At 33.7% G+C, this 137,456-nt stretch overlaps 10 protein-coding genes and 1 non-coding gene across 15 annotated transcripts; 5 read left to right on the top strand and 6 right to left on the bottom strand.

Moving 5' to 3' along the window:
- Positions 1-21,316: 21,316 nt before the first annotated feature.
- Positions 21,317-31,996, top strand: LOC100254108 (uncharacterized protein At2g33490). 5 transcript variants are annotated; one of them, XM_010658752.3, is made up of 12 exons: positions 21,632-21,745; positions 21,839-22,091; positions 22,702-22,774; positions 24,405-24,479; positions 24,915-24,976; positions 25,079-25,147; positions 27,213-27,241; positions 27,317-27,524; positions 27,614-27,844; positions 28,997-29,050; positions 29,789-30,824; positions 31,722-31,996. In XM_010658752.3, exons 2-12 carry the CDS (start codon positions 22,068-22,070, stop codon positions 31,730-31,732), a joined length of 1,872 nt encoding a protein of 623 aa, XP_010657054.1. In that variant the 5' UTR covers positions 21,632-21,745; positions 21,839-22,067; the 3' UTR covers positions 31,733-31,996. The 5 variants fall into 5 exon arrangements, with proteins under 5 accessions (XP_002263726.1, XP_010657049.1, XP_010657054.1 ...); XM_019222461.2 differs by having other exon boundaries at positions 21,839-21,968; XM_002263690.4 differs by lacking the exon at positions 21,839-22,091 and having other exon boundaries at positions 21,317-21,745.
- Positions 31,997-36,265: 4,269 nt separating this feature from the next.
- Positions 36,266-38,447, bottom strand: LOC100259228 (leucine-rich repeat protein 1). Its single transcript, XM_002263652.4, has 7 exons — positions 37,910-38,447; positions 37,682-37,814; positions 37,521-37,592; positions 37,291-37,434; positions 36,964-37,035; positions 36,733-36,804; positions 36,266-36,646 (listed from the first exon to the last, which is right to left on the bottom strand). Exons 1-7 carry the CDS (start codon positions 37,995-37,997, stop codon positions 36,568-36,570), a joined length of 660 nt encoding a protein of 219 aa, XP_002263688.1. The 5' UTR covers positions 37,998-38,447; the 3' UTR covers positions 36,266-36,567.
- Positions 38,448-45,626: 7,179 nt separating this feature from the next.
- On the bottom strand, positions 45,627-47,669 carry LOC100264403 (leucine-rich repeat protein 1). Its single transcript, XM_002263618.5, has 7 exons — positions 47,478-47,669; positions 46,964-47,096; positions 46,811-46,882; positions 46,573-46,716; positions 46,399-46,479; positions 46,254-46,306; positions 45,627-45,896 (listed from the first exon to the last, which is right to left on the bottom strand). Exons 1-7 carry the CDS (start codon positions 47,548-47,550, stop codon positions 45,856-45,858), a joined length of 597 nt encoding a protein of 198 aa, XP_002263654.2. The 5' UTR covers positions 47,551-47,669; the 3' UTR covers positions 45,627-45,855.
- A 4,380-nt stretch (positions 47,670-52,049) lies between these two features.
- LOC100242118 (zinc finger protein CONSTANS-LIKE 14) lies at positions 52,050-56,214 on the bottom strand. Its single transcript, XM_010658777.2, has 5 exons — positions 56,108-56,214; positions 54,871-56,007; positions 53,633-53,836; positions 52,377-52,642; positions 52,050-52,266 (listed from the first exon to the last, which is right to left on the bottom strand). Exons 2-5 carry the CDS (start codon positions 55,720-55,722, stop codon positions 52,164-52,166), a joined length of 1,425 nt encoding a protein of 474 aa, XP_010657079.1. The 5' UTR covers positions 55,723-56,007; positions 56,108-56,214; the 3' UTR covers positions 52,050-52,163.
- Positions 56,215-61,074: 4,860 nt separating this feature from the next.
- LOC100247251 (uncharacterized) lies at positions 61,075-63,222 on the bottom strand. Its single transcript, XM_002263546.4, has one exon. The coding sequence runs from the start codon at positions 62,996-62,998 to the stop codon at positions 61,244-61,246; it is 1,755 nt and encodes a 584-aa protein (XP_002263582.1). The 5' UTR covers positions 62,999-63,222; the 3' UTR covers positions 61,075-61,243.
- Positions 63,223-69,268: 6,046 nt separating this feature from the next.
- On the top strand, positions 69,269-69,516 carry MIR169Y (microRNA MIR169y). Its single transcript, NR_127768.1, has one exon. It is a non-coding gene; the product is annotated as a microRNA MIR169y (primary transcript).
- A 1,977-nt stretch (positions 69,517-71,493) lies between these two features.
- Positions 71,494-76,119, bottom strand: LOC100242123 (uncharacterized). Its single transcript, XM_002263651.4, has 3 exons — positions 75,824-76,119; positions 71,958-72,084; positions 71,494-71,853 (listed from the first exon to the last, which is right to left on the bottom strand). The coding sequence occupies exons 1-3, from the start codon at positions 76,030-76,032 to the stop codon at positions 71,764-71,766; spliced, it is 426 nt and encodes a 141-aa protein (XP_002263687.1). The 5' UTR covers positions 76,033-76,119; the 3' UTR covers positions 71,494-71,763.
- A 10,688-nt stretch (positions 76,120-86,807) lies between these two features.
- Positions 86,808-94,091, top strand: LOC132253553 (uncharacterized LOC116803646). Its single transcript, XM_059735823.1, has one exon. It carries the CDS (start codon positions 93,357-93,359, stop codon positions 93,834-93,836), a length of 480 nt encoding a protein of 159 aa, XP_059591806.1. The 5' UTR covers positions 86,808-93,356; the 3' UTR covers positions 93,837-94,091.
- An 8,659-nt stretch (positions 94,092-102,750) lies between these two features.
- Positions 102,751-104,301, top strand: LOC100247256 (protein CURLY FLAG LEAF 1). The gene is made up of 2 exons (XM_002263077.4): positions 102,751-103,103; positions 103,728-104,301. The coding sequence occupies exons 1-2, from the start codon at positions 102,867-102,869 to the stop codon at positions 104,073-104,075; spliced, it is 585 nt and encodes a 194-aa protein (XP_002263113.1). The 5' UTR covers positions 102,751-102,866; the 3' UTR covers positions 104,076-104,301.
- A 7,391-nt stretch (positions 104,302-111,692) lies between these two features.
- LOC100250606 (GEM-like protein 5) lies at positions 111,693-113,018 on the bottom strand. The gene is made up of 3 exons (XM_002263333.4): positions 112,489-113,018; positions 112,146-112,420; positions 111,693-112,048 (listed from the first exon to the last, which is right to left on the bottom strand). The coding sequence occupies exons 1-3, from the start codon at positions 112,820-112,822 to the stop codon at positions 111,863-111,865; spliced, it is 795 nt and encodes a 264-aa protein (XP_002263369.1). The 5' UTR covers positions 112,823-113,018; the 3' UTR covers positions 111,693-111,862.
- A 1,083-nt stretch (positions 113,019-114,101) lies between these two features.
- On the top strand, positions 114,102-115,424 carry LOC100255789 (protein CYSTEINE-RICH TRANSMEMBRANE MODULE 7). The gene is made up of 4 exons (XM_002262939.5): positions 114,102-114,352; positions 114,431-114,647; positions 114,723-114,772; positions 115,208-115,424. The coding sequence occupies exons 1-3, from the start codon at positions 114,319-114,321 to the stop codon at positions 114,769-114,771; spliced, it is 300 nt and encodes a 99-aa protein (XP_002262975.3). The 5' UTR covers positions 114,102-114,318; the 3' UTR covers position 114,772; positions 115,208-115,424.
- Positions 115,425-137,456: the final 22,032 nt, after the last annotated feature.

Here is a 137,456-nt window from a genome sequence, read left to right on the forward strand (position 1 = left end):
TTTTAAAAATTAATTTTTGAGAAATATTCTTAAAATAATTCTGAGTATTTTTAAGAATAAAGTTTGTTTGGAAATTCAACTATGAAAAATATTTTTTTTGATTTATTTTTTATGATAATATTGTGCACTTATATATAATGCAAAAAAATTTAAACCATTCTCTACATGTTCAATTATTTATATAAAAAACAGATGAAAACACCTTAAATTTGTTCATGACAAATAACTTACGGGTTCAAAATAAATCCTGAAAATTGCTAAAAATGTTGAAAAGGTTAGAAATTTGATTATTGTTTGAAAAAAAAATAGAAAACCGGTTTTAGAAATAATTTCTAAACAAATCATTAATTGTTTCATTATTTGTACGTCAGGGTATCTTTCTCGGAAATTTCCTCCATGAGAACTGTCTTTAAATTCCTCCCATGGAAAATTTGAGCTTAGGACACGTCATTGGATGATTCCCAACACAATCTACAAGTTCTTGGTAAACTTCACAAATTCATGGTTGAAAAAATTCAATTCATTGAAGCCCTTATTCTTTACACACTTTTTTTTTTTGGTTATGTTTTCTCACCAACACAATTCATCAATTACATATACAAGACTGCTCCTATATAAAATATCTAACAACAAAGCTTGGTCACCCTCGTCATCCTCCAAACCATGGCCCCTAAGGGTTATGCGATCCCGGTGAATTTGGTGGTGGCGGTGGTGATTGGGCTCTCCGTCGCTCAACTAATGGCGATCTAGTCTGCAACTTCTGCATATATAAACCTGTACATAAACATAACTTTCTTCTCAGTCTCAACTTTAAAATTGATAAGGAATATTAACTATAATATCATGATCCAAATCCATGAAATACTTGTTGAATTACGTAGGAAAACTTGCCTGTGAAACCGACCGTTTTCGAGATGAGAATGATATAAAGAGCAAGAAGACCATAGAAGAGGAGGTGATTCACCTTGATCGCCATACTGCATATGCATGGGGTGGAGAGAGGTACAAACTAGGCTTTATATAGGGCATTTTTTCTTCATTTCTACGTTGAATATTTCATGAGACTTCATTTCGATGAAATTATGTCCTTAGAAAAGTCGAGGTAGAATACAGTTTTTCCTAGCTAGCACAAGCTAAAAGTCCATTTTGCCTGCCCCTGTTTGGCAAGCAGGAAATTAGCGTGAGATATATAAAAGTCCATTTTTTCCCTAAAAAGGGAAAAAAAGTTTTGTGTGGGTAAGTATTTGAAGAGTAGGTGAAATGTAACTTCTTAAAAGTAGCCTCCAGCCTCCAATTTACAATGAATGTGTTTTATGATATTTTTACTCAAAGTATTTTTAATAGAAGTGCTTTATGTAAAAGTATATTTTGAGAGAATCAATTAGAAACTATTTCTCTAAAAAAAACACTATAAATGATTTTTTTTTTTTAACAATATAAGTGATTTTTCATATTTTTAAAAATATTTTCTAAATTTTACTAAATATTAATTTCTTTTTTAAAAAATACTTTTTAAACTAAAAGTGCTTCTCATAATTATTATCAAACAGACTTGTAGACCCCCATTTGGGACCTCATCTATCGGGCAGCCTGTTTTGCCAAGTGTCACAGTCCCATGAGGCCACGTGTCGCCTCGTGGTTGGTGGTCATAGAATCAGATTATGGAATTGAGGAGCGAGTGAGAGTTTGACACGTGGCATGGAGATTTCTGGCTGTTAGTGAGGAGCGTATATTTTCTGTTAGAGGAAGTCGTCTGGCAGAGTGGAGAGAGGTACCTGGGCTACTGGCAGGAGCTCTCTGAGCAGGCCGATAGAGTTTTTTTTAGAAAGGAGAGAGTGAGGAAGAGGAAGAGAGAGGAAGAGGAAGAAGAACCAGAGAGTTAGAGTTTTCCAAAGAGAACAGAGAGAGAGGGAGAGTTACGGAGAGAGGGTGAGAAAAATAGAGAGAGATTGAGCTTGAGGGAGGAGCAAGCTAGAGAGCTTTGGGGAAGACATTAGAGGTTGGACGAAGAGAGTAGAGAGCTTTAGAGAGAGTGAGAGATTTTTCTGGAGAGATTCCTTGAGCTTAATCTGCTTTTGCTGAAGGAGTGAGGTCTTTTGGGCGAGGTTTGGAACTAGAGAGGAATGTGATTTTTCTGGTCATTTAGGAGGATGTTTTCTTGAGGAGTAAACTTTGATAGTTTTGCTGGGGTTTTCTTGAGCTTGAGAGGCAAGGAAGCTTTGAGGAAGAAGATGAAGTGGCGGATGAACAGCATGGGTGAACTCCTAAACAGCTTTTGAGCTTGGTACGTTTTCTCTTCTCAATACACTGTTCTATTTTCTATTGATTCATGAGTAAACTTTGATTGATTGTCGTGGACGTCAAGGGCCACGGGATTGGCTTTGATTGAATATGCCTGTTTATGTATGATGCTCTGCTTTAGTTTTCTCTGAGACTCTTGATCTTTTCCTCTTTAAATGGTTGGATTCTCATTGGGTTTGGTTTGGATGTTCTGATGAATATACTGTGGACTTTTAACTCATCCCGCCAGCTAGCCACTCGTTCATCATTCATGAAACGAGATGTTGCTTAGTGATTCCTTAATCCATCCATTCTTGCTCTGTTTTCCTTCTTCATTCTCTATCCTCTGTTTTCTATTTCTTTTAGTGCGGGTATTTTGTTTGAGTTTGACTGTCCGGACTGGCTGATTTTGAGAAGACTCTGAAAGTTTGAAGAAGAAGCTTACTAAAGAGAAGGAAGTGAGTATTATGTTTGGAGACTTTCTGGGCTAGTGATTATTTGAGAGTTGTAGACGGCTGGAGGAAATGATGAGCTGAGAGCGAAGGAAAACGAACTTGAGAAAGAAATAGAGCAAGCAAAGCTATCCTCGAACGACGCCGGCGGCGAAACGCCTCCGCCATCACCGGAACGACAAGCAACCATTGAAGCTCTTTCACTTTCCTTCTCCTCTGATGACCTCTGCAGCATATGCCTAGATAGAGGAGAACCATGATGTATTCTGAAGCTTCTTGGGTTTTATGAGGAGAGCTCGGAGTATATTCAGGTTGACGGAAGGAAGGTATTCATCTGGATAACAGATTTAACGGGACAAGTGATCTATGGGACGAACACAGCAGCTTTGAGCACAACTCCGCTCGACAATGGGTCGAGTTCTGGCTCGGGTGACTCACCAGGAAGCGTCACTTGTACCAAAATTTGGCTAATCAAGCAGTCATCACCACATGATCTGAGACATCAGTTTTCCACCTGCTTCGTCAAGCTTCACCGACCCAGAAACACAGTCAACAGTCATCACCGCTACGACGTGGACCCGCCGGAACGTGGCAGGATGGTGATAGAAACATTCACCACTGTCATTACTGTTGAGGGCCACGTGTTGACCATTATATCTTTGCTTGAACTATTACTGTTTCTGCTAATTGAGGTGTCATGCAGCACTGAATCTCCACACCCAGGTTGAGGTTTAGATCTTGAGGGACTGCCGAAACTTGCCGGAAAAGATATGACAAGGTGACCTCATGCAAACCCTTCTCTCATCTTATCCATCTTCATTCTTCCCTCATCACCTGCTCATGTCCTCTCATCACCTTTCCAATTTCACACCTCCCCGCACCCGTGACCTTACTCGCAGCTAAACCCATAAATCCTTTCTCTCACTACTTCCCTTCCTCCATCTCTGCATGCATGGCTGCTCTACCTCTTTGTGGCGAGACCTAGAATATAAAAGCATTCGATTGGAAAGTTTGCAAGCTGGGCTTAAATGGTTTTCCAGAGGGTAAATCCTTAAATGGACCCTGTTCCCGTTCGTCGTTCTCGATCTTCGTGGAAAATGAAAGCGGGGTCACATTTGAAACTTCCAAAGTGTCTCATCTCAGTGCACCAAAAATGGGTTTTCTGAAGGACATGTAGAATCCATGGTGATCTCTTGATATTGGGTCTTCACGGGAATAATAGGATTGGTCTGTCACGGACCTTCCCTACTGTTGCAGTTCAACATAATTTCACGCCTGGGACCCACTTGTGCATGAATGACCATCTTCAGGCTACCTGTCTTTCTGCCATTGCTCTCTCTTATTTCCTCATTATTTAATTTTGAAAATAATTCTTCCAAACCCCATTTTGTAAATAACCTTTTTCAAATTGTGGTTTTTCAAATAATTCCAACTCTCCTTAGTTTTTCGTCCTTAGTTTTTTTTAGGTCCCCAAAATCACATTTTTAATCAAATTTGCTTCCAATTCCTATTCGGCAAGCAATTTTCAAATCTATCTTGGTATTTTAAAACGTTTTAAAATAAACATAAATTTGAATTCCGTAATTCCGAATAATGAAATTTATGGAATTAATTCATGCAAAATATCGGGCTTTGGTGGGGGCCCCACATACGTGATTGATTGACTGACTGATTTACTTATCATGCACGATTGATTTAATCTATTCCTTGATATGCGCTTCACTATATTTGTTCATTATTCACTGATCCTGCTTCATGATAGCGCATTTGTCATTGGAGGTCCAGGTACGCACTCATTCTCATTTTGATTATTCTCTATGCATGCTCTTATTTTCATATGTGCAAGTTTGATTTGAGTATCCGCTGATTTCCTCATTGATTGCCACGTCAGCTTCAGTCTATTAGTAGAGACCCGACTTTAGGGACTTAGAGGAGTGCTACGGTCCGTACCGTACCTTCCCGATAAGTAACCTGACCCCCGAACCAGATCCGGTTTTTCGTAGACCAACCTTTTCCAAAACTAGGAGTCACACTTAGGGTTTTTCTTTCTTATTTTGTTTACCCTTTAAAAATAAAACAAAAATAAGTGGCGACTCCAAGTCATTTTTCTTAACAAATAAAAATCATTTTTCAAATTAAATAAAAATCGAGCTCGCCATCGAGTGGGAAACGCATGAGCACGAAATGCGGGGTCCACAAAATGGCGACTCCACTGGGGATCGATTAGAGGGTCAAGCTTGAACTTAGAGTGAAGCAAACGTGGCATTCGATTGGACGATCAATGGATGCCCATTTCTTGATTGCACATTGAGGATATTTGATGCATGCTCGGATTTTATATCCACTTGGGACTTTGACACGTTGATCGTGTTGATTGATTTATATTGATTGAGGATTCTGATGCCATGATTTCTTCTATGTTGCATTGATATATTTGTTTGAGACATTGACATGCTGGATCATTGATGATTGATCTTATTGCTTTGCTTAGCACATTGACCCTGATTTTGTCATGATTGTTCTGATCACTTCACATGCATACACTCACTACTATACATCATTCGACTCGACATGCTGATCCACTTATTGGTATATTATTTTGATCATCTTTGAGCGTGTTGTCTTTGTATCACTATCCATCTGATCGTCGTATTCTCGCTTATTTTGTGTGTGTACATTGATGATATATCTGAGATTTGTTTGATTGTGTGTCGTATGACTGCCCTCCTTTTGCATGACTGCGTGCCGCTTGTTTATGTGGGTCGCACATCTATCCCCTTATCTCTCACTCTCTAGTCTCGGTCACTTCCTTCATTACGGTTCTCACTTTTGCAAGTGTGAGGCCTTGTGTGTGCTTGTACTCTGACCGAGATAGAAGTTAAGAGTAGGGTCTAGCGACGGGCTATACCGATGTTTGGGAGCATTCTGGAGGCGAGCGGCGCATTGTTGTCGATTAGAGTCCGATCATTGAAGACCTGTATAGCCCCGAGCTAGGTTTCATGGATATTTATGCGACCAATGTGTCTCATCTTCTGCTTTAGCTTCTTAGGGTTTCGGATGCACCCACACCGATCACTGTGCACTCTAGTTGACTATTGAGTGTTGAGAGTTTGAGAGGTTTCACCATAGAAAACCCCCTGGGATGTCGAGGTAGTGCATGTGTGGAAGTGATGACCACCTTGCATGGAAGCGCCCCGTCTCTTCTGAGGCGTGCAGAGGGTTGCGTACCACCGGAGGGTACGATCGCTTCTGCTAGGGATCTTTTAAAGTACACTCATATCCATTTAGAGCCACCATGACCTCGTAGGTTGAGCCATAGATCCTTCGATTAGGACTCCCTCCCTACACATGGGTGCATCTGAGGGCCTTCAGAGCCTCTTTAGTTACAGTTCGGATCCAGTTTTCCTTCTTTTTAGTCTCCAGTTGAGAGTGCTCGGAGATCTGTTTGAGTTTGAGTATCGGTTGGACCACCTTTGTCATGTCACCTTGGATTATGTTTTTCACTCGATAAGTTTATCATGTTTTCTCCCTAGGGTTTTCGTTCTCATTTCTTGGCTCGACACACCCCTTCACTTTGTTATCACTCACATGATGCTTTGGGATATGTTCATTGATCATCTTTTTACACTGTATGCTTATCACGGGCTCAGTACCTCATCATTTGTTTGATCCTTGGTTCAATTTTCGACTCGATGCTCATATTTTCATTACGGAAAGGTGAAAGGCGCATTTTTCACATCCACACCGTCTTCGAGAGATTCGCCTTGATCACCTTATTATTTTTCTCTTATGGAGCTCGAGTTGAAGGTTGATTCAAGGATATATGTTTATAGATGGAGTACTGATCTAGTGATAGCATGTTTTTCACACCTCTCTTTATCTCGGATTATTGATGGAGATTCTCTGGTCACATTTGTAGCCATCTCGCAGTGGATACCTTTATGATTCTAGAGTTTTCGTCATACATCCAGATTTCAGATTGCCACCTCAGGACCATGTGCTTGCATGATTGTATTGTCACCTTTTAGAGTTTTATCTCGTGTCCTTCATCCATTTTGTTTGCATTGTAGGGAGTCAGTTTAAGAGTCAGTTGAGTCTGGAGTCACATTCTTGGAGGAGGGTAGGAGGTCGATTGATCAAAGCAGATTCATATCCGAGTTCAGACAGTTCAGTTGAGATGTCAGACGAGCTAGCTTCCACACTTGCTTCCATCCAGGAGTTCATGGCCAGAGTCAGTAGACGTTTGGATCAGATAGAGAGTTCTCGCCAGGATCCCCAGCCGGTTGGCATGGTCATTGATGAGACAGTTCCTCATGCATCTCAGACAGCACAGGCTATTCCACCTAGGGTTTCACTTGGTACTCCATTCCATCTGGCAGATCATTATGAGACCATTCCACCACATCCGAGAGCCGCTACTCACCCACCACCCAGACCATATGCACAGAGGCCCGCGAGACAGTTCACTCCGTTGGGCATGACTTTGACTAGAGCTTTTGAGAAGCTCAGAGATGCTGGAGTGATTGTTCCTTTGGCGCCGAGGCCTTTGCCCCATCCTATTCCTCATCATTTCCGTTCACATGAGCACTGCTTGTATCATCAGATTCCGGGGCACGATACTAAGCGTTGTTCAGCGCTCCATCATGCGATACAGAACTTGATCGATTCAGGGGTGGTTGACTTGGCCAGGCCAAGTGTGACCACCAATCCCCTGCCTACACATTCTACACATGCAGTTCCTCCTCCTCCTGGTTTTCAGTAGACCGATTTGGATGTTGATGGTACTGTTGGCATATGGTATTTCGGGATCTTCCAGGTTGAGGACTTGGTTCAGTCGACATGGATACACCACTATGCAGCATTTCACTTCAGAGCACATTTTCATCCTGATTATGGTCATCATCAGAGTCGTTTCCATTTTGTTGAGTCTACTTTTCAGTTCATCAGAGTTGTTTTTGTTTTGTTGAGTCCTGTTTTCGGTTTAGGGTCATTGTTTTTAGTTTCATGTTGAGAGTCCAGTTGTTTGTAGTCCTTTACCATTTCACACATGATGTACTCGTTGGTTCATTTAGTGATATGATATTTTATCTGAGTATTGTGGCATTTTTCTCGTGAGTGTGTTTTACACATCTTGTGTTGATGCGTGTTATGCTTTCGATATGATACATCTTTCACTTACATCACGATCACTTTGGCCTGACCTATCATGGAGGATATTGAGCCTTTTGACCTAGGATCAGGAGATCGACCTAGGGAGTTCGAGACTGTGACTCATCTCACCTTCTGATTAGAGTAGTACCATATCTGTATCCACACCTTGACTCTGTGGACTTGATGACTTACCCATTTTGAGCTTGACATGACACCATCCCTTGGTACCGTTACACGACCTTACCATTCCTATTCGCCTTCGTATATTACAGTACCCTTGCCTATTTCCATCATTTCCTTGATTTGACCAGGCAGAGTCCGAGATGGCTAGACCTGAGATGAGCTCTAGACGATGATATATGGATCATGATGAGAGAGTGACTTGACTACTTGACGATGTTGTTGAGCCATTGCACATGACTTCAGAGAGTCAGGATGATTAGAGATGATGTTTTTTTTTTTATGAGACGATGGTGAGTGGATTATGATGATAGAGTGAGGTGATTATCCGAGGACATTGATGATTATCACAGAGCATCAGTGGGAGCTTTCACACGATTTCGGAGGAGTTGACATGATTTTGTTGGACGGATGCCAGTCTTTAGTATTGGCCATGTGAGATCTTGAAAGCATGATGTTCGAGGTTTTGGTCAAAGGATGGGTGGCCATCATTTCAGGAGCCTATTTACTTTATCACCCTCACATATAGAGTTATCCATTGCTAGCCCTTTGAGCCTCGCACGAGCATCATAGCCTTTTCTTTCATCACCTCATTTACCTATTACACCGGGTTGGGGACCCTGTAGTGCTTGCATGCTATGTTTGGATACGTCATTAGTTCTAGACCTGGCACACATATTCGGGTCTCATTCCTCACTCTTCATTGTGATATCTTCCACTTGGTCATCATTTCATCACTATTTTCCGATATCACATATCACCACTTGCGATATTCTTTCTTTGTCTTTTCTCACATCATTACTTACTCGACATTATCTTTGTTCCACCTTGAGTGGTGGTTTCTCACACGTCACTGCATGGAGGGTTGTCACATTCTTTCCTATCATTCACCCCATGGGCAGTGGTTCAGAGATGTTATTTTGAGAGGTTGTCTTATTGGTGAGGATTCATGTTACATTCGTATGTGGAGAGGGTTTGATCATTTGGGTATGTATTTTCATGGGAGTTCATTCATTATTGATCAGAGTATGCGCAAAAAAAAAAAATGAAAAAATGAAAAAAAAAAAAAAAGATAGCGTATTGTTCATTTTATTATTCTCCATTGGGCATGTGTATGGATGTGCTAGTTTGTTTCATTGAGTGTATGTGTTAGAGAGAGCTCGTATGGGAGCTTATTCTTGAGATTCATCTTGATGTACATTTTGGGTGAGAGTATGATTCGCCCATTTGTTTTTTTTTTGTGTGAGAGATGCGAGCGACCTTTCTTCAGTATCTCTGGATCCTTGCTTTATCCATCATTCCGTCTATTTCGGATGTGACTACTTTCCATGCTTTGATGCAGGGTGACCATCACTCACTTTTCTATCTCTTTGCCTTCTTTCATCTTTATTTTATCCCTCCGTTTCACTCCACTTCATCTTATCTCATTCTTTTCTCATTCTGTCTGATGTTTGACATGGGTTCAGCATCCACACTTTATTCTTGCTTATTCGATGTGACCATTCATTTATCATCACTTTTCTTGTGGGGACCCCTAGGTCCGGGACTCATGACATTTTTTAGCCTAGTTTCCTTTCGTTTATTTCACCCTATTACCTTGGCCTACGTTACATCCCGTGTCTGAAGACCACCCTGAGGCCATTACTTCACATTGTGTTTGATGGCTCACACATGGGCAATACTCGAGCTTGGTCGGTGATTATTTCTCAGAGCATGATGGATGGAGAGTTGAGATGATGATTTACACTAGGTCATACCCCTCTTATCAGTGATGGATTTTCAGAGGCGACATTATCTACATTGGGGCATACCCCGCTCATCGATGACGTTTTCTTTCGGGATGGTGCCTTGCACTGAGGCATAGTCAGTTTGCTTCTTCACTTGGATTACGATGGATTAGGAGTTGTGGGATGACCCTACACTAGGGCATAGCCATTTCAGAGGGCGTTTTTATCGGAGATACAGTCGCTCTACTCGATACTCTGCATTGGGACACACTCTACTCATCAATGGTTGATTTTTGAGATGACGATTTTATTTGAGGCGTAGCCCTCTCATTGGTGATGGACTTTGATTGGTCATTGGAGCATAGTCACTTCAGTTGGTTTATACTGGGGCATAGCCACCGCATTCACATTCATGGAGCTCGGGGATTCTGAGTCATATGGATTATGTTGAGATGTTTCCGTTCTGGCACCAGGAGTAGAGGTTGATTGATTTGTTGACTCGGATACACTACTTTACACTGGGGCATAGCCGGGATGGAGAGTATTTTTCATGGGAGCATAGTCACCCTATTGGATTGTACACTGGGGCATGTCCATCTTTTGGAGGGATATCAGATTGGTTCTTGACATTGGAGCACCTGACGAGTGATAGGGAGATCATTGGATTATTTCATGTTGTCCTCATTGCATACTGGGGCATAGCCACCTTGTTGGAGGTTTTGACATTGAGGCTTGACTTCCTGTTTGTGATTGCTGCTTACGATGGGTTATGGAGTTATCGACACCTCGGGTTTAGTCTTCTCGGCATACTTGGATGATCTCGGATATCTCCCTACCTTTCATTTCATACTCAAATGTTTCACCATAGATACTTTCATACCTTCTATCATACCGGAGCCTGACCATCACCTTCTTTTATCCTACACATCTTACCATGGCACATGGCCTCACCCCTTTCTCGATTATGAGGAGATGTAGATCAGTCCTCGATCACCTTGGTTGTGCTTTCATATATTTTTTGGACTTTAGGTTCAACATCTTCCATGATGGCAGGGCCTGACAGATTGCTGACTTATTAGTGTTGATGCTTTCATTTTGACAATTGGCATGTTGAGTGTTGATTTGCTTGTTTTTCGCATTTCGGGCATTGGTTATCATTGTTTTTATTCGTCAGTCATTTCTGTTTAGTCAGCATGGTATCACGATACATAGTCCTGTTTGGCATTACTTATTTGAGGTTGGACATTTTCATTACATGATGGATGAGCGTATCTCAGAGTACAGTAGTTTTGAGGCATTTTGCTTCTTTGTCCGTTCATCATTACATACTGGGGCATACCCCATCTCCGAGAGCATTGGACCTTCGACAGGTTTCATTCACTTTTGATCTAGTTGTCGACCCTGAGAGTTGCATACTGGGGCATACCCTCCTTCTCTGAGATTATCGGACCTTTCACAGACTTCATTATCTTTCGACCTAGTTGTCGATCCTCATGAGTTGTCATACTGGGGCATATCCCCTCCCGAGTTTACTTGCATCATTATCTGGGTCATCCTTTGGTTTTGGGTCACTTGATCAGGTCATTCATCATCTTGTCATGTCAGTTTGAGTCGGGGCCGTACCTATATCGATCGGCCATCTTCCTATCAGTTCAGTTCGAGTCGGGACCGCACCTATATCGATCGGTCATTGTCTTGTCTGTTAGAGTCCGGGGCCGCACCTATACGATCGGTCATCATCTTATCAGTTTGAGTCGAGGCCGCACCTATACGATCGGTCATCATCTTATCAGTTTGAGTCGGGGCTGCACCTATATGATCGGTCATTATCGTGTTAGTTTGAGTCGGGGCCGCACCTATACGATCGGCCATCTTCCTGTCATGTCAGTTCAGTTTCTGGGACCGCACCTATACGATCGGTCATTATCGTGTCAGTTTGAGTCGGGGCCGCACCTATACGATCGACCATCTCTTTGTCATGACAGTTTAGTTTCTGGGACCGCACCTATACGATCGGTCATTATCGTGTCAGTTTGAGTCGGGGCCGCACCTATACGATCGGCCATCTCTTTGTCATGACAGTTCAGTTTCCGGGACCGCACCTATACGATCGGTCATTATCGTGTCAGCTTGAGTCGGGGCCGCACCTATACGATCGGCCATCTTCCTGTCATGTCAGTTCAGTTTCTGGGACCGCACCTATACGATCGGTCATTATCGTGTCAGTTTGAGTTGGGACCGCACCTATACGATCGGTCATTATCGTATCAGTTTGAGTTGGGACCGCACCTATACGATCGGTCATCTCTTTGTCATGTCAGTTCAGTTTCTAGGACCGCACCTATACGATCGGTCATCTTCCCGTCATGTCAGTTCAGTTTCTGGGACCGCACCTATACGATCGGTCATTATCGTGTCAGTTTAAGTTGGGGCCGCACCTATACGATCGGTCATCTCTTTGTCATGTCAATTCAGTTTCTAGGATCGCACCTATACGATCGGTCATCTCTTTGTCATGTCAGTTCAGTTTCTAGGACCGCACCTATACGATCAGTCATTATCGTGTCAGTTTGAGTTGGGACCGCACCTGTACGATCGGTCATCTCTTTGTCATGTCAGTTCAGTTTCTAGGACCGCACCTATACGATCGGTCATTATCGTGTTAGTTTGAGTTTGGACCGCACCTATATTGATCGGTCATTCATCGTGTCAGTCGAGTCGGGGCCGCACCTATATCGATCGGCCATCTTCCTATCAGTTCAGTTCGAGTCGGGACCGCACCTATATCGATCTGTCATTGTCTTGTCAGTTTGAGTCGGGGCCGCACCCATATCGATCGGCCATTTCCCTATCAGTTTGTGTTTGGTTTGAGTCGGGACCGCACCCATATAGATCGGTCATTCATTCTTCCTATCAGGCCAGTTCGGCGTCCAGGCCTGTTCGGCGTCTAGGCCTTTGCTTCAGTATGACATTCAGGGTCACATTTCCATTTTTGGCGTTCAAAGTCACTCTCCTCACCTGGTTACCTTATGCTTATCGTTTCATCATTGCTCTTCTAGGCTTCCCCTCCCATTGCACATGACATAGTTCTTTGAGTTCGTGACACATGCTTTTGTCATGTTATTAGGCACCCTACACCCGGCATTCTCGTATAGCTCGCCTAGGGCAGTCTCCTTTGAGCGTAGTCTTTTCTATACTCTAGGGTGGTTTGACCGTTACTCATCTTTGACATCGATCTTTGAGTCACTTTTAGAGACGTCTTAGAGGGAGCTTGGATCCTTAGTGTGGCTTCAGAGGCATTTTGAGACATTTTTCTCTTTTAGGATTAGAGCCTCATTGTTCATTCTGTTGGCCTGAGTGAGTTCGGGTTCCACCGGTGTCCTTTTGGGGGTCTCCTTTGTTCTTCGGTAAAGTTCACTTCATTGCACTCACTATTCACACTTGCTATTCACTTCAGTGTTCATATTCCTTACACTCATGAACTCTACCGAAGAGGGGCATATTTGTAGACCCCCATTTGGGACCTCATCTATCGGGCAGCCTGTTTTGCCAAGTGTCACAGTCCCATGAGGCCACGTGTCGCCTTGTGGTTGGTGGTCATAGAATCAGATTATAGAATTGAGGAGCGAGTGAGAGTTTGACACGTGGCATGGAGATTTCTGGCTGTTAGTGAGGAGCGTATATTTTCTGTTAGAGGAAGTCGTCTGGCAGAGTGGAGAGAGGTACCTGGGCTGCTGGCAGGAGCTCTCTGAGCAGGCCGATAGAGTTTTTTTGAGAAAGGAGAGAGTGAGGAAGAGGAAGAGAGAGGAAGAGGGAGAAGAACCAGAGAGTTAGAGTTTTCCAGAGAGAACAGAGAGAGAGGGAGAGTTACGGAGAGAAGGTGAGAAAAACAGAGAGAGATTGAGCTTGAGGGAGGAGCAAGCTAGAGAGCTTTGGGGAAGACATTAGAGGTTGGACGAAGAGAGCAGAGAGCTTTAGAGAGAGTGAAAGATTTTTCTGGAGAGATTCCTTGAGCTTAAGCTGCTTTTGCTGAAGGAGTGAGGTCTTTTGGGCGAGGTTTGGAACTAGAGAGGAAGGTGATTTTTCTGGTCATTTAGGAGGATGTTTTCTTGAGGAGTAAACTTTGATAGTTTTGCTGGGGTTTTCTTGAGCTTGAGAGGCAAGGAAGCTTTGAGGAAGAAGATGAAGTGGCGGATGAACAGCATGGGTGAACTCCTAAACAGCTTTTGAGCTTGGTACGTTTTCTCTTCTCAATACACTGTTCTATTTTCTATTGATTCATGAGTAAACTTTGATTGATTGCCGTGGACGTCAAGGGCCACGGGATTGGCTTTGATTGAATATGCCTGTTTATGTATGATGCTCTGCTTTAGTTTTCTCTGAGACTCTTGATCTTTTCCTCTTTAAATGGTTGGATTCTCATTGGGTTTGGTTTGGATGTTCTGATGAATATACTGTGGACTTTTAACTCATCCCGCCAGCTAGCCACTCGTTCATCATTCATGAAACGAGATGTTGCTTAGTGATTCCTTAATCCATCCATTCTTGCTCTGTTTTCCTTCTTCATTCTCTATCCTCTGTTTTCTATTTCTTTTAGTGCAGGTATTTTGTTTGAGTTTGACTGTCCGGACTGGCTGATTTTGAGAAGACTCTGAAAGTTTGAAGAAGAAGCTTACTAAAGAGAAGGAAGTGAGTATTATGTTTGGAGACTTTCTGGGCTAGTGATTATTTGAGAGTTGTAGACGGCTGGAGGAAATGATGAGCTGAGAGAGAAGGAAAACGAACTTGAGAAAGAAATAGAGCAAGCAAAGCTATCCTCGAACGACGCCGGCGGTGAAACCCCTTCGCCATCACCGGAACGACAAGCAACTATTGAAGCTCTTTCACTTTCCTTCTCCTCTGATGACCTCTGCAGCATATGCCTAGATAGAGGAGAACCATGATGTATTCTGAAGCTTCTTGGGTTTTATGAGGAGAGCTCGGAGTATATTCAGGTTGACGGAAGGAAGGTATTCATCTGGATAACAGATTTAACGGGACAAGTGATCTATGGGACGAACACAGCAGCTTTGAGCACAACTCCGCTCGACAATGGGTCGAGTTCTGGCTCGGGTGACTCACCAGGAAGCGTCACTTGTACCAAAATTTGGCTGATCAAGCAGTCATCACCACATGATCTGAGACATCAGTTTTCCACCTGCTTCGTCAAGCTTCACCGACCCAGAAACACAGTCAACAGTCATCACCGCTACGACGTGGACCCGCCGAAACGTGGCAGGATGGTGATAGAAACATTCACCACTGTCATTACTGTTGAGGGCCACGTGTTGACCATTATATCTTTGCTTGAACTATTACTATTTCTGCTAATTGAGGTGTCATGCAACACTGAATCTCCACACCCAGGTTGAGGTTTAGATCTTAAGGGACTGCTGAAACTTGCCGGAAAAGATATGACAAGGTGACCTCATGCAAACCCTTCTCTCATCTTATCCATCTTCATTCTTCCCTCATCACCTGCTCATGCCCTCTCATCACCTTTCCAATTTCACACCTCCCCGCACCCGTGACCTTACTCGCAGCTAAACCCATAAATCCTTTCTCTCACTACTTCCCTTCCTCCATCTCTGCATGCATGGCTGCTCTACCTCTTTGTGGCGAGACCTAGAATATAAAAGCATCCGATTGGAAAGTTTGCAAGCTGGGCTTAAATGGTTTTCCAGAGGGTAAATCCTTAAATGGAACCTGTTCCCGTTCGTCGTTCTCGATCTTCGTGGAAAATGAAAGCGGGGTCACATTTGAAACTTCCAAAGTGTCTCATCTCAGTGCACCAGAAATGGGTTTTCTGAAGGACATGTAGAATCCATGGTGATCTCTTGATATTGGGTCTTCACGGGAATAATAGGATTGGTCTGTCACGGACCTTCCCTACTGTTGCAGTTCAACATAATTTCACGCCTGGGACCCACTTGTGCATGAACTGCATGACCATCCTCAGGCTACCTGTCTTTCTGCCATTGCTCTCTCTTATTTCCTCATTATTTAATTTTGAAAATAATTCTTCCAAACCCCATTTTGTAAATAACCTTTTTCAAATTGTGGTTTTTCAAATAATTCCAACTCTCCTTAGTTTTTCGTCCTTAGTTTTTTTTAGGTCCCCAAAATCACATTTTTAATCAAATTTGCTTCCAATTCCTATTCGGCAAGCAATTTTCAAATCTATCTTGGTATTTTAAAACGTTTTAAAATAAACATGAATTTGAATTCCGTAATTCCGAATAATGAAATTTATGGAATTAATTCATGCAAAATATCGGGCTTTGGTGGGGGCCCCACATACGTGATTGATTGACTGACTGATTTACTTATCATGCACGATTGATTTAATCTATTCCTTGATATGCGCTTCACTATATTTGTTCATTATTCACTGATCCTGCTTCATGATAGCGCATTTGTCATTGGAGGTCCAGGTACGCACTCATTCTCATTTTGATTATTCTCTATGCATGCTCTTATTTTCATATGTGCAAGTTTGATTTGAGTATCCGCTGATTTCCTCATTGATTGCCACGTCAGCTTCAGTCTATTAGTAGAGACCCAACTTTAGGGACTTAGAGGGGTGCTACGGTCCGTACCGTACCTTCCCAATAAGTAACTTGACCCCCGAACCCTATCCGGTTTTTCGTAGACCAACCTTTTCCAAAACTAGGAGTCACACTTAGGGTTTTTCTTTCTTATTTTGTTTACCCTTTAAAAATAAAACAAAAATAAGTGGCGACTCCAAGTCATTTTTCTTAACAAATAATAATCATTTTTCAAATTAAATAAAAATCGAGCTCGCCATCGAGTGGGAAACGCATGAGCACGAAATGCGGGGTCCACAAGACTTTTATTTTACTTTTGAAATATCAAAAACATGTTTTTATGTAATTAATTTTTTTAAATATTATAATTATCTATTTATGTTTAATAAAATTATTTTTAAAATACAAAGTTCCTACTCTTCAAAATAAAAGTTCTATATTATCCCAATTGGGTCTCAAGTTTGATATTTCAAATTTTTGGCATGTGACCATGCATTCTTTGCATCACCAAAAATAGCCATTATAGTTTATTCTTTATTTCTAAGAAAAAAAACAACTCACAGGGAAATACTAAAGATAAAATTATTGATCTTTATATAGAAAAACTAAATTAAGTGAAATAAATTTCAAATATTATATTAAAATAATTTATTCATTTTAAATCTATTTTTTATTTTTTTCTATTTAATTTTTCTCTCTAAGTAGCTTTACAGATTTTGATTGACACAAAATCATCCCAATAGTAATAATAGAATAGTTTATTTAAAAACAAATGCTATAGGGCATTAAGTCTTTTTGTATGTTGGTAATTTTGTTTTAATTTATTTTTTGATTAAATAATTCTCTTCAAAAGATTTCTAAAAGAATTGTTACCGGCTAGAAGCATTTTTACAAAAAAAATCACTCAAACCCTTTAAGTAATTTTCTAGATTTTAAAAAATGAGTTTAATAAAATATAATTTTTCTAAGAAAATTATTTTAAAACATTACTAAACCATTCTATATAACCGTCGTGTATAAAATCATTCTCAAACACTCAAATCTTCAAGTTTTGATACCATATAATGCTCAAATAATCTTCAATTGATCGTATATTATAATGACAGGAAGTCCTTGTTATAATGAACATATGACTAAATAATGTGTGATTCTAACATAAATCCTCACAATTTTAAACCATATTTACACAAACTAAATGGTATAAGTATTAAAACCTCTTAATCCAATTTCAAGTCTTCAAATTTTGATCTTATAATGCTCGAACAATTATTTATTAAGTAATCACGACATCCTCGTACATTGTGATGAATAAGAAGTCAAGGTCTATACAATTTGAGTTTCAATTCTCATAGGTTGTCCATACAAACTAACTAAATGAGTCACAATAATTATAAGTATTAAAAACCTCTCAAACCAACTTCAAGTTTTTAAATTTTGATCTTGTAATGCTTGAACAATAATCTATTTAGTAATTACGACATTCTCATACATTGTGATGAATAAGTAGTCAAGCTCCATAGAATTTCGATTTCATTTCTTGTAGGTTTAAAACACATTTGGACATATAAGATGAGCCACATGTCCTCCGTTGATGAATTATTATGCGAATATCTCTATTATCATCCTATGGGTGAACCAAGATATCACACACGTGCATACATAGGTATACATATATAGATGATATCAACATAAATCTCTTCTTCAGAAACAGTGTTGCTGAATATGTCAACAACAAAGTGGTCTTGTGTATACTTTTCTTCCTTTTTTCTTCGGTCAAATTGAATGGTGGCTTAGATCATGCTAGAAGTTACATGGACAAGTTGAAGACTGATGGCATAGACCACTCTAGAAGATTTATGTTCATGTTCATGCTCAATGACAACATAAAAAATAACAGTCAATTTTACCAACATTTTCCACACGTTTTCCTATACATTTCCAACAGAAAAAATTGATGGTAATGGATTAGGTTCAAAATAATTATTTAAAAATTCATTTATATAATTCTTGGTATATATGGAATATCATGTCCCTTTCATGGCATTCCATGATATTTACTCTATTTAAGATCCTAACATGACAAGATGAGAAATTTCACTTACTTTAAATCAAATGAGAGCAGAATGAAATTAATAAATGATAATAGGAAGAGGATATATTTGATAAAATTTTAAACTAATAGTAATTAATTATATTTAGATTAAATATCTTAAGAGAGGTGAATAAAATTAATCTTAGAAAATAATCGATGTTGAAATTTATAGGGTTGGATTGAGTTTGGGTTCTTCGTATTAGACTTGATCTAATTGGGTCTATATGATTCAAAATTTACTCATATTTTTTTTTAAATACCTTTTTTTTGTAGATTTATACTAAATTTAAATATAGTTTGGGATGATAATTAAAATGGCAAAAATAAATTTATGGAACTTTCTAAAAAAGAAAAAAAGATTATAATTTGATATTATTTTTTAACATCTAAAAAATTAAATAAAATAAAATTATTATATAAAATAATTTAAACTATAAATATTATAAAAACATTAAATTGGATTTGGATTAGGTTTGGATTGTTCAAATTTTTCTTTGTATTTAACCTGAATTAAGTTTGAATTGAAAAAATTGCACCCAAATATTAAAAATAATTGTCCGAACCTTATCCAAAATAAGGTTGACTTAAGTCGGGACAACTTGCCTAAATTGCAACTCCTAATTCCGATTATCCAAAAAATACTTGATGCCCTATTCAAGAAAAAGACTCAAATCCTAGTAACCCCTTAAATGACGATTCAACATAAGTTCAATATTTTTGAAACAAGTCAATTTTGGAACGACTTTGTGGGATTGAAACAATCTAACAAAAACCAACAAAGCTACAAAGACTAATGCATATGGTAGTACCATAAGGTTATATAATTCATTAGTTACTCTTAATGCTCATCACATCTTAAAGAACCATAGGTTATTTGTATTCTTCGAAAACTCTCACCCACATCACCATTCAATATTTTTTGGCTCACTTTTGGTCAAATTGCTTGACCAACATGATACTATTTAAATGTTATCTATTTTGGATTTAATATAGATAATATCTATGTAAAATAACCCGTTATAAATAATTTCAAAGCAACTACATGGTGTTTGCCAAGAAGATGATTGATTCATTCCAATAGGGTATGTTAAATCGATGCAAGAGAATATCTACACAAAAATATTTTAATGAAACTTCGTCAAATAATTAAAAATTATTCTATTTCCACAAAAATATATATTTTTTTTAAATTACAAGCCAACAGCTATCCCAAATGGACAATTCCTCGAGGTATGACAAACAACACACCTACGTATTTGCCCCAACAAAGGGTTTTGGATCAGGAATCATGAATCAGGACTCCTTCCACCATCACATCCTTGACTCGGCTTTCCACCAATGACCAAACACGGTTTCTTGGGGAGGAAGTGTCGTCGTGCCTTGCCACAAATTTTCTTTGTGGTTGATTGGGGCTATGATTTTCCCACCTTCCACTCACACTTGGAAGGTTGAAACTTTGAAAACATTAAGAAAACCAATACAAAACTATTAAAATAGGATCCAAATAGTGAAGTTCAAAGAATTTGACTTCGGTAGTAGTAATTATTGGGATGAATAATGGTGGTTGACTAGAGCACTTGGCCTTTTGGCTTGTTCGCCACGCGGTTCTGAGATTCGACATATCAATTTTCTAGATAATTTCTTAATATTTTCTCACGCATATTAAATCAACTAATAATATCGTAAGGGCTTGCGTTTGCAGAACTTCTTTTCCTTGGTTCCAACCCTACCCAATATTTATATTTTAATTTTAGAAATTTTTTTTTCATTGTTAATGTTTTATTATAAGTTGATGTGATGTATATTTAATTATTATAATATATTTATTTTAGTTTTAATTATTAGGGTTAGTAGAAGTTTACATAACATGTATCATGAATCCACCTATTGGTTTAATTGTCCCTTAATTTAAGTTTTTGGATCGAATCTATTTGGTAAAATTTAATACTTATTACTTAATGACTTAAGTTGACTTTAAATTAAATTATACTTAAGTTATTAATTTAAAATTTATTACTTAATTTTTACTTTAAGTATTAAGATCATTAAATTGACATATTTATTTTCATAAATTATAATTAAAATAAAAAATATTGAGTAACAATGGGGGTTATGAAGTAACAAAAAAAATCACTGAGATAATTAAGACAAATAAGAATAAAAATGTAAAATAAAAATGTGGACTTGAAAATAAATTAATTATTTTTATTTATTTATTAAAGTTATTTTTACTTTAAAGTCATATTATTAAGTTATTTTGTCCAATATTCTTAATTTACTTAATGACTTCAATTAAGTTATTTTAAGTTATTCAGTTAATTTATTAAACACCTACTTAATTCTTAATTTAAATATTAAGATTCTTTTATAAAATTAACTTAAAATTTATTATAAATTATCAAATTGATATATTTATCATTATAAATTATAATTATAGACAAGTAGATCGAGCAAAAATAGAGGTTATGAAGTTGTAAAAAAAGATCATGGAGATAATTAAAGTAAATAAAGGTAAAAAGGTAAAATAAATATATGAACTTAAGGATAATTTAATTATTTTTATTTAATATTTAAAATTATTTTTGACTTTAAATTATATTATTAAGTTATTTTACCAAATATATTTAATTTATTTAAGGACATAAATTTAATTATTAAGTTGGTCAAACTCGGGCTTAGTACGGTATTATAATATGAATAATCTTGATATACATTCTTTTTTTTTCTTAAATACTTTTGAAATCATGTATCTACTCATCATATTTTTATTTTTTATTTAAAAAAGGGTTTAATATTGATGTATAGAGAAAATTACAAAAATAAAGTATAAAAAAGAGGGAAAAAAAAAAAAAACCAAACAAAGGGAGGAGAGGAGCCAAGGAAGAGAAGAGAGAGTAGACTCAGATTTTCCGTTGGATCAGTTATAGAAAAAGATGAAATGATTAACAGAAAACATTGACCATTTATTTTATTTATTTATATCTTTTTATTTATTTATTTATTTTTATATGTTTTTTTTCTCTTCTTCTTCCTCTCTGACGTAAAGGAGGAGAGAAGACTCTTCTTCATTCTTCAATGGACTCCATTTCTTTCCGTCACAATCCTCTTCAATTCTCTCTCTAGGGTTTCTGAATCCTCAATTCTCTCGCCTCCACGCCCGCCATGAAAACTTCCCTCCGAAAGCTCCGCGGCTTCGCCCTCCACCGCCAAGACGTCCGCGAACGGAGAGTCGTGCAGCCTCTCGCGCAACTGGATGAGCTCGTTCAGGCCACGCAGGTGGGTAAAAATTGAGAAATTATTGTGAGATTTTGATGTTTTTCTTTTCTTTTCTTTTCTGCTTTTGATTTGAATTTGTTGTGAGGATTGTAGATTGAGGCTGTGAGTTCTAGGTTTTGGCCGAGGTTTGTTGGATTAGGCGGTGTTTGGACGGTGGAGTTCTGTTTCCGTAACTGCAATCTGAAAGGAGTGGTTGACGATTAGTGTGGTTTCGATCCTCTAGGTGAAGAGCTGAGCTTGAAGTCTGTGTTTTTGTCGTTAGAAGAGTGGAGGAAGCTGAGAATATTGGTGGTGGTTGGTGATTCATAGTCAGTAAAGCACTATGCACTTCAGAGGGTGTAGAACCGTAATGTTGTATAACCTCACTCTGGTGTTTTTTTTCTTCTTTTCCAAATTGAAACCTAGAAGGATTGATTGAAGATTGTTTTGGGTTTGTAGTTTCTTGGTAAGAAGGTGAGGCTGACATAAACAACTAAAGGATTTGAAGATATTCTTTGTTTAACAACTGGGAAACCCCTTGTAGATATCCTTTATTTAATATTGAAAAACTAATACTACGTTGAGCAATTGTTTCTTAATCAGATAAATATTTTAGCAATATCATAGTCAAGGATGTGGCACTTTTGGATCGTAGTATAAAACAGGGTGCACTTCAAATGTTTGGTTTGTGATCCTTGTACCAGGGATTCTGATCCTACATTTTGTGGTCCATGATACTTTGTTCACTTCTGCATGCCATGGATCTAATGAAATTAATCGCTAATGATAAAAGAATTAGTTGTTCTTGCTTGTTTTATTGTTGCACTCTTGATGCTTGCTTGAACTCATTTTTGGCAACTCGTAATGACCGAGCACTTGGTAAACATATTTATGTATGCCGTTATAACTCCAGTTTAATGTTTCTACTGTTTTCTAGATATAAGTCATCAGTTCCTTTATTTGCAATTTTTTCTCAGGATATGCAAGACATGCGAAACTGCTATGATACCCTACTCTCTGCAGCTGCAGCGACTGCAAACAGTGCTTATGGTACTTAATTGATGTGATTGTATTTCGTTTGAATTTTAAGTGAAGGTTTGGTTTTATCCAAATTTAAAAGTGTTCTTTTATTTCTAAATTGGTGTAGCCTGTATGTTAAGGCATCATCCAATTATTTTACAAAGGCAACCTCTTTGTAAACAAGTAAGCTTAGGCAATGGAGAAGTATCAATGAAGTGCATAGCATAAAACTGCCCATGAACCAATTGCTTGGCCTTGGGATAGACAAGATTTGTATGTGCAAGCATGCACTTTCCCATTCTGTAGTCATCATTACTGTAGTAGATGATACTGTGGCACCATTTTTTATTGACAAGATGGAGCTGAAATTTAAGAGCTTGTTTGGAAATTGTTTTCCAGACTCGAAAACACATGTAACAAATTTTCAACAGAGAACGGTTTTTTGAAAACTTGTTCTGAAAATAGGGTGTTTTCTAATAATATATTTTGATTATTTTCAATTGTTTTCACTTATTTTCTAGGAGTTGTTTTAAAAGATGGTTGTACAAATATGGAGAATGATAGAAAATAAAGCATTATAGATAAAAGTTATTTTTAAAAAATATTTGAAAACACGTTGAGAACATTCCAAGTTCTCAAACAGACTTTTGTTTCTGAAAATTGTTTTTGAAAATTGTTCTAAAAAACTGTGGTTTGAGAACTCTTTTCAAAAACGTTCCTAATCCTAAATGAGCCTTAGTTTTTGCATAATATCCGTGATATTACACTGATACTTGACAATATATCTCAGTATTGTCAGAGGACTACCACTGTTCTGAAGGGTTGCCCTTTACTTCAGCCTGGTGATACGGACCTGAATACTCTGGATTGCCAACACCGTAAACCATGCATGTGATAGAAATGCAAAAGTTGAGAGTGGTTCTGTTCTTCCATGAAGGCAGTCAGAATTTCTCTAATCTATCGTACTTTTATTACGGGAGATACTTAAATTTACTAAAACTGCAAGATATGATATGATGGCATGATTTGTTCAACTTCTGTCTTCTGAATTTTGAAGTTAGAGCCTTACCATGGAATGTCAGATTTTCTCATATATCATACTTTCATAATGAGAGATACTGAAATTTACTAAAACTGCAAGATGCCGTATGATGGCATGATTTGTTCAGCTTCTCTGTCTTCTGAATTTTGAAGTTACAGCCTTACAATGGAATGTCAGATTTTATCATATATCATACATTTATTACCATGGAATGTCAGATACTGAAATTTACTAAAACTGCAAGATATGATATGATGGCATGATTTGTTCAACTTCTGTCTTCTGAATTTTGAAGTTAGAGCCTTACCATGGAATGTCAGATTTTCTCATATATCATACTTTCATAATGAGAGATACTGAAATTTACTAAAACTGCAAGATGCCGTATGATGGCATGATTTGTTCAGCTTCTCTGTCTTCTGAATTTTGAAGTTAGAGCCTTACCATGGAATGTCAGATTTTATCATATATCATACATTTATTATGAGAGATACAGAGAGGTTTTTTTTTCCCCTTTTTTTCTTTTTTTTTTCCTTAATTAGTTTATTCTTGTTACAAGAATGCTTTTCTACTGTATTGTTTCCAACAACTGTTATGTTTGGTTTTATCTAATTTCAGAATTCTCAGAATCATTGAAAGAACTGGGGGGTTGTCTTCTTGAGAAAACTGCATTGAATGAGGATGAAGAAAGTGGTAAGCAAATGAAAATTTCCTTATGTACACTTTCTCTGGAAGTCACTTTTTTAACAAATAATGGTCCATTCTTTGATTGATTTAGATATAAGTTTTTGGGAGGTTAGGTTCATTGCTTTAATTTTCCAAAGAAATTCACTTATGATTGCATCATCTATGTATTGAAGCAGTTAACTCTGTTTTGGATTATTCATATGAAATCAAACTCTGCTATTTTTAATTCCTCTGATAGGCAAGCATGTAATTGTTATTATGATCAATAGATTGGTTATAATTTAATGCCAAATTTGGAACAATCAAGAACCGCCTGGATTGTTATTTAATTTTCATTCTAGAAATTTATTATCTGATATGGTTTAGCTTTTTCAGCACAAAAAAAAAAAAAAAAAAGGAAAGGAAAAAGGAAAAGACATGATTATTAATGATCTTGTGCAGGTAAAGTTTTGCTAAAGCTGGGAAAGGTGCAATATGAACTTCAGAAACTTGTAGATAGCTATGTGAGTCCTTCTTTTAATGGGTAAAATTGTTGCAGAAGCAACAATAAGTTGTTGCTTATTGCTTTGTTTTCCCAGGTAATTATTTTTTCTTTGTGGTTTCAGCGCTCTCATATTTTCCAGACAATTGTAACACCATCAGAGTCTCTTCTTAAGGAGCTTCGGACGGTTGAGGTTTGTTCCTATGATTTTTTTTTTTTGTCTAATCAACATGTGTCACGTGTTATTAGTTCTTGTTCTCATGCTAACTGTCTGCATTTTTTCAATTTGTTTTCATTCCTGTCAAAGGCTTTGAATTATTATTTACATTTTTTATATTTTTGTTGTTATTCTCCATGGCTCTCAATCATATGATTTTGTCTGTGATGAATTTTCTCAAAAGATTTGGAAATGCTCTGTTTAGTGTTGAGCCTTTACTTCTGAACTTGTTGTGTATACTACTGTGACAAATCTTATAATTTTGGATGAGAGTAAGAACATAAACAGAGAGCTTATAAACTACTGAAACTTAAAGATCAGCTAGCTAGATAGTAGTGAGAACTCAAAAGAGGACGAAAACTGAGTCTGGGCAAAACCTCTCCTTTAACATGAGAATGATGAAGCCCTAAGAAATCTGCTAATAGCCTCTGCCTCCATTGACTAATCTCAAGAAAAGGTGATTGGATTCTCTTGATGGGAGGACATTATGATCAGTGGATTAGATTCTGAAATGAGATTATGAAACCCCCACTGGTAGATACTCCAGTACGGTCTCAAAAAGTCACCATTTCTGGAGGAGGAGATAAAGGATCAGAGATGTGATAACCACTTCCATGTAACAGTTCGTTTACTAGATTTGTGATCAAGAGTTGCATTACAGTTGTCCTGGATGAAGCTTGACAAGGAATAGCAGAATTTATTAAATGACAAACCATTTTTATTCTTCCATACAAACCAATATAAAAGACCCTTACAAATAAGGGTAAGCCCTAAACAAGTGAGGTCAAACAGGCTTCAGATTCTCAGGAAAGCCATTGAGAATCATCCCACAGAACACATGACACACAAACTTGAATTTAGTTATGGCTTGCATATCATTCTCAAGAAGGACCTGTCTTGTGAACCAAACACCTTTAGCCAGTCAGACATTGGAAAAATGTTCAATGCTTTCTTGGGCTCATTGCAGATTGGACAGAGCTGGGAGCTAGAATAATTAACCTAAACCATCCTGGAAATATCAGTAGTTTCATGAAGGGACTTCAAGATTCCAGATCTTCTTCAATGGATTGGGAGGGTAAGATTGGGGGAGCTGACCTTCACTGCAACAGAAGATGGTAGGCCGATGCAACTGAGAATCTTCTAGCTTGTTTAAAAGTAAAAGTGACAACTAAGCACATCTGAAGAAGCCATACTGTGGTGAAAGGTCTTGGTGGCTTAGATTTCCTGGTGTTAAAAAGGTCGCCCAAATTATGTTCATCCCACTTGGGAGAATATACAGATCAAGATCTGGCTGAAGTGCAACTGAGTTACGGAACTGGCAAAGGTTTGGGAATCCAGTGGTGCTCTCAGATGTTGACCTATTCTCTCTCTCTCTCTTTTCAAATTCTACATTTAAAACCTTGATGGGACAACCTGATTTAGTTGTCAAAAGATCAGGTAGCTGTAGCACTGGGTTGCTTGGTTGTTGCAACTATTCACACTTGGTTGACCAGACCAGGAAATCGCATTCCCCAAATGCATCATGATGACATTTGTGTCCAGACACATGGAAGGCTTACCTCGTTACAGGAGAAAGGGCTCTGGTAACATCTAAGATTACTCCCTTAGAAAGACATCCACAAGATAGTGAAAAAGGCAGGGAAAATCCTGAGAAGGTTCAAGACTTTGGATAATTCCTCCTTGCACTACCCCCCTCCACATTGAACAATATGAAGGCTTCTTAGCTGAATTTGCTTTAACTTCTCATTTAAATGTAGGACAAATGTAAATGAGTCCTGAATTAAATATTCAATTGTCAATGCTTAGTGGATTCAAAAATCTCTGCTCAGTTCTTTTTGCCTCATGGATTTGGCTTATCAGTGACTCATTTTCATGCTAAAATATGAGTATTCATAACAAAAGAACAAAACCTTCAGTTGGCAGAAGATTGGCGTAGGATGATTGTGTTTATATTCATATTCTGTGGTGATATCATTTGTAAATGATCTTTCACACATTTTACAACTGTAACAGAATGGGTTTTCCTTTTATGTTGATGCAGGAGATGAAGCGACAATGTGATGAAAAAAGGTATGCATAATTTCATTTTTATGTTTGATCCCTCTTGAAATGGCTGTCTTCTCAACTTGGGTATGTGATCTTTAGAGACGTATATGAATACATGATAACAAGACAAAGAGAAAAAGGGAGGTCAAGAAGCGGGAGAGGTGAAACTTTTTCTTCACACCAGGTGCAAGCGGCTTGTGATGAATATGATGAGGAGGCAACCTTATTTGTTTTCCGTTTGAAATCTTTGAAGCAAGGACAATCCCGTAGCCTTCTTACACAGGCTTCTAGGCACCATGCTGCTCAGGTTTCTTCTATCGATAATTGAATGCCAAACTTTTTTCATTCTTCTTGTTGGCTGATTGTTGATGTGCTTCCTTTCTTGCTTCAAATCAGTTGTCTTTCTTCAGAAAGGCTCTCAAGTCTCTTGAGGTAATTGAGCCGCATGTAAAATTGGTCACAGAACAGCAACATATTGATTACAAGTTCAGTGGACTAGAAGATGATGATTGGGATGATGGGGAAGATGATGACGACTATGATGGGCATGATGGGGACTTAAGTTTTGACTATGGACAAATTGATCATGAACAGGATTTTGTTTCTACAGCGAGAAACTCAATGGAGGTTACAACTTATTTTCTGCTACTTGCTGAGAAAAAATTAGAACAAAAAAATAAGGAAAACTTATATAAAAAATATGACTTACCTTATATCTTTAAAAATCACTTTTAAAATTTGAGGTAGTAAAAAAATTTTAATACCTTAATTTTTTAAACAGTTCTTAAATGTTATCTTTTTAAGGTAAATTTCAAAGAATTCTTGCATTTTATACAAGTGTTACTATCATTTCTGTTTTTAAAAACAAAATACAAGAAGTGTATCCAAAAGACAATTGATTGACTTAAATTTATTATTATTATTATCATTCTTTAAGAAAGCCTAAATTTGTCTCTTTGAAGAAGTGAATGCAACAATTGTATTTTGTGTGGAGTAAGCTAGGGGAACCGGTTAAAAAATTTATATATGGATGCTTATATTTTAATTTGGGTTCTGCAACCAGAGATGATCTGTCATATAACAAAGCAATGGAGTATTGGGTTTGTTCTTGGTTTGCTTATTTGGTTATCTTTCCAACATGTTTTGCTTATTTTCTTGCCAGGGTTTAATTTTGTAAAATCCCATGATCCATGTACTGGAAGAGAAGTTTTTGAATGTCCAGTTTCTTCCTGCATTAGAGATTCTCAATTTGTTCTTTATACCTTAACTTGTTATTATTGCCTGAAACAACGATTTAAAAGAATTTTCAAATAGTGCTTCAAAAAACTTATCATCATGCATATGATCACAATGTGTAAATTATTGAGACTTGTGAAGCTGGTCCTGAATAGTTGGAAATTTAAGGGGTTATTTTTTTGTTGCTGCTGCTGCATATGATTGCAAAAAATGGGTATATGAAAATGTCATGAGTCCAAAAGGTTGTGTTGTGACACCGTAATGCTAGAGGCATTTTTCTGTTAAATATTTTTTGAAAGAAATGGAGGATACAATGAATGATCATGTATAGAAAACAGGGAAATGCAGAATTTTTATTGTTGCTAGCCAATATATATATGCATTCCATACTGCTTAAAAAAATTTATTTCCAGAGAATTTTACAAATTCATGTTTTGGGAAACAATCATATTGTTCAATACTTCATTTTCCACTTTCAAGGTTCTCAAAACTTACATTTTAATGTCACTTTTAAGTAATTGTGACTTCTTGTTACTTTTGCAGTTGGATCAGGAGGACCTTACATTTCCTCAAGTTGCAACAATGGATTCTGTGAAGGTAAGGACCTGCCCCATTCTATCATTGATAATTCAGGGTTTTATAATAATCAGGGTTTCCCTTTGGTGTGGTGTAATGCAACCGTTGGCTGCTTATCCAGATTTGGTTAGGGACTACGATCCTATTTCCCATTTAACAATCTGTATCCATTTGCTCTGGTGACTAAACAATTGGATTCAACATACTCTAATCCTTACTGCTTCTTTTGGAACATGGAAAGTATGAAAGAAAGTAACAGGGACGGAAAGGATAGGAAAAAAAAATGTTTGAACTTGATAATTTTTTCTTTTTTATTAGGTTTCTCTAATGTTATTCCTCTTTTATGTAGAGAATAAAGAATTTAAATTTGTACAAGTTTTTTAAAAATTCTCATTATAGTTTCCTTGTCTTTTTTCATAACAAACCAAACAAGGGGATTTCAGATTCCTTTCTATTTTTTTCCCCTTTTCCTAGTGCCATCCATAATCCAAAAGAAGTCTCAGAATTTGGGCTATATCATTATTATAGAGCTTTTTAGAATTTTAAAATTTTCAATTTTATTGGATCTTATCCAATTCAGGTTGGAACTTTGTTTTTTGGTATAAAAAACATTAAATCTGCCTTGATGCAGTTTCAGAACTTGGCCATTTTGTTATTTTTAATTTCTCCTTTTTATTTCAAATTGAAGAAACTTTAGTCCTTGAAGGTACATCAATCATCTGGTTTTTAAATACCGTGGTCTAACATCTTCCAGCGTAGTTGCAGGAAAATCTAGACAAAAGCTATGTGGATTCTTTTGCTATTAATAGTGAAAGCAGGAAAATCAGCCAATCTGCCCCACTTTTTGCTGAGAAGAAATTTGATTCTGCATGGATGAGAGAAATGCGGCCTCTGTCAACACGCAAGCTTCGGACCTATGTACTACCCACACCAGATGATACAAAGAGTTCAGCTCCTACAAGATCAGATAGTCCGGATTCTCGCCCAATACCCACAAGTTTGAGTGGTCGTCCTCACAATTTGTGGCATTCTTCCCCCTTGGAACCAAAGTATGAAAAGATTTTGGGAGATGACAAAGTTTTTGAATCTACTGCCATGAATGCACAGTCAGTACTCAAAGAGAGCAATACTAATCATGTGTCTAGTGGACTACCCCCTCCTTTGGTTGATGGGCTTCCATTTCGGATGATAAATTCAAGTGTTGTTTCTGATACTAAGAAGGTCAAAAGATACGCTTTTTCTGGTCCATTGACAAGGAACCCATGGTCAACCAAGCCTGGTTTGTCTGCCAGTGATCCTTTGGTCTCAGTGACACAACCCCAATTGTTTTCTGGACCCCTTTTGCGGAGTCAAATGCCGCATCTATCATCATCATCATCACCTCCAAGAGTATCTCCAATTGCTTCTCCCTTTTTGTCATCACCCAAAATAAATGAGCTTCATGAGCTTCCTAGGCCCCCTTCCAGTTTGACCTTGAAACCTTCAAGACCTTCAAGTTTGATAGGTCATTCTGCCCCCTTGGTTGCCAGTGGTCCCAACCTTTCTGCTACAAATAAATTGGTGGTGTCAAGTACAGCATCTCGGTTGCCATTACCTCTGCAAGCTGTTCCTCGCAGTCTCTCCACCCCCTCAAGTGGTCAGAAACTGAAGATACCACGTGTTTCTGGACCATCAGAAGCTCCTCAGAATTCAGAGATGGCTGAAAATGTCACTTCACCACCTCTAACACCAATTTCTTTATCAAACATCCAGCCGGCATCAACTTCTTCTGTCAATGATACTAGTCAACTTGGAGGTAATTTTGAAATACAATGCTTTCATCCTCCCCTTTTGTTATATTAATTGCTGAGTGCTAAAACATGAATCTTATGGGCCTAGGCTTTGATAATCAACATAATTCTTGTCAAGTTTGGGTTACTTCATGGAAAATTGAATTATTTCATGCAAAATTTTCAATAGTCCAGTAAGGAAATCAACAGGATAAATTTCTAAATGAAGTTCATGATGGAAAATCCTGTGATATGTAGGGCATTTCTTATTGGGGGTTCATCATGCCCAACACTCATCCATATGTCACCAGTGTTCCCCCATATATGAGACCTATTTCAACACTTATGAAGGGTTCACTTTTAGGTACCTAAGATGTGTCAAAAGGAAGAGTGACTATGCCGTCTTGTTACAAAACCTTTTATATGTTATAGCTTCCTTTTGTTCTTCACAGGTTCGTTCTAAACTATTTTTTCACGTAAACATGCAAACTCAAAAGAAAGAAGATTATATTTCTTCAATCTTTAGATCCACATGGTTCACTCATATGGCCTCATCTAGTGCCTAGATATGGTGAGTGCTCCTATCAGACTCCTGGTGAGGTGTTGGAACATGGTACCTCTGCCCATGTTTGCAAGAAAAAATACTATCAGAGCTAGGACAACAACACCTAAGGCTTGGCAAACATAGATTTTCCAAGTTTATTTCCCTATTTTGGCTTCTTTTTTTTTTGTGTTATCGTCTCCTTATTAATTCCATTTTTTTTATGGTGGTACATATCTTTATTCTTCATCTGCTTATGACTTTTTGAAGTAAGGAATGCACAAAAACGGAACTCTGTTTCAATCTCACAGGCCTTTTCTCCTCATTCTTAAGATGTGTGCATGTTTCTGGTCTTGAGTGTTAATATATTCAATTGATGCAGGTGCTGAATGATTTTAAGCAATTCCATGGGTAATTTTCTTCTCCTAACTTACCAACCAAAAGCAAGGAGGCAAAATTTGTTTCACATAATCTCCAACAGGTGCGAATCTGTAAATATATCCAGTTGTGTATTATTTTTTTGTTTCTTGTATTAGTTTCTGTTAACAGTCATTTGTTATTTAGGGCAGAGTTCATGGAAACTGCCCTATATTCCCTCATTTGAGGAATTTTGTCATGTTGTCAAGTAATTAATAACAGAATGCCTTTCTTTTTTCATTTTTATTATTATTTTTAATTCTATTTCATTTTCTTTTATCTGGTTCTTTAAGCAACAAATAACACTGCAGTATTATGTTGATTTCTTTTCAAGAACCAAACATGGTCCTTAGTCATCAATTAAGGATCCAACAAAAATTAGGACAACACCATCCGATTACCTCATATAGATGTAGCACCTCCAAATGAACCCAGGTGATTGAGAGGTTGAAAAGGTTGGACATTCCTAATGGTGAGCGAACTAAAACACCTTGAATACATGCTACTTGGTTTAGAGGTTACAAAGTTTGGTACGATTTGTCAACATGACTTGAATCTTATACATTTTTCACGGGTTTAGATTGGGTCTAGTCATGTTTCAGTCAAATTCGTATCAACTTGCATAACCTATTTGATAAACGGGTAGTTTTTGGGTCAATTTATATAATATAAATTTGACCTGAATTGATCTATTTAATAATCGTGTTGATTAATGTGATGATAACTATAAGGTATTTCTCCTATTTGAGTGAATAGGTCAATTGAGTCATAAACATGTCAAGTTGAGAAGTTAATTATATTGACTCAAATAAGATCTAATTTGACTTGATTGTTAAGTGGATTATATGACATATTACCAATTTAATAATTAAGTTGTGTTTGGGTATATGTTTTTAGTCCTATTATTATGTCATATTTAGGTTGATCTATTTAGTCAAGTGCTTGAGTTTTGACACGAAATGAATATGACCCATCAACACAAAGTACCCCTCTAACTTGCTCACACCTAGGCACCCATGCAAGTAGAATACAAAATGCTTTAGATCGGTATTGCTAAAATTGTTAAAAATTATCTTATACACAATGCGAACCGTGAAAATAGTGAAGAGGGCTTCATTTTCTGAAGTCAATTCATATCTCAACTGTGTAACAGTCTTGGCTCTTGATAGACTGATTGCACACAATGTAGGGTGGGGGTAGCATCAGCCTGCTTAAGATCGTAGACCAACCTTCCAGCTTCATGAAAGTGAGTTGCAGGTCATCACCACTATCACCACTTTGCATGAGATTCAAATTACGAAACCTATATACATAGGCATTAGCATATCCATTTTTTTTTCTTTTACTAGGAGTTCTATGTAATTCAGCTTCCAAGCTTTTTTTTGTAGACTGTAGGAGGTTTCGTTTTTCGCTTAGTATATATAGAGAGGATTCATTTTGCTATATTGAAATGATGTTTTTGGAAGTGATTTTCTTGCATGCTGCCGGAGAGTCTTGTGCTTGAAATTTTGTACTAGGAGTTGTTATTACGACCAGGAACTGATTTTTTTTAACTGTTTTTTGTTTCTCAGAATAAAAAAATTGGAAAACATGTTTGACAATAAAAAAAAAATGGTTTTTTGTTTTTGAAAACAAAAAATAATATGTTTTTAAATAATATCTTTTAGTTATTTTCAAATGTTTTCATTTGTTTTACAAGGATTGCTTGAAAAAATAATTATACATGAAAAATGGTTAAAATTAAAATGCTATATATATAAATCATTTTTAAAATATATTTAAAAATATAGAAAATGAGTTAAAAACATTTCAGGTTTTTAAACAAACACTTGTTTTATAAAACATTATAAAATAGTTTTCAATTTTTTTTTCAATAACTAATTTTTAGAATTGTTTTTTAAAATAGTTACCAAATATATCTGAATTTACAACACAAGCTTAAGACGTTTTTAAGTTTGGAAATTATTCTTGAAAAGTTTTAAATAAAAGAGTTTACATTTTAAATGTATGATTCACCATTATTTACATGTTTAATTATCTTATTATATTTATATATTTTTTATAATAAATATTTTTTTTGTTTCTATAATATTAATTTTTAATCTTATTATATTTATTTATCTTTGATAATAAATAATTATTTGTATTTTCTCATTTATTTACATAATATTAACACTTAATGAAAGTTAAAAAAAACATAGGTTCTATTTTAAATTAATGATTTTCATTTGTTTATATGATATTAATATTTATTTAATACAAAGTGTATTAATAAATTTATATTATTCATATTTATGAATTTTTTATTTATTTTATTATGGATATTGAAAGGTGAAAAAATATGTTTTATTTCAAATTTATGATTTTCATTTGTGTATATAATATTAATATATACTATCTTATTATATTCATATATCTTTTTTAGAATAAATAATTTTTTATATTCTTTCATTCCATTATATAATATCAACATTTATTATTTCATATCTTTATAATAAATTCGCATTTATGTATCTTTAAAAAGCTTAAAAAAAATGAGTTTTATTTTAATTATATGTTCTTTTTAAAATTTATGACTTTCATTTGTTTATATAATATTAATATTTCTTTGATATAAACCAGATTTATGAATTAATAATAAATTCATATTCATTGCATAATATTAATGTTTGTTTGATATAATCCACAATAAAATTTGTTATAATGATTTTTTTAGGTATAAAATGTTTAACGTGTAAGTGTACTTTCAAATGTAATATAGATATATAGGGTGTTTTCAGTAATAATTAAAAATATGAAGAATATATTTTGAAAATGTTTATATTGTACATATAGTATCTTTATGGAAAATATACTGGGAAAACTATTTTTCATATTTAAATTTTTAAATAATATTTTGCTGAAAAGTAGTTTTTGAAAACGGGTTTCAAAATATATTCTTTAAGAATTGTGCTGAAAAACTGTTTTCTCATAGCTATTTTCAACACTAACCTTCAAAAATATTGAAAGACTATCCAAGTCTCTAAATTTTTTGACTTAAAATCCCTTCTTTTCTTTTTAAGTTTGTACTAAAACAGTTTTTTAATAATTTATTATGAAATCATATTATTTTTTACAATAAAATTATTTAGGTAGTTTTTAGAATTAATTGGATAAAAGGGATGAAATCTTAATTCGTGAATTTGATACTTATTATGTTTTTACTTGAAAAATAACTAATTTTTTTATACATCTTCTACAATTTTAAGTATTTACATATAGGGTTTAAAAAAAATATTATTTTTATGATAAAATAATAAGGACATTTTTACTTGAATAAGCCCAAAATATGATTGAGGGTTAAATTTCAAATTTTGGGTCATCAACGACTCTTTTAATCAAATAACCTTAATTTTTTATACAGTTTTATGAAAATAATAAAAACCCCAAAAATATTTTCAAAAAAGTCAAGAAACTTATTTCTAGAGATCTTAAATAGAGTTTAGTATCTTCATAAGGAATAAGTTAAGAAAATTAGAGTTTGTTGAAGAACTTATTTTAAGGGTAAGGGTGTTTCTTAGAATATATTTTAATTATATTCACGTATTTTCTAAGAATTGTTTTAAAAAGAAATGGTATAAATATAAATAAAATTTAGTTTTAAGAAATATTTGAAAATATGGAAAAGATGAAAAACATTTTTAAATTTCTAAACCAATCTTTGTTCTAAAATATATCCTACAACAATTTTCTAATAACACCCTATTTTTCATATTTGAGGACAAAATTCAAGAGCAACTATTCCTAAAAACTTTTTTTTGAAAAGCTATTTAAAACATTGTGGTCAAACAAATCCTAAGCTCCATTTCAAAAGCAATTTCGAAAACAATTTTTAAAAACTGTCTTATAACATTTTGCAAAATAAAAATAAAATTTAAAATGTTTCTAACGAGTTCCATAATTTTAGATATGTTTTTAAAAAACCTTTCATATGAAATATTTTATTTTTAATTATTCTTCGTATTTATATAATTATCCTTCGAATACAAATAAAAATAATTGAAAGATGTTTCCTAAAAACACCTTTTACCTTTAAACTCTAAATTTTAGAATTTAAAAAGGAAAAACCATTTTTTGCTTTCTGAATACCAAATATGATACAGGGTCATGTATTTTTGATAGCCATTTCATGTTCCTCAAAAGAAACAGCAGGAGACTCAAACCTTAATTCCCATCCATTCGACCACCGAATCAAAGATTCATTAGCCCATTCCCCTCCTTGACTGAGGATGATATCTGGCTTAAAGCAGGGCTGATGCAAAATAGTTTTCATGTCTGAGTGCAAAGATCTTATTCTTCAACCCCTTCATTATTATGCACAAAGGAAAGTACAAGGGTCAACCAGTGTCCTTGTATCTCTTTCAAGTCTGTCCATACCCATTCAACCTGTCCCAACAAGACACCCCCAAATGTAACCTTACCCAAAGTACTATCTTCATGGTTGCATATGGAATTTTCTTGATAAATAAATAAAACACAGAACATCCCCTTTTTCTCCATTCTCTTTATTTCTATATAATACAGTAACCATTCTTGAACCAAAAACCACCTTCAAATGCATAAAGGGCAGAGGACATAGACTGTTAGACATAGCAGGAGATATATATATATATATATTTTACACCGAATGACAAAAAAAAAAGGTGGTTGAACTTGAAACCCATTCTGACATGGAGATGGAGAATCTCTGGACTTGACACAAGGAAACTTGTTTCAGTGTTTCAAGTATATTAATCATTATAGAAAAAGAACTATGGCCCTCCCCATATTCTTCACTTGCAGCCTCCTCTCGTGTCATATCTTACAAACCCCATCAGCTCTGGCCCTTCCAATCTTGGGTTATTCATAAAACTGCACACCCATAAAACAAGAGAGATAAGACAACCCCCTAAAGTCAAAAAATTCAGATCCTAATGTCCTTACTCCTCAGTCCTTACCTTTCCTCTGAGAACTTGGAGAAGGAACCAGTGGTTGGGATTGTGCCACACAAATCGTTGTTTGACACATCACTGCACAAAATTTAGATTAATATGATGAGGCTGATTGGAAGTTGAGTTATCAATGTCACAGAAAAGCTTACAGAGAAAAAGAAAAAAAAAAGAGAAAAAAAAAAAAGAAAAAGAAAAAAAGGAAGATGAGAGGATAGGGTGGGTTTAGGGCATGATTACAGGATCTTAAGGCTTCCAAGCTTGGTAAGTTCTCTGGGTATTGTTCCACTCAACCTGTTGCTGTTCAGTCTCCTGCATGAACGATTACGTGAGTCAGGACTAAAACCAGGCTCATGATTGTGGGTTACAGAGAAACATAGAGTTACATTTATTGAGAAAGCTAGGGCCTTCCCATTTTTAATGGTATCTGACTACCAGACCCTGACACACCTTATTACATAACCCAAAACCCACCCAAATAGAAGGGCATTAAAGATCTTCACCATCTGAGTTTATTCATCAAAAACTCTAGGGACCAAAACCAGATATGCTTGTATGAATCCTTACAGGAATCTGAGATTGGAGAGCTTGGAGAGTGATGGAGGGATTGAGCCAGTGAGGTTGTTGTGGAACAGATCCAAGCTTACTAGGTTCTTGAGTCCTCCAAGTTGCACTGGTATTGGACCCACCAAGTTGTTCATATAGAGTTCCCTGTAAACCAGCCCACCAATTCATTATTCCTATTAAATGCTGTATCTGCTCAGACTCCATAGTAGATTTAAGTGATTAATACTTACAGATACTGGAGACGCTCAAGCTTCCCCAACTCTGGAACTAGATTGCCTGATAGCTTTGCATTTCCAAGGTCACTGCACATCAGTATATACATATATAAAGTCATGTTCTGCCTCTTCAAAAGTAAAGCAGGAGGAGGACATGGGAAGGAAAGTTTATTTACAGTCTGGTGACTCTGTTGTCTGAGTCACAAGTGACATGAAACCATGTACAGGGATCCACCAAAGTTGGATCCCAGCTCTGTAGAACATGCTCTGGGTCCTCCACTGCTCTCCTCAATGCATACAAGGCATCTCCTGCTCAAAGAACAACCCAACAGACAAAAGAAAATGAAGAAGATGGTGTGGAACACTCACTTTGAAGAATGCCCAGATGAAAACTCCATGCTTACCTTCCATGTTTGCATTTGTGGGCACTGTAGATGCCCATGTTAGGAGAAAAAGGGCTAGAAGATGATGATACTGAGCCCAGATCGCCATTCAGAAACCTTCAAACTTTGAGTTGAGCGTTGAGTGATTCTGAATGTTTCTTACTTTCTTAATAGAGAGAGAGAGAGAGAGAGAGAGAGAGAGAGAGAGTTGTTGTTTAGTTGAAAGCAAAGAGGCAAGGGAATCCAAGCTTTGTTGGGGAATTTATAGAGCCCATAAAAGGACTGGGCACTTCTGTTGGAGTAGCTTAAGAAGTAAATACAAGTTTTTAATGAGCTGTGTCTTGCATCACCTGTTTAGTTGTTTTCGTTCCAAACAAAAGCAAACACTTTGTGAGCCCAAAATTGCCCTCCAATACTTGTCCAAAAGACTTATCTGTTCCCTCTTTTCCCTTCAATATCATGACCAACTTGGCTGTGCAGGTGGAACCAGCAACCCTGTTCACAGAGATGGACTTCTCACTCTGTTGGTTGCCCATGCCATGTGAGAAGAACAACATTAAAGGTACTACGCTCCTCTTTCTTCCTATTAAAATGGAACATGTTTCCTTTTTCAATCTCCTTGACCATCAGTCTGACATAAGTTTTGACAAATATTAAAAAAAAAAAGTGTTTAATTTGTGTAGCATTATTCAAAATCCATATCAAGAAAGACACTCCCAAACTACCTAGAACTTGGGGTTGTCCAATTTGTAGTTAGTGAGTGCTGATTAGTTTTTATTAACTTAAATTTAAATGTTTTCATGATTTATTCCTATGTAAAAAGGTGCATTATAGTGAGGCATTTTTAGCTTATTATCTTTGTAACTTAAATTTTGGGGACAAGTTTCTAATCTAATAGGAGTTATTTTTCAAAAAGAAAAAGCAAAAAATAATGTGAAGATTGTCTTTTTCTTACACCCAAATTTAAAAATGGGAAGCTTTTGGACCATTTCAATGTTTGAATATCCTTTATCTTGAGGTTGTCCATTGGTAGTTTTTTCTTTCTTTCTTTCTTTGTTATATTTTATATATTTAGAGAAATTTTAAAAACAAATTTACAAAAACTAATAATTACAAAACATATTCACAAATTTGAACTTCCATGTGATATCTAAATTTGAAAACAATTTTTAAATAATTAATTAACTTATAAGATTTGCTATATTTGATAAACTAACCACAAAATATATATATATATATATTTTTAAAACAAAACACCACCCACTTTGTACCAAGGATTCCATTCCACATATCAATGCAGCACAATGTAAAGCTAGAATATATCATCTCAAACGCACCCAACTTTTCAAAACCCTTTTCTGATTCTATACAATTTTCTTACCCCCAAATTAAAAAGAGAGAGAGAGAGAGAGAGAGAGAGAGAGAGAGTATATGGAAATAAACAATATGCAAATGCATAGGGGTTCAATCATGGTAGTGTAAAAAAAGGGAGATGGGGGCAGAGAATCTAGACATATCTTTTGAAGTATATTGAAGCCAAAGTCTGATAGAAGAGAATAATTGAAAGAGTTTGGGGAGCTGTAGCCTCTGTGGACTGACGCCTGTGTTTGTAAATCTATGTTACACTTACAACCCCCCTACATATATATATATATAAATATAAAGGAAGGAAATATGGACGAGTTTCAAAGAATCTACCTTATAGCCCCTTGGGGAATAACTTCACCTTGAAATTTGTGGTGGTCGGTTCACTTTCCTTTCTTTAATTTTAACTCTCTGACTTGCTTCAATTAAATACCAGGTTTTCCCTGTTTTACATGGGTCTTTAACGAGGCATTCTGATTTTCTACTTCGGGTTTTGTGTTTTGTTTTGGATAAATGAAGAAAAATAAGTCAATCCTTTTGGCTTATTTTCCTTTGATTTAGGATTAAATTATGGTACCCACAATCAAAGGTTTCATGCCTATGTTTAGATCTCATATTTTGTTAGAAGAATAAAGAAAAATAAGCCAATCCTTTTGGCTTATTTTCCCACAATCAAAGGTTTTATGTGTATACCTCATATCTAGTATTTTATTGGAAAAATGAAAAAAAAAAAAAAGCCAATCCTTTTTATTTTTTTTCTTTTAATTTAAAGTCCATTCATGTGACCACAATCACAAATTTCATATACACATATAAATCTCATATATTTATTGGAAAAAAAAAAAAATAAGTCGATCCTTTAGGTTTATTTTTCTTTGATCTAGGATTAAATTTTGATACCCATAATAAGAGGTTTTATGTGTATATCTCGATCTCATATTTTGTTATATAATCAAGCCACGTTTCTTTATATATTGAACAATATTTTAAATTTTGATTACTTTATATCTCATATATATATATTGTTATTTTACATTTTAATTTCGTTAATTTCTACTAGGATGTATTTTATTTATATTGGGAGCTAGTCTTTTCATACCTTCATTCAATAATATAAATCTCATCATATATTTAAACCGTTTGGATTAAGAATTTGATATAATATTAAATTAATAGGATAGAATTTCCCTTCAATTCACCTAGCAAAATAAAATTCATATAAGTTTAAACTATAATCAACATGTTTCATGCATTGTCCCTTCGTTTATCTTTGCCTTGAAGGGTAGAGGTGGGTAAATGTAATAAAGTCCAATTTTTCTTTTCAATTTCTTTTACATTTAAAATAAATTATTAAAAAGATAGATTATTATTGGATATTTATTACCTCAAGGGATACCTTTTAATAAGCACTTCCATCTAAATATCTTTCTATGTCTTTGTCACCATGTCTCAAAAAAACCCAATATTCTTGCCTTTAAGTTGTCCTCTACAATTCATTTTATATATATTATTTTAAAAAGTTGATTTGAGGAATCAGTTAAATTTGATTAAAATCCAATTAACAGGTTTGTATGATACAATTTACTATTTATTATTTAACAATTTAAATTGATTTTAAGTTATATTATTTTTAAGTTGTTGATTAAAAACTTATTATAAAATTTTTTATTTTAAGTATTCAAGTTGTTTAATAAAATTAACTTAAATTTTATTTAAATTATCAAATTGACGTATTTAATCTTACTAATTTTAACACAAATTTATATTTTGTATTAATTTTCATTAATAAATTTATTTATTAAACATATTTAAAGTATTGTAAAAATATAAGATAATTATAAATATATTTATTATAAAAGATAAGTTGTGAATACAAAATCATAATTGTATATTTTTATTAAATATAGATAAATAAGGTAAAAAATTATTTAAGATTAAGAATAAATTAATTATTTTAATTTAATCATTAAAATTATTTTTTATTTTAAGTTATGATATTAAATTTTTTATTAAACATATTTAATTTATTTAATGACTTAAATTAAATTATTAAGTCATGCTAAATCATTGACCCCTATTAACTTAAAGATATCTTTAAAAACATGAAATACACTATAAGAACAAAGAATTATTCCAATCATTTTTAGCGTGAATGGAAAGGGAGAACCTTGCCTAAAATAAATCAAATAGAAAAACCAACTCCAACAATGTTACAAAATTATGTGATTGACCAAGAGAAAAGTTCCCTTACTCTTGTAAACAAGGAAAATTCTTTCACTGTTTTCTGCTCACCATCCTCCAAATCTTAAGGTGTCATTTGAAAATTCTTCTTGAAAATAATTTTTTTAAACTTTTGATAGAAAATAATAATTTTTTTTTAAATCTGTTGGAAAACTGATGAATAATAAGATTTTCAATTAACTTCTGAAATGTCCAAGATTTAGATTGATTGTTTCACTAGTTAAATTTCTCGCCTCAAGTCATGAATTAAACTATAAATACAAGAACCTTTTTTTTTTTTTAGAAGAATTACATTCTTACTCTTTTGTTTCCTAGTGAGAGAAGAAAACATATTTATTCTTTTTGTGATTTTCAAGGAGAGAGAAGTCAAAATATTTCTTTCTGATTTTTTAGGGAGAGAATTCTCACGAAAGAGTTTTCAGAGAGAGAGAGAGAGAGAATTAAAAAAAAACTTTTTATTTATTTATTCTTAATAGTGACAATTTTTACCCAAAAACTACTCCCCCATTTTTTTATTTATTTGAGTCGGGTCGGGTCAACCCACTTGGAGACCCAAACCCAACTCTAACAAAAACAAATTACTTTTAAAAAAATAAATAAATTTGAAGTGTTTTCAATTTTTAAAAATTATTTGCTATGACTATTCTTAAATCCCTTTGTTCCCACATGCTTTGGACTGATCCCTTCCTTTATGAACCAGTGGTGGCTCAACCAATGAACCCCGTCTCCATATTCTTGTGGTGGGGCACCCTTTGAGGATTTGGTTCAGCTGGCAGGAGATAAAGAAGACCCAACAAGTCCAGCTGCAGTAGGGCCATAGCACCCAGGAGTCAATCAGCCACCAAAACCCTCATTCATTACACATTGTTGCCCATGTGAGTGATCTCTTCTTTTAATGTTTGGTCTTTCTCCCTATCTCTCTCTGTTTATTTTGATTTTTGATTTTTGATTTTTGGGTTTCCCATTTGATCAAATTTGAAAAATACTTTGATTTTGATAGATGGGTAGATGTTATGATTACTTTCTTAAAAGAAGTGACTTGACTAACCCATAACCCACTATGCACCTGCATTCATTCTTTTTCTCCTCCCTGCTGTCAATTAATGGTTCAAGACAAAGGTTCCATAGTGATTGAAAAAAGGGGGATGGGTTCACCCCTGCAAAAAGCTTTTTTTCTTTTCCTTTTTCTTTCTTTTTCTTTCTTCTTCTTCTAATTCTTCAAAGAGAAAAAGGGCCCTTTTTTATACGGACAATTGAGTGTATAATCACTTCTTCAACATGGATAAAACCCCTGCGAAAAGGAATGGATATGAGATGGATTTGTGTTGTGGGTTTAGGTTTTGACCATTGACCTCTCAATTCCTAATGATGTTATTGGACCCATGTTCATTTGTGTACAAAAAAGGGGGTGAAGACAGTTGAGAGTTGGTTTTGGACTTTTGGGCATGTGAAGGGGAGTTTTTAAGATTCTAAGTAATCTTAGGAAAAGTGAACTCCAAATTAGAATGATGACATTGGTAAAAAAGATATTAATATTTTATTGCTTCCTTTTTATTTCTCCAAGAATATTGGACATCTCCATCCAAAAATGGGCAATTGTGAAATGAAAAAAATCTTTGAAAGAAATCTATATTCCACACTACTATGTTAAGCAAATTAAGCATATTTATTAGAATCCTTTTTGTTATATAAAACTTTAATTTTTGTTGATTTTCATGCAATGATTCATAGTGAAAAATTAGAGAAAAAAAAAAACAGATTTAATATGGTTTAATAAATTATCCATGTCCATGGGAACAGGAAAGAAGACCTTCATTATTTGTCAAATTATGATTTATATTAATTCTTAAATAATGAAATTTCAAAAATACTCTTAAACTGTACCACAGGAGGCGTTTCCTCCAAACCCTCTCAACCTATCATTCGCCCTTAACAATAAAAATACAAGTTTGAATGATAAATATTGTTGTTCCACTTTGCTCCACTTTGATATTTGCTCATTTTTCTCCATTTATGTCTTTCCATCAATATGAGTCACATACTACAACAATTTTAGAGTGCATTGATAAGAAGAGGGTATGTAAATTTGAATTCAATTTCCATACATTTGTGTATAAGTTTATACTTTTATATATTGATAAGATTATTGACTACTTTTTAAAGCTTGATATGTGACTCATGAAATATAATAATGACCCGCTTTTGTTTTTTGTAAGTATTATCTACTCTAAGCTTAAAATTCAAGATTTATATAATCTAAATACATTAATGTAATCAAGATGAGTTCACGGTATATAAGACATTAGAAGCATCTCTATGTAGCATTGGCCTTTGGTATTAGATTATTTTGAAAATTATGTGAATGTTGAATATATAACAAGCAATACCTAACGGAAATGAGTCATTGTTAATGATATTAAAGTCTATATCCAATCAAATGTTGGATTCTATTTATCATTATATCATTATAAATAATAATAATAAGTCAAAGAATATGAGGCAAAAGTGAGGTTCCCGTTTGTTGTTATCCCCTTTGGAATTAAGGGTTGATTGATATGAATGGAAAAGTAAAGTGGGGTGTGGGTTGATGTTCACCATCACAAATGGGTATATACAAAGGAAGAGGTTAAAAAAAAGGTCAAAAAGAATCCTTTTAGTTTGAATAATATTCACTGACCTACATGTTCATGATAAAGGCAACATCTTCCCGCTGCTTTCCACCTGCAAATTTTCAAATCCAATTCCCCCATTTAGTTTTCATCTAAAGTCGCTTTGCTTCCACTATGTGGGTCTTCTGAGTTGCGTGACTCAATCACATTTCAAGCACTACTTTTGAACTCAACCATGGCTAAGGTCATGTTTGGAAAACGTTTAACTTTTAGGTTTAATAGTAATCCAAGGAGTAGAAGTAATTATTAGCGATTTAGTTTTTCGAGTAAAAGGCCAAGTCTTTTGTTTCTCCAAAACATAGATTAATTAAGTTGAGAAATGTGTCATATGATTATTAAGAGTATTTAATAGTGATTTTAAGAAGTATTTTTAATGTTTTTAATGTATAAAAAATAAATATTTTCAAGTGTTAAAAAGATTAAAAACATTTCTTAGAATCACTATCAAACGCACAGTTACATTCAAATACTTTTAAAAATTCTATTTAGCCTTCAAATGTTGAGGGCCTTTTTTTCCATATATATATATATAAATAAAAAAAAAAGTTTAAAAGGCTCTTTCAATGGGATTTCAATAAGAATAGAGATCATGTATGTTATACGAAGAAGTAAATGGATCAAGGTGCTGTGTTTTTATTTTAATTTTTAATAAAAAAAAGTTAAAATAATCTATTTTTTTGTTTAATTAAAAGTAACTTATTGATATAAATTAATATAACTAAAGTGAATTTGTTTTTAACAAATTCAATTTAATTATGTTTGTAATATCAATAAATTACTTTTAATTTTAAAAATTAATAAAAAAAAGTTACAAAACAAACATCACCTCAATTTAAAAAGTAATTCAATAAATTAGATAATATTAAAAACTTAATACTTGTTGCCTTAAGATGATGTAATTTAGATTATCTTTAATATATATATATATATTATTTAATTTTTACTTAAACATAAGACTATTTGATAAATTAACTTAACTTTTTTAAAAAACAATTAGCTTTTGACATTTTTACCCTCATTAATATTAAGCAACAAACTTATGAAAAAGACATAGATTAGTGTTAGAGTTGTTTATTTCCTATATTAGAGTTGTAAACAATTATATATATATATATTTAAGTGATCAGAAATCTCAAACTTTCCTTTTCTTTTTGGATTTTACAGTGAGAAATAAGTTTATGATTGTAATAGAGTTGTTGAAAATGTTAAAATATTCTTTAAAGAAAATGAAACTAATTTAAATTTAAAGCAAAAAAGTGATTTCTTTTCACTTATCACTTTAAATTAATTTTGATTTTAAGCAATACTATCAAGTTATTTTATGAAACATATTTAATATATATAATAATTTAAATTAAAATATTAAGTCATTTTAAATTCATTAAACTAATAAAACAAACACCTCTCTTTTGGAGGGTAATATAGTCATATTTTCATTGGATTACTTATTAATGTGATCAACATTAATTGAATAACTAAGATTTGTTACCCATAATTATAAAGTATAAAGCAAGTGTTTAAATACAATGAATTACATATCATAAAGCATAAGTAGTGGGCTTTGAAGATGGGCCACAAGCCTACAACCAACTCTTATTATTATCCACAACCCTTATTTATGAACAACAATCTCATTATTTTTCAACCATGGAAGTATGTAGCATAGGTATGAGTCTTCATCTTCTATCTCCTTCAAGCCTTTGGATCTTGGATTACTGTTGTAATGGCAAACCCTTCATACAAAAAAAAAAAAAAAACACATAGGTAAGAGGAAGAATCGTATGGGCTTTGGTTAGGCCCATTATTGCTAACCCATGTCAAAGTTCATGGGTTGGAGCATAGTTAAGAATCTCTTTTTGGTACTCCAACATAAAAATAATAGGTTTGGGTTGAAACTAATCGTGTTTATATCATATTCTTACCAACCCACTTAACCCATTTATTTAATCGTTCTATTCAAATTAAGAGTTTCAACCCTGATACGATCCTTTTAATCCATCTAAGTGTTATGTCGATACAATTTGTAAATCAATTCATGTATGATTTAACTTATCGCAAACTTTTCCTTTGATGATATAATCATTAGTTACCTATTGGATTAGTTGCTCGAACGGTCCCATTTAAGTCGTTATCCGATAGGTCCCTATTAAGATAAACAAACATGTAGCATGATTAAATTTGGATCCAAAACAATTCATGACTTTAGTTTATTCCATGATCCTAGAATCAACTCACAGTGTCCACAAGTTGCCGGAGCCAATTAGCTGAAAGATCTCTTTTGGTACAGTCCCTGTTAGATTATTATGATTCAATCTCCTGCGATCAAATCAATAATCACATATTAAGTAACATGTAATTAGATAATTAAGCTAAACCCTCCTCTCAAAATGATTCAAAGAATAGACTTACATAAACCTCAAGGATGTGAGGTTGCCAAGAGACTCAGGAATGAACCCTGAAAGATGATTATATTTTAGGTCTAAGCTGACCAGCTTTAATAATTTCCCTATCTCACTTGGAATGGAACCATTGATCTTGTTTTCAAACACCTCGCTGCAGATTAGAGTGAAGTTAGGTGATAATATAGATTTTAGTTAATTCAGTACCAATACACCAAAAAAAAAAAGAAAAAGGATTGAAGCCTTACAAGTATTGAAGAAAGGTCAAGTTTCCAAGGTCAGGGATAAGAGGTCCTGAGAGTCCTGCATTGCCAAGGTCCCTGTGGGATGATTGAAATGGTAATGAAATTAGGGTTTTGAGATTAGGTTTGAAATGATAAATAAGGGTTGAAGTCACTTACACCCTTGTGACATTGTTGTTGGAGTTGCAAGTGACATGAGACCAAGTACATGGATTTGCTAATGATGAATCCCAACTCTTGAGGACGTTGTTAGGGTCCTCGAGTTTGATCTTCCATGCATAAAGGACATCGCCTGATGGAAAAATATTTTACGTCTATTAGGTAATAAGCCAATAATAATCAAGAAAATAAATGAAATATTAACTCATGATCTTTTAAAAAATTGAGACTTTCATACCATGTTAAATTACAAATTAACATCACAAAAAATCAAGGAAAAGTAAATATATTACACATCAATTGATCTATTAGAGAAAAGAGAAAATAATGTTCAAATTTATGACCTAATACCATGTTAAACTATCAATTGGTAAACTCGGAATGAGTAATTTCCTAAAACAACAAGATAAAAAACAAGATCCTATTATCATGTTCAACTACCAATTGATCCAAAAGGATAATATTATTTGAATCCTCGAGGTGAAGGAAGAAGGATTAAAGCTAGCTTGCATACCTTCATAGCTGCAATCCACAGTCACAAAAGCTAAGACAGCAAGAAAAAGGAAGAGCAGAGATGGAGACCCCATTGAGCAGCGGTTCTAGAAACCTCAAATCCAGAGAGAGAAGAAATCTTAATTTGCACTTCTACATAATGTCATAAACACCATACATATATATATATGAAAATTTTGCATTGCAGGTTAGTCATGGCCATACAACCATATCTTATTAGGTGACACTGGACTACAGAATTTAAATAATAGCCATCTAGTAGAGGTGGGTTCTGAAGATTTGTCAAAGCCCATTGTTTGGTATGGATAAATTCTGTCAAAAAACAATAAAAATAAATAAATAAATTATTAAAATAGAATAATTGTTTGTTGGGAGTCCAAGATGTTGATAAAGTAATTGAACTGGGAACGTCATATTTCTAGAAGATGTGTAAGTCATGTAATTAAATGGTTGAATGGGGATGTGTTTATATATGTACATATTCATATTGATATTGGAAAGTCTCAGAATTCATTTTCATAACCCATCAATTCCCGTCGGGTATTGAAGCTTCCTCCACATTCAATTCACTGACCATTTCAATTTTGTCTTGTAGTATTGAAAAGTCTACTCGATTCAAGAATTTTATTGAAACCCCCAACGTTGTAAACTACACCATTTTTTACTTAGTTTTGTTTTTTCTAAGAAGAAACCTAACCAGGCATTGCCTATGTAGGTTTTTATACATACTAACATCAATTAAATACCAATTATTCAACGTGCCAAACATGAGCTTGGGTCTCATGGACCAAGGATTAGCATTCATGCCCTTAGGCAAGTGAAGTCTACATTGAGGGTTTTCACATACATTTGGTGTAGGGATTTATTGCATGAATTGACTTGCAACTAGAAAGAATAATTGAATATAAATCAAGTAATAACTATTCTAACTCCTTTTAATTTTGAAGTGGGCCAAGTGGGGATTGCCTGGAAGATTGCATGAATAGACCTCCAACTACAAAGAACTGAATATGAATCAAGTAATACCCGTTCAACTTCTTTCAATTCTGAAGTGGGGGTGGCATGGAATCTTGGAAAGAATCCATAGAAGGCAAAGAGAAAAGAGTACAACTTGTAAGTATTGAAAACAGTTTGTGTCTTTTAACCCGAAAATACTAATAATTTTTTTGACACCAAACAATTTTGGGAGAACTTGCTTTGAAAACATGGTGTAATCTATTAACATATTAAATACACTTTATCTTCTCATATTTAAAACCCAATATTTTACCCCTCAAAATTCTTAAAGACTAATAATTTCCCTAAATTACTAATTTTTCATTTAAAAAAAATAATCTTTTTCAAATTCTGGTTTGAATGGTTGGGTTTTACATTTCAACCTTATTTCTTTGCTCAACAAATCATTCATTGACTTTTAACAAGTTTGAGAGACAAAGTATTAATAAATTTGATAAATAAAGTATTGAGTTTTGAATATAAAGGAGTAAAATGTAAAACATGTTGAAGGTTGAAAGAATAAACCGCATTTAACTCTTTTAATTGTTTTCAAATATTTTTACTTGGTTTTCGGAGGATCATTTCAAAAAATAATTGTATATATACTAAGAATAATTAAAAATAAGCATGATAGATTAAAGGTTATTTTAAAAAAATATTTGAAAACATAAAATAAATAAAAAATAGGTTGAAATTTTTTCAAATTCTTAAACCGATTTTTATTTTAAAAAACATAAGAAAACTATTTTCGAAAACATTCCCAAATAGATCCTAAGTTTTCATTTATGTATACTTTCTATTTTCATTTTTTTAAAATAAAAAATACTATTATTTCAATATAAAATATATTCTTATATAAAATAAGATGAGCTTACCTTATATTTTTTTAAATTATGTCCTCAATTTTTTTACATAATTTTCAAACAATTCTTATATTTAATACAAAAGTTATTTTGATTTCCTGTTTTTAGAAACATAAAACAAGAATTATATCCTCTCGAACAGTAATGAGCTAGTTGGGAACATTTTCCACAACTACTGTTAAAGCACAATTTTGAGAATAGATTTAAAACAAAAAGTTCTATAATGTTTAGAACTTAAAATATTTTTAAATTTGTTTTCTATATTTTTATGCTTTTTTTTATAAACAAATTTTTATTTATAGTACTTTTTTTTTATAAAACAAATTTTTATACTTAAAATATTTATATGTTTTCTGTTCTTAAAAACAAAAAACACAAAAAACTTGTTTGGTTGAGAAAGTTGTTTTTGTTTTTCTTGTTCTCCGTGTTCTCAAAATGACACTTTTTAAAGAACAAAAAAATATTGTTTTCCCCGTTTTTTTACTGTTTACAGAACAAAAAAAACCCTAAGAGAATAGATGTTCTCCATCTTTTTTTCTTCCTGTTCTCACATTTCCTCTTCTCCAACACAGTGGTGGCATCTCCAGTGGCACGAAACGAAGGTAACAACACCAACACATTTGTGCTTTCCTTTTATTTCCTATTTGTATTTTCCCGTTTGGATGCTAAGAAAAGTGGGGGACAAAAAAGAAAATAAACAAAAAAAAACCTTGATTTTTCTCATTTCTCAGTTTTGATTTTTCTTGAGTTGTTTTATTCAAGAAAAACAAAAAAATCTGCTTAAGGACATGGAAGAGAAAGAAAACGAACAGCTTATTGAGAGGGTTTTACAGGTGATTTTTTTCTCAGTTTTGAAGAAGATGAGAGACAAGAGAGAGTGAGGGTAGTAATATTGGCTAAAGACTTTTCTCAATATTAGAATGGTCAGAGATATTTTTAAGGGACATGAGGGTCATTTATATGGATAAAATGGTTGGTAAAATAAAATTCATACATAAAGAGAAAATATATTAATCAAAGCATATTGGTTGGTAAAATATATTGATCAACACAAATAAAACACCATCTTCAGTCGTGAGAATCCCTTGGAAAGTGAACATCTTCAAAATTCACCTTACTTATAACTCAAACAATAATGAACAAAGTGTCATTATAAACAATTATTGGTCAAAGCAAATTTATTAAAATAGCAATTTGGTTGCTTTGACTTCAATCATCCAAATAAAAATTATATTCAGATTAATTACTAAAAATAAAATTTAGAATAAAAATATTGTTTATATGAAAACTAAAACTTATTTTGATGGTTTCTTTGCATTCTTTTTTCAATATCTCAAATGGACATATTTGCATTTATTTTCATGTCCTATATATTCTATTTAAAATGAAATATTTTTTTTCTAATTTAAATGAATTGTGTATATAAAAATTATTTATAAATTTATAATATAAAGTTACTTGAAGAAAACACTTTATTAATTGGAAAAAAAAACAACTTTAAAACATGGTTTTTGTTTTACTTGTTCTAAATAACGTTTTTATTAACTCAACCAAACATGTTTTTTTTAAAAATAAAAAATAAAAACTGTTTTCCAAAATTCAGTTCCCAAACACAATTTTTTTTTTTTTGAAAACACCAAAAACTATTCTTAAAAATTGTTTTCCATAACAGTTTTCAAAAACAACCAAACAAACCCTTATTTTCAATCATTCTTCATATTTGTATAATTACTTTTTAAAACAACCCTAAAAAAAACTAAAAGATATTATAAAAAAAATACCTAAATTTTTATTTTTAAGAATATAAAATTATTTTCTATTTTTAAGAATAAATAATTGTTTTCTATTTTTTAATTAAAAAATATGTTTTTTTTAGAATAAAAAATTATTTTAAAAAACAATTACCAAACAAGACGGGGTGTTTTATAAGAATATATTTTAGTTACTTTTACTTGTTTTTTAAAGATTGTTTTAAAAAATAATTGAACAAATATGAAGGATGATTAAAAATAAACACTACATATAGAAGTTATTTAAAAACATAAGAAACAATTTATGGGAAGAAAAATGGGTTAATGATCTGACATCACAGTGTTTTAATGTCTCCCAATCTATGGGAAGAAAAAGCATGAAACGGAAAATTGATTCTCAGCTTCTAAAATGTAGCATGATATAACCCTCAGAAGTTTTGGGGCAACAAAAGAAAATCTTATCAAAAGGGGTAGTTACTTATATCAGCACTCCTTTACAAAGGACAGAAGATTGTGAAATGGGCTGGAGCAAAACGGAGGAAGGGAGAAAGGGTAGAGAGGAGAGGAAGATGGCTGGGGGCAGAGGGATTGTTCCCCTAACTGCTATGCTTTGTTTTTGCATTTTATTTTTGAATGATGGAGATTAGATATCGAAGTCTGAAGGTTGAAAATATAAACTTGGTACAACACCCTTGATGTTTCTTTCTTATTGGAAAAAGCTGGTAAGCCAGACTACAAGAATATGATCAAGTTGGAAACTGGCTTTGCCAAAACCTTAATTTCAAAAATACGAGCTTTCTTGAGATCTCTTAAAGTCTCAAGGGCTCATACCCCACCCGCAAACCACACTGGGCCAATGGATTACTGCCAGACTCTGAAACCTTTGGCTCAAGTGAATGAAAACATTACACAAAACCGCATGTGGTGTGTGTGCGTGCACCATTGTAGAGAGAGAGGTTGTAATTGATGAAAAGAATTTAAGAATCCTTACATTATATATTTAATGTGACAGAGGGAGAAACATATTAAGCATTTACAGACAATATGGAGCTCATCTCAAAGTAATTGAGCACATCTTCAACCATCCGGAGCTTCAGTAGCCTTCACAAACCGACCCTTCACTCGCTTCCTAGTATCAGCCCTTGCCTTCCTTGACTCATACCGTATATGCTTATCATATCTATTCATGATTTTACTTTAAATATTCAGAAAGACGACAATTTGTGTTCTTATTAAACAAAAAAGGTTCAAACTTGAGTTAGAAGATATGAAGAAAATGGAAGGACATACCTTCTAGTTTTCTTCTTTTCCTTGTAACGTAGCATGGCATTACCTCTATTCTGTGCCAGCTGCTCCAAATCCACCTTCGTTGTTGCTGCTGTTCTTCCACTTTCACCTCTCATAAGAATAGATTGTTCTGTTAACTCAATGTCCTTCGATCCACTAAAGCTTTTAGGTTTAGCAAAAGCTGAACCTGATGACGGCCGTGCAATAGGTAAGTTGTTGCTCTCAGAAGTTGCTGCTCCCTGGCTTGCTGTTGGGTTATTTGAGTTATTCTGCATTTTCCAAATAGAACAAGTCAACAACGAGCAAAGCCCTCCGATAAACACATAAAAGAAAGAGCAACAATAACACCTGAACAACAAACAGGGAAGATAGGTGTAGAATACGTAATAAAAAACACGTGTCAGGTGCAACGGAATCAAGATGGGATCCAGGAGATCTGCCAGCTCCATGTATTTCAAACAAGTGAAGTTGCTATTGACATAATACAGACCATTGACATCAATTAACATTTGACATAGAGACGATGTTGGCCATTCAGAAGTTGAAAATTTGTTGAAGAATACCTACATCTTTCACTGACTTCAGAATGGTTAACATTTATGCGTTTTGGAGCAGATCATATTTACGAAATCACAAATGCCTTTAGACCTATGCTGTGCTCTTGTTGGTTGTCAACCTAGGATTAGACAAACTAAGTCCATACGAACCATTGACCCAAACACAAACAACAACCAAAAAACAAAAATACAAAAAACCAAAAGCACCAACACCATTAGAAAACAGAAAACAGAAACACAAAAAGTACAACACAAGTAGGAGGAAGTAAGTCAATCTTGAACCTATGGCAGGAGGACTGGGAAGCAATATGCTAGTTTAAGACACAATTTATGACCCTTAAAAGAATAATCCCTTTTAATAACACCACTGCTCATTCTATTAGGCTTCAATTCATTATTTTTACAGTATCCTTACAAAAGGGAAAAATAAACAAAATTCTATAAAGAAATTTTGTGGACCTGGTTGCATAGCACATCCACCAGAGTGTAGATCACCATGGCATTAGCATTAATTTCCACCACAATGTGTATGGACTTTAGTATGCTCCAAGATAGACAGAACAAATAAAAAGTAAGGACAGAAATTTCCCGTAGAAGAGGATAACTTACTGTTTAAAGAACAATTAGGAATACAACTAAAGGTAAACAATTGAACTAAATGATATTCAAGTAACAAATACAACTTAAGTCAGAAGGGCTTACATTAAATGATGTGATATCTTCATGTGTCATGGAGTAATTTATATCATACATTTCCCCCACCACCTTTGTATTTGTGAATGATGTTTCTTTCATAAGCTCACTGTAACTCTTGATTACGAATCCTGCATCATTAACACCATATTCGGCTTCTAATAGACCACATTCTTCATAACCCCTTGAGTGTCCTAAATGAAAATCCCATATCTGCAATGAAGCACATAAGATGGTTAATGGCAGCATATGTTATAAGTTAAACCAGAATTTTAAAACAAAATAGCAAAACTAACACCTAAATACGAGGTAACATAGAACAAACTGAATTCACTTGACAATATGTAGGAAAATGGCTAATAGAACGTTCAACAACAAACAGCAAGTAATCCATCCCAGATTTAAAATGTTCCTAAAAGAATTAATGAAACAAACTTTTGAGGAGAAAAAAATGGGACGGTGGGTGTTGGGGTGTCATCCCCACCTCTCTCCTGAATCTAATAGCCACTTCAAGAAAAATCAGTCTTAGCACCATAAACTATTTTTTGGTTCAGTGCTCTTGAAGAAGAACAACGCACCAAGACAGACAAAGACAATCACTTGATTTTGCAATGACCATAACTTGGACCTAACAAGGGTGAACACCTCCTAAGGAACCAGGAAAAAACCCGACAGAGGGACTTCCAATGAGGAAAACCCTAGGGATCTTTTGGAAACATCGTCTTAAACATTAGATCACAGAGAAAATTCAGTTAATATCCATTGCAGGGAGATGATTAAATGCCATGAAAGCATTAACTTTTCACGTATGCTTTAGCATTTAAAAGTTGAATTCTACAGCAGAGTTGCATCAAGTCATCAAGCAATTACCAGAATCAACCAAAACACAACTAAATGAAATCAACAAAGAACCTAGCACCAACCCACCATGGTAGCCCAGTTGCTCAGGCCAACAACGGGAAGTGTGGTCTCAATAAGTGGCAGATGGTCCTGAGTTCGAATCCTGCCACCATGATAACCTGAATTTACCAGGTGCTGGTTGTTGCGAGGTGATCAGCACCCTAGGTTTGGGTCCCATGGAGAGTCCTAAGGGTCTGGACATGGAATTTCCTGGGTTATCAAAAAAAAAAAAAAAAAAACAAAGAACCTGGCACCAGTCCACCCTACTCCAGAACATATTTCTCGTACATTACATCACATTATCAATACGAAGAAGAATGCAGCTGAAAGGGTGTTTGAGACAATACCTGAGTGCTTTGATCACTGGGATTATTATCCCACAAAATCACTCCGCCGGTGGTGGCGCGATTTGGTAACATAAGCAAAGATGTGAATGGTGTTTGCTGCTCCAATGCCTGATGATCAACATCCAATACTCCACCATTTTCTATACCAATAGATTCCCCTACATGCCCCTGCCAACCCGTCACCAAATTTTCACCACCTCCGCAGACGCCACCGCCACCATCATCTTCATCATCACCGACTATGCCACCGCCACCGCCATTGCCAGCCAGTAAATCCCTCCTGAACAACTCCACCAACTGTTTGAATATCACTTGTTTGTGCTTCCCACAGCTCGGGCTCTGCCTCTTCGACACCTCGCCACCTAATGCATCCGGAAAGGCCACCGCATTCCCGTTCGGCACCATTAAGTCTTGAAAAGTCAATGTATTGGACTTATACACCCACGAATCCACCGCCATGGACGGCGGCGGCGGCAGCGGGGCCTTCTTCTCCTCGATATCGAGACCCCAGATGGAGGAGAGCTGCACCGCCGAGGGGCAGCCAGAGAAACCCTCCACCGGCTTCCGATCGTGTGCGGCGGACACAGAGCAGCTCCCGTGGGCGTCCCAATCGCACTCTTGGCATAGCACCATATTGTCCGTACTGCACCGGACTGAAACGGGCTCTGAACTGCAGTTATCGCAGATCTGAGAACGCAGATGCTTGCGAGAGAGGGCGTTCGCTGAGTGAACGTGCTGGTCGCAGAACAAACAGAGCTTCGCGGAGTCAGCTCTGCAGTACAGAACCGCAATCTGCCCACTGCAGAAATCGCAGGGCACCCTCTCGCCATTACTGGGTTTGGGGCTCACCATTTTCTGATATAAATCCTAGAACACACACCCAAATCCGTCACGAAAACCTCTAACAACCCTAGACCGCCAAAACCTTGGAAGAGCTTCAGAAAAACCCCCAGAAAACTCGAAACTGACCTAACCCGAAAACAAATTAAAAGAGAAATGCCCACAAAGAGAATTGGACCAGCTCCTTAAACCCAGAAGAACCCAACAAAATCTGCAAAAATTCAAACCCTAAAACACAACAAAATCTGCGACAGCTCAATCCTCACAACAGCTTGAACGAACCCAGAACACCAAAACCTGCAAAAACAAATTAAAACCCAGGAAAGGGTTGGAAAAAAATACCCAGAACCTAGAAGCGAAGAGGAGATGGATAGAGAAATAGAGAGACAGTTTTCACCTTTTGTAATATATTAAGCAATGGGGTACATGAGGAGCATGGGTCAGTAGTTGCAGAAAAGTGTCATCTGAGAAAAGGATGATTAATATATTTTATAGATTCTATATTGTACTAGTATATACATGGAGCCCAATGTGGAAAAAAATATCTTAAAAAGGTCACATTCCTCTTCTTTTTCCCATTTTTTTTCTCCTTCCCAAATGTTGAGGAGGAAAATTCCTTTGATTTATATACCTAAACTTTAAAGATTGAACAATGAATAAACCAGTAGGAAGAAATTTGATTATTATCAAACAAGGAAATGGAAGTTATAAAAGCATCTGACAATGTTTTAATTGATTTTGTCACTGGAATATATGATGAAATTATGAAAAAGAAACCCTTATCAAAATAAATGTCTGGATTTTATCAATAATCTTATCTTTCTAGAACAGAGCAGTATATATATATATATATATATATATATATATATATGAATTAATTATTTAGATCAAATAAGAATTTTCTAGTATAAAATCAATCAGACAACAAAATTGGTTATTTGTACATGTATGTTTTGTTGTTTTTTTTCTATCAGAAGTGAGACTTATTGATGAAATGATAGGATAGGAAAGGGCAGCAAGGGGATGAAGGGCACATGGTGAATTTGGGAGGAGAGGGACACCTTTTTCCTGCATTCATTGTGGGCAATAATGAATGCTGAATGCCCTCAAATTTAGAGCCCATGCCTGAAGTCTCACAAACCCCATCAGACTCCTGATTTTTTATATTTTTTATTTATATATTTGTAGTACTTTTTGAAATATATATATATATATATATACAAAAATAATTTAAGATTTATATAGATGAAAAAACTATTCTTAAATCTATAAAAATTATAAAATATTAATAAAATAATATCTCTTCAAAAAGATAAGTTTTTATTTCAATTTTTACAACTTAAAAATAATTTTTCAATATATATTTTTGTTTGCAAAAAGCCCAGAAGGCATCAGGCAAGGGCACTCAAACATAAAAGCTGTAATCCATGGCTTCCCTGATTAATTTATGAGAAAGCAAGGCCTTTGATCCAATCATTTACACCCAAAATGTGTAAAAATATTCATGCCCAAGTGTCTCCTTTAGTTTTTCTCGTCTCTTCCTCTTGCCAGCCCAAACTAAGATATCAAGATCACAAGTACTGTGATAATTGTACTTTAATGTAATCTTAAAGATATAAAAAAAAATTCATTTGATATTAAAAAGTTGGCAATGACTTTTTTTTTCTTTGGAATTAAGTCTGGTTTGCTCAACTTAAGATATAAAAAAAAAGAAAAAAAAAACCTATTTTCCCTTTAAAATGTGTCACAATTTTGAATATATATATATATATATATATTTCAATAATTTAATTATGATAAACAACTAATCAAGAAATCATGATTCTCAACAACTAAATATCACTTGAAGATATAAAAAAGATTCATATAATATTAAAAGTTGACATTTTATAAAAATGATTTTATATTTTAATTAGGGTTCATTTTCTAGATTTTTTACTTTTATTCAACAATTCAAATTAAATTATATGATTTTTATAGTATAGTATAATACCAAATCCATGTGACAAAATTTTCCATACCCATTAAAATTCCACCTCAAAGGTTAAAGTATGATTAAAAAAAAAGATGAAAAATAATATAGAAAAAAAAAAAGAAGGATGAGTGATTGAGTGTGTATAAAGAAGGGGAAATGATTGTGTACAAAGCACGTGTAGGAGGGTGGCACATTGAAAGTCGGGAGAGAATCAAAAAATACTATTTGAAATGCGGCCACTTGATGAGCTGTCGTCATCCATGACGTTTTCCCATAAGATTAATAATAAGGATAAGACCTCGCCATCACCGTCATAACTAACAACCCTTTTTATTTTCTCAATAATTTCCTACGAATCCTTGGAATTTTCTAGAACTTAAATTCATAGAGAGCCAGCGATGAAAATAATTGAGATTGGGACATGAAAAGGAAAAGGTTTTGTAATAATGCATTACAAAAATTACTTTTAATAACAAATATTTTTGGAATTTTATCAATTTTTTTTAAAAAAAAAATACTTTTAATAGAATTTTTCATAATCAAATACGTTGACTCTGCGTACCATGATAATCCCCATCAACATCAAGGAAAAACTTTTCTCCATGTATATCATGTGTTGGAATTGAAATTCATTATAACATTATAATTTAAGCTTGCAATACCTTTGGATGGACGGAAGGTTATAAAAATTCAGTTTAGAGTCAAAATAATTTATTTATAAAAAATAATTCATAAAATAAAAGTTTTATTAAAATAATTTTTAAATTATTCCGTCTTATCAAAACCATAGTTAATGTACTCTCGTTGAAAAATACTAAGTCACAAATAGTATGCAAATTTCACAAGGGTACGAGTTAGGGTGAAATGTGTTTGCCCCTCCCCTACCTTAAAAAAGGCTACAACTCTCTAAGTCAACATTACATTAATGACACCCAATGGGCTTGTCCTGCATGCTACGACTAGGGGCTTGTTCTTTCAAAATAAAAAACACACAAAATACGTTTAATAACAAAAAATCATTTTATGTTTTTTGTTTTCATGAATAGAAAAAAAAGATGTTTTTAAATAATATCTTTTAATTATTATTTTTATTTTTACTGATTTTCTAAAGGTTTTTTTAAAAATATAATTATACAAACATATAAAATAATTAAAAATAAAACACTAGATATAAAAATTATTTTTTAAAATATTAAAAACAATTTAAGTTTTCAAATAGACATTTATTTTATAAAAATTAGAGAATAATTTTAAAAAAAATTATCAAATAGACCCTAGATCTCATGACCTTTGGCTCGTGATAAGGATTAAGTCAGTGTCATATAATGGGTTTGTTTCTCTTGACTTTAACTTAGGGCATTTGATTCATTGGTAAGAGAGTACTACTCTAATAAAGGCTAAACTTTTTTAATTTCCTTTGTTGTTTTAATTAGTGGTGACAAAGTTTGATGTATCAATACGACTCGATCTCAATGCAGTTTTTATAGATTTAGGTTGAGTATAATCAAGTTTGAATTAAATTCGTGTCATTCTACATAACTCGTTTAATAAATAAGTAGTTTTTTTTGTAATCTTGCATAACATTTAATAATTTTATTGATTAATGAGTTATAAACATATTTGGTCTGAGATATAAATTTTATAAACTCCACTAACAGTATGTAACACAATTATTATTCGCTTCAAGTTTGGGTTGACTGAGGGAGGGAGAGAGGTGGTCTTGATGACTTGATCAAAAAGAACAGATTGGAGGGGGTGTGATTGTCCTTTGGAGAAGAGAAAATAGAGTCCGAGAGAGAGGTGGTCTTGATGACTTGATCAAAAAGAACAAATTGGAGGGCGTGTGATTGTCTTTGGAGAAGAGAAAATAGAGTCCAAAAGGAGGAACCACAAGCAGTAGCGGACACAAATAGGGTGAATTTTTGGAGAAGGGAGGATGCAGAATGTATCATGAATATGTCCTCAGGTAGGGAGGAGAAGACACGAGGCATGAAAATGTGCTGCTTGCTTCTCTTGGTTCTCCGACAACCACCATAAGGTCGGTTTTGGATAATTTCCGACCAATTCTGATGATTGGTGTTGGACCACCGTCCTTTGCTTTTCTTCTCCCTCAAAAAGGCCCTTCGCGATTAGGACATGGCTGCGCCACATGAAACATGCGTGGGTCGGTGCCTCCTAGGTTCATATCTGATCAAAGACTTTTGATGCTTGTTATCCATTTTTTTTGTGGCTGAAAGCCGTCAATGGAATCATGATGACAGTCTAGGGAAAAAACTAAGGAAAAGATTATGGAGATTTAACAAATGAGTTTAGAATTATAAGGACAAGTAACAACTCACTGATAGTGTCTATTATGGGTCTAATGGACCCTCACAAATAAGTCAAGAACTTTTATTTTATGTGAGATATCACATTCTCCTCCCATGTAGATACAATATTTTCGTTGTATCTCACAAGATTACAAGCTACTGAGACAGACAAATACCCCTTATAGGGCTAGATAGATGGTTCTACCAAGGTTGGAGATCACTTTAATACCATTGGTAACCACCCATTCTCTCTCATGTAGATATTGTTTGCATTAAACCCAACGAACATTTCAAGCTTTGAAATGCATCTGCAAGAATAACAAGCGTTTACTACATATATAATGTCAGGAACATTTTCTTCGACCCGATGTAATAACTGCGATCTACACATCATTAATGGGAGACCCACACAGCCATAAAGGCAGGGCTACCTTGTGATAAACAATCAGCATACAGTGCAAGCCATACAGTTTGTGCCCATCATTTTATGTATGCAGTGTTAGGGCACTTGGGGTTTATTGCTTAGCTAAATCCAGATCAAGTTCAATGTTGTGTAAAGTGTAAACAGCCATGGCAGACACTCCAATCATTACTCATCCTATGTTGGAAGAAGTAGGAGGTCTGTTTAGGCAAGGGGGTGAAGGAGGTTGCCAAGTTGGCTGAGGAGAGGAGACTTGCAAGCTTCCATGAAATTTACCAAAATAGGCTGGTACCAGGCTGGCATCACTCAAATGAATCATGGTTGTTGGCATTAAACTCTTATCCAGTCAATAACCTAATCAATTCTCCTTTTGACCCTCCAGACACAATGAATTGGCAAGAAAAAAGCTTGAGTATGGCAAGAGGCATAATGTTCTTGTACCTTATTTTCTCAAGGCAAGCCAACTTCTATACAAATCTATGATATCAATGTGTTGTATTGCCACTTTCTGATTTTGTGACATTCAATCTACCAAGCAATTGAAATCAGCATGTGCAATAGCTATACAGCAGAAGCATGAGTTTGAAAAGGAGAAAAAAAGTAGGTTTATTGGGGTTTTAGGTCAAAAAAAAAAGGACCATCAATTTCCAATCTGGTGATTTCAGGAAGCCAAGAATGCATCACTACTCTAGATTTATACTGACAGTGACCATTAGAATAGCAACATTTACTTTTCAACAATAGAGAAGATCATGAGAAAAAGAATGAGAAACTGGTATTGTACATACAGATGATGAGATTAACCCCTGCTGTTAATGATTTCCTTGCTCATTTTGTTCTACCAAATAGACCCCAGATGTTGCTATTCCCATCCAGGCTTTCATAAAGCTTCTTAGCCCCGTCAATTTCCATTTCAATGAGTTTCTGCAAGTAAGCACAAGCCCCTGCAGCTATGATTTGTTTTCGACACTTTTTTGAATTCCCAATTGAAGCCAAAACAGAAATCGCATATTTCTTATCCAAATTCTGCAGGGGATCAAGAAGCTGAACTGCACACTCTATCCCTTTCTCTTGCTTGGTGAAAATTCTTCTGTTGCCAGAATAAAGCATGAGAGACGACAATGCCTTTGCAGCCATCTCCTTCTCCTCAACAGCCTTGGCCTCCAACATCATGACCAAATGTGGTATAAATCCAGCTTCTCCCATCTCTTTCCGGGTTCTTGAGCTGAAACCCAGCTCATGAACTGCCCCAGCAGCAGCAATTCTCACACCCACAGCTCCACAACTTAACACCCCTTTGAGTTTACCAATGAAATCCTCAGAAACAATGGCCTCTGCAACTGTCCTACATGAGGCCAAGTTCTTCAGCAACCCAACAGCAACTTCAAGACTATAAACCGATGGGGCTGAGTCCCAGAAAGTCTTCAAGCATTCAACCCCACCTTCTCTGGCAACCAAAAGCCTCATGCTCTGGTCCTCTGAAACCAAGTTACACAAACACCCAATTGCATTCTCCTGTGCCACAAAGGTCCCTGAACCTGCAAGCCCTATAAGCACAGGAACAGCATTCTCCTCAATGAAATTTGGGTGAATTTCATTGAACCCAGCAAGATTTCTTAAAACCCCGGCCGCATACGCCTGAGAACAAGGGGTTCCGGCCTCACAAATCTCCAAGAGAGCTCCAATCCCACCTCTACACCCGATTGCTCTGGCGTTCTCTTTGGAAAAGCTGAGAGCTTGCAGAGCAATACAAGCTTTTTCCTTAGCAAACCCACTTCTTGATTCTAAAACCCTAATCAATTGGTTTATCAGCTGAAGCCCTTCTGCAATCAACACATGCTTGCAACTATCCACAACCGAAACCCTAGAAATCGCCGACACTGCTTTCGCCTTCATCTCCGGGCACGCCGAGTCGAGCAACCGAGTCAGAATCGGAACCACGCCCTGGGCCACAACGATCAACACGTTCTTGTCGTCCTCATTCAACAACCTCAACAATGACTCCATCGCCGAGTTCCTCGACTCCGCACTCCCGATTTGCAACCGGGTCATCAAGTTCCTCGCTTCAACTCGGACCCACTCCCTCCTCGAACTCACCGAGCCGGAGCTCTCCTCGAGAGCTCCGGTGCGAGCCAGGAGGTCGAGATCGCTTATGTGCTGATGCAGCTTCGCCGTTACAGCATCGATATCGCTCTGGGTTCTGAGTTTCCCGTCTACTAGATTAGGATTCCGGCACTTCCGGGCAAGGGAGAGTGCGTCGGACAAGGTCTGAGAAACGGCTTCAACCAGCTCCGATGCGAGCTGACTCTCTGAGTTCGGTGACTCAGCGAGCTGGGTGAGTTGAGTCGGGAGACGAGCGAGTTTGACTCCGATCACAGCCCATTTTCCCTTGAAGGCTTCCACGTAAGGAGTCTCCTCCGTTAGAGAACAGAGAAGCTGCTCCCATTGTTGAAGACGAGGGCATTCCGGTAATTTCATAGCTAGGGTTCCCGAGAGAGAAGAACAAGAGACAGTGAAGTTTTTGGCAACAAAAGAGAGCATGGACCCTATAGCAAAGAGAGGGCGTTTAATCTGGTGCAGCATTCGGCCTATGTGGATTAGTGTGGAACCGTTGGATCGATTGACTGAAAGGGCCAGTGGTTGGATTCTTGGGAATGGAGGGCGGAGATTTGAATGAGAGTATAGGGTTAGGAGCAGAGCTATATTTGCTCTGAGATATGATTGGGCCCCAGTTTTCCCAGGAAAGCGTTTTCCAATGATACTACTTTTGGAAGTTTGGGAAATGGAAAATTTTTTTTGGAAATTACATTACTTTTTGGCATCATGGAAGTTGAATAGGCCAAAAGACCTGGAAAAATTAAAATTAATTGAATGGAAAAGGACTCTAGGGTTTGTCTTCTCTTATTCTAATCCCCAGATTATCCTTTAATTTCTTTCAGATTTTTGTTAATTTTTTTATTCACACGACTATTTAATTAAAAATCCTAAAATTTTGCATAGACTCTCTCTCTAATAATGAAGCTGTTACGAAGGGAACATAGTCATTATTGTTTGAAAAAGTCAATAGAAATGAGGATCATGGTACCAAACAAACAATTATGCTGCCAAATTCATAATATTGAATATAATTTATAGTTTTATAACTAAGATACGTTTATTGAATTGATGGTTTTTGATGGGTCTATCTTAAACGACTCTTTAAACAAATGTATCTTTGTTATTCTTTGTTTTCATTTCATCTTAGATAAAGTTCTTGACATGTGGCGAACAATTAATTAAAAAAAAAAATAGCATCTTTGATATTAGATTTTCAATGCTAATAGCTATTAGCCTATTATAATATTATAATAAACTACCAAACCAATAGGATTAAATATATTTAGTCATAACCTGGATAAAATTATTTAAACTTTTAGTGTTGAGTTAGATATACAATTAGAAATTTTATACTTTGATAACAATTAAGATAAATATCTCGTTTTGAGAATATATATGAAAAAATCTATTATGATGAGATCATAAAATTCAAACAGTTTCATAAAATTACAAATAAATGATATCAAGATATACTACAATACAAAATAATGGGATTAATATGTAAAGTAATAAGATCAAAATAAAAAACCATAAAACCACATATAAAATAATGAAACTAAAGTAAGATTTAGGTGATTACATTATAAACATTAATTTAACTCTAAAGTAATAAGAATTTGTAAGATATAAATTAATAAGACAAAAGTTATATTAAAATACATATACAATATGACATTGATTACATATAATCATAATTTGAATTCGATCACTAATGATATCTTAAATTTATTCGATGTTAATTGTTACGAGATAGTCAGCACCCTAAGATTGGGGTCCCTATGAAGAGTTTTTAAAATGTTTAACTATAAAAAGTTTCTTTGATATACAAAAAAAAAAAATGACATTGTTTAAAACTAATTTTTTCATTGTGGTATTAAAAGTGGGGGAAAAAATATCACTTTAAGTAGCTTTTAAGATGGTATTGAACTGGGTATTAAAAAATGGTGTTAAAAAAAAAAGAAAAAAAAAAAAAGGGGGATATGTTTTCGATTCCATAGGAAAGCCTATGTGTATAATTAATGGTATTATCTGTATTAAAAGACAAGTTCAAGTGTGTGGCATGCAATTGGAAAAAGAAGAAACAGACAAAAACTGTCAATATCAAAGCCTTTTAGAAAAGCTGTAAATGCGGCATTTTACAGGAGATTGGCTCTATCTTTTATGGAAGAAGAAAAAGTTGGATAACTTTCCCTGCTCCTCATAGAGGAATTGATAATGCCCACCTGACACATCTCTTCATTAATATTTTGAAGTAGCAAATAAGATATTACCCACAAAATGGTTTTAAAAATAAATTTGAGATATAAAACATGATATTGAGCAATTCAAATCTTACCCAAATTAATTTACATCTAACCAATCATTTAATTTCTTCAATAATTTAAAGTTGGGAGAAAATACATTCCTAAATATTTTGATTCTTCAATGATTCATCTCTTTATAACATTTGAATCTTTCTAAGACATACTTTTAACTTTCTTTTGAAATTATAAAATAAAATAAAAAATAAAAATAAAAACCCTAAAATTTTACTTGATTTGAATCATTAGTAAACTCAACTTTTGTTTTGTAATCATCAAAATTGAATTAGGAAAATCCTTGGATTAACAATTTTTCATCTCTATGAAATTAAGGCTTGATTAATCTTGTTTTTAATAATAACAAAACAAAATTTAGATCTAATGGTTATATTTAAATGAAATAAACAAGATCACCTTAAAACCATCAAAAAGGAAAATATATGGAGCAACATAAAGAATCAAGAAGAATAAGAAAAAGGCTTATTAAGTTTGTCATTATGATATTTTATGTAAAATGATGAGTTCATTAACTTAGGATTGCATATTTTTGTTAAGCATCAAACTCAATTTGAGGATGAAAAGACTTACCCAGACTAGAAAACTACTTTGGACCTCAAACATTTTATGAAAATCTCTAAAGGCTTCTTGAAAACATTACTGACTAAATCAAAGTGCCTTCGATTGAAGATTTCTCAAAATATTAGTTAATCCTTTGTTAAAAGGTAGTCTACATTCATATAGGTTAATTAAAGGAGGTTTTGACCTTAAGACGTTCATAAACTTTGGAAAATATTAGGTTAGAGTCGTGTGGACAACCAAACGATCATTTACTTGCTCTCTTTGGCGAGTTTTAACTACTAGAAGCCATGTGGATGATCATGTGAACAACCATGTGGTTGTTCACTTGCTAATGTGGACGTCTACATCTACTTTTTGACCTACAACAACTTCTTATAACTCCTTAAATGTTCCAATGACTAATATGCTTACGATCATGCAATATGTCTGGTCATACATTAACCTTAAATTTGCATTTCATTCTTAATATACCTCTTAATCCTAGTTTTTTTTTTTTAAGCCAAAAATTTGCAAACTATAAATTTGTATTGAAAAATTCATTTCTTATAAACCTTATTAAACAAAGCTTAAATGTGAGGTATAGCTTAAGAAGTTTAGAAGTGAAGCATCTCTTGGGGAAAATTGAAGTACTTCTTAGAGTTGGTTAATCTAAGTGTAATGCTTAAAAACTTGTATTGGAAGTCTTATTAATGGAACCATTACTTAATGAGAGTTTAAGAAAAATAGATATAAGTAGATTGTGTCAAACTATTAGAAAAATCTGAAGTTTGCATTATCTTTATGTCTTCTTTGTTTACTTTATATAATTATTTCATTTTATATTATTGCTTATTTGTCTTTTACATTCATATAAATTAAATTATTTAATTTTTTTATATCCAAATAATATGATTGATGAATTATGTTAACTTAAATTCTTTCTGAATAATTATAAAGAACAAAGAAACAAAGTCAATAGAATAATAAAAATAAGAAAAATTTATCCTACAAATGTAAAATAAGGAGAATGCTATTATACTAATGAAAATCCGTTTTTCCCTATTTTGTCTTTTCAACTTTTCCGCTATTATTTATTTATTTATTTTTATCATTATTTCTCTTTTCAATGACCAATTTTATTTATTTATTGTTATTAGTGAAAGAGATCATCAATAGTCATATAAATACTACCATGGATGGTAATAATATTATTATATAATTATCACTATTATTTTAAATTAGGATTAAGGGATTTGAAAATGACATAAATGGTTATAAGGATACAAAACTTTAAAATTAAGAAAAGGCCGTGAAATCACTGAAATGTGAGAAGACAGAAAAGACCACCTTTTGCCTTCTGCCTTATTTTGTCTTTTTATTTTCTCAATTATTTTCTTTCCTTTTATCATTATTTTTCTTTTCAATCACCCATTTTATTTTATTTACTATTTTTATGGAAAATTTATCAATAATAATCATATAAATACTATTATCTTTAATAATAAAGGATTAATTTTATTGATTTTTTCTAAATTTTTAATTAAATACATATAGTTTTCATCTATTAAAATTTCATCAAATGCCTTAACTATCTTTTTTTCATATCTTATTTTCTGTTATCTCAATATAGAAAAGATATTTGATGAATTTTTAAATTAATAATAATTAGATATATTTAATCAAAATCTAAAAAACATGCCTAAAATTAACCCTTAATAGTAATAATAATAATATTATTATTATTAAAAATACTTATTTATTTTAGAATAACCCCAGCAAGTGACTATGGCAAGTTGATGAGAGAGTCATTGGAGAAAAGGGAAAAGCTGCAACCAAAAGGATAAAGACCCAGTGAAAAGTTGCTCTCAGAGCAATAGATGACCCAGGAAAAAACAACTGAAATATACAGAACCAGTCTGATGACTCTGACCCATTCTTAAAAGCCTCATGACCATTTTCAGAAACACTCCAATCATTCCCAGCTCACACAAAATAATAAATATACAAGCATAGGCCAAACAATATGGTTCAAATCAATCAAAACTGAGTAAATATCTTTACTTTGATACAAAACTACAGGCATCATGCCACCAAACCAAACAAGTACTATAGAGCCTAAATCATTGACCTAAACTTTATACAATCACCCAACAGTGAGTTTCAGGGTGTTGAAAGTTTAGATCTTGGTTCACGAAATTACCTAGAGGGATAAGAAGTCTTTTTTTTTTTTTTTTTTTTGCCCAAAAAAATATATTTTTTCAAATTATTTAAATATCTCATGATCATCATGAAATAAATCAAATCAAGCCTACGATAAAGATGCTATTATGTATGTGAAAAATTACTAATCTATAAATCATAGATTAATGGATTATTGAGCAAATTCACTAAGTTTGAAAAAAAAAAAAAAAGAGTGCATGGAAATTGATCCATGCACAATATATTTGAGAAGGTTTAGTACAAATATTTCAAATTTTAGATGTTTTATTTATTTATTTATTTATTTATTATAGTATTTTGAGTAATAATTGAAAATATGAAGAATACTTTGAAAACTTTTGCATTATAAGTGAATAACACGGAGAATAAACTAAGAAAACTATTTTTTATATTCAAATTCACAAATATAATTTTATTATTCAAAATAATAGAGAGTTGCTTTTAAAAACTACATTCAAAATCTGTTTTTTTTTTTAAATGTTTTTGAAAACATTTTCAAACAAGCCTAAATAATTTCTACATATGCCAAGGATTCCCATTATCAATATACTTTAATACACGAGTAAGAGCAAGAAATTCAAACCAATTTATTTTCAAAATAATCATTTTTATCAATTACCCATAATCATTTCCATTTTTTATTTTCAAGACAAACTAACACTATCATAGACTAATTCAAACACATCCTTTTATAGTTATTTAAATAATGCTAAATGTGATAAATGTTTATATACTAATATGTTGAATCCATATGATTATAATCAATTTTCTAAAATTTTCATTAGTTTCTTAGGAGTTTTTTTTTTTTTTTTTAGCTTTTTAACTAGCATATTTTGTGTATGGTTGATACCAATTTGAAATATCAAGATCAATGTACCTCGATGCCTATTGAGTTAGCAACCAATATCAGGACTTCGAACCATGATGATAAGACCAGTGTTAGCTGAAAGGGGCCAATGTGTGTGTGCCACATGATATATCCCCGATAAAAAGGCCACTAGAGCCAATTTGGAGGCCCATGTCAAGTTTTGCTAGGTGGTAAAGACATTGACCTAGTGCTTTCCTTAGGAGAGGAGATGAGGATGAAGATTGATGTTGGAATTCGAATAATGAGATCATCAAGCGAGGAAAGTAGGATGCAATGAGATGTGGACGCATCTCATTATATCTATCAACAGAGGCATACAATACAAGTTGAGCCGAAAGCCACATTTCTTTTGAGATTTTATTGTTTTGCCATCCCCTTCAGGGTGAGGTCATAAGAATCGGATAAACTCTGTGACATGAACCTTTCCACAACCCTTTCGAGATAGTGAAAAGTCAGGTTATAAATGACAAAGGCAAATTGGTAAACCAGTGTGACATCTGGGCAATAGCAGAGCGGAATGTAGGCCAGGATTTTATGTATGTACCAATACTGTTATTATCAAAAAGTTTGGAATTCTATCAAGATGTGGTGACCAAGAATAGAAATAGACAGCATACCTTGGGCCCTGCAAATCCTGAAGGATATATTCCATGATGGATTGAATCATGCAAAGAGATGGACGGTGCCAATTTACACGGGTTAATCCTCTACAGCAACTATAAATAGAGACTCAAGAACTTCTGCATCTATCCTTCCATTGGAGGACAGGTTAAGAGATTTTGAGAGAGGAAGGTTGGTCAAGATAAAGAGCGTTGTTTGGTAGCGAAGGATGACTTGCCTACAGCCTCCTTAAGGTTTCAAAATACCGAGCTTGTCTACCTTTGATCAAATGATTCAAGAAACAAAAGAAAAGAAAGGCCATGGCAGCCATCCATCAGAGTCAACATGAGAATCATGTTCTATAGAAATTGGAGTCATTCTTGAGAATGAACACGACACTATTAGCTTGGAATCTATAATGTGGTTTATGGCAAGTCTCCTTGGCACCTGATGGCCTCTTATCACTCATGTGGAGCCTACTCTTCCTCCTTCTGTAGCCAGGACAAGGGTTCAAGATCAACTCCCAAAAGAGATGCACAACAGAGGTATGCGAGCTTTTGCCTAAATGAGGCTACGAGTAAGGATAACTATGAGGTATGTGATTCTGCCTAATAGCAAGAACCATGACAGTCGGGCTTGGAAAGCAAACACATCAGTTCTAATTTATTCATTAATACAAACATAACATAATCAAGGATACTATGAATCATATGTGTGCTCCCATAAATCCCAAGTGCAAATGTGTAGTTTGGAAGATTGGCATAAGGATGGATTTTGAACTTCTCTTAATTCTCAAGCAAGCTACTAGTAGTGTTACAAAATAACAAGACCAATGAACCTCACCACAAGTAGACCATATTTATAAAACATGCTTCATTTTCTTATACACTACCCAAAAGATCTCATGAAATTCAAATTATTAGCATGTATAATAAAACAGGTGTTTATGTGGAATTAATCTACTCCAAGGATTCATTTGATGGTAGGTCTTGATCCCTTTCCTGATGGCAACATAATGATCTTAGTATCAAAACTTCAGACTGTGGATGCCAACTTTAAGAAACCTCCCAGCTTCTAATTCACTTGAATACCCATCCAGATTAATGACTAGGCAATCAACCTATTTAAGTTTTATAAAATCCAAAGATTGTATATTAACAGTATCATTTAGCTACTGAGAATATTTTATTACTAATTAACAAGGTCGTTTACTAAAAATATTGTTAAAATTTTCCGGGCAATGACTACAATCACTTTAAGCAGAAGAAATAATGAAGAAATAAGCATACAATTCTACACTTTATCCGAAGTGAATGAAACATGATATAGAAAAGGATGAGCTATATTTCAAAAAGGATACAGCTCTCCAAAAGAAAAAGGTAAAGAAAAATGAAACTCGGGAATTTCAATCATTTAATTCTTATTAGATACAGGGTAAGTACCTGATGGTCTGAAATCTATCTATAGAGAACCTCTCACCAGTAAGTTTCAACTTCAGTTGTCTCCAGCTTGATTCTCCGTTTGACTGGATCTTACAGAGAATGTCCATGGGCCTGTTTTTTGGAGCCAAACTACAAATCAAGCCTTTTCTTCATCAAGAATTTAAAGACGTAGTAACCCTCAGCATTCAGCAATCAGCAATCAGAAGAAACAGATATCCAGTTTTCTCATAAAAAGAAAGGATCAGCTCCTTCAGAAGGGATACAACTACCCAAAAGCAACAGGATGAAATTTGGGAATTTTGATCATTTATCTTCTTATTAGGTACCCAACAAGTAACTAATAGGCAATTGCTATTAGAGAATTATATGCAGAGCCAGCTCCCGAGTAGTTTCAACTTCAATACCTCTTGATTCTCCAGCAGATTAGATTTATATAGAGAACATCGATGGGCATGTATTGTCAACTGAAACCACATACCAACCCTTTTCTTTGCAACTACTCGATGACAATTAAGTTTTCAAGGTCTCCCTAAATGCGGCAGGTGCAAGATGATGATGGCATTTTCAAATAATGATGAAACAGAAACTCTCAGGTAGCTTCATCTTCACTAACAATGACTTCATCACAGTTGGGAAACATGATTTCATATTGGGTTACCAACTTTCCCACTAATGACAGTAATTTATCATACCTAATAATAGGGCACTAATCTTTTATATAGTTGCTTATTTTGGGATTTCTGGACCCTTTTTTCCTTTAACGTACATGATATTTTGGGAAGGGCACAGGATCTTTCCTGAAGTGGTTAACTCTATCTCACTCGTGGTCTACTCAGTTCAGCTAAGCCTGCTCTAGGGCTGAGCAGGATTGAGCTGGAGAGGATTCTGTGTAACTCTTAACTGGTAATCTAGTAAGTCATTTTTTAAGGTACCTCATAGCCAAGCAGCCCATAAAAATGATTAAGCTCATTCAGGCTCATCATACCCTGCATCTCTGTTACTGAGCCCAATGCTCCATATTATTGAGGAAAATGAAAAACAAAGGTAGTACACTTAAAAATGTATACTGTATGCCAGTAGTATTTGTTCATAGGTTCATATACACATAACAAAAACATTTGTTCATAGCTCCATGTACACATAGCAACATGATATGTTCAAAGCGCCATGTACACATACCAAACAGTTGGCTCCATCACTATTAAGCACACAGAAAACAAATGCAAACTGACAACAGCAGCTACAATGCGGGTTAATGACTTATCAATATGATGCAGGCAATGCAAAGCTCTGCTGTGTCCATTGTGGAGGATCCATCACTACACAGGGATCTGATTTCTCAAAATCGGCAACCTACAAGAAACCAAGTTCACATTAAAGTATCATTGCTAAATTTTCATCAAAGCATGAAAATTGAAGTAATGGACAAAAAACACAGTGCGGATAAATTTTTTTACCTTTTCCTTGCAGCTTGGGCAATAATGATATTTATGCCAGAGGCAGTCCATTGAAGGACAAAGAAAGCAAATTCCAAGCATCATCGGCATCATACAACCGACAACAGCTGCCAGGCTTGGTTTCGACCTTTATTGTACACAAAACATCATAATTAAGACCAGAGAAAAAGAAAAGTATACCTGCACTGCAGAACTATAATAGAACATATGCTAGAGAGAGAAATGTAGAAGAAGATTAAAATGGAAGGAAGAAAATCCAGAACATCAAGGGGAAAGTTTGTAAGTGAAATTTTTTTGTAGAGACCAAATGTATTTGTTTCTCTGAATACAATTTACAAAAATGCCTTAAGCTCACCATCACGCTAAGGTTTAATGGTGCTGATCTGCTACCCTTTGGGTTATTACAGGTGTAATATGACAAATGCCAAATTGTAAATTGAAGGGGAAAAAAGAGTTTCAAGCTAAAAATTTCCCAAAAGCTAGCATAATAATTTCTATCTCATCCTAGTTGAAAATAAGCACCCAATGGTACTTGAGGCTGTTAAGTAAAGATTTTTTTTCCATGTTTGAAATAGTCACCTAACTGAAGTGGAAAAAAGTAAAGGCAAAGATCATAACCAAAAAAAGAGGGAAACAGAACATATGGTGGAGCCTACATGAAGCAGAAGAATTCTCAAATCAACCAGAACAGTCCAGAATATGCTGAAGAATAGTTATGCATAACTGAGACTGACATCAGACATTCATGTGGTAGAAACCTCGACCGCTATTTGTGACCCACCAACTGGATATCTGTTTCTCCCCAAAAGAAACAGTAAACAAGATTGATTGATTGTGGCTGGTTTTTACTGCCAACCTTAAATCACAAACCCCTCCAAGACTTCTAGTAAATGGCTCTTCCCATTACAAGTCAGTTTTCTGTTATTTGTATGAAGAGAAAACAGATATATGGGCTTGCTTATGCCATGCTGAACTAAGAGATCTCTCCAACATCTCCATCTTGAAAGTCAAGAGTAGCAGAGATGTATCCAACACCTGCAACTAAATTTTACTTTTCTGCATCCTTTCGATATTTTAAAATGCAAGCACTAAGAAAGAGACACCTTAGGATATTATCTGCAACAGTAGATAACCAAAATAAGTTGTTCCCAATCCAGTGTTTGTACACCTCAAGAATTAGAATGGGAAATAGTTTCTATACCCACACTTATGTTTATTTGAACCAGCAGCCCTTGAGGCCTGGCTCAAGTGGTAAAGGGATTGGGAGGGTTTGTGGGAGGTTCCAAGTTCAAGTCCCAATGGGGACAAAAATTTACCTATCAAGAAAAAAAATGTTTATTTGTACAAGCACAAGAATCAAAATATCTTCTTTCAAATACTCCCTTTACTACCAAGTATATAGAAACGGGATTTTCCCATAACCTGATCTTCGTTAAATTAAATAGTTTTTTTATAAATAAATTAAATTAAATTAAATTAAATTAAAAATAAATAAATAAATCCCTAAAATAGAAGAACTAAATGAGATAATATTTGGCATATTACCATGTTATATTTTGTGGCTAATTCCATTTAAAATTTGTAAAAGTATAAAAATTAAGTTTATCCACTTCTAAAAATTTAGTTCAAACTTACTATAAAATAACAATTTTTCAAAGATGTAAGAAATTTAATTTTTCAATTCCATTATTGACAAAAATGAGATGAAAGAAGAATATATGAAGGAAGGGAAGGAGTTATTAAAATATTGGTTTGGAACATAATTTGAATATTTTATTTTTAGAAACCAACTCCTAAGATACACTAGTAATTACAAATTATTATAAGTCTAAACCTGAATGATGGGAATAGAAATACCACCTCCTCCCCCAAGTTCCCATAGCCTACATAATGTGGGTTATGCAAAGACATGGTAAATCATCCACAAGCTCATTTGTGTGAACCAAACATGGGAATATGGGAATAAGACAGCATTCCCATTCATATTCCTGCATTCCTAAAAACAATCATGGCCTTAACAGTGCCTAACAGCCCTAGCCTATCCAGACTGAAATTATTTCATTTTGTTTCAGTTATCATTTGATATGAGTTTATTATACATTTGGTTGTTATAAAATGGAAGAACAAGAGGAGCCCACAAGGTGTGGTTCAACAGTAGCATTCTTTGGCAGTTAACTAGAAGTCCTGAGTTCAAGCCTCCCTAGAATTTAAGTAGTGTAGGGCAGTGAGAGCAGGCCCATATCAACCAGGGTTGACAGTTGGGATAAATGCCTTTATCTCAGGAAAGATTCCCAGTTATCAAAAAAGAAATGAAGGAAATGGAGAAAAAATAAAAAAGATAACCAAGATATAAATCATTTATTAACCAAATCTGTAAAAGATAGTAAATTTAAAGAGGTAAACATATGTATTTATCAATATCAAATGCATGTAAACACTGAAGACTACAGTTTTACTGAAATTAACTCGACAAATATCATTAAAACAGTTTTAATGAAATTAACTTTAGAAATATCATTTTAATGCAATGTTTTATCATAAAATCTACATAATGAATTTCCAATCAAATTTCTAACTATTGTTTTAGGTTTCAACTTTGAACTAGACCTTAACAATATGTTAAAAGTTATATGCATCTAGTAATTCTCCACCAATATATCTAAAGGAAACTATTATTGATGTTTATGCAATTGTGAACCATGTTGAAGTTCCAACTTTCCAAGTTTATCATCATTGCCTAAAAAATGAAATAAGATATTAAGTAAAAGTCTTTGCTCTTTATTCATCATCATCCACAAGGTTAACATTCAAATCATTTGAAAAACACATGTTTTATTCAAATAACATCTCTTAACATTAATTAGAAGCAATAACTACTCTTAAGCTTCAATTTCCAATGCTTCATTTTTCTTGAAAAAAAGTATTGTATCGAATATATCCTATCACATGCATTAATTTTTGACAAACGTGATTTTTTTCCCAATTCCAATGTACTGTGCTTACTGAAAATTCTAGAAGAGAGTTAAAACAAAATAGCATACACATCCATGACAAATGGTACAGAAATTTTTGCAATGTAAATGAGGAACTCACACAATAATCTCCAAGTTTAAAATTGTTAATTCCTGTCAAGTTTAAGGCAGTTGATCATTAAATTCTTAATGGCCAGAGCATGATCCAAGTAAATTCACACTTTTTGCTAACAATACGGTTCCTATTGCTCCTAACTTCCAATCAAGAACTACACCACACACTGCTTCCAAGTTCCATCAGTTCTTTACCAATTTAACAGAATAACACAAAATTTCCATAGAATTTCAATTAATTCCTGCCTCATAACTTGAATCTATCAATATAATACCGCCGAAACCACCATAATTTGAATCTATCAACCAATTCACAAAACCCTAATATTGCCGAAAACAAAATTGAGCACATCAACAACAGATCGATCATCATTAAACCGAAATCATCAACCAACACATCAAAGATACATATGATACAGTTCATCATTAGATTCTTAATGACCAGAGCATAAGTCAAGTAAATTTATGCTGTTTAATCACAATACACACCCATCGCTCCCTGCATCCAAAAACATATAAATCAACCTCCACAAAAGTTATTAATTCAACATGCCACATTTCAAGTTCATCACTTCTTTTAACAATTTCACAGAATATCACTTAAAAAAAAATCAACACAATTTAAATTAACCGAACATCACGGAAACCAATTTTTACTCACAGGAAAAAAAAAAAAAAACAAACCGAATCATTACTATAACTGAATTACCAACCAATACATCAAAATCCAAACAAAATTTCTCAATAAAAAAAAAGAAAAGGCATAAAAGAAGAGTTTACTTTACGGTGGTAACGCCGGAGCTGCCGCAGTAGACGCAGTTGAAAGGAGCGGGAGTGTCTCGGAAAATGGTCTGCTGAATCGGAACTCCCTTGGGATCGCCGACGAAGGCGTTCGGCGGAATGACACCGGCCTGGTAGGGGTTCTGGTTAGGATGGTAGACCGCCGGGTAGGGGATCCCCATCACTGGTTCTTCCTCTTTCTTCGCCATTTTCTATCGTTCAACTTTCTAATTCACTTTCTTCATCTGTGAGTAAATATTTATAGCTGTCGCGTGACTTCTGAGGTGCTTCTCATACGACTTTGAAAAGTCCAACGAAAACAAATAGCCACGTGTCATTTCCTAATTTGTAGGAAAAGAGGGAGATGGCCACGTGTCAATCTTTAATTTGTGGTTAGGAAGAAAATGGAAAATACTAATTAGAATTTAGAAGTCCATTTCTTCTTACCTTAATCTCACCTTGTATACGTGTGTATCTAAATTTTATTTTTCTATACTTTTATTTAATAATTTAATTTAATTTTAAACATGAGGGGTGTAATTTGGACAAATTTAGTCCCACTTAACTCAACTTTAAGTAGATCTGAGTAGCCCCTTTTGTGATTCGGTTTAAGTTAGACTCAAATGAGGATGTTGGGCAACAAACTCAACTCAAATCCAAATTGAATATTTAATAATTTTAATTAGATAATTATACATTATCATAAATAATTTGATTTTATAATATATTATTTATCTAATAATATTTAAGCTTTCCTTATGTACTTGCATTACATTGATCAATTTAATGTTGATGAAATTACCCAATATAGTTTAACGAAATGTAAATTTTCATGGACAAACTTTCTTTTTAACTTGTTAATATTATACGCTTTGATTTTTATTTTTTTTACCTTGTTGTCATCTAACTAACCCAACCCAAGTATTGATCCATATGTAGGATTATACACTTACGACATTGGGTGTTGGAAATCCACGTTGTATCAAATTAAACTTTACAATCTTTATTTCTCTATTATATTCTTCAATGTGTTCATATTACCTTAATTACAAAGAGAGATGCCAAAGATAGAATTAAAAGTTTGAATAAAGTCATAATAAGGTAGTCATATTCAAATATATGGTCGGATCACCTCCTTTTAAGAGAATCATAAAATTGATAAAAATAAAAAATAAATAACTCTATTGAAAAAATAATAATATCATTTTTGGAATAATTTTCATTTTTTAATAAAAAATGTGACTACATAGTTGACCAATATATATAGAATAAAGTAAAGAGGGCTCCTAGACGTATGAAATGCATTTGAATGGAAGCTTCAAATGGTTGACCAAGTCCGTCAACCCCCATGTTCTTATGTGGGGTCTTTTCTTCATTTAATTTCTTTAGCATTTTATTTATTTTTTACAAATATAATTTTAAATAGTTCATATTCAAATATTTTTGCGTGTTGAATCGTCTTACAAAATTTTGAATAATTAATAGTCAAACTAAATAATTTCATCTTAAAATTTGCATCTAACTATCTAATTGAATAAAACCCGTATTTTAAAGTTATAAAATATAAATCATAATAAATTATTAAAAGATAAATACATCTTAAACCCTAAGTTAGTGAGTGTTTTGTAAATCAACTTAATAATTTAACTTAAGTCATTAAACAAATTAAATATATTTTGTAAAATAACTTAATGATATGATTTAAAGTCAAAAATAATTTTAAGTACTAAGTAAAATTAATGAATTTATTCTTAACTCCACATATTTATTTTATCTTTTTGTCATCATTTACACTAATTACGTTTATCATCTTTTTTGTTATTCCATCACTTCCATTGTTACTCAATATTTTTTTTCTAATTATAATTTATGAAGATAAATATGTTAAATTGATGATTTAAAATATATTTTAAATTAATTTTATTAAACAACTTTAATACTTAAAATAAGAATTGAATAATAAATTTTAAGTTAATAACTTAATTATAATTTAACTTAAAGTCAATTTAAATAATTAAGTAACAAGTAATAAGTTTTGCCAAACACCCATTAGAGTTTGTACTCCACATGTTAGATTCCAATTAATCACAAATTTTGTGATCATAATTTTAAAAAAAAATTGGTTATCCATAAGAATAATAAAATATAAAACATAAGTCATAACAAAATATTAAAAGATAAATATGTTTGAAAGTCGTAAAATAACCCAACAATTCAAGGTAAATAATAATTCATAAACTCAAGTTTTAACATTTGAACATATTTTAACAATTCAACACAATTGATAGACCATATAGTCTAAATTTTTGTAATTTAAATAAAATAATAATAATATATTGACACATTAAATATGTAGTTAAGATTGACAATTTTGTTTCATTTATTTTGACTTAAGGTATTTCTATATCGTGTCTTACTCTCTATTAATCACTCAAAGTTGTTGAGAGTGATCAATTGGGATGAGACATGCAAATATAGGATTTAATTAATGCATGGTATGGACTAATGGTTTTAAAATTGAGCTAAAAGGTTTTTTCAAATGGTTTTAAAAATCTTCTCGAGCACTCAAGTGCCTATGGCAGAATTTTCTAAAATTTTGGAGTCTTTTTTTTTTTTTCTAATTTTTAATAGATTTTTTTGGGAAAATTCTAGATCTAGTCCACCAACTTCCTTAGCCTATAAATGCATTATCTAAAATAGTTTTAAACTTTTTATGTTTTTATTGGGTTAAGAGGAGGATTTGCATCTCCTCAAATAAAAATAAATTAAAAAGTAGTTATTACAAAATTAAAAATAATTAACTTTTAGGCCAAAATGATTCAAACACTTATTCACCTTTTTTAGGCATTGCCTAAACTAGATCCAATAATTTTCTTATATATTGAAAATTAAATAATAAATAATAATAAGTGAATTCAGATTCCATGGACTAAATATTGAGTTTGTACTTTTCAATCCAAGCCCTATCCAAACCTCACCCATATCAACCAAAACCAGGGTTACGCACGGATTAGATGGGTTGGAGTTGGTCAAGTTGCGGTCTAATCAAAATGGAACACAAAATATAAATTAGATGAAACAAATAAAGAGAGCGATGAATTTTATTTCCCATCTACTTTATCCTTGTTCATCTTCCATATATTAGATTCCATTGATCACAATTTTGTGATCGTAATTTATAAAATTTTTGGTGATCCATTGGAATAGTAAGTTAGAACATGGTGTTGTGGACAAATATCTTATATTAAAATTAAGATATCCCTTTTACCAAAAAAGATAAGGTGCATTTAGTGCATAATTATAAACTCCAAAAGAACAATCATATTTTAAAAATATATTCTGGGAATATAATGAACACAAGAGCCTTTTTGATAACATTTTCAAAAAATAATTTTTGAGATTCTTAAAATAGTTTTCAATTATTTTTAAGAACAAAATTCAATTTGAAAACTTAAGAGCATGTTTTGTTGTGTGATTTAAAAATAATTTTTTAGTTTTTAAAAATGAAAGGAAAACATGAGTCTGTCTTATTATGTTTTCTGAAACTTGTTTTTTTAAAATAATTTTTAAGTTAAAGAATAAAAAATACTTTTTAAAAACAAATTTTAAAAAACATAACCAAATGAACCCTAAATATAATATATATATATATATATATATACATCTAGAAAATTATTTTAATTTATATATATATAAAAAAAAAAAGCTTTTAAGAACGACCAACCATAAGATTTCCTTCTAAACCCTAGTATAAAATTAGAATTAAAAGGTTAATAATAAAATGTTTTATTTAAGTTTTATTCTCAGTTTTAGAGTTTAGTTATATTATCAATTATCTAAAAATTAATATGAATATATTTGATGCATGATTCTTTCAATTATGTTTATAAAGTTGCATTTAATAGTAAATAAAGAAAAATAAATAAAAATTAATTGTATACCTTTCTTTAATTTTATTGAATGAAGAGTATACGGACCTTATATTAGTATGAAAATTTTCCAATATTAAGAAAATCCTATGTCTTAAAACATCCATATTTCCAAAATTATATACATGCTAGATATGGAAATTTTATACTGGAAAAACTTGATTAAAAAATATTATCCCAAAATTGATTATTTAAAAATGTTCTCATATTATTTTTGCACTTGTTTGAAGAATTGAAAATGATAAAAATAAATTGACCATTTTTCGTTATTTTATATTTTGAAATAAAAGTATTTATCAAAATCCATATTACTATTCATTATCAAACAAACCCTTTATTATTTTATATCTTTCCTTACTACACAAATGTTACATATCTAATTTATGTTATATTGAAATCAAGAATCTAAGGGTTTGTTTAGCAATAAGTAAGTATAAGCTAAAATACTATAGATAAGGAAATAGGTATACGGCAAGCATATCGGTAAGCCAATCAAGAAAGGTATACGGTCTCCCTTGTATAGTTAAGGCCAAGCCAATCAAAGGGTTACGGTATAAGCCAAGCAAGAAAACGGTTGGCAGTTAACGGATATGGGCTTCGGTAAGCACTCCTGGTAGGCGTCAATCCAATCAGTGCGATAGGTTCTGAGGTTAAGCAATAATAAGAGATGAGCCTTGAAAGCAGCTAAGGCCGTTTAGGTTGGTCTACGAATAAAGTCTTTAAATCAATCTCTTGCCCTTAAGCACATCTCTGGCTTCTTTCCTTTTAATATGTCACCCAGCAATCAAACTAAAGCGCTAACGCGCAACGGCTTTCGCGCTAGGCGCTCAGTCCGTTGCTTGTTCCGATCAATTCGAAATAATCCAACATCAACTGCTCTACTATAATTCATAGGTTTTTTTATTGTATTGATCCCGGGATCTATCGAAACAATGGAAGAATAGTATAGAAAAATGAAAAAAGAAAGCAACAAAGTAATCCTTTTTTATTTTTTTTTTAGCATTCCTCAGAAGTAATGGATTGAGCCGTTAACAGATGATCCAAGGAGTTCTATGGTGACTTCTTCAGAATCTTTTTTAAGGAGTAGTAGACCCCACCTATCCTTCATGCTTTAACCATGACATGAGGTGAGGCGATAATGCATAAAAAATCTTCCTAGGATTATCAAAAAAGGGTAAGTGCGCGATATGTGGATCACCCGAAGCAAGATCTTATTATGCGTAGTACCTCGTTGGACAACCACTATGTCTATGTCGCCTCCAGTATATCTTGGATATCGTATCTACGTAATAGCAGAACGACTCCCTCTTTGAACAGTACAGTCAAGAGGGAAAGACAAAAAATAGGGCTTGCTCTTGGAAGATCTTTTTTACAGGAGGAAGAAGCTCATTCACTTGACGACATACGATTCAGTTCATCTCTCGCTCGACGGATAGAACTCCCAGATCGCTTCGTGAGCTTGTCTCGCCACTCGCTTCGCTCGACGATAAAGACCAGTGTCACAATGGAACCCTTCCACCGAGATGAAGCTCTCGCGCCTCAAAGACCAGCGCTATCGCATCCACGCTAACTATGCACTGCAACCCGGAGCAGCTATCTTGACTTGAGCTAACAAGCTTTCTTCTGCCCCGTTAACAAGACCAAAACTGCAAAATAAATTCGCCTGTCGCGGGTGATAGGCGGTGACTTTTCAGTTTATTTGTTCTCTCAGTAAGTGAAGAAAATAAGCGAGCCGTTCATTTAAGCTGTTTGTGGTTTTCCTTCTTTCCGGGTCTAGGCTTTGTAGATCAGATCAGTTGTTGATTTGGGGAAGGGTTAAGGATGGGGCTTGAGAAAGAGGTGGTACTGTGATAGAGAATCAGTAGGTCAGGCGCCCCTAATCCTATAAAGCAAGGGTAGGCCTTAATAATGAAGCTTGACTAGTAAAAGGTGCGGCGCACTTCCATTTTCTTCGCTTGGTCAGAGCGCGTGATAGGAAGATGGAGAAGAAATGCATCTAGGTACATAGATCTCCAATCCACATTAACCGGAGTTATGTTAAAACGCTCAAATATTGCTGCACCACCTTCCCTTTTGTTAGACCAAGTATAGGGATTACCTTAGTAGCCAAGATCGTGAAGTAAACATTAATCCGTGCAGGTCCGGAAGGCTTCAGTTTGAGATACGGAAACTCTTTTTTCTCAGCTGGATCGAGAATAGTGTGAAAGTCCCCAATGACCAACCATGGGAGAGAGATAGAATTCGCTATCTCAGTGAATTCCTGCCACGTCTCATGCCGATGGCAAGCTTGAGCCCATGCATAGACCACGGAAAACATCCAAGAGTGTCCTAGTTTTTTGTCCGAAACTAGAACATGTATTGTTCTTGAAGAGGACTGGACTTCCTCTATAACACAGGCTTTCTTTTCTCCTTCCAGAGAATAAAAAAGACCCCCAGTCTAAACAACAGAAAGAAGAGCAGAAGATATACAAATAGAATGAGAAAAACCAAGTTTATTAATAATATCTGAACCACTATCCACAGGTTTCTAATATTGCCATAACAATAGTAAGATTTTCTTTTAAAAAACTGCTGGATGAAAGAGGGTATGAAATAGAACCTCACGTTCCATATGATGATGATGATCCTCATTTGGAGAAATATCATAATGAGTATCACCATTGTTAGTATGCCGCTTTTTTTTTCTTCCAAAATCATATCTCTCTAACTTGACGTTTATTAGTAAATATTGGAAAGGTCTTAGATTTGACCTAATGGAGAAGGTCCATTTAGTAGTACCAAGCACGACCATTTAGTAGTACCAAACACGACCATTTGGGACATTTCCCATTAAGTGATTTGTATGAATCATTAATTTTCCTTTCATGGAGTTTCTCCATTATTCATATAGTTCCATATTTGAAAAAACATAAAAATCATTTAAGCGCACTAACCGCGCCAAGTGCTATTTTTACCCAAGGATTTGCTACTTCAGGTCTTTTAACTGAAATGCATCAATCCGAAATATTAGTACCCGCTCTCCAATCCCAGTGGTTAATGATGCATGTAAGTATGATGGTATTGGGTTATGCAGCTCTTTTATGTGGATCATTATTATCAGTAGCTCTTTTAGTCATTACATTTCGACAAGACATAAGGATTCTTTGTGTAAAAACAATCATTTTTTAAATAAGTCATTTTCCTTTGATGAGATCCAATATATGAATAAAGGAAACAATGTTTTACAAAACACTTCTTTTCTTTCTGTTAGGAATTATTACAGGGCCCAATTTATTCAACAATTGGATCATTGGAGTTATCGTGTTATTAGTTTAGGGTTTCTTTTTTTAACCATAGGTATTCTTTCGGGAGCAGTGTGGGCTAATGAGGCATGGGGATCATATTGGAATTGGGACCCAAAAGAAACTTGGGCATTTATTACTTGGACCATATTCGCGATTTATTTACATACTCGAACAAATAAAAATTTTCAAGTCGAAAATTCTGCAATTGTGGCTTCTATGGGCTTTCTTATAATTTTTATATGCTATTTTGGGGTCAATCTATTAGGAATAGGGCTACATAGTTATGGTTCATTTACATTTTCATCTAACCTTTGAATTGAGGAAAGGACTGATGAATACAGACACAGGGTAGTGTATATATATATAAACTTCGTGTAAGCCGGGGAAAACCAGAACCATTTGAATCACTGCACTACTTGATGAAAATGGTTCTCACAAACGCCAAACGTATTCAATTCATTTTTTTTTTTACTTAACTCAAGAGGAGAAAAAAAAAAGAAGTCTTTTTTTCATTTTCATTGTACAGCGAACAATTTTAAAAACCATAGGGTTAATTTTTTATTTTTTGTTTTATTCATGAAAACTATCTATAAAAAAAATTAGATAGAATAGCTTCAACCTTGTCAACTGATAATGAGAGAACGAAATCCGGGTAAATACCAATACCTATTACGGGTAGAAAGATAGAGATCAAAACAAATAACTCTCGCGGTCCAGAATCAAAAAAATAAGAGTTTGGGGCATTAAATAGCTTGTATCCATAGAACATCTGGCGTGACATAGATAATGAATAAATAGGAGTTAATATCATTCCAATTGCCATTACAAAAGTAATTAGTATTTTTGGCATTGGGATAGCTATTCCGCCCATCTCGTCGAGATAAACAAGACGTATTCTATCATAACTGGTTCCTGCCAAGAAAAAAAGCGCAGCACCAAGAAATCCATGAGAGATTATTTGTAAAATGGCTCCGTTGAGTCCCGTATCGGTTATAGAACCAATTCCTATAATTATGAAACCCATATGAGATACAGAGGAATAGGCTATTCTTTTTTTTTAATTACGTTGACCAGAAGATGTTGAAGCTGCATAGATTATTTGCATTGTACCTACTACTACCAACCAGGGAGAAAATATAGAATGAGCGTGGGGTAATAATTCCATATTGATCCGAACCAAACCATACGCTCCCATTTTTAATAAGATTCCAGCTAGAAGCATACAAGTACTATAATGTGCTTCTCCATGGGTGTCTGGTAACCATGTATGTAGTGGGATAATCGGTGATTTGACAGCAAAAGCAATTTCTAATCCAATATAGAATATTATTTCCAATGCCACAGGATACGATTGATTAGCTGATGTTTCAAAATTGAATGTTGGTTCGTTGGAACCATATAAGCCGATACCCAGAACCCCCAGTAAGAGAAAAATGGAACCTCCTGCAGTGTACAAAATAAACTTTGTAGCTGAGTACAGACGTTTCTTTCCCCCCCACATAGATAGAAGTAGATAAACCGGAATTAATTCTAACTCCCACATGATGAAAAAAAGTAAAAGGTCCCGAGAAGAAAATGATCCTATTTGACCGCTGTACATTGCTAACATCAGGAAATGGAATAATCGGGAATCTCGAGTAACTGGCCAAGCCGCTAAAGTAGCTAAAGTGGTGATAAATCCCGTCAGTAAAATGGGTCCTATAGACAGTCCATCTATTCCTAATCTCCAGTCAAAATCAAAAAAATTGATCCATTTATAATCCTCCACCAGTTGGATTAATGGATCATTTAATTGGAAATGATAACAGAATACATAGGTTGTTAGAAGTAGTTCTAACATACATATAAATATAGTATACCATCTAATTACCTTATTTCCTCTATGAGGGAGAAAAAAAATTAAGGAACCTGCGGATATCGGCAAAACTACAATTAGTGTTAACCAAGGAAAATAATTCGTAGTAAAGACAAGATATACTTGAACCAGAAAAACCGGTTCTCGAAAAAAAAAAATAAAAATATATTATTTTCGAGAACGGGTTTTTGTCGGTAAAAAAAAAATAAAAATGTATTCAAGTAGAGTTTTCTGGAACGTATCAATAAGCTAGACCCATGCTGCGAGTTGTTTCATGCCATAAATAAACCCGAACACTCAAGAAATCTGTTGGACAGGCAGATTCACATCTCTTACAACCGACGCAGTCTTCTGTCCTTGGAGCAGAAGCAATTTGCTTAGCTTTACATCCGTCCCAAGGTATCATTTCTAATACATCTGTGGGGCAGGCACGGACACATTGAGTACACCCTATACATGTATCATAAATCTTTACTGAATGTGACATTGGATCTATAAATTTTTAAACGTCATAAATTTTCGATCTAGTAAATTTGTAAATGAATCATATATCTAAACACTAGATGAATCAATGACTTACCAGAATTTTTCTAATCAATTTACTTCTGGATCGACTCATGAGAGAGGGCCAAGATACTTTGATTGATTTCTTACGTTTTCGCAAACATAATCATACGTTACGTATTATACATGCTAATTTGAATTGATGAATATTCAAATTTCTATATTAATACTACTTATTCAACAAATTCGATTGATTGATACGAGTTGATTTTCTATTACGATAAATTGACGAAACAATAGCTGGTCCAATAGCAGCTTCAGCGGCTGCAATAGCTATAACAAAAATTGATAAAATGTCTCCTTTTAATTGTCGATTATCAAAAAAATCAGAAAATGTTACGAAATTTATATTAACTGCATTCAGTATAAGTTCAAGACACATAAGAGCTCTAACCATATTTCGACTCGTGATCAATCCATAGATACCGATAGAAAATAAATAGGCACTCAAAACAAGTACATGTTCGAGCATCATTGATCAACTCCTTATCAATCTCGATTCATTTCATTTAAATATGAACAACAATTCAACCGGTTGGATTGACTAGAATATAACAAATATAACAAGTACGGAACAAAAAAATATATTAGTAATAGATCGAACTAAAAGCATTTCTATTTTATACATGAAGAATCTTCAAATATAATTGAAGGGAAATGAATGTGATAAGATAGAAAAAGTTTTGATTTGGATTTATTTCTTGATTCTCTTTGGCTGTCTTCTCTGATATTGAATAAGTGGACTCTCTTGAATCATTTCATAACCTCGGTTCAATACGCCTCAATCCCTCTCAGCCGAAGGCTAGAAATAGGCTCAATCGAGTACTACCAAAATGCATCCCTTCTTTTAGCAGGAGCTTTCACGGTCCTGCATCCTTCTTCCTTAGCGGGATTCTAGCTTGCATGGTCCTCTTTCTGAGTTCTGTGGTTGCTGATGTTTCTATTGATTTGTTTAAGGCCGCTTTCAAGGTTCGGTGTGAAAGGCAGGGCTTCTACGCCCAGTTCATCGACAGCACCAAATCAGAAGTTGCGGTTTTCTAGTCAAGGTAGAAGGGTCCTCGTCCTCTTAGAAAGGGTAGGCCGGTACTCAAGTTCTGTGATTGCTGACTCTGATATGGATTAGTTCTGCCTTCAAGCAGAAGGAAGCAAGCCGGTGAGCCCATTCAGTTCTTTTCTCTGGTTCCTATCGGTCAATGAAAATCAATTCTATTTTTAAACACTGCACCCGGGAACTCTATGTTAATATAACATTAAATAGGGCCGGTAGCGAACGGAACTAAGTCAAGGTTTGTAAGAATCAGTAGTAGCTAATTCGTCTATCGTGCTTGTTCGCGAGCCAAGAAAGTATCCATTTCAATATGTAGGAGTCAGTGGGGGTTTTCTTTGTATGGGTCAATGTAATTGAGGAAGCAGTGGGGATTTGATTCTCTGTTTATAAAACGCGGGAAATAAGGCAGCTCAGCTCTAGTAAAGGTGGGTCTTACCTTGGTTTAGTTTAATTAGGTTAACCCCTCCCCTCTTTGAGTTGAATATGGACTTTTTCAAGTAAGGGCAAGTAAGTACCAGCTAATGCTTTCACTTACAGGCAGTTTAGGAGAAAGGTTAGCGGCAGAAGGCACTACGATAGTAGTGACCATAGGCGGTAGGACAGCGACGAAACCGATAGTACTGAGAGTCGAGTTAAGAAGTTCAGATTTCATAAGCAAAGAGAGAAGGATCAACCCTCCAACTAGCCATCCTTCCCATTCCGCAAGAAAAGAGAAAGGAGAAAGAGTCAAGCTAAAGATCTCAGTCTAGTAAAGCTAAAACTTACCTCTACGCAAAGGTTGCTTACTACGGGGTCTCCTTGTGGGCAGAAGAAGCAGTTTCATCTCAATCCGTTCGAGTCAGGGCAGGGGAAGCTGTGAGCTAGTCAAGTAAAGGAGCAGCTGTGAGCGCATAGAAACCGCTTGGAGAAGGACTTATACTCTTGGAGAACGACTTAGAATCGGTACCGTCGAGGTCCCATCCATGTTCAAAGAACAGATGCAGCTAACCAACGGGCAAGCAAACCTGTAGCAAAACGCTTTCACGCAGGGGTAGAAGTAGAAGACCTTACAGGAAGCCCCAGGGATATTTAAGAGGTAAGTTTACTTGTCGTTGTGAGCTGTAGGTTAGTTGGCAACTTTAGTAGTTCAGCTCCGTCTCATTGAAAATAAGGAAAGGCCGGGCGGGTAGCTTCAGGAGAAAGAGAGCAGAGCGGTGAAACAACGTAGTTGGGTTCCGTCGTTCAGTCGAAGGTGAAGAGAATACAGAAAAATTCGAGATGAAGCATGAACAAGTAAACTTCCCCTCGTTCAGTGCCTTAGGTCAAAGAAATGCTTTAGGGAAAGCTGAAGCGAAGGAGAAGGGGCGTAGCGGAATTCTAGTTCAAATAGAACTATAGCAGCTCACGAACCAGTCAAGAACTCACCCTCACCACTCAATTTGGAAGAAAAGGAGAAGCTGTGAGCACAGAATCATGTAATCCGATGTGAGGAAAAGGATTTGTTTATGGGCTTGATAGCTTCAGGAGAAAGTGATTTTCTGCCGAGTGTTAGGCCAGTAGAAAGCTGTTTCAAGCGGTTCTGTCGTTAGAAGTGGGGAAGATCAATTGAGCTAGTCAACCTCCTCTACTCAAAGCGGGACTCCCTCTTAGGCATCATCCGCTTTCAAGCTGAAGGAAGAAAGCCGGTGTTCATACGATAGTTGCTCACTGTAGCTGTAGGGGCGGGGCAACGAAGCTTCTAGTTGAGTGAAGAAGTGAAGTAGGGGGCTTCTCTTCTATTGAATCCAATCTCCGGCCTGTGAGAAAGTGATAATAGAAGGAGAAGTTGTGAGAAAGGAAACTGATTTTAGAACGTAAGTTGTGAGAAGAAAGTCAAGATAGTACGATAGATAGTAGTGAGAAGGTTAAGCTCAAAGAAAGTCTTAGTAGTAAGCTGTAGCCAGGTAGTTAGCAGCTTCAGGCAGCTGAAGGAGAAACTTCTATCTCTATCTCTTGTTTGGGTTGAGCCAGAGAAGTAATGAATTCGATTGACTTTAAAGAGTGTATCTACCGTCCTTTATAACGTAAATAGGATAGTCGTTCGATAAGTGAAATCCTTTACATTTCAATAGTGAGTCTGGCCACAATAAACTCTTTATCTTCCGAGTATAGCTTGCAGAGGCGCCGTCAGAGTTCAACTTGATGGAATTTGCTGGCTTCGGCTGTAGGACTATCTGATATGCAGTTTTGACTTTAATAGGAAGGAGATAAGCATTCCGATGTGGTGGTGCAAAGGGGTTGGAGTCGTTATAGAGGCTGGTTCTGATAAATGACTTTTTTTCATATATAATAGGGTTAATTTCTTTCTCAAGAGAATAGGGACGGGTCTAGTAGCGGGCAAAGCAGAGATGGCTCGAAAGAGGTCTGGTTACAGGTTTTTCAGGAAAGCTGGCATGACTGTCTGACTGTCGGAAAGCATAAGCGGTAAAAGGCAAAAGCAGTAGCAGTGAACATGACTGTCTTTTTCATATCAGGTAATTCCATTACGTTAAGCAAGAAGGAGCAATCAGTCTCATATGCGGGATAGGCTAGCGCATATCAAGCATCTGTAGCAGGCAGAATGGGTCTTCGGGCTGGCATTTCAAGCTGCCTTATTTTCATCCGGGGCTTGGCTGGTCCAAAACAAAATAGCCCGGTTATGCTTTGATGAACCCCTATTTAGAAAAAATAGTTGGATCCTTTGATGGTAGTTAAATGCTACCGCCTGGGTGGGATAACCTCGGGGAAAGCAGCTGATCATTGACTTTCATTCTCTTATTTCCATGCCCCTCGCATCCAGAGGAATTGAACCTTAGAAGGGTCCTCTCTAGGCACCGATCGATATCCGAGATTCGATGAAAGTATGGAAGGCAGTAGCTTTCCCAAAAGTTCAATCTTAAGGTCGGTACCTATAAGGAGTGAGAGGCTTCAAGCAGATGAGAAAAGTAGACCCTAGCCGCCCTTCCTTAACAAGATGGCTCGGAGCAAAGTCTTACGTTATATACTATAAGCGCAGAAGGAGAGTAAACACACAATGAAATAGGTGGAGAGTCACATTTCTTAATAATGCCCAAAAGCCCCGGACTAAGGCGTGACCATAGGATCTCACAGTGTCGGAATGAGTTGAGGACGAGATGCGGTGTCCAGTCGTATTGGTAGGGATCGCTATGCCACCTGTCTTTTTTATCTTAGGCGTACTGCTTAGCAAAGCAAACGGTAGGTCATAGACTGGAGCAGACAGACCCAGCTACATCGTGAGAACTCTCTTCAACCGGATCAACAAATGCGAGATCAGCTCACTTCCCCACTGACTCAATCAATCTACGGAAAGTAAATCCTAAACTTAACTTCGGAGTGGCAAGCAGCAGACACAAATAGGCTCAGTTCTTCGAGTTCAGTTGAAAAGTGGGAAGTCTTTGAGAAGAAAGTTAAGTAGTGAGCTGAACTAGATAGATAGTAGTGAATCGTCAACCATTCCCTCCCCGAATCCCTTCTTTCAATGGATCTTTTCCTGTGCTTAGGTTAGCTCTCTACTTCCATCTCTGTTTGCCTGTCCTCCTCGTTTATTTGTCTCCATAGGTTGTGATCGTCTTAACGCCAAATATCTCTTCAGGAATAAGCCCAGTTTAAGCCCCCTCATAGAGGTGTAGTGTGTATTAGTGGTCGCCTCGACGCCTCTTTCTTTAGGAAGAAGCCCGGTTAAAGCCCTTATCATAGATTACCAGTAGTCCCTTAAAATGTGGTAAACTTATTTTCTAGATGCACCTCGCCCAACCTCCTTGTGAGTCTTTCTTCTCCCAAAAATGTTCTGAGCTCAAGTGCTAATGTGGTCTGAGGGAAAGGATTTATTCTTGTCTGCTTAGCTTATTCTTTGGTCTACCACATTTCCGGTCAATGCTGCGAGTGCCCTCATTTTTAATTACGGATCCTTTCCGGCCCTCTTTCGCTTCGAGCTTTTGACTGTTAAAAGAGATCCGGCCCCTCTTGTTATATCTTTCGCAATTGCTGCTCGCTCTGGGGATCTACCTCGAATTCGATAGATTGATATCCTGCCATAAGTAATTGCTTATGGAGAAGAGAATTTTTTCTTTGTAGCTGGTCCTTCCATCCATCCACGAAATCTTTATTCACGAGATCTGATCAGATCTTCGATTGATGATTTTATGAAAGTAGGTTCGAATGAATTCCGTTCTTTCTCTATGTGATTTGGGTCTTTCTTGGTCACTAGCTCTGGTCTCTGGGTTTAAAACGTGAAGAATTGCCATTTTATGAGCTTTACAGGCCCGTTGAAGTCCCCGAAAAAAGGGGAAAAAGTAAAGTCTAAGCGCATATGGCACGAAAAGGAAATCCGATTTCACATTTCATATTCACTCTTTTTGATTCTCTAATTTTTTAGTAAAAAAAAAGAAAATAAGATATCTGATTCTATCTGAATCAGACGAGCCGCCTCTAGCATTTTCATTTCGCGATTCAGATTCAGAGCGCGAATCTGTACATTCCTAAGAATCTGAAGAGGAGATCTCTCTCGATCTCGAATTGAGACTCGCCCCCCCCTGGAGGAGGCTTGGGGGAACCTGTCCCCCGATCTCTTGCGGAAAACGAGGCGGCTCATCCCGCTCAACCGCTTACCGCTCGAGAGCGCGAGAGTGCTTCTTGCTCTAATTCTCAGGCGGCGGGCCCGTCTGCAGCGGTATTACACCAACTACCACTTCTGGTTCCGGACCCGGACCCAGAAAAATTCTCGCAAACCGGATTTGGCTCTACAAAGAGCATGCGTCAAAAGATGCAAACGAAATTCTTCAAATAGCGGAGAAAACCATTTCTCTAAAAAAAAAAAGATAGCAAGTTCTATGCACAAGTTTTCTCAGTGCTTTCTAATTCACAAAGAAGTCTGTCTTTTCTTGAGTTGCATATTTCTGCAACAGGATAAAGGAAACCGATTGATAAACTTGCATGGAGCTGGCTATTCACTCACTTTTTTCTGCTAATGTGCAGCGGCGAAGCGCCGGGTTGTTGGTAAGGAGCGTGAGCGGGCGGGGGGCTCACACAAGTAAGTGAAGGACCCCCGTAGGGCCTTTCTGAAGTGTGGCCCACACACGGCCAGGGGGGAAAGAAAAGGGGGGGATAAGGGGAGCCTTAGCCCACTTAGAATCGAATTATAAACCGGCGTGGCGCTGCTGGATGCTTCTGATCAATAGAACAGGAAGAGGAGTCAGCCAAAAAGAAAGACCACCAAAAGTTACGACCACCAAGATACGCATAGTGATTCGATCTTTTGATCACCCATTTTTTGAAAACCATTTTTGGGGGCTTCCGCCTTACACACGGAAGATTGGATTGCCTGAATCACGAGTCTTATATACTGTGTTACGATCACCTCATATTGATAAAAAGTCCAGAGAACAATTTGAAATGGAAATCAAGAAACAATTTCTGGTCATAAAAACAGAAACGCATGAATTGCGCAAGAAGTTCTTTCGGTTAAAACGCCGTGCGACTCGGAGGACATAAGACTTCTTGGTCAAGCCAAAAAGATTGCCGACAGGATGCTCCTACCCCACCATGCCTGGCCCTTTACCTTACCTTAAGAAGAAAGAGGGGGGTATGAAGCGTGGGAAACATTGCAAGAAGTGTATGATACAACAGGTAACCTTAAGGAGTGGCGGCAAAACTCTTGATTGATCAACGCGAGTGAACTGTGCTTAGACGCTTCGTAAAACCGCACCGATCTACGAGAGGAGCTGATGGATGAGTAGGCTTCCCCTTTCGATTCACGGAATGTGATCTGGGACACGATGGGAGTTTGCGTGCCTCGGTAGGAAAGAGATCACCGGAGTATAGCACAAGATCACCTTTTCTTGCTGCCATGGGGTCGACCTGTGAACAAGGTAAACCCAATGGGAACCAAAAAACGGGAGGGTACCGCATTGGGCAGAAGACGATCCAAAAAGCGAAGGCTCACCCAGCTGAAGGAAGGAGCTTTGGCTTAACGCCCTTATTATTATTCAAAGGGGAAAGGGTGGTCTACGATCAGGCTGATCTTTGATCAGAAGTGCTCGTAGATCAGGCTGATTGTAAATCAGGGTGCTCCCCTACAATCTTAGGCTTAAGCAAGCAGGCTGATTGTAAATCCGCTTTTTCTCCGAGAGGGCTATCTTACTAAAAAGTTGAAAGGGCGTGAGATAGGCGACAGGTAGCTTGCTTCCAAGCCGATAGGATAGGCGGCGGCCCGGGCGTAGAAGCGAGTCGCCAGAAGCTTTCGGTAGCTTGCTTCCAAGCCGGCCCGGCCGCGGGGAATCAAGAGATCTTTGCCGGTGCTGACTTGGATCTCGGGTGACGGAATAAGGCGGCCAGAAGCGACGAGCAGTCGCGGTCGAAGCTTGGCTCTAGCTTTAGATTAGTAAGGCTAGCAGTAAGCTTGGCTACAGCGAAGCGCTTACCAAGCGCGAAGGAAAGGGCCTTCGCCACTTGAGCCGTATGCGGGGGAACTCGCACGTGCGGTTCTTAGGGGGGGAGAGCTAGTAGGAGCCATCCTATCCCAATAGCGTATATTTGGAGCTCAATATGAAATCCTATTTTATTGCAAGACCCGTTCGGATAAGGGAAAACTCCAGAGATTGCTTCGAAGTAAGATCCTTGCGTTGACCCTTTCCTGAACCAGAACCGGGGGGGGTGATAGGAAAGGGGGATCAAAATGTCCCATATTTTAAGTGAGGGCTTTCCGGACCTTCGGAACCTCCCTTTTTTTCCATGCTTTCCGTTGGTCAACAACCACAACTCACTATAGTTCTTCACTACTCGTACAGGCTTGACGGAGTTAAGCTGTCTGGAGGGAATCATTTTTTCTCAATCAAGAATGCCTCAACTGGATAAATTCACTTATTTCACACAATTCTTCTGGTCATGCCTTTTCCTCTTTACTTTCTATATTCCCATATGCAATGATGGAGATGGAGTACTTGGGATCAGCAGAATTCTAAAACTACGGAACCAACTGGTTTCACACCGGGGGAACAACATCCGGAGCAACGACCCCAACAGTTTGGAAGATATCTTGAGAAAAGGTTTTAGCACCGGTGTATCCTATATGTACTCTAGTTTATTCGAAGTATCCCAATGGTGTAACGCCGTCGACTTATTGGGAAAAAGGAGTCAAATAACTTTGATCTCTTGTTTCGGAGAAATAAGTGGCTCACGAGGAATGGAAAGAAACATATTCTATTTGATCTCGAAGTCCTCATATAGCACTTCTTCCAATCCTGGATGGGGGATCACTTGTAGGAATGACATAATGCTAATCCATGTTCCACACGGCCAAGGAAGCATCGTTTTTTAATCTCATTATGACCGGAAGAAATTCTTTCTCGATCAGAAAAGTGGAATGGAAGGCACTACAAGCAAGAAAGATATACTCCTTTTCAAATCGCCCCGCGAAGACGGACGTTCAGAAAGGTTCTCGAGATTCTCAATCGCTCTAGTGGGGAGGAATAGTGCGTGAAGGGAGCGAGACCAAGCCGAGCCACTAGGAGAGTAAGCCCTTCCCACGTGTCAAGTTGAATAAATGAATGCAGCCTCAACCAGAGAGATCAACCAGCGCTTAATTGTTTTTTAAAACAATTTTAATGAATAGTTTTTGAAAATGATTTTTGAAAACTATTTTACGATTTTTATAGAATAAAAATTTGTTTAGAAATTTAAAATATTTTTAATTCGTTTTTAATATTTTTACATATATGTTTTAAAAATAATTTTTGTAGTTAGTGTTTTATTTTTAATTATTCCTATATTTATTTCTTAAAACAACCCTCATAAAATAAGTAAAAATAATATAAAACAACTAAAAGATGTTATTTGAAAATAGAAAACAGTTTTTGATTGCCAAATGTGTTTTCTATATTTTTTGTTATGAAAAACAGAAAATTATTTTAAAAAATAGTTTCCAAACATAACTTAAATTTTTAGTTCATATACGATAATATATATATATATATATATTTTAAAACTTATATAATTTTAAGTTTTTCACTCTTCATACCAAAGAAAATAGAAAAAAATTATAATAACTTATACTATGTACATATTATTTGTTATAGGCCCTAAAATTTTCATAATTTTAAAATAGTCTACATGATTCATGCTAGTCTACTATATATAATGTCAAAAAAAAAAAAATTCCTCCATCAACATATAACATTAATTACAAATGCAAACATGACGAGAGCTACATATATGATGTCTTTGTCATATCCCATAGGATTGTAGATGCAAGGTCAAATAAATAAACATCTCTTTCGAGATTCGATAAATAAAGTTTCATATCGAAGTCTTGCCCGTAAGATTGCGAAATTAAACCGATAGATATCCCTTATAGAGTTAGATGGATAAGAGCCCACATCAAGTTTAAAAATATCATTTGTAATGATTCAATCTCACCCATGTAAATATCGTCAATTTTTTACTTAATGGCTTTTCATGGCTTTTAAACATGCTTACAATATAAAAATCTTTTCACCATTCCAATATGAGATATTATAATGAATTTTAAGAAAATATGAGAAAATTTTTTAATACATCTAAAAGAAAGGAAAAGCAATGCTAAAAAATGATTTTTCTAAAGTGATTGAATTTTTTTTTCCTTAACATTTTTATTAACAATCAAAGAAAAAAAGAAAATTATTTTTTCTTTCATTTTATTTTCCTCGAACTTCCATTAATTGGGTATTCGAGTATCTCCTTTTTTTTTTTCCAAACTAAAATAAGAGTCTAAGAAACAATTATAGCATTTCATTTTTTAAAATTTATTTACAATTTTGAAAAACATTTTAAAATATTTTAAATATATTTTTTAAAATATAAAAATGTTGTAACCCTGCATTTCATAATTTATCCTACTGCAATAATGATAAATTTCAACAAATGTGATTAAAAATTGAGCCCCAACCTAGGGAAAAGTTAACAACATGAAGACTCTTAAAAGTTTATTTGGGGATTTTATTAATTCAATTAATAAAATAATAATGAAATTGCATATCCAGCAATAGGTATGTTCCCTTCCTTGAACAAAACTAGAAACTAAGCCCATTTTTTAATTTACATGGAATGAATTAATTCGGAAGCTAAACCCACTCAAATAACTATGCACTTTTTTATTATAATATTTGCCTTCTATTTCTCCAAGAAACAGGGATTAAAATAAAATTTAAAGCCACAAAAATAATAATAATAATAATAATAAATCTATGCAAACCAGGTTGACTACATGGATGTATTACATCCATGAAAGAAGTTTTTTTTTTAATTATTTATATTTTATTTGAAGTTTAATGCTAAGTTCAGTTTTTAAAAATCATTAAAGAAATGAAAAAAAAATGATAACTAATAATTTTCTTATATTTAGATATCATAAAAAAATGGAAGGAGAAAATATTAAAAGATTTTCTTCTCATTTTTTTTTAGATATAGGAGAAGATGTAATTCTTAATAATTTATTTTTATTTTAATCTCAACTTTTCTATGAACATCCAAAACTAATAACAATTTTGTATATTTTTTATCATTTTCTTTTCTTGTAATTTACTTTCTACTTTGCCTTCTTTCAAACTTTTGAAAACCAAATATAATCTAAATATTTTGCTTTTAGAAAGAGACACAACAAGCAAATATTTTTTATTTTACATAAAATTACATAATATATCGTGATATTCTATATCACTTGGACAAGAAAAGATCCGTTAAGGTCATGTTTGGTTTTTAGAAAATTTGAGGGAAAAAAAAAAAATATATATATATATATATATATATATATATATATATAAAGCAAAAGAAAAAGAAAAAAAAGAAAAAAAATAAAAAATAGATTTAAAGTCAATAAATTATTTTTACATATTTCTTTAAATTCATTTAATTTATTTTCTTCATTATATAAAATTTAAATAATTTTAAAATCCATAAATTTCTACCTAATTTTAATTTTATATCTGTATACATAGATTTGTAGTTTTATAGTAAAACCAAATATTAAAAAATTATTTTTCTAATAATTTTTTGTTAGTTTGTGGAAATCAGATATGACCAAAGTGAATATATCCTACATGGTTGGAAATTTTCCAACTTAAAAGTGAGAGTATCAATGAAACTAAAATAGATAATATTTATATAAGTTATACATAATATAAAAAATCATGAGTCATGCCGACCATGTTCTCCCTATAGTGAAAACGTCTTTCCCCCTAAGAAAATGCATCTTTAGTATGCCAATTAGTAGATATAAGATAATTAGTGTCAAAAAAATTTAAAAAAAATGATTGATATATACATTTAAAGTGGTTTATGCAAGACTTTCTTTAACAATCTATATAATTTCTTACTACATGACTAGAAAGAAAATTGTAAATATTGTTGTATGAACATCATATACTGAATGTCCCACACTTGGGCTAATTAATGTACTTCAACACATGACCATACATAGTATAGATTATGACATTATTGGAGGTATTTATTTATGTGAGTCCTCAAAATGGAATAATGTGAATGATCAGTGAGATACACATAACTTCATATGGGGGTTTGAGACCTTAAAAGTTGACAAGTTGATGGATGAAAACATAAAAACAAACAAATATAAAAGGGCATTCACAAATAGAATGAAAGGGGAGGCCCTTTGCAAATACCAGAAGTGAGAAACACCCCAAAACCCCAGCCAGCCTGCCTGCAGAGAAGCCCACACCACAGAGAATATTTGTGTATGTGTGTGTGTTGAGAATTGAGATAGAGAATAACTGAAGAAGAAAATAAAAACAAGAAAAAGGAGGAAAAGAAGAAGAGAGTGAGGCCGTGGTGTCAGTACTGACAAAGCATTCAGATGAGATTCCACATCTGGAAAAATTCCATTTATATTCAGCCCCTTTTGGTACCCACAACTGCCCAAACCCATCTCGTGAAAGCTCAAGCTCGCTCTCTCTCTCTCTCTCTCTCTCTCTCTCTCTGCATCTTCACATTCACATAGACACTAAACACTATTGATGTGTTAGATTATATATTTTATGTGCACACATATTTGCTTCTCTCCTTCATAATCTTTTTTGATATTTCTTGGCAGCTCTTCCGAGACTTTCGGTTTGTCTACTCTCTTTGTCCACAGCCAACCTCTCATACCATTCTAATTCTTTTTTATATATATATAACATGGGTTTTAGGGAATTTTTTAGATCAGGGTGTTTGATTATATTATTCTAATTCATTTTCTCAACATGGGTTTTAGAATATTTTTGAGATTAGGGCACTTGATTATATTATTCTACTTCATTTTCTCAGCATGGGTTTTAGGGAATTTTTCAGACAAGGTACTTGATTGTGGTATCCTAATTCATTTTTTCAACATGGGTTTTAGGGAATTTTTCAGAAGGGTACTTGAATTTGATTATATTATTCTAATTAATTTTCTCAAGATGGGGTTTTAGGGAATTTCTCAGACAAGGTACTTGATTGTGGTATTCTAATTCATTTTCTCAACATGGGTTTTAGGGAATTTTTCAGAAGGGTACTTATTATGCTATTCTATTCATTTCCTCAACATGGGTGTTAGGCAATCTTTGGAATTAGAGCACTTGACTATGCTAAAAACCGATATCTAGTGCCATTCTGATTCATTTTTGCAACATGGGTTTTAGGCATTTTGAGACTAGGGTTTTTGATTATATGCTATTCCATTTCACTTTCTTAACATGATTTTAGGCAATTATTGAGATTAATGTCCTCAATTATGCAATTCCTATTCAATTTCTCAATGTGTCAAGCAATTTTTCTTTAGATTAGGGTTGTAATCCATTTTCTCAACTTAGCCCTATGCAAATTTTGAGAGTAGGGTACTTGATGATGCTATCCTAAATCATTTTCTCAACATGGGTTTAGGCAATTTTTGGGATTAGCCTACTAAATTATGCCATACAACCCAACCTCTAATCCCATTCTAATTCATTTTCTCAATATGCTAAGAGACTTTCGGTTTGTCTACTCTCTTTGTCCACAGCCAACCTCTCATACCATTCTAATTCTTTTTTATATATATATAACATGGGTTTTAGGGAATTTTTTAGATCAGGGTGTTTGATTATATTATTCTAATTCATTTTCTCAACATGGGTTTTAGAATATTTTTGAGATTATGGCACTTGATTATACTATTCTAATTATTTTTTTCAACATGGGTTTGAAAAAACTTTTTTACATTCGGATCACTTCATCATGCTCTTCTCCTTCATTTCCATGTTGCCAGTACTTAGATTTTGAGATTAATGTACTTGATTATCCTCCTCTAATTCATTTTTTTAATGTTGGTTTTAGATCATTTTTGACATTAAGGTACTAGATATGCTATCCTAATTCTCTTACCGTATGTTTAATTAAATTTTTTTTAAGTATAAAAGAGTGTTATTATGATATCCACATTAAATATGAGTTTCTCCTAATCATATAAACATATTTTAAAGTTATGAGGATCCTTTGAACTCAAAATAGATAATATCTACACGATTAGATACAAATTGTTACAATCTGTTTAACTATGAGGATATTATATTTATATGAGGTGATTATGATATCCCACATCAGATTAGTAAAAAATATCTATATGGTTGGGTGTAATTTTTAATTATAATTATTTTTATTTTTAATAAAAATATTTGTAAAATGCAATTTTTAAACATAAAATTCAATTACATTAAAATAATAATTATTTTTACATTTTCTTTTTCTATTCTAACAATAAAAAATTAGGGCTTTTAATTTGTTTAGTCAAATTTTGAGATTATGTTATTTGATTTATTCCATATAATGGAAATGAGATTAAATTTAAATTTCCAATTTGAGTGGACCACTCAACTGAAATTCCCCGTGTGGTGTATGAAGTGATAAGAAATACAACAAGTAAAGTGACACTGCCACTGTTTACTAACATCAAATATTCCTGTCACGTGATCCTCCCATTTCTCCAAAACCCTGTATTTGGAAGGTGATCAACAGGATACAACATGCACTGATTCTTATTTTCTTAGTACTTTTATGGCTTATGGTCTACGGTCCGAGAATTAGGTCTTGGTAACTATTCTTGTAAACAATTTTTCTTTTTTAAAATGGAAAATTGTTTTTTAATTTAGAAAATATATTCAACAAATTTTTGAAAAAAAATGGGTTTTTTTTTTTAGAATTTATTTTGAAATAAGTTATTTTTTAAAGTAGTTTTGAAGTTTTTTCAATTATTTTCTTAAAGTTTTCTTAACAATAATTGAAAAAAATAGAAAGTATTTTACGACTATATTTTTGTTCAAGAAAATAACAAAAAAAAATAAAAAAAAATAGGAGGAAGGAAAAAAAAAACTTAAAATCATAAATCATTTTTTTTTTTATGATTTTAACTCTTTTATATAAGATTAAATAATTTAAAAATATACCAATTTTTAATTAATTTTAATTATATTTGATTTTATTTCATATTTTTATAATATAACCAAATGGAGGGAAATCTCTATTATTATTATTTTCTTTGCTTAGTACATTTTGAGTTCCAAATATGGCCTATAAATTTTTATATTATGCATAGATACATTGTTTTTACAAAAAATAAGCAAAAAATAAATAAATTATATTTGAATTCTTAAATATAAGAATTATTTTTCAAAACTATTTTTTAAAAATATTGTTAAATAGGTGGTTATGTTTGTTATTTTGGACCGTGGTCCGTCTTTTCACAACTTAAACCCACCCTTAATCTACTTTATTAAGTCAAAAATTGGATTTAGTTAAAATTAGGGTTGTTTTGTGATAAGAAGTTTATAACTTACAATCTTTTTTAATTTAATCATTCTAATCAAAACATTTCTCCTAATTTTGATAAATAATAAATTTGCCATACGATCACAGAAAAAGAATATAAATAAAAATAACATGAATCTAAATTTTTATAAGAATGACTTATAATCACATAATAGAAGGAATCGAAATCCGACTAAAATAAGTTTTGATTTTCATGAATTTATGTAAAATAAAAATATGTTATAATTGGAAAATTTTATATAATAATACAAAATTAAAAATAAAATTAAAAAGCATGGGGAATGGGAATCTCATTGACTAGAATCTTCTTTTTACGAATACTACAAAGGCATGTTTCTATTCCCTCATAAAAAGAAGGAATTTTGGGTCATTTTCTATTCGCATTTCCAATTAAAGTGCTGAAAATTTTCCAAAACCCCAAAAAAAAAAAAAAAATGAATCTCACTGCCATCTCTCATTGGTTTTTGTGTTTTTTAATATTAATATTTTTGAAAAGAATGTCATTTTATCTATACAAAACTGAGCTTTTGTACTTTCACTCATTTTTTTTTAATAATAATAATATTTTTTTGGATTTAATTTAAGATTAAAAAATTCATGGGGTGCAGTAAAATATATGGTTAGAGATCATGGGCAACATGTGATATTTTAGAAATTCAATAAGAAAAAATAAAATAAAATAAAGGCTGTTTTATTTTATTTTTTTACTGTATTTGAAAGAAAGGCTTCAACATTCTTTTGGGAAGTAGTGTTGTACCATTTCGCTCTCTGACCATCTTTCTCTATCTCTACTTCTATGCAGAATTTAAAAATAATTATTTAAAAAAAAATGTTTTTTTTTATATTTTTATAAAATATATAAAAATAAAACCTAACTTAAAAAAACGAATTATACATAGATATAAATCCTATTAAGACTTAAAAAAATCAATGTAACATAGTGATTTTTGGATTGAAGAGAGGAAAATGAAACATAATGAGAAGTATTTGAAAGGTTTTTTTTTTTTTTTTTTCATAAATTAAATAAAATTATAAAAATTATTTCACAAAGGTTTTTTTTTTCTTTACTTTTGACTTGAGTTGACAATTATTTTTCTATAAAATATTTTTCAATTAAAGTATCATTACCTTTTTAAAAAATACAACCCAAATATTTTTGTATCAAAACTCTTCTTAGCAAGTACAAGAACAGACTATGGGACTTTATTGATTGCATAAGCTGTGGAGTGATTGGAGTGACACATGAAAATTGCATTGCAAAAGTCTTGGGGTGTAAATTCTCAAGAATTTTGAGCAGATGTATTATCATCATTTACACCAATTTTCTCTAGCGGATGATTCTCAATTTAGTGAAAATCGAAAATAGATGTTATTTTTTCTTACATAATAGACGACTTTTCTACATCACACTTTCGTTCCTTTCTAATCTTCCACCTTTATGGCATAATATTCGATTCAACTAGTCTTGTCAATATGTTTTTTCTCTTATTATTTTTATCTCTTTTTATGTTTATCTATGTAGAAGGAATCTTAATCTATACTTGCAATCGACTTTTATTCTAACTTTAGTGATCATAAAAGATTTACTAAGAATGAACTATTCTCAGTTCACAAATAATGACTTGTGGCCTAGAGGCTTAACTTATTTAAAGGGTCTTTTTTTCTTTTCTTTTTGATTGAATTTTTGTGGTCATTTGTATTAGTATCTAGATTTTCGATACATCATAAATGTACTTTTTTTATATTAGGAAAGGGTTTAATGATCTTTTAAACTAAATTAATACAATATAGTAATAAAGAATCGATTTATAATTAGAAAATGATCACTTGTAAACTCATATGTCAACCCTAATTCGATCTCGAAAGCCTTAACCTATGACACATTTTCGATGTATATTAAAAAGTTGAGACATGAAAAATTTTACTATCTCAAATTTTAAAATAATTTTAAAGAACGTGAGTAAGTTATAACACTTAGTTTTAATATTATATCCAATCAAGTTGAATTCATTCTTTTTATTATATCCATCAATTTCAAAAAAAAAAAAATTTAAATAACTATAATAGACAAGATGCCATGCATCAAAATAATAATAATAATAACTTGATTAACTCTTTTTAACCTTCCATCTTTTTAAATTATACGTGGATGATAGTCCCAAACATGCTCATTCCTTGAAACTTCAGATTTAGAATCCATCAGAAGTTTTCAAACGAAAATATAATTACATGGCCAAAATTCAAGATTCTAAGGATCTAAAACCTTAATTTAAGGATAATTTCCCAAATAGGAAACCAAGATTTGAATGGCCACCAAGATCACTGTAATTACCCAAAACTTGAGGGAGGCAAGTCAAATTTTCCCAATGATCTTTTCAAAACTACCCCTACTTCCTTATAAATTTATCTTCAAGAGCCCTCGTTCTCTCTCTCTCTCTCTCTCTCCAATTTTATCTTCTCTCTCCTTTGATTTTCTTTGTATTTCTATATATTTTTGGTTTGGGGTTAAAGCGGTTCGGGCAAAAGGGAAGTGATGACAGCTCCAAACATGGCTACGATCACTGCGTCCTTGGAGAGATCTCTCCAAAACTGTTCGCTAAATCACAGCAGCAGTAACAGCGGTGAAGGCTCAGGTGTTGAAGATGGCATAGGCATATCATCAACCTCTGATGACGCTTCGCCGGAGAATCTCTCCCACTCCGACACCACCTTGGAGCTCAATTCCCAAATGTCTCTCCCTTACCATTGGGAACAATGCCTCGATTTAAAGGTAAGGAAAATGCCCTTTTCTTTTGATTTTTTCTTCTTTCCTTTTCATTATGCCACTTCATTTAATGCAACATCATAAGTATTATACCTCACTAGATCTTGCATTTTTGTAAGTACTCCATTCCGTCTCTCTTTTGTTAAAGCATTTGATGCTTTTGGTCTTTAATGGCCTCGCTCTATAAAAGAAATAAGTCCTTTTTTGGGTTGGTTTCATCTTTTTTTTCCTGTTTTCTTTCTTTCCAAACAAAAGGAGAGAAAAAAAAGGAAAAGCAAAAGCTTTTCTGGGTTTGACCATATGATGTTTTTTTGAATGAAAAAGAAAACCCTTTCTGTGTTTTGATCATCTCAAGCCCTTCTACAATGGGTGCGTTTTTGTTTTCGATCTTCATCAACAAATGCCAAAGATTTTTGCTTTTCCCTTTTCTGGGGTTTCGTCTTCTCAAACTCGTCTCCAATAGGGTTACCTTTTTTCTTTCCAATCTTCGTCAGAAATATCGAAGATTCCTGCAAAACCCTTTCTGGGTTTTGATCATCTCACCCTCCTCTCCAATGGGTTCTCAGAAATATAAAAAATTTCTACTCTCTGCGATTTTCTCTTGTGTTAGTGTCCTGGTTCATGTTGCAGACGGGAGAAATCTACTACATAAACTGGATAAACGGCAAGAAAGCCAAGGAAGACCCTCGAACAATGGCGGACTACAGCGGCGGCGGAGGAGAGCTCGACTACTCAGAGGACGACAGCTCCTACGACAGCGAGGGCTCATCATCAGGATCACCCCCATCGTCCTCGAGAGACCAACACCACCCCCACCATCACTACAGAGTGGTGGAGAAAGACCACGTCCTCGTCGTGGCCGGCTGCAAGAGTTGCCTCATGTATTTCATGGTGCCCAAACAGGTGGAAGACTGCCCCAAATGCGCCGGCCAGCTCCTCCACTTCGACCGCTCTGAACCTGCAAATGCCTCTCCATAAACACACTTCCTTCCCCCTCCCCCATTATTTTTCCTCCATTTTCTTCTCTCCATTGTGGTTTAGGAAATTCATTGTTGATGGAAATGCGACAAATGGATCTGTGACTTCACTCCTGTTTTTCCTTTTTTTTTTTCTTGTCTGTGGAGGGTTTATTTTGGGCGCCATGGAATTGGCTGAGAGAGGTCAATGATAGCAGAAAGAAAGAATAATACTGGTATGATTGCGACGTGTAGGTTTTCTTCTTTATTTTTTTGCACAAAGCTCATTCTTTTTACTACTCTCTATTAAATGCCCCCATATTTATTTATTTATTTATTATTATTATTATTATGAGTTGACGATGACATTACGAAGAAGCATGTGAAATATGCTCATTTCAAGCAATTTATAGGAGTAGTTGGGTAAAATGATTGGTTTGTTTTTGTCAAACAAATAAATTTAAAGTTAATAAAGTATATAGATGTATTTTTTAATTTAATTTTATTTATTTTATATTTTTAAGCACTTGTAATAATATTTTAAAAATATAAATTTTTTCTAAAAAATTATTTTAAAAAGCTCAAACATAATTTTTTTTAAGTTGCAAAATTATTTTATATTATAAATTTTGGCTTTTGGGTCAAGTCAAAAATCAAAAGTTAGCCGAAACGAATCCAAACTCTTTCCTTCAACCCATTCCACAAGTTCTTATTCAACTTAATTTCAAAAACACGTCTTTTTTTTTTTTAAATCTTATTTTTATTTATTTATTTATTTTCTCAACGCACAAATGCAAACAAAAGACGCATTCCATACAAAGTGGACGGTTGCGCTCGTATAAAGGGAGGTGTACAGTAGGATACCATAGGCGCTAGCCCACAGGATAGATTGCAATACTCTTGCGTATACCCCTCGCACCCAAAATGAATCTGTATGAGCCATTTTAAGGATATTGATCTTCGTGGGTCCTCAAATCTCGGCTTTTAAAATCATCCGGGCCTCATCATACCATCAATAACGGTATGATTGGACACACCCTAGATTTTCGAAGCTGATACGATCACCAACTATGGTATGTATTTTGTATACTACCGGACTCCCTTTCCGCCGTATAATTAGGAGTTAGTTTTTTAACTTTATGAGAGAAGATGTCAACAAATCTTATATTTTTATTCTTTTAATAAAATAATATTTTTAGTTACATTTAATTATTTCATTATCGAGGGAATTAATATTTGTTTCCCTTCTCCATATCTGATTTAAATAACATTTGACTTATTTGATAAAATAAATTAATATTTGATTTATGTCTATTTCACAACTGTTTTCGAAAATGATTTTTTGAGTGTTTTTAAAAAATATTTTAGATTTTTAAATAAATTTTTATTTTACAAAATATGAGAGAACAATTTTTAAAAACGATTCTTAAAAATTATTTTTTATAATTATTTTATAAAATAGTTACCAAATATGGTCATTTATTTTTTCCTTGTTAATTATAGATTCTCAATGATTTAATTGATAAAAAATAATTTTTTTTCCTTGTAATAATAGATAAAAATAAAATTATAATATTTTGTAGAATTTGAATATTTGTTTTTGGGTCAATTGCTGCTTTGGTGGTTTGCATATCCTTATCGGTCATTAATGGGGCTGATTATTAAAATAATTGAATGTTTATAAAAGAATAAAATTCTAGTAATATTAATAAAAATCCTAGTTGAGAGAGAGAAAAAAAAGTTGACAAATGTAAAGTTGACTCAGTGCAAGTAATGGAGTGGAAAATATTATTCAAATGGAAAATTTTATGGTATTAAAACAACAGTAAAATATAAAGAAATATGATTTAAGTACAAATAAAGGGTACAAAAAATAAGACCCAAATGTGAAAGATTACTCGAAACACCTTCATCAAATGACTTAAGGAGAAAATTAAGAAAAATAAAAATAATTTTAAAATTAATAATTTTTTAATATGCATTATAATTAATAATTTTTTACTAGTTTTTATATTTTTCAAAGCAAAATTTAACAAAAGATTTGTTTTCCTCTCTTTTACTTGGACTTTTTCTTAAAATGTTACTAAAATTGACTTTTCCTTCTTTTAATTTCCAATAACAATTATCCAAAAAATAATTAAAATTTACTTTTTTTTAATATTTAATATAATAGTAATTAAACATGGTATATCATATTCAACCCCATGCCCGTAATTTATATTTCCTCTATTTGTTTGTTAAATATGAATTCAAATTCTATTTATCACATAACTATATATGAGAAAAAGTGTTAAGGAGCATCGTATACAATTGAATCCAAATCCTATAAATTTAAACTTTAAATAAAATTGGTAGTTCAACAACCATGATATAAACAAATAGAATTTATTTTATCACATGATTATTTTTTATTAACAACCACTTTTTCCCGTATAATATTAAAAAGATAAAAATAACTTTTCATTATCAAATTAAAACCTAAATAAAATAAAGCTATATGGTAGAAGACTCATCTCTAAGTTAGGATTCCATTATTCTAGAGAGTTAGGTAAGTGATGATTATATTTAATTTTATAGCCCAACCTCTTCATATAATGTGGCCTTTAATAATTTGCTATATGAAATCAAACTTGAGTCCCACAATTCAACCATCCATTACCACGCCCATGGACTTTTCTTCCTTCAATAATCATATCTTAATGGTACAAATAATAGAGCATTTATTATCATTTTTTCTAAGTTTAATGATTACTACACTTTGAAAATGGGTTAGGTGTTGAGTACGATACTTACTTTTTTTAAGCTTATAACAAATCCTTTTCTTGAGGAAAATCTTAACTACCTAATCAGCTTCTTTTGAAAATGCAATTGTTGAAATCTACTTTATTAAATGATGGTACAAATAATTTTTTAAAACGGTTTTTGAAAATTATTCTCTTATGTTTTATATAATAAAAGTCTGTTTGAGAATTTAAAATATTTTTAATCTATTTTTAATATTTTAAAATATTTTTAAAAAATGATTTTTAGATAATTATTTTTTAAAACAACTATAATAACAAAAAATAATTAAAAAATGGTATTTGAAAACATCATATACTTTGCTCTTAAGAAGAGAAAACAATTTTATTATTGTTAAATGTATTTTCTGTATTTTTTTTTTGTTCTCAATAACATAAAATTGATGTAAAAAACAGTTGTAAAGGTAAAAAATAATAAGATTGGACGGGACACAATATGACAAAATGTGTTATTTTTTTATTTGTGTCAAATCAATATTATAGAAGAACTCTATTATTTAATCTCGTTTGGGCATATATAAGAAAAAATGATTATGATACAAAAAGAAATGTTACTAATGATAGAAAAAGACACCATTATAGTTTATGAAAAAGTTATTAAAATAGGAAAAATGTAATCATATTACATAGGATGGATGTACATAACTTTCATAATGTGCCTCGTCTGCAACATATAATTTTTCTTGAAAATAATTTGAAGACTAATAATGCAATGAGATATAAGAGGGAATTATGAAGGGGGTGGACATGAGGAAAGAAGCAGTGTTGTGGCCATTGGTCACATACCATAATGACAAAAACAATAATAAAGGTGGCAGTATTTGAGCAATAATATTCTTTTGAATTGAGAGAGGGAATTGAAGAGAAACTGTTGAAGTGAATTCCAGGCAAAAAGGTGACAAAAGATGTTGGCCCTGAGCCTGAGGCTGAAAGATTCTAATTTCAGAGAGGAGGGAGGAGAGAGGAGAGAGGGAGAGAGGGAGAGAGAGAGAGAGGGAAGGAAGGTAGGGAAGAAAAAGGGTGCAGTGTGATGAGGTCTAGAGAGTGCATGTGTGTGATAGCTGGACACCGGAGAAAACAAAGGAAACTTTCTTTCATTTGCTTGGCAGAAAGGAATCTAAGCAGTAGACCTATGTATAAGACTGTAGTACTGCACAGCATGCATCTACAGAGAGAGAGAGAGAGAGAGAGAGAGAGAGATAGAGATAGAGATGGGAGGGGGAGAGCTCTCTGGTCAAGGACAAAATCACTGATACTCCCCAAGCATTCCACCCAAACTATTCAACTTTTTATCCTTTTATTATTCAAACTGTTCTCACCAGAGAATCTCTCTTTGTCCCTTTGTCTATCTTTGCTCTTGTAATTTCTCCTCTCTTTTTCCCACACAAATTCTCATTCCCTATCCCTTTTATTAACAGTTTTACATCAACCCCTTTTCTGATTTTCTACCTTACAATACATTTACACCAAAACCCTCTCTTGGGCTACAAGGCCTTCTAACCTTTTCTTCTTTGAAAGCAACCCTAGCTACATTTTTTCAAAGTCCAACCTTTCCTTTCTCATACTTTTCCCAGCGAATTAGGGCTCTTTTCATCAACCCCATTTGTGATTTTCCACCTTAATGCATTTACACTTGACACGCTCTCTTGGGTCATCTCCATCCATAGCCTATCAACCTTTAATTTTCTTTGAAAAAAACCCTAACTACCTACATTTTTCCAAACCCCAGGGCAATCTTTTCTCCATCTTTACCACTGAATTATAGGTGTTTTAGGTAGATAGAAAACCCCGGTTTCCACTTTCTTCCACTTTCTTGCATGATCACAACCATAAAGTCGGAGGGGAGGAGTTGTCTAAGTCCCCCTGAGTCACATAAGATTCTTCATAGCATTACAGTGGCAGACACCTAGCATCTTTATTGTACATATCTTGGAGACATTTGCCAGACATATAGTTTTGGACTGCTGACTTCTTTGTACTGCCAAAATTCATATCATCTCATGTGTCAATTGCAGTGGATTTTTTTCTTTTCTTTCTTCTTTTTTTCAACTTTTGGGTATAGGTTCGAGTCTAGGTGATGTATTTTCACATATCCAACTGCAATTTTCATTTTGTCTTTTAGAGTAAGTTTGGAAGGAGGTAAGCATGGGAGAGGAGTAGATAAATGGGCAATAAATTGGGAACTAGCTAATAGAATACCACATATATGTTATATGGTTCTTTAAGCTATGGTTGGTTTCTAAAAAATGAGGGAAAGAAAAATAAAAAAGAAAGGAAGAAAAATATAAGAAAAAGATTTGTATAATCTTATTTTGTTGATTTGGTTATTCATGAGAAAAAAAAAAATTGATGGAAAGAAAACTAAATTTCAGATAAATATACTTTTCTCAAATTTTTTTCAAAGAAATGGCAAAGATTTTTTTTTTTTTTAGTATTTTTTTATTTGATATCCAACTGTAAAAAATATTTTTACTTTTTTTTTGCTTTTTTTTTTTTAATATTTTCTAAGAACAAAAAAGTAAGATTAATATTTTTTGCAAGAAATTATTGTACATTTGGTATTTTGCAAGAAACTTTTTTAGTATTTACTAAGAACCAAAAGCAACTGACAACGCAAGCCCGTGTTTTTAGCCTGCTGGCTACCTACAAACCTTTCTCTATTTCATTTGGTATTTTATCCATCGCAATTATTGTACAAAGGACATTTGCAATAATTTGTGTTTTCTTCTTTTGTTTTTTAATTTTAATTTTAAAAAATTTGCATCACAAAATGAACCACGTCTAGTAAAATTGGTATCACATATATTTTCAATAATGACTATTCTTTCTATTCAATTTTCATATAGTGAAGTACTTTTAATTTAATGTGTTTGACAGTATTTTTATTTAAAATATTTTTAATAAAAGTATTTTTTTTTAAGGAGAATCATTTATCAAGTGTTTTTTAAAAAAACATTAAATGTGGTTTTTCATATTTTAAAAGTTTTAAAAATATTTAGTAAAATTTATCAAATTTATATTTTTTTTCCTTAAAAAACACTTTTTAAATTAAAAATGCTTCTTAAAATCACTATTAAATGGACTCTTATTATGATTAAGGTCGGTCCAAATAACAACCAACTCTTATCATGTGATCCACGGTACATACAAAATTTAGGAATGATTTCACTGCTATGTGATTATTGGCTTAACGATTCTAGTTTCATACTTTGCCATAAGAACTAACATCGGTTGTTTTTTTTTTTTTTGGTTTTTTTTTAATGAGTTCACCCTTGTAAGATCACAAAACTTTGTCCTAGCCATTTTAGCACAAGACATTTAAAATAATTAGTCTTGGACAATTTATTTATGAAAATATATGTATAGCCAAAAATAAATTATATCTAAAACTAAGTGGGTGTTTTGTAAACCAATTAACTTAATAGCTTAGTGTGATGTAATAACTTAATTTACGTCATTAAGTAAATTAAGTATGTTTGATAAAATAACTTAATGGTATAATTTAAAAAATAAAAACAATTAACTTATTCTTAAGTTTGCATTTTCATTTTATCTTTTTAGTTTCATTTGTTTTGCCCTAATTACTTCCATGATTTCCTTTGTTACTCCACAACCCTGCTACTCGACTTTCTGTGCCCTATATATAATTTATGAAGATAAATATTACAATTTGATGGTTTAGAATAAGTTTTAAGTTAATTTTATCACTTAAAATAAAAATTAAGTAATAAGTTTTAAGTCAATAACTTAAGTATAATTTAACTTAAAATCAACTTAAGTCATTAAATAATAAGTAATAAGTTTTACCAAACATCCTCTAAGTGATGTCCTAATTGGTCAAGTTCACTATGTAATAATAAAATTGACTTAAAGCTTTACCCGAAATTGGAATCAACCCTTTTTTTTTTCCGTCCAATATGGGGAAATCCTTTATGAAAGGGATACAAAATTATAGTCATACACAAAAATTAATGAATATTTGCATGAAGTATGTGGGCTTACAATGAAGCATGAGATATGAGAAATAGAAACTTTTGACGGATATCAGAGAGAAGGATAAAAATTTCCATAAAAATACCCAGATCTTTGAAGCCAATTTTTTTGGGACCATTTCTTGAAATGAAATGTAGTAAACAAAAGGGCTGCAACTTCAATTTTCTTGGGCCAAGCCTTTTTGAAACTTTAGTGAGGCCCAACCCAAACTGTTTATATGAGATTTTAAAAGTTTTGGCCCAAAAGCTTGATTCAGCCCCAGTTACAACCTCAATATAGAAGGAAGGGTGTTAGGGCTTTGGTCAAAGTCTAATATACACTGTTGGCCCATTATTTAATAAATTAAACTTATAATTTGAAAGTTGAAGATAGTTGAAACCCAGATTTAAGACTTTGAACATTTTAATTAGGAAGCTTTTGTACTTTTGGATGGCCAAAAAGTGATGATTGTGTTCAATATCAACCTTATAAATATCTTATTATTAATCGAGCTAATTTTTCTTTGACAAAAACTAAGATTATGTTTAATTTTGAAAAATTTGTGAGAAAGAATATATAAAAGGAAAGTAGAAAAAAATAAAAAAATTTATTTAAAGTCAATAAAATATTTTTATTTATTATTTCAAACTTATTTAACTTATTTTAATTTATCGATATAAAAACTAAATAATTTAAAAATATATAAAATTTTAATTATATTTAATATTTTTTGTTTTATATTTTCCAAATCATAACCGAACGTGAAAAAATAATTTTCCACCCAAAAATTTGAACATCCAAAATTTGCTTAAAAGAAGAAACCAAAAAACAAAAACCAAACAAATGAAGAAAAAAGTATACAAAAAGAAAGCAGAAAGATATGGTAGGTATCATATTATATTACAAGATGAAGAACAAGCAAACCAGGTCGCAATACTCTTAACTGGAATCGAAAAAACTCATAAAGATCAGATCAGAAGATAACACCAGTAACTTCTAGGAGGATGATCCACCAGCTCCTGGCTTTATTCTATTTTCATGCATGGGCTCTGAACTCTGAGACAATGCTCAAGAGATGTTGGGTCGCCTTCTCAAAATTGACGAACCCCGTGAACCAGAAGTCATGGCCATCAATGGTGTGAATCTGGATGTACTTTTCCGATGGATTTTCTCGCATAGTCACCGGGTTGACGGTGCCTATGTTCCCCAAAGGTATCACAACCTGTTCAATCAATAAGTAGTACTGCATGAGAAGCCTAATTTTCCAATCATTTCTTGCTTATTTTATGAGCAACCAAACAGGGATACCTTAGCTTTACCTTGTAGTAGCTCCAAGCCCCCTGCCCAGATGGGGCAGTGAAGGACAAGGGACGGTCACTGCAGAAAGCCAAACGGGCGGTTGAGAGATAGAGGGTGCCGGCAACGTGGCCAGTGGAGGTGGAGAGGTAACAGGCGAAGGTCTTCTTCAACCTCTCGTTGGGATCTGTTGCGAAAGTCTGCTTGTAGAGAGACTCAAATCCACCCCTTGTCATGGCCTTTGCCCTCAAATTCACCTTTCCGCATGCAGTTTCTGACACCGAGTGCCCCATTTTCACTGCAAATTAATATATATCAAACTAATAGTTTACTGAAATTAATGAAGTTTGTGAAGATGAAACTTACAGTTGTGCCAGATGTTTCTGGCAATGATCTCAGCCTTTCTGCTCCATGAATTGAAGGTATGAATGACAGGCTCAAAAGGGTTGTTTCTGGGCTTCTCAACTGGGGCGAACTGAAGGTATGGCTGGTGGTAGATCTGCTGGTGATCACCCTTCCACATGGCTGCCTTCTGGTTGTCTGGGTGTACAGTGGGCACTGCTGGTGGCCCCATCACGTGTGTTCCCCATTTCTTAGTGTCCTCGCCTGAAGATTTAGGCAAAGAATATGACGGTTGCTGAGAATCTGATTCTTTGGCCTTGGGGGATGGTGGAGATTGACCTTTTGATGTGCCAGTCATGGTTGAAAGAAAGGAACAAAAGAATTATTAGCCTTTTTGGGAATCAAGATAAGAACAAGAGCTCAATTTGGGAGGTGGGTCTGAAGAGGTTTAAGATTTTATAGATGAAGATGATACGGAGAATCTGCACACGGTCTTGTTTTCTTTGCAATGAAGCATATGGGCTTGGTCTTTCCAGAAGGGGCAATGTTTGTTGACACCCTGATGCTTCTAGATCACGCCACGTATTTATTCATGGGACCCCACTCTAATTTTTCTTTTAGATTTCCATATTTTCAACGTGTATACCAAAGATTTATATAAAGTAAATAATATATCAAATCTTAGGATAGCATAAATTATTCATACTTATCATATCTTATGTTTAATTAAAAATGAGATAAAATAAATAATATAATATCTTATTTATCATTTATTTATACATCTTTTATATCTTAATCTTAAATTAAGATGTAGAATATGCATATCTCATATGTTATATATTTTTTTTTAAATTTTACTTATTTTATAAAATAATTTTTTATTATAAAATTAAATTTATGATTAAAAAATAAAAATTAAAAAAATATTTACAAAATATCTTATAAAATAATATTTTTTGTCAAACACCTAGTTGTTTTTCAAAAATACTTTTTATATGTGAAAGCACTTTTACCACAAAAACGTATTACAAAAATAAGCTATTTAAAAGAATTAAAAAAATACTTTTAAGAACTAAAACAATTATTTATAATGGTTTCTTCAGAACACTTAGTGGTATTTATTTTTTGCTTTAATAGAAAAAGTCAAAATATTTAATTTTTTCTATAAAGTTAAAAGTACCTTTTTGAAATTAACTAATATAACTAAAGTGAATTTATTATTAATAAGTTTAATATAATTATATTAGTTGATGTCAATGTATTATTTTTAGTTAAATTGAAAAAGTTAAATAATTTAATTTTTTTTATAAAAAAAACACCACCTTAATAAATGATTTCTTCCGATAAAGAAAAATACTTATACTAAAAACACTTCCAATTAAAATCCCACTTTAATTATAATCTTTAAAGGGCTTCCACACACATCAAAGTAAAGATATAATGTGATATGATTCTTCATCTTTCCCATTTCAAGCTCATTCCTCAAAATCAAATTTGACCGATTTGAAAAAGGTATATGATATTACATTGGGCTAACCCGGAAGAGAAGCAAAAGAAAAGAAAAGAAAAGAAAAGATAAAAGATTGTGGAAGACGCAAAATTATACCTAAATTTGGCGTCATCCAGAATACGTCTACGTGGTGTCTGGTGCTGAGAATGAGACAATGGTGGAACCTTCCTCCTTTGGCTCTAAGCCTGACCTTTTGGGTCCACGTGCCGTGTCAACAGCCATGGTGGAAGCATGCAGCTCCATCTCATCGCCACGAGTGACACCTCAACTCTCCCCTTCTAACTTCTCACACTGGTTTTAATAATTTCGATTCGAGAGTCTGCCTTCGATCGGCCAGGCAGAAGATGAGTTACCAGCATATTCATCATTCTCCTCAAGGTCACTTACCCTTCTTTTTCTTCAGTTTTTTGGCATATCTTTCATTGATTTTCTGCTAATATTGGTATGCATTTTCAGGGTTTGGAGGACCTTTTCCATCAGCAGTGCCACCACCGGGGTTTCCTTATGACGCACCGCCACCTCCACCGCCACCGCCATCCCGACCTGGGCCTGGGTACCAGGACTACTTCACTGAAGGCTACAACCAGCCTCCACAGCCCACCTATGAACACACCCACCACTACCGCTATGGGGATGATTTCCGGGGGCGGTGTTGGTCATTCTGCAGAGGATGGTATCCCCCCCTCTCTCTCCCCCTCCCTCCCTCCCTCCCACTTAAAAATTTAATAATCTTTTGGCGATTTTTCAGTTGTGCTGCACTTTGCTGCTGCTGTATGTTGGAAGAGTGCTGCCTTTAAGGTTGGATGCTTCCACTCCTCTACTTAAATCTTCAACTTAAAATCTTTTCTTCTCTCCCTTTTTTTTTTTTTTTTTTTTGAGAATTTTTAATTTTTTTTTTTTAAAAACTCCATTAGATTTGGATGGTTTTAGCCTTCTTGGTGGTATTGCTCATTCCATCTGCTCCTATTATATATATAATTAAATAAAAGTAATTTAATTTAACTTAATTTATTATTTTTGAACTTATATAAAATAAAAAATAATTTTTTTTTTTTAAAAAATAGGTTATAAAAATTAATGATATTTATTTATTTAAAATTTTTATTCATTTTTAATATAAATAAAAATTTTAAAAATTACAAACGAAATGGTATAATATGTTTTTTCAGCATTTTGGAAGAAATTTTTGGGGTTATTTCTTCCTCTCAATTCCATAATTTTTGTGAGTTGCAGTTGTGCTGCTGTGTAATGGAGGAGTGGTGCTGCTGCTGCTTCTAGGGTTTGATGGCTTTGGTGATGTCTGTAAACATGCTGTCTACTGATGCCTATGCTGTAATCAGTCTTTTAAACTTCTAAACCTACATTTTCTGATGAAATTCTGCATCCTTTGAATAAATATTTCATATGTAAATGCATCCAATAATTTAATCAAAGATATGTTGTTGGAAAATGCTGAGGAATCGAATAGTAACCATACCCAACTCTAAATTTGAATCTTTTGTATGTGTCATGTAGTCTCGATAACTTAGCTCATGTTTGATTCCCGAAATTACTAAAAAAAAATAAGAAAAATATTAAAGAAAATGATTTTCTATTATATTTTGAAAAATATAAAAAAATCAAATACAATCAAAACTAGTAAAAAATTTATACATTTTTTAATTATTTAATCTTTATATCCATGTGTTAAAATAATAAACAAATTTGAAGTAACAAATACAAATAATTTATATACTTTTTCTTTTTATTTTCTTTTCCTTGCATTTTCGCTAAAATATTTCAGCAACCAAACATAACCTAAATAAATATGCAAAGAAATAAATGAGATTTCGATACAAATAATGAGACCTAAGTAAAATATAAATAAATGAAAACATTTTTATTTTGGTTTTTTGGTCATCAACCACCAACTTTTTTTGTATAACAATGAAAAAACTAATTTTTGATATTGTGTGTGTTTAGAATTGAATTTAAATTCTTTAAAACTTTCGGTGTAAATAGAAGAAATTGTTTTTGCTTCTACATATACTGTTGTGAGATTTCATGTTGTAGGTGATAATGGAATTTTGTATTTAGTAGCTTTAAAATAATCACCTAAAAATTAAGGGTTTGTTTGATTTTATTATAGAGATATTTGTAGTCGTTGTGTAGACCTCTTTGTGGACACAACCCCGGGGGGGAGTTGAAATTTTTTTTCATTTTTGAAGTGGGGGGGCCTCTTTCTGGAGGAGGCAAGCTGCGTGGACGTGTGGCAGCCACCACCAACTTGCCATGGTGGTGGTTGAGAGAAAGACATCTCTAAGTAAGAGATGATGGATGGAACGGGAGCAGTTAAGGTAAAGATGAGTGGAATGAAGGGTTTTGGGGGGGGGGGGGGGGAATTTTTTGAGAGAGCTTGAGGCAGGTGAGGTTTTGGAGAGTTTAGGAGTAAGAAGAAACAGATGAGGAGTTCGTCGTTTTCATCCAGGTATGATTGAGGCATGCTTGATATTTCTCTACTTCAGATTGTTTTGTCTCACTTCTTGCTATTTCTGAGTTCATGTTGATGTTTGATTGTGGACATCATATGTTGTGCATATCGGTGGAATCCGAGTTTTTTTTTTTTTTTTTTTTATGTATTTCATGACTAGTTTGTGTAGGATATTTACATGCTATATATATTTGATTCCAATGAACATTTGCAACATGAATCAAATCTGAAAAAGACTTAGAATAGTCTACTTACCTCCAACCATTGTATCGAGTTATTGTAATCGGTTCAAGACTTGATTTTCAAACTCTGATATCTCTTTTAGATGGTGTATTTCTAAAGGAAAAACGACATAGATACGAGTTCGGGACCATGAGAGATCTATATAACCGTGGCTTCCCATCATACCACATTTCTTCTGATTTGCCACACAATGAGCAGTTTGTAGAACATGCTCCTTAATAGCAACGGAAGTGAGAGATGGTTGGTGGAGGACGTGGTCAGGTGTTGGACCACTTCAGGGTGGTGAACGTGTAGCTAATAACATTCTCCCACTTGGTCTACACCTTTAACCTAATGTCCAATCTTAGTCCATCAATTATCTGCATTAAGTAACAAATACATGAATCATGGCAATAAGTCCTCCATATAACGAGTGTTACCTTCCATGTATTACAATGTTACCTTCCATGTATTACAATGTATTCATTTCTTAACATTATTCTTTATGTGACAATATTACTCAATGAATAAACCCTATGTTCATTCTTGGTCTAATGAAGTTGAATTTTCTCAAAATTAAATAAAGGTGCACATCAATATGAGAAAACATCATAATAAGAGTTTGTACAATAGAAACTACTTAAGGAAACTAAGTCCCATGTTCACTACATAATCTTTAAATTTCAACGGTGGCATGCCCCTGGTCAAAGGATCAACAATCATCAATTCAGTGCTAATGTGCTTAATAACCACTTTCTTTTCTTTAACATGTTCTCTTATGGCTAGATACTTAATGTCAATGTGTTTGCTTCGACTTCCACTTTTATTGTTCTTTGCCATAAACAATGCGACTGAATTGTCACAATATATACTCAATGGCCTAGATATTGAATCCATAACTCTAAGCCCAGAAATGAAACTCTTAAGTCATACATCATGTGAAGTGGCCTCAAAACAAGATATGAACTCAGTTTCCATAGTAGAAGTAGCAGTCAATGTCTGCTTAACACTCCTCCAAGATATAGCTCCACCGGCCAATATTAAAATGTATCCAGATGTTGATTTACACGAATCAACACAACCAGCAAAGTCTAAATCTGAGTAGCCAACAACCTCTAAATTGCTTGTTCGTCTGTACATAAGCTTGTAATCTTTGGTTCCTTGAAGATATCTCATCACTTTCTTTGCAGCTTTCTAGTGGTCCATACCTGGGTTACTCTGATATCATCCTAATATTCCAACAGCAAAGGGAATGTCAGGCCTTGTGCAAACCTGAGCATACATCAAACTTCTGATTGTAAAAGCATATGGAATGTTCTTCATTTGTTTCCTCTCAAGATCGTTTTTCGAGCATTGGTTTAGATTGAACCTATCACCCTTCACTATAGGGGAAACACTGGGTGAACAATTTTTCATTCGAAATCTCTCTAAAACCTTATTGATATAGGTTTATTGAGACAAACCTAAGATACCTTGAAATCTGTCTCTATGGATCTTAATGCCAATGACATAAGATGCCTCACACATATCCTTCATGTCAGAATTTTTAGAGAGGAATTGTTTCACCTCATGAAGTAAACCATTATCATTGATTGCAAGTAAGATGTCATCCACGTATAAAACAAGAAAACAAACTTTACTTCCACTGATCTTAGGGTATATGCATTGATCCATAACATTTTCTACAAAACCAAATGAAGAAATTATGTTATGGAATTTTAAATACCATTAGCGGGATGTTTGTTTTAAATCGTATATTGATTTCTTAGGCTTACAAACCAATTGCTCACCATCACTAGAGGGGAATCCTTTAGGTTGTTTCATGTAAACCTCTTCCTCTAGCTCTCCATTAAGAAATGTTGTTTTCACATCCATTTGTTGCAATTCTAAATCAAAGTGGACTACTAATGCCAATATAATGCGTAAGGAATCTTTCTTAGATATAGGAGAAAAAGTTTCCATGTAATCGATTCCTTCTTTTTGAGTGAACCCCTTTGCAACAAGTCTGGCCTCAATGTTGCCTAATGAGTCTTTCTTTGTCTTAAAAACCCATTTACAACCAATGGTTTTTGCACCATTAGGCAACTCAACAAGGTCCCAAACATCGTTGAACCTCATGGAACTCATCTCATCCTTCATGGCATTGTACCATAATTCTGATTCTTTGCAACTCATGGCTTGTGAAAAAGATTCGAGATCATTTTCAACTCCTATATTATAGTCAGATTCTTGTAGATACACTACATAATCACTAGGAATTGCTGACCTCTTAGTTCGAGTCAAGGAGGAAAATGTCGCGATATTTCGGCGATATATCGCCGAAATATCGTGTGTCGGAGGGTATCGACACAATATTTCTTGGAGAAATATCGGTCCAGCGATATTTCGGCATTTATCGCGAGAAATCGGCGATTTCTCGCGATATATCGGTCATTTGGCGATAAATCGGCGATTTTTCTCCGATATATCGCGTGGTCAACGCGGGTCAACGAAAGTCAGACCCGCTACAGTGCCCGTCAACGCGCTACAGTGCTGCTACAGTGCCTCCCATTTTGCTTGCTGCTGAGAGGATTTGAACCCCAAACCAAAAGGTTTGGGGTTCACCCGCTTACCACCTGGGCTAAGTAGCCCTTTGATAAATAATATGCAACACTTATATATATACTTAAATTCATTATATAAAGAAAATATAAGAATATTTTAAAAAGCAAATTAATTATAATTATTTTATAATTAAATACAAAGTCTTTTAATTAATTACCAAAAATATAAAAATTATATAATTTTCTTCATAATGTTTTTAATATCATTAATAATTAATTAAATATTAAAAAATTATATATATATCATTATTTATTTTACATTGTTTAATACAATTGAATTAAATGGATCATATTTTAATACTAATATATATTTTAAAATTAGACATATTATAATCAAATATCATAATATTAGGTGTAATTTAATAATAAATGTACACTTATAAAATTCATATTTTTATCGATGCATACGATATTATTATCAAATATGATAAATCATGTTATACATATATCAAAATTTTCAATAAAATAACTTTAAAATGTCTATTATACTTCCAATTATATTATTATGAGGTTTTCTTTACATTTTCATGAGTTTTTAACAATTTTAAGCACCAATATTTTTTTCCAAAATATCCGCCGATATATCTCCGATATATCCAAAAATATCTCCGATATATCCGATATATCCGTAAAATCGAAGTACCGATATTTTCATCCTTGGTTCGAGTAGACCTTCTTAAGGTTGCACCAATATTTTTTGAGGAAGTATGAGGTTCAACTTGTTGTTTAGAAGTGTCAGGCAACTCCTGATCAACTTGATTTACTGGAATGTTATCAACAACTTGTGGAACTTCAATGATTGGTTGAACTTCAGCGATTGTTCGTTCTACACCTGTTTGTACTTGAGGGGTGTTATGAACAATAAACAATCTATCACTTGAAGTGAAAGGTTGAGACTTTGTATGATTAATATCAGAAACTATGTTTCTGAATTGATCGTTCCCACTGACCAAGTCATATTCAAGAAATTTAGCATTTCTTGATTCTACAATCCTAGTGTTGTGAGATGGACAGTAAAATTCGTACCCCTTAGACTTTTCAGCATATCCAATGAAATAACCACTAATAGTGCTTGGGTCTAGTTTCTTCTCTTGTGGATTATAAATTCTCACTTCAGACGAGCATCCCCAAACGTGCATATGTCGCAAACTCGGTTTCCAATCTTTCAATAACTCAAATGGTGTCTTTGGGACAGCCTTGGTTGGAACTCGGTTTAACATATACACTACTGTCTTAAGTGCTTCAGTCCACAAGAATTTAAGAAGTTTTGAGTTGCTAAGCATACTCCTCACCATGTCCAATAAAGTTTGATTTCTTCTTTCTGCTACATCATTTTGGTCTGGAGAACCAGGTATAGTGTATTGGGCAACAATCCCATGCTCTTGAAGAAACTTTGCAAATAGCTCAGGTGCTTGTCCATCTTCCAAGTATCTACCATAATATTCTCCACATCTATCTGATCTCACGATCTTAATTTGTTTACCACATTGTTTCTCTACTTCTACCTTGAAAACCTTAAAAGCATCTAATGCTTCATTTTTGTTATGAAGTATGTAGAGATACATGTATCGTGAGAAATCATCTATGAAAGAGATGAAGTATTTCTAACCATGAGAGTCCATGTCAAGGCTACATATATCAGTATGTATGATCTCTAATATGGCAGAACTCCTAGTAGCACCCCTTTTTGACTTGTTGGTATGTTTTCCCTTAATGCAATCTACACAAATCTCAAAGTCAGTAAAATCTAGAGTACTAAGTACCCCATCATTCACCAACCTTCTGATTCTATCTATAGAGATATAACCTAATCTCCGGTGCCACAATGTAGAGGAATCCTCATTAACAACACATCTCTTAATGCTAGTTTGGACATGTATTGAATTATAAGTGATATCATTTTGTAAGAATATGCAATAAAGACCATCAGACAAAATATCATTCCCAACACAATCAGATTTATAAAACAAACTGAAAGATGTTTCTTAAAAATGAAATGAATATCCAAACGGTACAAGTCTAGAAACTGAAATCAAGTTTCGTGAGAAACTTGGTACATAAAAAGTCATTTGCAATTCCAAAATAAAACCATCATTTAAAGTTAAATAACATGTCCTTATCGCTTCCACATGTGAACCCATCTTGTTTTCGGATAAGATGAATTGCTCATTTCTCACTTACTTCCTTAGGTTTTGCATACCTTGCAAGGAATTTGAAATGTGGATTGTATACAAAATCAATCCACCATGTGTTGGTGTTTACATTAACCATATTAGATTCATAACAAACAAATGAGGTAGGGTTACCTTTCTTCTCAAGTCATTTCTAAAATTTCAGACATTTCTTCTTCATGTGTCCTTTCTTTTTATAGAAAAAACAATTTTCGTCGTTCTTAATGTTAGATTTGGGAGGAATTTGTTGTTTCCCTTTCTGATTGGCTTGAGATTTTCCTTTCTTTCCTTTTTTTTGCGTCACCAACATGGCACTTTCTCCTTGTTCCATCATTAACCTTCCTTTCTCTTGAACACACATGGTCATCAATTCATTGATGGACCACTTATCCTTATGTGTGTTGTAAGAGATTTTGAAAGGTCCATACTGAAGCGGAAAAGTGTTAAGGATGAAGTGCACCAAGAAGGATTCAGACATTTCTACCTCGAGCTTCGTCAATTGAGCCACTATGTCCCTCATCTTCATGATGTGTTCGCGTACACCTCTTATATCGATGAGCTTCAAGGATGTGAACTTCATAATTAGGGTGCTTGCCAAAGCTTTATCTGAAGTGACGAATTGCTCGTCAATAGCCTTTAGCAAATCGCGGACACTCTCATGTGGCTTGATTGAACCACGTATACTAGCACTAATTTTTGTCTTAATGTACATCACGCTGAGGTGATTAGATTTCTCTCAGCGTTCGTATAATAGAATTTCATCAGGTGTACTAGTATCAGTGATCTTATGCAGTTCATTTTTCCTTATGACATAATCTATGTCCATGCACCCTAATTGAAGAAGAATTCTTTCCTTCCATATCTTAAAGTTATATCCCCTGAGTTCGGGAACCTCACAACAAATATCAGATATGCTAGGTAAAGCTGCATAAAAAGATTACAAACTTATTAAAATTTGAGGCTTTAATATAAATTCATGTTTTACCAATGTAGAACATGCTTAAAAATTGAATCTAATTTTATTAAAAATTGCATGTGGGCTAAATCTTTAATTCAATAAAATTCATTATCTTTATAATAGACTTTATCAAACTATTTTACTGAATTATGAAATTTATTATGAATATAGTTTGATATTTTCTGTCTATAAGCTTTATGATAAACCTATTAAATTAATTCTTCCTAACTCCTGTGGGTAAATTAGGAAAAATTAATTTTAATATTTTATCCTAATTAATTATATAAACATAATGAAATCCTTGTGGGGTAAAATCGTCATATTTATATAATTAATTACAATTAATGTCCATAATGTGATCCTTATTTACTTAACATATAATTTTATATAATTAAGGATGTTGTGGCTATTCTTTAGGCAACAATTTCATGCAATTGAAGCTACAACTTTAATTTAAGCTACATTTTTATACATAAAAACATATAAATTAGAATAAAATAATTTATTTTGCATGTATAAAAATTACATGATAATTTAAAAGGTTTCAGATTATCGTCGGGTGCCTAAACCCAATAAAATTATTTCAAATGAGCCACAAGTGCCTAAACTGGCCCAAATTTAACAATTATCCCATGGCTAACACTTAAAGCCCCTTAATTTTGTAAAAAATGGGTCATTGCCATGCATTGAGCTTAATGGGCCCAATTACTTTATTAATCCCCATGTCCCAATTTCTTTAGTGGGCTTCATTGGAAACCCAATCTCTCTCTAGGTTCTCCATCAACTTAATATCACATGCACCGAACCCATGATCCTATTTCTCCGTCACCTCATGGACTGCTTTATCACCAATAGCGGCGTGCTCACCGCCACCTACGTGGACTGCACCATCACCAGCTGCAGTCCAAACCTTGGAACTGTCTGCATCAATGGGTAGGAAGAGCCTCATGGGTGCCCTCCAGCTGCCAGCATCACCAGCAGGTAAGGCCTCACTAGTTACCTCCAGTCGCGGCGAATATGCAGGATGGAGACTATATGCAACTGACAAACGGAGCCTCTCATCACCGGTGGCATCGACGACACCGTGCTTCAACGCGGTGAGCACCAACTATGATTTGTTTAATAATCATGTGGGATACCAATCATATGATATATTCTATTCCATCGATTTAATAAATGGGTTGTGAATCAATCCTAGTTTCGCCCAACGAATGCAATCCCAAATGTCGAACTTGGAAAACAAGGCTTAACGTGAGTCATATTTTATTAGTTTTAAAAATGGATACAAACTATCTAAACAACAAAATCACAGCAAGTCAAGTGCACGGTTTAAATACCAAGCATCAAGCAAAGGATCTGCCTTATGAAAGCAACTTCCATCTTTGAATTCACACCACCTCCTTGATATGTGAAGGTGTTGAAACCGGTCATAGATTTTCTACAACATATCATTTTGTTTCCAGCCATGTTTTCAACCATATATGACAATATTTTGTTAGGATATGAGTTTCCAGTTCTATTTGCTCTTATTACCAAAAAATGAACCATTAACTAAGCAATTCTAGTGCAAAACTAATACCAAGGCAGAAGCAAGATTGCTTGCTCTGATACCAAATGTAGGATATTTACATGCTATATATATTTGATTCCAATGAACTTTTGCAACATGAATCAAATCTGAAAAAGACTTAGAATAGTCTACTTACATCCAGCCATTGTATCGAGTTACTGTAATCGGTTCAAGCCTTGATTTCCAAAATCTGATATCTCTTTTAGATGGTGTATTTCTGAAGGAAAAACGGCAGAGATACGAGTTCAAGACCATGAGAGATCTATATAATCGTGGCTTCCCATCATACCACGTTTCTTCTAATTTGCCACACAATGAGCAGTTTGTAGAACGTGCTCCTTAACTGCAGCAAAAGTAAGAGATGGTTGGTGGTGAATGTGTGTGAATGTGTAGCTGATAACAATTTGGCCTTATTTCTTCGGCTCTATTTTAAGTTCCCCATGAGATGGCCTATCATGCTTTCATCTCTATTTAAAAATGTGTTTGGATTCCGCTCACTTGTTTAAGCACGTCGATTGGAGCATGAAACAGGGCTTCGTTCGACCATTTGTTATGTTATTTTATCTTCACTCTCCATGCTCTGTTCTTGTTGTTTACTCTCTGTTTTCGGTGTCCATTTCTGAGGTGAGTGTTAAACTGTGTGTATCCCCTGTTCTGCTCTCGGCTGGTACACCAATAAATGCCTCTTGAGTCTTTATCATGTTTCCGTTTACTCTTTGGCACGTTAAAAAAAAAAAAAAAAAACAAAAAAACAAAACAAAACATCAAACCATCATGACAGTCCTCTAAAGGTTTCAGAGATGAGAGTTTGTACTTAATGTTATATATATATATATATATATATTGTTGGTTAAAAATAAAGTGTAAGAAGAGTTACACTTTTGAAAAATAACTTTTGAAAATAAAGTGTAAGAAGGGTTACACTTTTAATGTGTGAATAAACACATGATTAAGTTTTGAAATGTTACAAAACTTGAAAGGTTAAGGAAGACAATGAGTCTTCTCATCTTTGTAACTTTATAAAACTTAAGAGGTTATGTGTAAGAGAGTTACACATTTGAGATTAAATCATGTTTAATGTGTGAATTAAACATATGATTTAATTTTTGAATGTTACAAAGATGAAGAGATTGAGGAAGACAATGGGTTTTTTCTCATCCTTGTAACCATTTTTCAACCCTAAGAGTGCTATATATGACTTTTCCTCTTTTTGAAGTCTTATGCAGAAAAGTGAAAAGGTTTGATCAATCCCAAGACTATTTCCATTAGTTCCCTAAAGATTTCTAGTGGTGGGAGGAAATAGAGTCTTTGGACAAAGTTCCAAGAACTTGTTTGAGCCTTTCTTGTGTTCTTCTTCTTCTTGTTCTTATTTTGTAACTTTGAGAGTTTTATTGTATCAAGAGAGTGTTTAAGAGTGTTTCTTTTCTCCATCGTATCCAATTTTTAACATCAATCAAAGACTCTATTCTTCAATGGAAGGAGAGACTATCAAGATTATGAACCAAGACTTTATGAGGTTGGATCGTTTTAATGGTTCCAATTTCACTAGGTGGCAAGACAAGGTGAGATTCCTTCTCACAGCACTCAAGATTTTCTACATCCTTGATCCTACCTTGGCACTGTTATCGAAACCAAAAGAAAATGACATACCTCAAGTGGTGGCGGCAAGGAAGAAGAGGAAAGAGGATGAGCTCATATGTAGGGGTCATATTTTGAACGCCTTATCCGATAGGCTATATGATCTCTACACCAACACCTATTCCGCGAGGAAGATTTGGGAGGCTCTTGAAAACAAGTAGCAAAGCTTATAGGCTATTAGACTTGGAGTCTAATGTGATAATTGAATCAAGAGAGGTAGAGTTCTTTGAGAATTTGTTGAGTGATAGCAATTCTCAAGTACCTACTAGTGTTGGAGAGTCTCTAGAGGAGACACCTTCAAAGGTTGTCGAGCAACCCATTGTGCCTCGGAAAAGCCAAAGAGCTAGAAAAGAGAAAGTGTTGGGATCGGATGAGATTGACTCTCAAAGAATTTCCTTTTACTTAGTAGAAGGAAATAGAGAAGATATTATAATAAATAAAAAAAATTCCTATAATACTTCAAATAGAGGAGGATCCCAAAACATACAAAGAAGTTATGGCTTCTAGAGATGTTGTTTTTTGGAAAGAGGCTATCAATGATGAAATGGATTCAATTATGTCCAACCAAACATGGGAATTGGTAGACCTTCCACCAGGATCTAAACCAATAGGGTGTAAGTGGGTATTTCGAAGGAAATATCACACCGATGGCATGATTCAAACCTTTAAGGCTAGATTAGTAGTTAAGGGGTTTAAACAAAGAGAAGGTATTGATTATTTTGATACCTATGCGCTGGTGGCTTGAACAACATCGATTAGGATATTGTTTGCTTTGACATCAATTCATAACCTATTTGTTCATCAAATGGATGTCAAAACGGCATTCTTGAATGGGGATCTCAATGAGGAGGTCTACATGGAACAACCGGAAGGTTTTGTTCTACTGGGGAATGAAAACAAAGTGTGTAAGCTTGTCAAATCATTATATGGTTTAAAACAAGCTCCCTAACAATGGCACGAAAAATTTGATCATGCTATTCTTTCGGATGGATTTAGACACAACAATGTGGACAAGTGCTTATATTCTAAGACTTGTGATGACTATATGGTCATAGTGTGTCTATATGTGGATGACATGTTAATCTTGAGTGATGACATGAAAGGAATAATAGAAACGAAAAGGTTTCTATCCTCAACCTTCAAGATGAAAGATCTTGGAGAAGTTGATACTATATTGGGTATCAAAGTGAAAAGAAATAGTGGGGGTTATGTTTTGAACCAAACCCACTATATTGAGAAAGTAGTTAGCAAATTTAGTCATCTCAAGATTAAAGATGCTAATACTCCATTTGATTCAAGTATAAAACTTGAAAAGAATGATGGTAGATCGGTGGCTCAACTTGAGTATACAAGTGCAATTGGAAGTCTTATGTATGCTGCTCAGTGTACTAGGGCTGACATTTCATTTGCAGTTAGTAAACTAAGTAGGTTTATTAGCAATCCAAGCGTGGAACATTGGAAAGCTATTGGTAGAGTTCTTGGTTACCTAAAGAATACCAAAGAACTAAGCTTCCAATATTCAAAGTTTCCTGCTATACTTGAAGGGTATTCAGATGCAAGTTGGATATCGAGTGTGGGAGATAATTTATCTATCACAGGTTGGGTGTTTACACTTGGTGGTGGGGCTGTCTCTTGGGGATCCAAGAAACAGACTTGTATATCACACTCAATCATGGAGGCAGAGTTTATAACTCTAGCTGCAACTGGAAAAGAAGCTGAGTGGCTTAGGGATCTCATGATAGACATCCCTTTTACTGCAAATAATGTGTCAACAGTGTCGATACATTGTGACAGTTAAGTCACTCTAGCTCGTGCATACAGTGGAGTGTACAATGGGAAGTCTAGACATATAAGCATTAGACATGAGTATCTGAGACAATTGATTCAATTTGGAATCATCTCAATCTCATTTGTGAGGTCAAGTGGAAACTTGGCGGACCTCTTACAAGAGATTTAGTAAGGATAACATCTAGAGGGATGAGACTAAAACTCCTTAAATAAAATTCACCAATGATGGTAACCCAACTTAATACTACGAAATGACTAGTCTTAAGTTCAATAGGTAAAAACAAGTCATTGACAAGTGGGTTGTGGCAGCATTAGAACATGCGAGTTCCATCTGTGATGATTAATACTGGTTGTTACTGTTGAAGGGTTAAGCTTAAAGCTTTTAATGAAATTCAGTCTATGTGTGACAAGCATCTTAAAGGTAACAAGGATGCTGGAAGAATTTCACCTATGTGAACTTAAGGGTGGTGCCGCCTCTCATGAGAGTTGGAGTTTCTTTCAAGAAAGTTCATGAATGGATTGAGCACATGGCCATAAAAGTGTTAAGCAAGAAAATAATGGGCACTCGTGTGGTTAGTGGAAGTGTGTGTGTTGTTATCGGTTTCATTACAAGGAATAACTGGTTCAATACTACAAGCAACCTGGGATTTTAACGGAGCTTTGTGACAATTACACTAAGGTAAAATTCAAATCTAAAGATATTTTATTTTATGCATTTTCACTGTTGAGGTTATAAGGGTTGATGTTTAATTTTAACCAAATGGGGGATTGTTATATTTATATATATATATATATATATATATATATATTGTTGGTTAAAAATAAAGTGTAAGAAGAGTTACACTTTTGAAAAATAACTTTTGAAAATAAAGTGTAAGAAGGGTTACACTTTTAATGTGTGAATAAATACATGATTAAGTTTTGAAATGTTACAAAACTTGAAAGGTTAAGGAAAACAATGAGTCTTCTCATCTTTGTAACTTTATAAAACTTAAGAGGTTATATGTAAGAGAGTTACATATTTGAGATTAAATCATGTTTAATGTGTGAATTAAACATATGATTTAATTTTTGAATGTTACAAAGATGAAGAGATTGAGGAAGACAATGAGTTTTTTCTCATCCTTGTAATCATTTTTCAACCCTAAGAGTGCTATATATGACTTTTCTTCTTTTTGAAGTCTTATGCAGAAAAGTGAAAAGGTTTGATCAATCCCAAGACTATTTCCATTAGTTCCCTAAAGATTTCTAGTGGTGGGAGGAAATAGAGTCTTTGGACAAAGTTCCAAGAACTTGTTTGAGCCTTTCTTGTGTTCTTCTTCTTCTTGTTCTTATTTTGTAACTTTGAGAGTTTTATTGTATCAAGAGAGTGTTTGAGAGTGTTTCTTTTCTCCATTGTATCCAATTTTTAACATCACTTAGAAGTTTCACTTTTCTGCTAATAATCTTGAGCAAACTATTCAGCAAATAATGGATACAGGTAGAGGAAGTTGGGACAAGGGGATTGTTATCCGTGTACTTCGAACAACTCACCACAATCCAAAGCGAGCTATAGATTGCTTATATTTAGGGATTCCAGAAGCGGCACAAGTTGTGGTTCAAGGTGACTCGTTCCCCAACATATTGAGAAACTGATGGAAACACATTCTGGTGTTGCTGTAATGATTGGCCTGATTTATTTTGGCCTCCGGAGCGAGTTTCGCTTCCTCTAGACAACATCACTTGGGTTCGGGGCTCGCCACCTCAGGTTGGCTTTCACAACGCTCCTGCGTTCTCGGACGATAGGACGTTTTGGTCCATTTTTTTAAAAAAACGAATGAGAAAGAGCCGACTGTGGCAGCGGCCTTGAGTTCGTCGGCGGGGGTAGTGCAACCGGCATGAGCAGCGGGAGACGAATCTGATTGAAAGTGACACGATTGCAACAAGGTTCGCATGCTTCGGGTAGGTTCTTCGATCAATAAATGCTTCGAAGGCTTGAAATGCTTGGCGTTTTGGGGTTTGTAGACATAGGTGTGGACCCGCATTTTTCACGTGAGTCCCCACTCGATTCGACGAGACTCGCTTTTTATTTATTTTTGTGAAAAATTGATTTTTGGAAAAAAAAAAGTTGGAGTCGCCACTTATTTTATTTTTATTTTTGAAGGGAAAATAAAACAAGAAATAAAACCCTAAAAAAATGACTCCATAATTTTTGGAAAATCGTGTCTTTGAAAAACCCGAGTCTAAGTCCGGGGATCAGGTTACCTATTGGGAAGGTACCTTTGAAAGGTAGCACCCCTCTAAGCCCTATAAAGGTCTCTACTGACTAAGTTAAGGGGAATATGGCAATTAATCGGTTAATTATGGATACCTAAGTAGGCTAGGTGATTTCAAAAGATTTGCATGCTAAACAAGATCAAATTGCCATAAAAGAAATGTTAGGATGCGTACCCGGACCGCTTCTCAAGCGCTATCATAAAACATCAGAGTTAGTATAGAAGTATAACACACAACATGTATTTAATTATAGTGAATCAAGCATACATCTAAACACCTAAGGATTATCAAACATATGCATACTTCACAGTGACATGATTGTTTACAAAATTTAGAAAGTAGGTGATAGGGGGGCGTACCTGGATAGCATAGATAGCTTACAATGCGCTTCCATAAGACATGAGGGATTAGATAATAATAAAATAAAGAAACCCTAGCATGCTTGTTATCTAATTAGCATAACAAAAATTATCAAAGTATATGAAAACATTAATTATCACACACATCTTGTATACAATTCCTAAAAAAAGATAGGCATAATTTCAACAAGTGACAAAGGTGGCAACAAAAATAATTTTTTGAAAAGATTTTCTTATGTAGGGGTTTCACCAATTCCCCAATTGATATACACGAATTTAGCTCAGAATTATCCCATTTATGTGGGACCACAAGCTTTGATTCGTGTTTTTGTTCAAAACCAAACTTTTTGTTGGAAACCGAGAAGGATGCAAACCGAACAAAATATGGTTGCATATTATTTTTTAAAATAAAAAAAAGATTTCAATCCTGAGGACTCTAAATGAGTTTTTGCAATAGACTTTTAAAATGATTTTTTGAGAAAAGTATTTTATTTTAAAATAAAAGGAATTAATTTGGGAAAAAATAAAATATAAGAAATAAAATACCAAACAAAACAAAAATGAAACCTCAAAGTAAAATTTTTTTTAGTAATTAACAAAATGATAATGGTGATGGTAGAGGCCAATCTTCATGATTTTCCAATGGCCTCTAAAAATTGATTTCGACAAAGGATGAACAAAGTGATAAACCGAAACCTTAGATCTTACAAGCATTGAAACTTTAAAAACATTTAATCTTAAGATAAACTTAATCAAGCGTTAAATATTATGTGACCTTTAAAACAGTACAAGCGATATGTATTAACTAATATTGACAATTTTGAGTCATACATCTAATCGGCTAGCTAAACAATTAAATAAAAGAAAACAAACACATAGAATAAATAAAATTAGTCAAAAACTAAAATGAATTATTTTTAAACACAAAATGACAACATGGGAATAGATTAAACTAATAGCCTACAATTCGAAAGCATAGAATTAATGGAAAAATGGAATAAAAAATCTTAACATAAACTAATCAATATGAAACCAATCGAATTAATTAAAACTCTAAAAATTATCAACTAAAATAGGATCAGTCCAAACTAAAATAATTATTTATTTTTATTTATTTATTTAATTTTTTTTATTATTATTTTTATTTTAAAACATGAATATATCAACGCAGAATGAAATAAATTAACCAACTTAAATTCTAAAACTAATAAACTAAAAGGAAGAATCATAAATTAAATTTAACAACTTTTAGATATGAAAAGAGTGACATGGAAGCAATTGAACTAATAAACTGAATTTTAATAACATTTAAACTAAAAGATAAATTAAAGCTTAAACTAGAAGAAATTATGGATTTCCTAATTGAGAACAAAAATAATGCAAATCAAAATTCTAAATTTTTAACCATCATCATAAATTATCCAAACTCTAAAAAATCCTAACTTTTCCATCATCAACAAAAATTGCCCAAACTAATACTAAAAAAAAAATCTAATTTGCCAAACTAAACAAATAAATTGTAACTTCGTTAAACAAAAATCATAATTTTTAAGATGGAATAATAAATCAATAATAATTAATTAATTAATTAATTTATAATTGGATAAATATATATATGATCAATTATTTTAATGAACTAAAATTTTATAAGAGTGCTTAAATCTAAGGTAAAATTAAAAACTAACAAAAATGATTTTTAAAACTAAATCTCTATCCTATAGAATCAATTTTATTTATAATTGAATAAATAGATAACATGTGAATAAATAAATCTATCAAAATACAAATTCAATGAATTGAAAACATGGACATAACCACATAAGATTAATCAAACCTAATACAAAATAATGACTTGAAAACACGGATATAACCACATAGGATTAATCAAACTAACTAAAAAAAAGAATTAAAATTTCAAAGCACATAGGCTAAATGGGAATACTTTAAGACTAAATCTAACCACTTGACGGCATGGATATGTTAACATTGGAATAAATTAGATTAAATAAGATTCTAAACAACTATGAATTGAAATGGTTATTCATGAATGAAAACTTAAATAAAATGAATTAACTTACCTTTTTCACACACGCGTGGGCCACCTTCCACCAAAAATGCCAATAGGATTTTCAACAATAGTGCCAAGAATGCATGGCATGATGGCTTCTGCACAATCCCAAATGCACTGCACGTTAATGGAGAGGAATTTCCTTTGAACGTCATCATCAAAAGCCCATTCTTTCTCCTCCCATTCACCTCGTGCCCCCGACCCATGTGCCTCTCCGATCTCAGCCACTACACTGTTGTCACAACCCACGAGCACCCATTCTCAATCTTGGGCAGCCACATCTCCGGTGAGAAGGAGAATATCCCACCGAGGAGCAACCAATAACGAATTGACGGGTGGTGGCAATGGCGGTGGAGGAAGTGGGTGATGGCGGAGAGCGGACTGGTGGTGTCAATGGAGGATGAATGTGGCAGCCATGATGCTAGTGTATTTACATGGTGATGATCGGAGAGATGGTGGCAGCGGCTTGGACTCTGGGCATTGACAAGTGACAACAAGGTGAAAGAGAGGTGAGATGGGGGTAGTGATTGCATGAACAGAGATGAAGGTGTGTGGTGGCGACGAAGGTATTTACAGTAGCAGATGATGGAGACGGAGCCCCGAGAGAAGAGGAGGAGAGCACGAGGGAAGGGAAGCCCGATCACTTCGCTGGCTGCCCCCCAAAATCTTTTCAAAACACGGACTGCTCTTTGCCCAAACAGCAGCCTCTAATCTCTTTGAAACATGGATCCCTCCCCATGCTTTTTCCTGTTCTTTTCTTTTATTTCTGTGGCAGCCCCTCCTTCTATGGCTGCGTGAGGATCCTCCCAATTCCCCTTTCCTACAGCCAGCCTGTATAGATCTTTTTATGGGAAGTGGGGATCTTCTATGGCAGCCTCTCCCTCGTTGAATATTCTGCTTCCATTTTGAATGCATGTGGATATGGGAAGTGCGTACATGGTGACTCACTTGGAGATTCTACCGTCCCGTGTCCAGTTTGGTAAGTGTCCTCCTCAATCACTCCGGCTGTGTGTGTGCGTTCTCGGAAAATCAAAATTGTGCGTGGGCTCTTTCATGCGGTTGTGGAGACTTCCTGAAGTGGCTTGTGGCTGTTAGTACATGGTGACTTTCTTTTACTAATCGTGCCTCCTCTCTCTTGAAGAATCAAGCATTTTTTCTTTTGCATGAGTGGCACCCGTCCCAAGAAATCTGCAGCCTCGGTGATGCGTGATGCTCTCCCATGCAAAATAGAATAGAATAATAGTATAAAAAAAATTAAAAGAAAATTAAATAAACTAATGAAATTAGTAATAAAATAGAATATGATTTCAAAGAAAAAGCAAAGGAATAAGGAGAGCTTAGATAATATCATTTCCTCGTTCAATAATAGGGTCACATGCGTATTTAAAGTATAAACAATTCGATCAATTTTTTTATTAAGTAAATAAATAAATAAAATAAGAATAAATAAAAAAATAATAATAAAGACAATTAAATACATGAATAAATAAATAATAAAAAGTAAAAGTAAAAAATGAATAGACAAAATAAATGTAATTATCAAATACATGCCATAATAATAATAATATTATATATATATAAGAAATAATAATAATAAAATGTTGAGCCTCAATGAAATGTCTAAATGGACCTATTCTGAAAAAAGGTGTCTAAGTGACCTAAGTGACATATGTGTAAATGAGGAGGTGTCTCGGTACGAGTCAAGGTGAATCTAGGTGGGTCTAGGGTGGTGTCTAATGGATCAGGTGTATCTAAAAGTTATCCTAAAAAGAATGAAAAGCCTAAGTCCAAAATAGGGCTGCCAAAGGTCACAATAAGGGGTCAGGCAATCCTTTGACCGAAGTCTCCGAGGTGACTCAGAAAAAGGTAAGTCGTACGAGTAGTAATGGGCCATCAAGGAACTACCGTGGAGCACTGGAAGTGGATTTAAAGACATGTGCTAAAGGGACAAAATTAAGGGTCTACAATAGAAGTTTTAGTGTTTTGGTTTGGAGATGTCGGCATCTTTGACAGCATTAGGGCGGTCTCGGATCTGACCGTTCACTATGGTTTTCAAGAGTGGACCACTTTTCCTACTCTTTAAAAGTGATAGGTTAGGAGTTTTGAAAGAAGTGTTGGTTATCCTGACATGCACTTTATTAATTTTCTTTAAAAATGATCTTAATGCTTTGCTATAGAGAGGTGGCGAAGTAAATTTGGCTTTGGGGTGATGACTGGAACAAGCTCTTGCCCAAGCACCAAGTGGCCCTTGTTATGGGTCACAATGGGATCCTTCGGAATGACACAAGTGATGCAATGGAAGGTTTTTTTTTTTTTTTTTTTTTTTTCTAGAAGGATAAGCCCACTATTAAATCTTTGATTATTAGACAACCTATTTTGCTGGCGTTAGAAGATATAGATGGATGCATGCAATTCCTCCTCATGCTCCTGAGAATAGGAATGACTCCTGTTATTCCAGTTTGCATGACCACCCTTTTGGGCCCATTTTCAAAGCCCACAAACTTCAAAAATTAATTTTTGAAAATTCAACTTCCAAATAATTCAACTCCACAATTCTTCATAGAATTTTTAGGTCCTAAATTCAATTTCCAATCATTTTCCAAAACCCCAATTTTCACATTCATTTATTTAATCATTATTATTTTTGTTATTATTATTATTTAATAATTTACTTATTTTTAGAATTCCATTTTTACATAATTTTTTTTTAAAATTCGGTTTCAAAATTTAATTTCCAATTTACAAAATTCCATTTTTCACATTTATTTACTTAGTCATTATTATTTTCGTTATTATTATTATTCTATTTATTTATTCATTTATTCATTCTTTTAAAATTTCATCTTTAAATGATTCTTTAAGATTTCAGTTTCCAAATTTCCTATTTTCACATTTATTTATTTACTTATTTTTAAAATTATATTTTTAAATAATTCTTCAAAATTCTGATTTCCAATTTACAAAATTCCAATTTTCACATTTATTTACTTAATCATTATTATTTTCGTTATTATTATTATTCTATTTATTTATTCATCTATTTATTTTGAAATTTTCATCTTTAAATGATTCTTTAATATTTTGGTTTCCAAATTTAATTTCCAATTTCCAAAATTCTTATTTTCACATTTATTTATTTAATCATTATTATTTCATTTATTTATTCATTTACTTATTTTTTTTAAAAAAAAATTTCATCTTTAAATAATTCTTCAAATTTTTGATTTCCAAATTTAATTTCCAATTTAAAAAATTTCAATTTTCACATTTATTTACTTAATCATTATTATTCTCGTTATTATTATTATTATTCTATTTATTTACTCATTTATTAATTTTTTAAAATTTCAGTTTCCAAATTTAATTTCCAATTTCCAAAATTCCTATTTTCACATTTATTTATTTAATCATTATTATTGCATTTATTTATTTATTTACTTATTTTTTTAAAAAAAATTCCACCTTTAAATAATTCTTCAAAATTCTGATTTCCAAATTTATTTTCCAATTTACAAAATTCCAATTTTTACATTTATTTACTTAATCATTATTATTCTCGTTATTATTATTATTATTCTATTTATTTACTCATTTATTTATTTTTTAAATTTCATCTTTAAATGATTCTTTAAGATTTTGTTTCCAAATTCAATTTCCAAATTCCAAAATTTTTATTTTCACATTTATTTATTTAATCATTATTATTTTATTTATTTATTTATTTACTTATTTTTAAAATTCCATCTTTAAATAATTTTTCAAATTTCCGATTTCCAAATTTAATTTCCAATTTACAATATTCCAATTTTCACATTTATTTACTAAATCATTATTATTTTCGTTATTATTATTATTCTTTTTATTTATTTATTTATTTATTTTTAAAATTCCATCTTTAAATAATTTTTCAAAATTCTGATTTCCAAATTTAATTTCCAATTTTCAAAATTCCTATTTTCACATTTATTTATTTAATCATTATTATTTCATTTATTTATTTATTTACATATTTTTAAAATTCTATTTTTAAATAATTTTTCAAAATTCCAATTTTCACATATATTTGTTTAATTATTATTATTTTTGTTATTATTATTATTTTATTTATTTATTTGTTTGTTAATTTTTTTTTTTTAAAAAAAAAAGATTCCATCTTCAAACAATTCTTCAAAATTCTAATTTTTAAAACTTCCATTTTAAAATAATTTCCAAGTTCCCAATTTTCATAATTTAATTTTCAGAACTCCAATTCTCAAACAATTTTCGATACTCCAATTTCTTTCAAATTTAATTTCCAAAATTCTAATTCTCAAATAATTTTCAAAATTCCAATTTTTTTCAAATTTAATTTTCCAAAATTCCAATTCTTAAATTTAACCGTCGAAACCCCAATTTTCAAATAATTTTCAAGACTTCAATTTTCAAATAAATTTCAGAACTCTAGTTTTCTTTCAAATAGTTTTAATTTCACTCCTTTTTTTTTAATATTTTAAATTTACAAATGTTCTTCGATTTTCAAATAATCTTTTGTTTTCCTTGATTTTTTTTTTCTTAATAAAAATGAATATGATTTTCATAATTTCAAAAGCAATGGAATTTGTGATATTAATTCATGCAAAAATAAATTGGGTTTTGGTAAGGGTCCTACATATGATCTTTTCTGATTGTCAATTGTTGTACTTAATGAATATTGTTTGATCTTTATCTTATTATTTGATATGCATACGATAAGTTGTATTTGAGATAACCCTGTTTTCGTGATAGTGCACTATTACTTGCTGCTAAGGTACGATCTCACTCTCACTTAGCTTATTCTTATGTATGTTTCATTTTATCATCCGATCACTTTATTGGTATCCATAGACTTCCTAGTCAATTGTCACACTTGTCTCGCCTTATTTAGTAGAGACCTGCTTTTAAGGGGCTTAGAGGGGTGCTACGACTCACCACCGTACCTTTCTAATAAGTAACTTGACCCTCGGATCCAGACTCGGTTTTTCATAAACCTGTTTTTCCTTCGGGAGTCACACTTAGAGTTTTTTTTTCTTATTTTGTTTTTTCCTTAAAAAATAAAACAAAAATAAGTGATAACTCCAAGTCTTTTTCAAAAAAATCAAATTTTCCCCAAACAAATAAAAAAAACGAGTTTCACCATCGAGTGGGAACACATCGAGCAAAATTGTGGGGTCCACACGTTGGTTTTGTTTTTCTTTGATATTTTATTAGTTTTTGTTTTGTTTTTGTTTTAGTTTCGTACATGATATAAGATAGAAAGTTGTTACTAGCAAAATCTCAAATCCAACCTTGTTTTTTCTTGATCCAAACTAATATTTAAGCACATATAAATATTCTAATTAAGATTTATAGATAAAATGAAAA

Source organism: Vitis vinifera, chromosome 1 (assembly GCF_030704535.1).
Source record: "Vitis vinifera cultivar Pinot Noir 40024 chromosome 1, ASM3070453v1".
Taxonomy (NCBI): Eukaryota; Viridiplantae; Streptophyta; class Magnoliopsida; order Vitales; family Vitaceae; genus Vitis; species Vitis vinifera.

Coding starts and splice junctions, on each gene's coding strand:
- LOC100254108 (XM_002263690.4), top strand. CDS start 21,632: ATGAAAACTTCCCTCCGAAAGCTCCGCGGCTTCGCCCTCCACCGCCAA. Junction 22,775..24,404: donor GACTGCAAACAGTGCTTATG/GTACTTAATTGA, acceptor ATCTAATTTCAG/AATTCTCAGAATCATTGAAA. Junction 24,480..24,914: donor GAATGAGGATGAAGAAAGTG/GTAAGCAAATGA, acceptor GATCTTGTGCAG/GTAAAGTTTTGCTAAAGCTG.
- LOC100259228 (XM_002263652.4), bottom strand. CDS start 37,997: ATGGCGATCTGGGCTCAGTATCATCATCTTCTAGCCCTTTTTCTCCTA. Junction 37,593..37,681: donor GACAACAGAGTCACCAGACT/GTAAATAAACTT, acceptor ACTGATGTGCAG/TGACCTTGGAAATGCAAAGC. Junction 36,805..36,963: donor CTTGGAAGCCTTAAGATCCT/GTAATCATGCCC, acceptor AATTTTGTGCAG/TGATGTGTCAAACAACGATT.
- LOC100264403 (XM_002263618.5), bottom strand. CDS start 47,550: ATGGGGTCTCCATCTCTGCTCTTCCTTTTTCTTGCTGTCTTAGCTTTT. Junction 47,097..47,477: donor TGTGGATTGCAGCTATGAAG/GTATGCAAGCTA, acceptor TTTTTCCATCAG/GCGATGTCCTTTATGCATGG. Junction 46,883..46,963: donor AACAACAATGTCACAAGGGT/GTAAGTGACTTC, acceptor ATCATCCCACAG/GGACCTTGGCAATGCAGGAC.
- LOC100242118 (XM_010658777.2), bottom strand. CDS start 55,722: ATGGTGAGCCCCAAACCCAGTAATGGCGAGAGGGTGCCCTGCGATTTC. Junction 52,643..53,632: donor AAGATATCACATCATTTAAT/GTAAGCCCTTCT, acceptor TGGAAAATGCAG/AATAACTCAAATAACCCAAC. Junction 52,267..52,376: donor GAAAAGAAGAAAACTAGAAG/GTATGTCCTTCC, acceptor AATCATGAATAG/ATATGATAAGCATATACGGT.
- LOC100247251 (XM_002263546.4), bottom strand. CDS start 62,998: ATGCTGCACCAGATTAAACGCCCTCTCTTTGCTATAGGGTCCATGCTC.
- LOC100242123 (XM_002263651.4), bottom strand. CDS start 76,032: ATGGCGAAGAAAGAGGAAGAACCAGTGATGGGGATCCCCTACCCGGCG. Junction 72,085..75,823: donor TCCGGCGTTACCACCGTAAA/GTAAACTCTTCT, acceptor TGTACAATAAAG/GTCGAAACCAAGCCTGGCAG. Junction 71,854..71,957: donor GCCCAAGCTGCAAGGAAAAG/GTAAAAAAATTT, acceptor GGTTTCTTGTAG/GTTGCCGATTTTGAGAAATC.
- LOC132253553 (XM_059735823.1), top strand. CDS start 93,357: ATGCCTCAACTGGATAAATTCACTTATTTCACACAATTCTTCTGGTCA.
- LOC100247256 (XM_002263077.4), top strand. CDS start 102,867: ATGACAGCTCCAAACATGGCTACGATCACTGCGTCCTTGGAGAGATCT. Junction 103,104..103,727: donor AACAATGCCTCGATTTAAAG/GTAAGGAAAATG, acceptor TTCATGTTGCAG/ACGGGAGAAATCTACTACAT.
- LOC100250606 (XM_002263333.4), bottom strand. CDS start 112,822: ATGACTGGCACATCAAAAGGTCAATCTCCACCATCCCCCAAGGCCAAA. Junction 112,421..112,488: donor CAGAAACATCTGGCACAACT/GTAAGTTTCATC, acceptor ATTAATTTGCAG/TGAAAATGGGGCACTCGGTG. Junction 112,049..112,145: donor GGGCTTGGAGCTACTACAAG/GTAAAGCTAAGG, acceptor TTGATTGAACAG/GTTGTGATACCTTTGGGGAA.
- LOC100255789 (XM_002262939.5), top strand. CDS start 114,319: ATGAGTTACCAGCATATTCATCATTCTCCTCAAG. Junction 114,353..114,430: donor TATTCATCATTCTCCTCAAG/GTCACTTACCCT, acceptor ATGCATTTTCAG/GGTTTGGAGGACCTTTTCCA. Junction 114,648..114,722: donor TGGTCATTCTGCAGAGGATG/GTATCCCCCCCT, acceptor GCGATTTTTCAG/TTGTGCTGCACTTTGCTGCT.